This window comes from Camarhynchus parvulus, chromosome 20, assembly GCF_901933205.1.
Source record: "Camarhynchus parvulus chromosome 20, STF_HiC, whole genome shotgun sequence".
In the NCBI taxonomy this organism is placed as follows: Eukaryota; Metazoa; Chordata; class Aves; order Passeriformes; family Thraupidae; genus Camarhynchus; species Camarhynchus parvulus.
In genome coordinates, this window is record NC_044590.1 from 13,773,031 (window position 1) to 13,881,343 (window position 108,313).

At 57.5% G+C, this 108,313-nt stretch overlaps 1 protein-coding gene across 8 annotated transcripts; it reads left to right on the forward strand.

Annotated features, from left to right (window-relative positions):
* Positions 1-34,450: 34,450 nt before the first annotated feature.
* Positions 34,451-106,866, forward strand: DLGAP4 (DLG associated protein 4). Of its 8 annotated transcripts, XM_030963045.1 has the most exons (13): positions 34,451-34,550; positions 44,886-45,903; positions 46,438-46,491; positions 52,450-52,667; positions 56,307-56,421; positions 59,049-59,099; positions 60,235-60,481; positions 98,441-98,802; positions 100,115-100,206; positions 100,634-101,043; positions 102,773-102,864; positions 104,004-104,156; positions 105,244-106,866. In XM_030963045.1, the coding sequence occupies exons 2-13, from the start codon at positions 44,953-44,955 to the stop codon at positions 105,457-105,459; spliced, it is 2,961 nt and encodes a 986-aa protein (XP_030818905.1). In that variant the 5' UTR covers positions 34,451-34,550; positions 44,886-44,952; the 3' UTR covers positions 105,460-106,866. The 8 variants fall into 8 exon arrangements, with proteins under 8 accessions (XP_030818905.1, XP_030818906.1, XP_030818907.1 ...); XM_030963046.1 differs by lacking the exon at positions 59,049-59,099; XM_030963047.1 differs by lacking the exon at positions 46,438-46,491.
* The last annotated feature ends 1,447 nt before the right edge of the window (positions 106,867-108,313 follow it).

Genomic DNA, 108,313 nt, shown 5'->3' on the forward strand with positions numbered 1-108,313 from the left:
AGCTCCTCACCCTGGCCCAGGAGAGCTCTCAGCAGGTGAATCATTTCATGTGAGTGCTGGGGGTGTCCTGTGCAGGGCCAGGAGCTGGACTCGATGGCCCTTGTGGGTCCCTTCCAGCTCAGGAGTTTCTGTCATTCTGTGAGTTTGTGATTCTTCTCTCTAGCATTGGAGCAGATTCCCTGGGGCAGTGCTGAGAGGGGCAGAGGGACCTGGTTTGGTTTGGTTTGGTTTGGTTGGTTTGGTTTGGTTTGGTTTGGTTTGGTTGGTTTGGTTGGTTTGGTTGGTTTGGTTTGGTTGGTTTGGTTGGTTTGGTTTGGGTTGGGTTGGGTTGGGTTGGTTGGTTTGGTTTGGGTTGGGTTGGGTTGGGTTGGGTTGGTTTGGTTGGTTTGGTTTGGTTTGGTTTGGTTGGTTTGGTTTGGTTGGTTTGGTTTGGTGTTTGGTTTGGTTTGGTTGGTTTGGTTTGGTTGGTTGGGTTGGGTTGGGTTGGGTTGGGTTGGGTTGGGTTGGGTTGGGTTGGGTTGGGTTGGGTTGGGTTGGTTTGGTTTGGTTTGGTTTGGTTTGGCAGCTGGTGGGGCAGACAGAAGGTCCTTGTCCCAACTCGTGAGCTCCAGGAGGGTGGTGCTGGCTCTGGGAGGAGGGAGCTGAAGGCTGAAGGCAGTGGGGACATGACTGGGCAGCTCTTACCAAAAAATCTCACAGAATCATGGAACCATTAGGGTTGGAAAAGCCCCCTAAGACCATTGAGTCCAACTATGACCCAGCACTGACCCACATCCCCAAGTGCCACATGCCCACATCTGTTAAATCCCCCCAGGGACAGTGACTCCCCCTTGCCCTGGGCAGCCCATTCCAATGCCTGTCCCCCCTTTCCAGGAGCAATCTCCCCAGCTCCTACAAGGAATCCATGAGCTGTCGCTGGTCCAGCTGAGGGTGACAGTAACTGGGCAGCTGCCCCAGCAGCGCTGTGCTGAGGTGTCCCCTGCCCTGTGTCCAGGTCCAGCCAGTGGAGAGAAACTGGGAGTGATGACAGTGGGCAAGGATGGCACCTGGCACCACGGGCACAGGGCACCAAGGCCACAGCAGGTCAGTGCCAGCCCCAGGGGCTGTGCCATGCTGGGAAATGGTTGGTGCCTGCCCAGGCCCCTGTTCCTGGCACACGTCAGGCTGTGCTGGAAGCTGGGATGGGTGAGCCACAGCAGGGAGGTTGCTGGGACACCTGTCCTTGCTGGTTGGCACGGGGTGGTGGGGAGTGTGGACATCAGGGATGTCTGCTGTGCAGGCAGGGGCTGGGGATGTGCCCAGGGAGGGCAGAGCAGCATGGGTCACAGCCAGAGCCACCATGAAGGGATGGGAGCACAGCAGAGCTCTGACAGCCCGGGCCAGGCTCAGGCTGTGCCCTCAGGGGCACTGCTGCACCTGAGGGAAGGTGTCCCTGCCCATGGCAGGGTGTTGGAATGAGATGAGCCTGAGTGTCCCTTCCAACCCAAACCGTCCTGGGATTCTGTGACACACGGATGTGCTCTGTGGTGGCCTCTTGGTGTCCATGGAGATGCGAGAGGTGTCCCTGCTCCATCCCCGGTGGCAGCACCTCTGTGGGGCCAGGGTGTGACCCCAAAGCAGCAATGGCAGCTGTGGGGACACAACTGCCCTGTCCCAGGAGGATGGGCAGCCCAGCCTGGCAGTGGGGTGGCAGGACCAGCCCTCTGCAGCCAGGGGCTGCCACCTCACAGCCGGACACACCCTGGGTCCCACGCTCAGAGCCACTGGGGTGATTCCTGGGGACACTGGGAGTGGTGCTTCCCATGCCTTCCTGAGCATCCCCCCTTTCTCCTGGTTTCCATGGCGAGGTTTTGGGCAGTAATTGCAAGAGGAGGATGCTGGAGTCAGCGCTGTGCTCACTTGTGCCAAGGACGCTGTCCTCACACTGGCCATCACTGTAGCAATGAACAGCCAATAAAATAAATCTCCAGTTGGAGCCTTAGTCTGAGGACTTGGAAGGGACAAAATTAGAGGCAGAAGATCCCAGAAGCCGTCTGTTTTGCAGGGATGTGGGATACAGAAATGCTTTGCCTGGTATCTGCCATCTCCCCGTGAGCTGGAGGATGCAAGTGTCAGATTCCTGAGCAGGAAGGAGGGGCACGGCAGGGTGTGGATTGCCGGGGGTTCCCACTGCCAAGGCAGCCAGGAAGCACATCCCAGAGGGATGCTGAGCTCCACCCCAGAGGCAGGAGGCAGGAGCAGCAGCCCTGAGACACCAAGAGCCAGCAGCTGCCTTGGGATGGAGCAGCCATGTGTTCCTGGGCTGCTGTGGGGCCAGGCACGTGGAGGGAGGTGTGACATCGCTGTCACAGGGCTGTGCTGGCCCACAGGCAGTGTAGGCTGGGGCTGGGGCTGGACGCCTCTGCTCTGCCCCAGAGGATTCAAGGAATGCTGGGGAGCAGAGCCCCCACATTTCATCTTTTTTGCCTGGTCATTTCCATGTCACTGACCAGAAACCAAAATGATTTCTGTGCCATTCTGAGCATAAAAAAGTGTTTGGGAGCCAGGAGCAGAGTGGGAGCAGAGGATGAGTGAGAGTGTGTGGAAATAGCGTGAGATTAATTACAGGAGCAACAGCTACGAGTGTTGATAAATCCCTCCCGTCAGGAGCGTGCCCGTGGTCCTGTAACTATCTGCCATTCTCAAGCTGGGATGAATGAAGCAGCTAATTGTTCACTGTGCTGAGAGCAATCCTCAGGGAGCAGCACATGCCATGGAATGAGTCAGCTCCATGCTGGCAGGGCTGTTATCAAATATTAGAATATTTAGCTGGGCCATCTCTACCCGGGCTCGGCAGCCTCAGAGAAGGGTGTTGTTTTCGTCAGCGTGTAAAGCAAGCAAGAAAGACATCAGATACTGTTTGTTTCCTGAGGAGGGGAGATCTGGCAAAAAGCAGGATCGTTTCACTCGTTAGTGCACTTGTGAAATGAGTCATGTGTGCTTCAGCACTGCTTCCAGAAACTTAATTGAAAGTTCTGGTGTCTGTTGTTGTACGGGGAGAACCATATGCTAGTGAAAGACAGGGCTTGTTTTTTATAGTCCAGAACGATTAGAACTGCATCAAAATCCCAACTGTCGTGGCAAGGTGTGGGGAGAGCAGGGATAAATCTGAGAGGTTCTGCTGGAAGGATATCAAAAACCTGAACACAGCAACACAAGAGAGAGTGTTTGTGAGAGCCCAGCTTTGCTGGGTGCTGTGCTGGCAATGGGCAGTGCCAAATGCCCTGTGCAGGGGCGGGACACTGCCCCAGGCTGCCCAGAGCAGCTGGGGCTGCCCCTGCCTGGCAGTGCCCAAGGCCAGGTTGGACAGGGCTTGGAGCAGCCTGGGACAGTGGAAGGTGTCCCTGCCTGTGGCACAGGGGGGGACTGGATGGGCTTTAAGGTCGCTTCCAACCCCAACCATTCCCTGGCTCAGTGAATCAGGGCAGCCCCTCCAGCAGGGGGTGGGATGTGGGACACAGCCCTGTTCACCAGGTGCTTGTGCTGCCAGCAGCCCAGGTGCTGGCCCATCTTTCACAGTCCTGGTTAATCATCCCATGCCATCCCATTCATCCTGCTTTATTACTGCTTGCAAAGCTCTCTTGGCTGGAGGATGGAGCCAGTGAATAACAGGCTGGGAAACAAACAGCCCTGGTGCTGCCAGGCTGCAGCCAGGCACGGCTCCGTGGAGCGTGGTGCTGGGAACACTGCTCCCCAGGAACCCATGGCAAAGCTTCCTGCAGAGCAGCTGGGCTCCCTCTGTGACCATCTCACTGTGCCTGCAGTGTCCCCACCGAGCCTTGCAAGCAGCCCCTGCACCCTGATCCCGTGGTGGCAGCAGGAAATCCTGGCCCTGCCTGGGTGGGGTGGGTGAGGACAGCGAGGGGGGCAGGGAGATTTGTGCAGCCCCATCCCAGAAAGACCCAGGCCCTCCCATCTCCGGGGTGGCCACAGGGACACAGCCTGCCAAGCATAAGGGTCACAAGGAGCTCATTCATCTGGCGGGGAAGGAGGTTCACAGGAGGTTACTGAGGTTTGATTCGTGGAGGTTTTGGTTTTCCCTGAAAGTGTTCAAGGACAGGTGGGACAGGGCTTGGAGCAACCTGGCGTCCTGCCCATGGCAGGGGGATTGGAACAAGAGGAACTTTAAGGTGTGTGGTTCTGTGATTTAGTTGGGATTTCAGCCTGGAGACTGCTGACAGCTCCACCACTGTCACCATGACCCCAGCACATCCCACAGCTCTCCCACGTCCCCTCCGCCCACTATTCCATGTTTAGCCCCTTCCACCTGCGAGTCACCAGGATCTCAGGTCTCTGCTGAAACCCCGAAACAGCAGCACATCCCACACACAGTGTCCTGGGAAAGGACATCCCAGAGGGCTTCCCAGAGCAGGAGTGGCTGCAGGACCTGTCTGCAGGATGTGGTAGAGGAGAGAGTCTTTGCAAAGCCCTACCGTGGCTCCAGGAGCAGGAACAGCCCTGGCAGCAGAGGTGACCTGCAGGAGCTCAGCCTTCCCCTAATTCTGCATTTCTCTATTTGTCCATAAGCTGCATTTGCCTGTATCAGACAGAAATACATGTGACATAACAATTTATGACGTATAACTTGAACACAGGGTCCCTGTGGTGAGAGATTTCTTCTTTATTTCTCTTTCTTCTCCTTTCCAATGTTCATCCAACTCAAAATCCTCACTTCCCACAAAGAGCCAAGGCACTTGTGGAGCTTTCATTGAAAAATTATCCAAGAAATTAATGCAATGAGTGAAACTGGGGAAACCTGGCCAAAGGGTTTCAACTTCCACAGAGGATGATAAAACAGAATGCACTGCTTCTTTCAGCAGGCACAGATGACAGACATCCTCGAGATACAAACCCCATGGAAAGATAAATGGATCTCAGCACTTCTTTTATTTTGGGAGGATGTTTCTGACCTCAGAGACTGTTTCACCTGGTCCTGAGGTCATTTTAGGTGCAGTTCACCTGTTACCTTAACACCCCTCTGAGACCTTATGGGAACTACAAGGCTGCTGGCATTTCCGGAGCTGGAATAGGACACCCAGCTAGGAGGGGAAAAGTTGGGAGGTTCTACAAGTTTTTGTCTCAGACAGAGGTGTAAAATGTCACCTCTGAAGGAGGGACTGTGTATCCCTGTGCTCTCTGAAGGTGGGGGGGCTCAGGACCTCCTGGGATGGGCTTGGCAGATTGAGTGATGACCAGAGTAGAAGAGAGAGTAACAAAAGGCAGGTCTGGCCCCAAGGCACAGGGCTGGGACCCTGCAGGCTGCTCTCAAGGCAGGAGAGGTTCTGCTGGCCCTGAAAGCCCCAGATACAGCCCCAAGTACAGCTTTGGGAGCCACTGACTCCCTTGCTCTGCTCCTTTCATCCCATCCCTGTCACCCGCAGTGACACCCCCGGCAGGGCCCCGGCTGCCATGCTGTCCCCAGGCTGTCAGAGGTCCCCACAAATCCATCATTCTCCTTGGAAATCAAGCTTTTCTTCTTCTCATGCTGCCATAGCAGGGCTGGGAGAACTCATCTGCTGCCCCTGCCCCTGTGAGAGCAGTGGGAGCATCAGCAGGCCCAGAGCTGGGTGAGGAAAGCAGAGTTGTAATGACCAGAGCAGTCTTTGGTTCCAAATGTGTATGTATAAATATATATTAGTGCCATCCTGAGCCATGGCAGTGCTCTGGGAGCACAGGAGGCCAGGGAAGAGACTGTCTGACCTCCTGCCAATTTGGAGATCTCCCCTGGGCCAGCTCTGAGCTGCTGCTGACCCAACGGATCGCAGGAGTTTGGGGAGCTCAGAGGGCGTGGGCTGGATATCAGGAAATCTTCCCCCAGAGGGTGCTGGGCACTGCCAGGGAATGGGCACAGCCCCGAGGCTGCCAGAGCTCCAGGAGGGTTGGACAGCACTGCCAGGGATGCCCAGGGTGGGGTTGTTGGGGCGTCTGTGCAGGGCCAGGAGCTGGGCTGGATGATCCCTGTGGGTCCGACTCAGGATATTCTGTGATTCTGTGATTCAGTCTGTGCTCCTCTGGAAGCACACAGAGGAGTGGGACCTCCTCAGGAGAGGTGCCAGTGACATCTGGCAGCTCTGGAGGTTCCAAACACTGCCAGGACTCTGCCCAGCAGAGCCATCAGTGCCTGCCTGAGGAGCACAGATCTGAACTGGGGGGACTCAGCCTGGAGGAAAGGAGGCTCAGGGGGCACCTTCTTGCTCTCTACAACTCCCTGTGACAGGAAGCTGCAGCCAGGTGAGGGTCAGGCTCTGCTCCCAGGGAACAAGGGACAGGAGAAGAGGAAACAGCCCCAAGCTGTGCCAGGGGAGGTTTAGGTTGGATATTATGGAAAATTTCTTCATGGGAAGGGTGGTCAGGCACTGGAAGGCGCTGCCCAGGACAGTGCTGGGCTGAGCAGTGCTTTGCCCATGTGCCAGGGCTCTTTTCCTCACTGCTTGGTTCATGCTTGTGTCTTAGAAGGGAAAGATGAGCCCAAGTCCATCAGGAAATGGCTGAGGTGAGAGTTGTGAAGGCCACAGGTCATCATTTCCCTTGCTGTTTACCAGCTGTGCATTTCCCCCAGAGCTTCAAGACAATGTTCTTGTCCTTCATCTCTTTTGTGATGAAACACTGAGAAATCACAAGCTCCAGAGGCTCCTTGCTCTCACTACACCTCCCCTGCTGTAGCTGGTCGCACACAGCCCAGGGCAGAGGTTTCTTGGCCATTTGCTGCAGGATCTGTGGCCACAGTGATCTCTGGGTCTTGCTGACACAATTGCTTGGTGAATTTGTGGAGGAGACCTAGGAAAGTGAAGTCCCTGGGAGAAATCACCTGGAATGAAATTCCTGCCCATAGGCAGCAAGGGAAAACTGCATATTTGGAGTGGGTGGGGCAGGGATTGATGAGGAATTGTGTAAGGAAACGTTGTTCAATGATCAGCAGTGATGGCACCTGCCATTGATCCCACTGATCCCATTGATCCCACGGTGTTGTCCAGGTGCAAAAACACCAAGTCCCTTCGGCAAGGTGTCTGTGCTGGGAACCCAACCTGGGAGCCCTGAGAGGGCTCTGTGCCCACCTGCAGCCCCCAGAGGGCTGGGACAGAGTGTGGGACACGGTGCCATGGGGTGGGCTGGCTCTGGGGACACCTGGGCCCTGCCAGCTGCAAGCACAAGGCTGAGGGTTCTCTTCACTGCAGGGACTTTCTGTGGCTCACCAGGGTTTGGGGAACTGCAGAGAGCCCAAGGAAGTGCAGAGACCCAGGCACAGCTGCCATCACCTCCCTCCTAAGAGGGGTCAAGCCAGAGCCTGAGCGACACTCGAGCACCTCCATCCTCCCTGCAGGGACGGTGACCGTGGTGGGCAGGGGCACTGGTGGCACTCACGGCCTGCTCTGGGCACACCTGGGTGTCTTGCTGGCTGTTTCTGTGAGCATTGCCAAGTCCTGATCAGCAGGATCTCGTGGGGATTGAGTCTTGCCGGGGAGCTCTGGGAGTTCTCCCCACAAACAGCGCAGTGCAGGGCTCTCCCATGCAGAGCTGCCCAAGCTCTGTCCCTGCGTGTTTGCTTGTGTTTGCTGCCGGCTCCTGCAGTGGTTTGGCACCAGGTGAATGTGTTGTGGTGTGAGCTGGAGCAGCAGGGTGCTGATTTTTAGCTCTGTGGAGTCGCTGCTGTCTCAGCCCTGTGTCCCGCGGCTGGCAGGGGAAGGGAGGCTCCGCTCCAGGCTGGGCAGGGGCTGAGCTGGAGCCCGCTGCTGGCTCTCAGGCCCCGGTGTCACCCAGCACTGCCGGCTCCCACTGCAACAGCGCCTTCTGCTCGGGCTGGAGCGGATGGGAGGGGCATTCCCGATGGAACAGCCCGGGCACGGCCGTGCCAGCGGGGCGAGTCACTGGGAACGGCCGAGGAGCCGCTGCCTGTCGGTCACCGCTGGGAATGAGGGGTGACCGCAGCTAAACGTGCGGGGTTCTTCCCATTTGTGAGAATAAACAGAAGTCGCTGAGCTCCCCGCTGCAAACGGTGCAAACGCAGACCTCGTGCACAGAGGCTGTCCCTGAATGTCCGCGGATGTCCCTGCAGCGCTGCGGGATCCGGGGCTCGGGGAGGTGACCCTGAGCAGCTGGCACGGGCTCTGTGGCATCCCGGGCACCCAGCAGCAGGACCCTGGGGCCGGCAGCCGCCGCAGTGCCCAGCGCAGCCGAGCAGGGAGCCGGAGCTGACGGGGCCGCGGGGCCGGGAGGAGCCCCTGGGCCGTGCCGGGAGCTGGGGCAGCCCTGCGGCCTCGGGACACTCCCAGGGCAGCTCTCTCCATGTGCAATGAGTCCCCAGCCGTGCCCTCCCCTCGGCTGCTCCTGGCACGTTCTGCCCTGGGGACTCCTGACTTTTGTGCCAGGCTGGCACTCAGCCCACGCCAGCTGGGGAGCGCTGGGCACAGGGATGGAGCAGCCAGAGGTGAGCAGCCAGAGCCACGAGAACGTGCAGGAGAACTGGGCAGTGCACATCTGGAAGGGAGCCCTTGTTCCTGCTCCAGGAACATCAAGGAGCTCCACAGGGAGCTCAGCCCTCTTCTCCTGGAGCTGTTACTCCAGGGAATGAGGAAAGCCAGGAATTCTGAGGAGAGGCCGGTCCTCAGGACCAGCTGAGTGGGACTGGAAAGGAATCACCAGCTGTGGGAGAATTTGTGGCCAATGCCTCAGCAGCTCAAAGCCACCCCCTCAGCAGGTCTGAAGGGGCTGGAGGGGCTGTTCCCATTCCTGGCAGTCAGGGGTGGCACAGAGCAGTGCCCATGGCACCAGCGCTGAGCCCATGGCACTGCAGGATGCCAGAGATCCTGGGGCAGCAGGTGAGCTGAGCACTGCTGCAAGGGACAGCAGGGCTGCAGGATTGGGGCAGGAATTCAGGATTAGTACAGGAATTCAGGATCAGTGCAGGGATTCAGGATCAGTGCAGGGCTGCAGGATCAGTGCAGGGATGCAGGATCAGTGCAGGGATGCAGGATCAGTGCAGAGGTTCAGGGTCAGTGCAGAGGTTCAGGATCAGTGCAGGGCTGCAGGGTCAGTGCAGGAATTCAGGGTCAGTGCAGAGATGCAGGGTCAGTGCAGGGATCCAGGATCAATGCTGGGATGCAGGGTCAGTGCAGGAATTCAGGATCAGTGCAGGAATTCAGGATCAGTGCAGGGCTGCAGGTCACTGCAGTGCTCAGAGCATCCCCTGCCCCTCCCCGTGCAGGCCCTGCAGGTCCAGGAGGGGTTGGCAGCTCTGGGACAAGGCCCAGGCCTGGCTGGGCACAGGGAGGACAGGGCAGGGCCTCACAGGGAGCAGCGGGAGCCAGAGAGCTTTGTCACCTCTGTGGGCTCATGAATGGCTGCTGAGGGACTCAGAGGCCCAGGGAGCTGTGCCCCCCTCTCTCTGTGCCAGGCAGCAGAGGAGGCTGTGCCATCCCCGCTGAGCCCCCCTGCACACCCCAGCACAGGGCAAACCATGGCAGACAGGGATGCATCCCAGCCAGAGAGCTCTCACCCGGACCCTGAGTGTCCTCTGGAATTCCCAGCTGGCCTCCCAGGCTGGAGAGCTGCTGGAGCTTCCTGAGGGACACCACCCTCCCACCTGCACTGCTCCTCTCCAACAGCTGGCCATTGTAACACGGATCAGGGGCATTTGGTGTGAGAAAAGTATTTTCTACAGGAAAGGGCTTGTAAAGCACTTCAGGAGTGAGGGTTGCTGAGCCCTGGCAAAGCCACAAACCTGCTCTGTGTATTCCTGTATGAACAGGGCACAGAGAGCCCCAGGAGGGGGCTGGGGCTGCACACCCTATTGCTCACCTCCCTGCCAGCCAGGTGTGTTGTGGTGCTGGTGGCTGGAGCCCAGCTGTGCCACCACAGCCATGGGAGCCCAGGAGCAGCCTCGGTGTTTCCCCACACAGCTCTGTTCTGCTCACTCAGCCCCCAGTGACAGGGACAGCCTGGGCTGGGCCATGTCCCCATGGGCTGGGCAATGTGAGGCTGGCAGGGCTCAGCCACAGAGAGCCTGGAGGTGCCAGACTCTGTCTGCAGGGGGAGAAAAAGGCCCTGCCTGGGCCGTGTGCTGGAGAGGCTGGAGGCACAGCTGGGGCTGATGGAGGGACAGGGCTGGTGGCAGGGCCAGGGACAGGGCCAGGGACAGGGCTGGTGGCAGGCTGGTGGCAGTGACCCCAGTGACTTCTTTCCTGGGTCCACGTGCCTTCTGGGGCAGTAAGGGCCCCACAGGTGCCAGCAAACGTGGTGTCCTGGAGCGTCCCAGCACAGTGCCTGCCCAGGTGTGTGAGTGCTGCTTGGACTGGGACAGGTGAGCACTGCAGGGCCAGCTCCAGACTGGGACCATCTGCTGGGGCCCTAATGGCAAACCAGGTTCCTGCAGGTGCTGGGTGATGCAGTGAATTAAACCCAGACTGGGCTGAGGTTCTTTGGGAGAATTATCTTCCAAAATCAGGGCTCTGTTGTTATTTGGAGAGAGGGAGGTGTTTACTCTCCTCCCACCTCTTCTGGCTCAGGCACGGAGGCACAGTAACCCTCAATGCCCTGCCCTGAGGAGATGCTGCTGGGGGGCAGGGATGGCTCTTCAGGGGGCCCAATTTGCACATTCAAACCCTGCTCCCAGTCCTGGCAATTGGGCAGCTGCAGGAGAGGCCTCCAGGCATCCCAAGGGCTGCTGATCCCCTTCAGCTCCCCAAGGAGGCAGAGGCTTGCTGGGCACTAGAGCTCTGAGCTGAGGGTGGCTGCTGCCCTGCTGCTGTGCCCTGCAGGGACCACAAAGCAGAGGAAAATTTAATGTAAGAATTGGGGTTCCAGAAGCTCCTGAGTCATGGTGACACCAAGCCCAGGGCCAGCTGTGTCAGATGTGGCCCCGGTGTCTCTCTGGGATGGGGGGACCTGAGCCAGGGCTGTGTGGAGCTGGACTCAGAGGGAGGCAGTGCTGCCTCTCCAGGAATGATGCTCTCAGGTTCCCACTGAGTTCAGCCCTGTCACTTCTCTGCCTCCAGTTCCAACATGAGCTTCTTCAAAACCCCCCAGCTGATGGGGGTCACAGAGGTCCCCAGGCACAGCCCTTGGAGCTGAGGACTGGGTGCTGCTGCTGGGGAGGCAGAGGGAGGTGAGGGACTCCATGTCCTTGCCCCTTGCACTTTTGCACGCTCGTGGTGCTTCGCACTGCCTGTGGCCATGCCTGGCGCTGGCAGCTGTTCCTGGATAACCCCAGATGGCCGGGAAGCTGAGGCAGCTGCCAGCACAGACATCCCAGCTCTGCCCAGTGCTGCTGTTCCCCTGGTCCTGCTCTCCATCCCAGCCGAGCTGGAGGAGCCCAGGCAGCCCTGATGAGATGGCCCCACTGCCAAAAAACTACTTCATACTCTTGGTGGGAAAATAATTCTTCCAAAGGAGCCTTCCAAAGAGTCAGGCAGTGTTTAGGATGGGATGCAGTGACAGGGTGAGCAACTGGGGACACAGCCTGTCCCGTGTCCTGGGGATGGAGCACACGTGTCCCCTGTGGAGGGAGGGGGTGGCTCTGTCTTGCTCATCCTGCAGATGGTTTGTTCTGGGATTTTTGCTGATCAGTCACTCCTGACCGTGTGTTTCCGCAGAGGAGCTGCATTCACAAGTGCCACAGCTTTTGCCTGTGTCCCCAGTGGGCTGTGAGAGTGTTCAGCAGGAGCCCAGGCTGCAGCAGGTCTGGAAAGAGGCATTTTGGTGTCTGTGGGTCACAAGAGGAAACAGGAAAAGGAAGAAAGGACAGCAGGAGAGCTGCTTCTGAGGGGGCAAGGGCTGAAACTTCCCCTGCCCTGAGCGTGGCCTCCCTCTCACCTTTGCTGTGCTGCTCCATGCTTGGCACAGGCCCCTCTCCCAACCCCCTGAGGGGGATCCTGGCTCCATACACAGCACAGGCCCCTCTCCTGACCCTCTGAGGGGGATCCTGGCTCCATACTCAGCACAGACCCCTCTCCTGACCCTCTGAGGGGGATCCTGGCTCCATACACAGCACAGGCCCCTCTCCCAACCCCCTGAGGGGGATCCTGGCTCCATACTCAGCACAGACCCCTCTCTCGACCCCCTGAGGGGAATGTTGGCCCCCCGTGCCTGCTCTGACCCAGGCTCCTGCTCGCAGCTCCTGGCCCAGGCTGTGGGAGCCCACAGTGTCACTGCCTGTCTGACCGTGCCAGTGGCACTGTGGCTGTCATGCCGGTGACACTGTGGCTGCCGTGCCAGTGGCACTGTGGCTGCAATGCCGGTGGCACTGTGGCTGCAATGCCGGTGACACTGTGGCTGCCATGCTGGTGACACTGTGGCTGCAATGCCGGTGACACTGTGGCTGCCATGCCGATGACACTGTGGCTGCCATGCCGGTGACACTGTGGCTGCCATGCTGGTGACACTGTGGCTGCAATGCCGGTGACACTGTGGCTGCCATGCCGATGACACTGTGGCTGCCATGCTGGTGGCACTGTGGCTGCCATGCCGGTGGCACTGTGGCTGCAATGCCGGTGACATTGTGGCTGCAATGCTGGTGACACTGTGGCTGCCATGCCGGTGACACTGTGGCTGCAATGCTGGTGGCACTGTGGCTGCCATGCTGGTGGCACTGTGGCTGCCGTGCCGGTGGCACTGTGGCTGCAATGCCGGTGGCACTGTGGCTGCCATGCCGGTGGCACTGTGGCTGCCGTGCCGGTGGCACTGTGGCTGCCATGCCGGTGGCACTGTGGCTGCAATGCTGGTGACACTGTGGCTGCCATGCCGGTGGCACTGTGGCTGCCATGCCGGTGGCACTGTGGCTGCAATGCTGGTGGCACTGTGGCTGCAATGCCGGTGGCACTGTGGCTGCAAAGCTGGTGGCACTGTGGCTGCAATGCCGGTGGCACTGTGGCTGCCATGCCGGTGGCACTGTGGCTGCAATGCTGGTGGCACTGTGGCTGCCGTGCCCACGCTGCAGGAGCTGTCCCGAGCTGGCTGGCAGTGCTGCTCTCCGGCAGATGCAGGCACAGGCGCCCAGCACTGCTGGCGGCACACGGAGCACTGCAGGGAGCTGCAGCTTGCACCCTCCCAGCCAGACCCCAGCCCTGGGACAGCTCCAGGCTGGGGCAGGGGCTGCACCTGGGTATGGGGACATGAATTTCTCCTCCCAAGTCCACCAGGGGTTTCCTGCAGCATCCCAAATGGGATTAGCACTGGCTGCTAAACCTGGGCAAAGGCAGGGTGGAGCCTCCTGCCCTGGGGGGAGCTGGGAAAGGAAGAGCCTTGGTAGCAGCATGTGATGAGATGCCACATCAGCTCCCACAGGGACCTGGTGGCTCTGATCATCTCCCTGTGTGCAGGGGGCAAGGAGGACATGGTCAGGAGCTGTTTCCAGCTGCTGCTCTGTGACATCCCAATGTTGGCCTGGCTCTGGAGGTGTTCTTGGTGAGGTCAGCTCACCCTGCCCTGCACTCCCAGCCAGCAGCAGGAGCTGCCCTGATGACAAATGGTCCCAAAGACAGGACTAAGGAGAACTCAATAAATTCTCATCTCACCTTCACTCATCAGTTCTAGCAGCAGCTTGCCTGGCCTGCTCACAGGGCTGCTGTGCCAGTGGGACAGCGACAGCCCTGAGCTGCAGGACTCTCCCCCAGCACCTGCCAGCACTGATGGGCTTCTCAGCCTCTCCTGCCCTAGGGGTCATTCCTGAGCTTGTCCTTGGCCAGCACTGTTCGGAGCTGTTCAGTGCTGTGGGCTGAAGGGCCCAGGGATGTGGTTGAGATAAGGAATCTCCTCCCAGCACTGTGGCCAGGTCCCTGCTGGGCACACACCCACAGCCAGGGCAGGAGGCAGAGAGAGGCAGCAGGAACAGCCCATCCTGCTCCTGAGGCTCACAGCTCAGGGACAAAGCCCACCTGAGTCTCCTTGGAATCTGCTCCCAGACCCTCAGTCTCCCAGGGTCTGACTCCAGCACAGCCTGCTGCACTCACAGGCCACACTGAAGTTTGGGAACATCTCCAGTGACCACATGGGATGGACCAGACAGCAAAACATGAAGGCAGGACAGTCTCAATGCTTGTTCCTCCCTTTCTACCAGGATCCCTCCCTTTCCACACCCGTAACAAGTTTTGCACAATCCCCAGATTTCCGCAGGAGGCACTTGGTGCAGCAGCCCCCTTACCCTGCTCACCCTTTGGAGAGTTTGTGCTGCTCCCCCAGGCGGGGCAGAGCAAAGGGGTAAATGTTCAGCTGTGATGATTTAGAGTCTTTTAGGTCTGAGGGGGGTGTTCTAGGGGTGCCTGAGGGGCAGCTGAGGCCAGCACCACCTTGTTTCCTCAGGCTGCTCTCTGGTTATTCACATCCCTGGAGGCCAGGCACAGGGACACAGCAAGGGAAGTGTGACAGGAGGCTGTTTTTAGGTGACCAGCCCTCTCATTTGAGGTGTTGCACTTCTCCACAATGTAAATATGTGTGAACACAGGAGCACTGTAGCCCCCCTGCTTTGGCAGGGAGTTTTTCACCCATCCAGACTCGTTATTAAGAGTCTGCTATCAGATAATGGCACGAGGTAAATTGGTGTCAGTGGGTGCCTGAGCTGAGCCCACCACCCCCGTTACATGGGAATGGATCAAAATGACAAGGAGGCCTTGGAAGTGTCACCCCTGCTCCCCAGGCAGCTCCAAGCACAGCAGCACACAGCATCAGCCTCTGCTTGCCAGACACAGCACAGTGAGCACGTTAGTCCCTAATGAGGCCGGGCCCCACTGTGCCAGGCAGACAGAAATCCACATGCACAGGCTTTTCCAGCCCTGCAGGGCTTAGGAGCTCTCCCGGTAAGCCAGGCAGAGGAAATGGGATAAGCCTCGCTTTACCGATGGGGAATTGAGGCACCAAAAGGTTTAAGTGACTTAAAAGGGATTTAGAGAAGAACATCTCCAGAAGCATCCCTGGAAGAAGGTGTGACCTTTCAGTGTCCACCTCATTAAAAACACTGGGGGGCACAAGCAGGAGGTGGCAGCGGCCTCAGAGGAGAATTGCTGCTGCCAGCCCTGCGCCGTGTGCCCCCAGCCCCTCCATGAGCCCCCAGCCCCTCCATGAGCCCCCAGCCCCTCCATGAGCCCCCGGCTCCTCCATGAGCCCCCAGCCGCTCCATGAGCCCCCGGCTCCTCCATGAGCCCCCAGCCCCTCCATGAGCCCCCGGCTCCTCCATGAGCCCCCAGCCCCTCCAGGTACCCCCAGCCCCTCCATGAGCCCCCAGCCCCTCCATGAGCCCCTGGCTCCTCCATGAGCCCCCAGCCCCTCCATGAGCCCCCGGCTCCTCCATGAGCCCCCGGCTCCTCCATGAGCCCCCAGCCCATCCATGAGCCCCCAGCCCCTCCATGAGCCCCCAGCTCCTCCATGAGCCCCCGGCTCCTCCATGAGCCCCCAGCCCCTCCATGAGCCCCCGGCTCCTCCATGAGCCCCTGGCTCCTCCATGAGCCCCCGGCTCCTCCATGAGCCCCTGGCTCCTCCATGAGCCCCCGGCTCCTCCATGAGCCCCCAGCTCCCCCGTGCCACGGGGCTGGTGGGCTGTGGGCAGCCCCTGGGGCCATGGCCAGGCTGGCAGCTGTGTCCCCTCCTGCTCTGCTCAGCTGTCCCTTGCCCATGCAGGGCCACACAGAGGGGCAGTAGTGGTGCCTGTGCCAAGGTTAGGAAAGCCACTGTCCTGCTGCCATCAGTGGCTTTGGGGGAGCAGCCCAGCTGCCCCAGAGCAGCTGCAGGAGCCACTGGAATGTGGAGGAGAGCTCTGGAGAGGGAGCCAGGCGATCCCAGGGCGCCTGTCTGCCAGGGGCTCTGTCATCCTGCATGTCCCCTGCCTGCTGCTGGCACCTGAGCTCTCCTGGGCACATGCCAAGGGGTTTGTCTCCCTCTGCTTTGCTCCCCCTCCTCGTGGGCACTGTGGTGGCTCTGGCTCGTTGTCACAGCCCGGGGAATTGTGTCAGCACGTGCCCGGTGTGTGTGCCCATGTCAGCAGGGGTGTGTGGGCACGGGCACATGGGCACAGCCCTGGGTGCCCAGCAGCAGCCCTGCAGGGTATGGCAGGGGCTGGGGGTGTGAGGGGCTCACCTGGAGCAGGCAGAGTGCTGCCAGCCTGAGCAGGACAGGCTGTGCTCCCCAGGATCCATCCCTGCAGGGCAGGGCTGTGTCCCCAGGACTGACCATGCAGGTGGCCCTGGCTCTGACCTCCCTGGCACAGCCCAGCTCCCCCGTGCTCTGGGAATCCAGGAGCTGCTCTGCAGAGGGGCACTGAGGTGGGTTTGGAAATGGGCACAGGACGAGCATTGCTGGGTGCTGAGGTGTCACATTCGGCCTTCTGGAGAGCCACAGAGGGAGGAATTTGTACACACCTCATGTCAAGGTTTATTTGCTGCCTTCTGACTTTCCAAGCTGTTTGGCACCCTGTGGGAATGCTGGGATCAGGAGGCCAGAGCTTTGCTGATTAGATACAGGACAGCAGGCTGGGGTGGGCCCAGGAGCTGGGCATGGGGACCCCACACTGAGTGTTCATGCACCAGGAAGTGCTGTGGAGAGCAGTAACCTGGGCTCTGAGCTGCAGAAAAGGTCTGGTAATTTCCTGTGGAAGTGCAAAGTGACCCTGCAGCGTGTGGAGCTTGGCTGGAGAGAGGCTCCTGGCTGCCCTCAGAGATGTGGAGGATGCTGAGCCCTCCAGAGGGGTTTCTGGATGGACCCAGCGTGTGGGGGGGATGCTCTCCCCCACCAGAGGGGCTCTTGGCTGGGCTTAGGGCGTGGGGGCATTGCTGTGGTGCTCCAGAGGGGCTCCTGCACCCTTGGGTCTGACTTGCTGTGTGACAGAACAGCCCCTGTGCTTCACCCCCGCCCAGGCTGGGCAATCTGGAGGGGTCTCAAGGCCCAACAGCATCAGGCCAAGGCCAGGTACCCCCTCACCTGTGGAGCAGTGGCCAGCTCAGCTTTGCAAACCAGCATTTGCAAGCCAAAAAATAGAATTCTGCTCCTGTTCTCTTGCTTTCCTTTTTTCTGCAGGCCAGGTGGAAGGTGCTGTGGAGTCGGTGGGGACAGGAGGAGCGGGGGAGTTGCTGAGAGCAGGTGTGCCACTGTAGGCTGGGGCTGTGAATCCTGGTTCTCAGGCACTGTTGGAGGGATTTGAGGCACATCTGTTGCATATTTGGGGTGAAAGGCTTTGGTTGTTTATAACCTGCCTGTGCTGTGAGCAGTCAGTGTCTCAGGCGTGTCTCAGCTGTGGGAGCTGTCCCTGCCCTGTTGGAGGGAGCCCAGGGCTGGTTCTGACCAGCCTGTCCTGTCCCTGGTCCCAGTGGATGTGTGTCTGTGCTCTCCATGGTCACCCACTGGGCTCTGGGGCTGGCCCAGGGCCTCCCCCAGCCCTGCCCGGTGTCCTGGCTGGGGCACAGCAGTGCCAGCTCTGCAGGCAGGTGTTCCATGCCCAGTGCTCGAGGAGGGCACCCCAGCAGAGCTCTGACCCCCAGCACCAGGGAGGATCCACCTGAGCAGAGGAGGTGCCACAGGGAGCTGGGCACAGCTGCAGGCTGCCCACAGAGGAGCGGGGCAGCAGCGGTGCCAGGGAGCCCTTCTGCCACCCCAGCTGCATCCTGGCACTCAGAGTCACTGTGCCAGGACCGTGCCAAGCACCCCGAGAGAGGAGCCTCCCCCAGCTCCCAGGACAGGCTGGGGATGAGGGCTCACATGAATTCCCTGTGATTTCTGGAGCTGTGTGCGTGCTGAGACAGCTGCATCCCTCCTGCATCCCACAGCCTGTCCTCCCACTGCACCTCAGCCCTGTCTGCCTCGCCCAGTGCTGCAGCAGAGCCCCTGTGGCTGTCCGCAGGCCGCTGGTGCCCACCAGTGGCTGCCACCAGCCTGCCCTGGCCACCAGGGCTGCATTCCCCAGGGCTGGGTGCCACCAGCACTGCCACCAGCACTGCCCCCAGCACTGCCCTCAGCCCTGCCACCAGCACTGCCCTCAGCACTGCCACCCGCACTGCCACCAGCACTGCCCTCAGCCCTGCCACCAGCACTGCCCTCAGCACTGCCACCGGCACTGCCACCAGCACTGCCACCAGCACTGCCCTCAGCACTGCCCTCAGCACTGCCACCAGCACTGCCCTCAGCCCTGCCACCAGCACTGCCCTCAGCACTGCCACCCGCACTGCCACCAGCACTGCCACCAGCACTGCCCTCAGCACTGCCCTCAGCACTGCCACCAGCACTGCCACCAGCACTGCCCTCAGCACTGCCCTCAGCACTGCCACCCGCACTGCCACCAGCACTGCCACCAGCACTGCCCTCAGCACTGCCACCCGCACCAGCACTGCCACCAGCACTGCCCTCAGCACTGCCCTCAGCACTGCCACCCGCACTGCCACCAGCACTGCCCTCAGCCCTGCCACCAGCACTGCCCTCAGCACTGCCACCAGCACTGCCACCAGCACTGCCCCCAGCACTGCCACCAGCACTGCCACCAGCACTGCCCTCAGCACTGCCCTCAGCGCTGCCCTCAGCACTGCCACCAGCACTGCCCTCAGCACTGCCCTCAGCACTGCCACCAGCACTGCCACCGGCACTGCCCTCAGCACTGCCACCGGCACTGCCCTCAGCACTGCCCTCAGCACTGCCACCGCACTGCCCTCAGCACTGCCCCCAGCACTGCCCTCAGCACTGCCACCAGCACTGCCACCGGCACTGCCACCAGCACTGCCCTCAGCACTGCCACCAGCACTGCCACCAGCACTGCCCCTCAGCACTGCCCTCAGCACTGCCCCCAGCACTGCCACCAGCACTGCCCTCAGCACTGCCCTCAGCACTGCCACCAGCACTGCCACCAGCACTGCCCTCAGCACTGCCCTCAGCACTGCCACCAGCACTGCCCTCAGCACTGCCCTCAGCACTGCCACCAGCACTGCCACCAGCACTGCCCTCAGCACTGCCCTCAGCACTGCCCTCAGCACTGCCCCCAGCACTGCCACCAGCACTGCCCCCAGCACTGCCACCAGCACTGCCCTCAGCACTGCCACCAGCACTGCCACCAGCACTGCCCTCAGCACTGCCACCAGCACTGCCCTCAGCACTGCCCCCTCAGCACTGCCACCAGCACTGCCACCAGCACTGCCCTCAGCACTGCCCCCTCAGCACTGCCACCAGCACTGCCCCCAGCACTGCCCCCAGCACTGCCACCAGCACTGCCCTCAGCACTGCCACCAGCACTGCCCTCAGCACTGCCACCAGCACTGCCACCAGCACTGCCCCCAGCACTGCCACCAGCACTGCCACCAGCACTGCCCTCAGCACTGCCACCAGCACTGCCACCAGCACTGCCCTCAGCACTGCCCTCAGCACTGCCACCGCACTGCCCTCAGCACTGCCACCAGCACTGCCACCAGCACTGCCCTCAGCCTGCCCTCAGCACTGCCACCAGCACCACCAGCACTGCCCTCAGCACTGCCCTCAGCACTGCCACCGCACTGCCACCAGCACGCCCTCAGCCCTGCCACCGCACTGCCACCGCACTGCCTCAGCACGCACCAGCACTGCCACCAGCACTGCCACCGCACGCCTCAGCACTGCCACCAGCACTGCCACCAGCACTGCCCTCAGCACTGCCACCAGCACTGCCACCAGCACTGCCCTCAGCACTGCCACCAGCACTGCCCTCAGCCCTGCCACCAGCACTGCCACCAGCACTGCCCTCAGCACTGCCACCAGCACTGCCACCAGCACTGCCCCCTCAGCCTGCCCTCAGCACTGCCCTCAGCACTGCCCTCAGCACTGCCACCAGCACTTCCACCAGCACTGCCCTCAGCACTGCCCTCAGCACTGCCCTCAGCACTGCCACCAACGCCACCAGCACTGCCACCAGCACTGCCCTCAGCACTGCCCCTCAGCACTGCCACCCGCACTGCCCTCAGCACTGCCCTCAGCACTGCCCTCAGCACTGCCACCCGCACTGCCCTCAGCACTGCCCTCAGCACTGCCCTCAGCACTGCCCCCAGCACTGCCCTCAGCACTGCCCTCAGCACTGCCCTCAGCACTGCCACCAGCACTGCCACCAGCACTGCCACCAGCCTGCCCTGGCCGCCAGGGCTGCACTCCCCGGGCTCTGGCAGGGTGTGAGCCCGGGGGCCGGGGCTGCTGGTGGCCCCGGGGCTGTGCTCTGTGCAGACAGGCAGCAGTGGGAGCAGGTGACCCCGGGGCACGCAGCCTGCCCTCTTCTGTGCTCTGGAACAAGGAAAGCCGTGGCCCAGAAGGGGCTGGTTGAGGCTCAGCTGTGTCTCCTGTGGGCCTGCTGGCAGATCTGTGACATCTGCAGTGTCATGGGAGCTCCTCTGGCTCCAGCTGTTTCCTGATCCCCAAACTGGAGCAGAGGGGCAGGCTGGAGCCACCTGGGCACCCCAGACCTCGGGAATGTGCGCTGCAAACCTGGGGATGGGGCCACTGATGCTCAGCCCGCATTCCCAAAGCACTGAGGGCTCTGCAGGGGCTGCTGGTGTCCCCACATATATTTTAGGGCAGGAAGAAATGGCCTCCAATTGTGCCAGGGAAGGTTTAGGTTGGATATTATGGAAAATTTCTTCATGGAAAGGGTGCTCAGGCAGTGGAGTAGTCTGCCCAGGGCAGTGGTGGGGTCACCATTCCTGGATGTGGCTCCTGGGGACCTGGGTTAATGGTGGGCTTGAAGAATGGTTGGATTTGATATTAGAGAGCTTCTCCAGCCCTAGTGGTTTTCTGATTCTGTGACTCCATCCCCTCCCCAGATCACTCTCCTGGAGTGGGAAACTCAGATCTTTTTCAGCTGCAGAACCCTGGGCTTTCCTCAGCCTCCCCGCTTTGGCCTCAGCTCTGCTCCAGCCTGAGCTGCAGACACTGAGGGCTCCACTGCTCGTGCACCCCACAGCTGCATTTTCCCCATTACCTGCCGCATAAGAGACTGAAACTGAGACTTCTGCCATCCTGGGCTGGCAGGACAGAGGCCCTGAGGGAGCTGGGGAGCTGCATGCAGCACTGCAGACCTGTCTGGGGGTGCTGCCTGCCTCGGTTTCCCCCTCTGTGGTGAGGGGACAGCTGTTCCCAGCTGTTTGCAGGAGGCATTGCTGCCACACAGGCACTGGAGCAGGGGCTGAGCTGAGCAGAGGAGATCACAGAGTGGTTTGGGTGGGAAAGGATCTTAAAACCATCCACGGGCATGGGCAGGGGCACCTTCCACTACCCAGGGTGCTCCAAGCCCTGTCCAAGCCAGCCTTGGGCAGGGATCCAGGGGCAGCCACAGCTTCTCTGGGAGGTTGTGTAAGGGTAAATGGGTGACTTTAGCACTCAAAGTCCTTGATAGAGGCCCCATGACCCCACTGGGAAAGGCTCTTCTTTTCCTGTGTCCCCTCCCAGATGGGACAGGGCTGGTGTGGGAGCAGAGGGAGCCCCAGCACGGCTCTGCTGCAGAGCCCCTGGCCCGAGCTGGGCACACAGGGGCTGCCCTGGCTCTGCCCGGTGCCTGGGCACCGTGGCTGCTGGGGGTGGGTGTGCTTTGGGTCAGGACATGGCAAGAATGGGATCAAGCTGCTAAAAATGTCCTGTGAGAGAGAAAGGAGAGCCCACAGCTCCCTCAGAAGGGCCTCAGGTACCTGGAGCCTGTGTGCTGGCAGCCAGGGGCAGACATCCTTCCTGCCTGGGTTTTTCTTTGGAAACATCAGGGTTTGGGGTTTCATCCCCCTGTTTGGGGAGGATTTTGGAGGTTCAGCGTTACCACCCTGGGCAGAGGGCTGTCCTGCCAGCCCTGCACATGTCACCTTCCCTTTCCCCGCTGGGGTTCTCCTGAGCTGCACCAGACCAGCAACCTCGTGGGGAAACACCAGCAGAGCAAAGCCTCCCGTGGCTCTGGGGAGCAGTGAGGTGTCCCTGGGCAGGGGCAGCTGGGCAGAAACCTTCATGGAGCTTTTCCCCTGGGGAAGGTTGGGCAGGAGCCCTAGGAGGAATCATCCCAGAATCTGCCTCTGTGTGCTGGGGAACCAGAGCAAAGCACATCCCCCTCTGCCCAGTGCCCGTGTCTGTGTGAGGTGCGGCTCCAGGCCCAGCCCAAAGTCCAGCCAGTGCCATGGCAGGGTTCTGCCAGGGTCCTCCACCTCCAGACAACCCCCAAGGGGACTGAGACCCAGGGCTGTGTCTCTGCAGAGCTGGGCAGTGCCTGGGAGGAGCCCCTGGGCTCTGCTTTCAGCCTTCACGTGCTGCTGTGGTTTAAAATTCAGCAGCTCTGCTTTCAGGCACAGCGGGCAAATCTCTCCTGGAAACAACTGGACTGGACCAATTGAACTCAGTTCCCAGGAAAGCAGCAGGGCCTTGGCTGGGCTTTGGGGATCCCACCCTGCTGGGAACCCTGGGACAGGCGGGCTGGAGAGGCCCCGGAGGTCAGAGGGCTGGGGCCGGTCCCCAGCCAGCCCCAGCTGCACGGGGGGTTCCCTGGCTGGAGCTGCACCCCTTGGCACGGGGATTTTCCTGCAGCCAGGGCCCTTCCCAAGAGCTGGCTGTGCGACTGCTGGATGCAGGGCACACCCTGGGGAGCACAGAGTGGGATCCTGGCACGCAGGCAGCTCCAGGAGGGTCTAGGGATGGAGGCAAGGAAGCACAAATGCAGGATGGCAGAGAGGCCAATGGTGAGGGATCAGAGCCAGGCTGCAAATCCCGGGGACGCCTGGCTTGTGTGAAAGGAAGGGGCTGCAGCAGCTGCCTACTGATGCATTCCTGGGTAAACACGGGGGTGGAGAAGAAAGAGCTCAGCTAAAGGACACAAGAACTGGTGCAGTGTTTGGGGATGTTCAGGCTGAAACCCACGGTTGATTTTTCAGATCCTCTGGGGAGCTCACCTGCCAAGCTGAGCAAGTCAAAATCCATTTTTTTTAAAGTCAGAGTGCTTCCTCTCAATACTTCCCTCCAGGACGCCTCAGCAGCAGTGTCAGGGTTTCCTTCCATTTCAGCTAATTTCATGATACTTACAAAATTCCATCAAAGCTGGAATTGGAAACAGAATGTCTGTCTGTCTGTCTGTCTGTCTGGACAACAGGGCTCATCTTCTTCCTCCCATTCTCATCTAGTTTCACTGTCTCTCACATTTCTGCCACGGTCCCTGCTCTGCCCTGCACGCCCCCTCCGTGGCTGTGCCCCCTCCATCCCGGAGCACAGGATGATTCCTGGCACGTCCCCTGCCTGCCCAGCCCAGCCAGGAGCAGCAGGAGGAGCAGAGGAACTCCTGTGACCTGCAGGTTTTGCCTGTCTGGCATCTCCTCCAGCCTCCCTTTGTGTTTATCAGGTGTCTAGAGCAGAGCCCTGCCCATGTCTCTCCTCCCCAGGCTTTGGGAGGATTAATGAGTTGACGTTTGCAGAGTGCTTGGAAGGGAAGAGCCAGCTGGGAGGGTGGTAGGAGCAGCACTGGATCCCTTCATCCCATCTCCTTCCTCCCCTCACTGAGGGTGGCAGCCCCTGTGCCCTTCCTGTGCCAGCTCACCTGGGGGGACAGGGCTGCTCCAGGGCAGGCCAGGGGAGGGGACAGCCTGCGAGGGAAACCACTGATGGAAAAGAGAATCATGGAAAGTTTGGATTGAAAGGGACTTGAAGTTCATGCAGTTCCACCCCTGCCATGGCAGGGACACCTCCCACTGTCCCAGGCTGCTCCAAACCCCAGCCAGCCTGGCCTTGGGCACTGCCAGGGATCCAGGGGCAGCCCCAGCTGCTCTGGGCACCTGTGCCAGGGCCTGCCCACCCTCACAGGGACGAAATTTTTCCCATATTTCATCTATCCCTGCCCTCTGGCAGTGGGAAGCCATTCCTCCTGTCCTGTCTCTCCGGGCTCTTGTCCAAAGTCCTTCTTCAGCTCTCCTGGAGCTCCTTTAGGCACTGGAAGGGACTCAGGGGCCCCCCTGGATCCTTCTGCCCTCCAGGCTGAACACCCCCAGCTCTCCCAGCCTTTCCTCATGGGTGAGGTTCCATCCCTCTAAGCTAATGTTTCACCCACAGGACTTTCTTTTCTTCTTTATCCCAATCTATGCAAAAGGAAAACAAACTCCAGTTGTTTCACCAACTTCCTTTCAGTTGTCTGTGCCAGCTGCCCCCAAAGCAGCTGGTTCTGGGGAGATGCAGCAGCTCTCCCCCTCCTGGAGCAGAGCTTTCCTGTCTGAGCAGGGCAGGATCAGCATGCTGGACAGCAGGGCTGGAATTTCCAGCTGGAGAATTCCCCCCAGCCGTGGCCAGCCCTGGCTCCATGTCACTGCACATCAGCAGGGGCTGGGCTGGGCTGGGCTGTACGTGTTGGAACTGGTGATGTTAATTAAGAGGTAATGAGCCTGATGGAGATTTATTTTCAGGCTGTGTACTCGGAACTGATTATGCACAACTGGGAAATGGAAAATTGACCTCCTGCTCATTTCCTGTCTTCTTCACAGCAACAGTTAATTATTGTGGTGGGCAACACTGCCCTGGACAGGCCTGGCAGGGAGCAGCCCTGGAGCCTGGGCCTCACCTCCTTCCCTCCATCCCACACCCTGATGCACACCCTTCCTTGTCTCTTCCCCACTCGCAGCCTGTGCAGCCTCAGGGAGAGGGAGGCTGACCATGGCTGTGGAGATGTTTAAGCCTGGAAAAGCAGGGCTGTGGTCAGCCTGGCAGGCAGGCTGGGCAGCTCTGGGCTCAGCTCTGGGCACTGGGTGTGCAGTGCTGCCTCCCTGGGGGGCAGGTCCTGGCAGGGTTCAGCAGGCTGGAGCTCTCTCCCTGTCCCCAGGCTGACCTGCCCCATCCTATGCCTCGATTTCCCCTCTATCAGTGAGGCTGGTATTTTGAGTGGGGGTGATAATTTGAGTGAGGCTGGTGGGTTTTGCATTTGCCAGAGTTCATCCCTCTGCTGCAGCACTCTCTCCAGAACCAGTGGCTCCAGTGGGTACAGGGTGCTCTGGTTTTCCACATCTGTGCAATGTGAGCCAGTCCTTGTCATGTTTTCCTCCATCTGGCCTCGCTCCCCATCTCCCTGCCTTGTGCAGCAGCCTGGAGCCACTGGCTGCCTGCATGGAGCAAACTGGGCTGTGCTGGGAGCTGCCCTGGCCTGGGGCCCTCTGCACCTCACCCTGCTCTCTGCAAGGACACAGATGATGCCAGAGGGGTGCCCAGGGAAGCAGCAGCTGCCTGGACAGGCAGGGAAGGGCTCTCCAGCCCTGCTGGCACTGCCTCGGGGCTCCATCTGTGCCCAGCCTCAGCCAGCAGCAGACTGGGGGGAGAACGGGCAGCACTGGGAGGCAGCTTTAACCCTTGAGTTCCAGGTGACCTGCAGACCCAGCCCACAGCCCCACACAGCCCTCAGGCAGTGCCAGAGCCCAGCACAGCAGGCACCCATAATGCTTTTATAATCTGCTTTCTTGTCCATGACTGTTCTCCCAGGAAAGGGAGGGGGAGGCATGATTAATTTTCATTAGCCTGGTAAATAATAAGCTTGTTTCCGCTAGTCTTGCCCTGTAATTAGGGCTCTGGTGCCAGGGCCCTGAGGAGGAAGCTGGGATTTGCTGGTGACTCATGGGAAGCTGGGCCAGTCTGGACATCCTGCCCTGGGCAGGAAAAGGGAAGAGGCTGGGGCCCCTCGGAGAGACAGAGCTTCCAGAGGGCAAAGGAGCAAGGGACAGGGCCCTCTGAGGGCAGGGGGGAAAGGCCACCTTGGGAGAGGGAAAAACCCACCTTGGGAGAAGGAAAAACCCACCCAGGGAGACGGGAAAACCCTGCCCAAGGAGAGGGAAAAACCCACCCAGGGAGAGGGAAAACCTATCCAGGGAGAGGGGAAAACCCACCCAGGGAGAGGGAAAACCCATCCAAAACTAGGCTATTATTCAAGGGAAAATGGAAGCAAATCTTTCGGCCCAGAGCTGGATCTTGACATGGCTGGAGGATGAGCTCAGGGGGAGTTCAGTGATGTGCAGTTGAGGAGGGGAAGGAGCACTGGGGTGTTTGCTCTGAATCTGGGGCTGGGTGACTCAGAGCCAGCAGTGCCCAGGTGTGCAGAGCAGCAGGGAAACAGCTGCACATGACCAAACCTCTGCAGGTGAGGGCACCTCTGTGTCTGTCAGAGGGGCTGGGAAACAGAGCCTGCCCCACAGGGAGCGGCTGCTGGGGGACTCTGTTCCCCACCAGGGGACAAAGCATCCCAAGGGCCCCAGGTGGGATCCTGCTCCACAGGCAGAATTCCCCTGTGGAACTTGCTGCCCTGAGATAGCAGAGTCACAGAGCTAAGGGAGTTTCAAAGGAGAAATGGAAAAGGCCAAAAGGGCTGTGGATGAGGAGGATGGCCCTGCCTGCAGGAGGGCCTCTGGAAAAAGCAGTGGCCAGGATGCCACCAGCACGGGGCACCTCCGGGAGTGGCTCCATCTCGGCAGCAAGGGGCTTCCCAAGGACGAGCAGGATCTGTGCCATGCTCTGCACGTGAGCCCAGACCCAGAGCCTCCACAGGAGGAAGCTCCTGCCAAAGAATGAGCGCACAGCCCCATCAGGGAGCAGTGTTTTCCCAGCCCAGCAGATGCAGCGAAAACCCTCATTGAAAGAGCTGTTTGCTAAGGAAAAAACAACTGGCACGCTAATTAAAAGCGACTGATTAAAGGACTGAAAGGGAATTACTCATCGTAATCGTTAAAGGCAGCACCTGCAGAGCTCTCCCTGCTCTCAGAACACGAGCATCCTCCGCACTGCCGAGGGGACACGGCAGGGACACAGCAGGGACATGGCAGGGACACGGCAGGGACAGGCAGCTCCGCGGTGACGGAGCGGGGGCAGCCCCGATGGGCAACGGCCCGGCCCCTCCTCTGGCGGGCACCAGCGCTGCCCTGTGGCCACCAGCCCGACGCTGCGGCCACCAGCCTGACCCTGTGGCCACCAGCGCTGCCCTGTGGCCACCAGCGCTGCCCTGTGGCCACCAGCCTGACCCTGTGGCCACCAGCCCGACGCTGCGGCCACCAGCCCCGCGCCTCCCGCGCACTGCCATGAATTGGTGGCCGGCAGGCGGTGACATGGCTGTGACAGCAGCCAGAGCAGCGAGCCCAGCCCCAGAGCCCAGCCCCAGAGCCCAGCCCCAGAGCCCAGCCCAGCCCGGGGCCGGCCCTGCCCGGCCTCTCCTCTCTCCATCCCTTGTGCCCCAGGCGCTGCTGTGGCGCCTCAGCGCGGGGCTCGGCCAGCACAGAGCAGGCCCCGCTCCAGGCCCGGCCGGGTGTTGGCGGCTCCCGTGGGTGCTGCAGCTTCTCCCAGGGGTCACACCAGGAGCTTCTGTGTCCCTTCCCTGCAGAGGCAGGGCAGGAACAAAGCTGAGGCTTCTCAGCAGGACTGCACGAGCGTGGGGCTTTCTGACACCTGTGGTGGTGTGTCTGACCCGGTTTAGGGATTTTTTGCTGAATTTGGTGTGGCCATGTCAGGTTGTGCCCAGCCTCAGTGAGAGATGCTGCTGCCCCTTGTCCCTGGTCAGCAGACAGGCAGTGTCAGGGACAGGGAGCAGGACAGATCCTTCAGGTGTTCCTGCCACAGGAGAGCAGGGCAGCTCCCAGCAGGGCCAGGACATGGGACATGGGCTGTGCTCTGCACTCTGTCCCCTGGCCCCAGGCAGGAGCAGGACCCAGGGCTCCCTGGTGGGGACAGGCTCTGCCAGGCCACGGGCTGGGGACAGGCTGGGGACAGGCTGGGTGCCACAGGAGGTGCCTCTGAGCCAGCACCTCTGGCCTTCTCTTCCCTCTGCAGCCCCATTGCAGCTCAGGCTGGCAGTCCCAGCCCGCTGTGTCCTGGCTGTGCTGCTCAGCCCAGGGCTGCAGAAGGAGCCAGCAGTGCCAGGGACAGTCCCTGGCTGGGTGTAGGGGCAGCTGTGGCACTGGAAATAAGCCTTCCTTTGGCTTTGGGGCAGTGTGCCTCCATTCTTTTCCACAGCCCCTCAGACTGGATATTAGGGGAAATTTCTTCACAGCGAGGGTGCTGAGGCAACTGGCACAGCTGCCCAGGGCACTGGTGAAGTGCCATCCCTGGAAGTGTTAAAAAAACCTGTGGATGTGGCACCTGGGGACGTGGGTTAGTGGTGGACCTGCAGTGCTGGGTTAAGGGTTGCACTTGGGGATCCCAGAGGGCTTTCCTGATTGTACTGACTCCCTGATTCTGTGACCATCCTCGCAGACACCCAGCTGCCATAAACTGACTCTTTTCCAGTAGGGCACTGTGGGTGCCACACGCAGGCCCTGCTCCTCTGCCTTCCCTGGCTGAGGCAGGGTCTCACCTTAGCCAGGATTCTGGACAGATGTGGCCAGCTGTTGAGCCACCGTCCTGCACATCCCTGGTGGGCTCGCCCTGGGATGCAGGCTCAGCACAAGTCTCTCCCATAGAAGGGAACCTGTTTCCCCTGCAGATCACAGAGCTGCTGGCAGAGCAGCTGCCAGCCTGGGGAAGGCCCTGTGCATCCTTGCACCTTCTTCCTTTGCTGGAGCAGATCTGAGAGCTTTGCAGGTGGGCATGACTCAAACTGCTGACCTTGCCTGCCGTGACATCTGATGTCCCTTTGCGCCCTCATTCCTCCCTGAAGCTGTTGATTTTAGCATTTGCTGGTTTTAACACTCCAATTATGTGACGCTCCCAGCCAGGTTTCAGGAGCACAACTAGGTCAGATCCTCGTCCATATGTGAGCAGAGTGTGTTATCAGGCTCCCTGGCATCGCTGGGAAGGCACTTAGGGAATTTCTTCTCTCCAAGTCCCTTGTCTGCACCAATTTTATTCTCCACATCATGATGTCGCTCAGGTGAGGGCTCCCAGTCCCTCCTGTTGTTTTTCTCCCTCCCTGTTTCCTGTCCTGTGGTCTGTCCCCCGCCCCGTGCCCACAGGAAGCCTGTCCCGGGTCCCTGCCCTCTCCTGGGAGCTCCTGTCCCCGGGGTGCTGCCCCAGAGCAGAATCCCTCCCCACAGCTCTGTCACTGCCTGCAGGGAGAGGCTCAGCTCTGCTCCCTCCAGCTCCTTCCCCGTTCCTGCCCTGGGATCTGGGGGCTGTTTGCTGCTGTTCCCATGCCAAGATCAGGTAACCCCCACCCTCAGTGCCCTTCCCTGCTCCCAGCCAGGGCTGCTGGCCTGGCCACGCTCCCTTCTCACAGAATCCTCAGCTTGGAAGAGACCTTCAAGTTCACCAAGTCCAGCCATCAACCTGGTCCCACCATAGCCAGCCCTGAACCACATCCCTGTGTGCCACATCCCAGTGGCTCTTGAGCACTTCCACACCTCCTCCCTGGGCAGCTCATTCCTGTGCCTGGCCACTCTTTCAGTGAAACTGCTTTGTCTAGTACCTAATCTGAACCAGCTGAGTAGAGCAGAGGTTACCTCAGTGTTTATTTACTAAATTGGTGGCAGCAAATTTAATATAAGACCTTAGCAGAAGGGAGGGTGATGTTTCTTTCAAATCAATCAGATTTCAGGCACTCAAAGTCACTCTTCTTCCTTTAGGAGGTGTCTCCAAGGTCTGGCAGGTCCCCCTGAGTATAAAGGAGTGCTACTGTCAGGTCCCCACTCTGTCCCCAAGGTTCCTCTCAGCTGACAGTGATGTGGGGTTTGACCTCTAGGAGTTGTCAGGGTGGAACTTTTGCCTCAGCTCCTTGTTGACTTCAACTTCCATCTTCAGCAGGATCAGTGTGTGCTGTCCTTGTGCTCAGGACACCCTCCTGTCGGGAGAGCAGGGACAGGAACAGGAACAGCCCATTCCGTGTGCTGTAACCTCATTTCCCTGCTGCCCTGCCCCAACAGGACCCTGCTGACGAGGCATCTGCGTGGGAACCTTCTGGCCTTGGGGAGGGGAGCACCTTCCTCACAGCTCAGCAGGACTGCCCACCCTTCCCACCTTTGCTCCGTTGTTCCCTCTGGTGTTTTCACACACATATTTTTTCTTCCATGCCTCCTCAGAAGGATCTTAATCCTGCCTACAAGTCTCCTGCCTTATGCTCAGCCATACCTCACCTGTGCTCTCCCCTCTCCCCAGGCAGCCTCTTGTCCTTCCCTGGAGGTGCTGCTCCCAGCTCAGCCCCAAACATCCTCCAGGGTGATTCTTCCTGGGATGCCCAAAGGAGCTCAATGCATTTGTTTTACCCAGAGAAATGGTGCAGAGATTACAAGAGCACACATATTTATTTTCATGAGTTTTCTTGCTGGATTTGCACACAATGGTGTTATGGCCAGTTTCAGAAGGGATGGCAGAGTCTGTACCTGATCTTCCAGTCTGTAAATCCAAGTGTTAGAGGGGGTTCAGTCTGGGGACAGCAGCAGGAGGGGTGGCAGCAGGAGGAAGGGGCCCTTGTTCAGCCCCTTGCCATCACTGGGCACCTGCCTGTGGGGCTGTGCTCTGCTCCTTGCCCTTTCCTCCCTGCCCCTGTGCCAGGCCTGCTCATCCCCCATCCCTGCAGCATCCCTGCTGTGCTCGTGGGATCCCACAGGGACTCTCAGCCTTTTCACAGAGCTCTGGGTCCAGCTCTGGGATGGCTGCCAGGTCACTGTGCCTGTTCCCTGGAATGGAGGCTTCATCTCCTCCCAGGTTTACCAAAAGCAGCCGTGGGTGGTTTGCTGAGGCTCGTCCAAATCTGGAGGAGAACAGGAAGGAGCAGGAGGTGACAGCCCAGCCTGGGAGGGACCTCTCTTCTCACAGAGACCGTCCCAAGATGCTGCTGTTTGAGCTGTAACATCCCACAGGACTTTCCCTAGAACTAGATCCCAGCACCACCTGCACCTGCCCAGCTCTGGCTTTGCTGTGCCCTGGCTGTGACCACACCAGGGTGGCCCTGGAGTGGCAGGAGGGGAAGGACCACCCTGCCCTCCCCATCTGCTCGCTGGGCTGAAACCCCATTGCCTTCCTCAGGAGGCCCCAGCAGACACTGATGCTCCATATTTCATCACCAACCTCTGAGGTGGGACCAGGAGCGCCAGATCCATCCCTTCAAGGCCTTCTCCAGCCACACAGAACCACCCAGGCTGCAGCAGGGCAGGCTGTGGCCTCCTCCCTTAGACCAAGAGAACAATAGTGACCAGCTGATTCTCCAGTGAGGCTTGGCTGCAGAGCATCTGAGACCCCGTTCACCAAAATTGTCTTGAAGGGGCATCAGTTTATCAGCAAGACACCCCTGAGCAGAGCAGGGTCCTGGATGGACCCTTGACTCTTCCTCTGGCATCCTGTGCCCTCATTGCCTGGAAAATCAGGGCCCAGCTTGGCCCCTGCTCCCCCACCCTTCCACTGGCCTGCAGCCCCCTTCCCTGGGCTTCCAGCCCCTCTCCTGTCCTTCCATGCAGCAGCTCCCAGCCCACCCCTCACAGCCCAGCGGGAGCACCTGCTGCTGAGCATGGCAGGGACAGGGGGACAGTGGAGGCAGGACAGAGGGACAGTGGAGGCAGGGACAGGGGGACAGTGGAGGCAGGACAGAGGGACAGTGGAGGCAGGACAGAGGGACAGTGGAGGCAGGGACAGGGGGACAGTGGAGGCAGGACAGAGGGACAGTGGAGGCAGGACAGAGGGACAGTGGAGCAGGACAGAGGGACAATGGAGGCAGGGACAGGGGGACAGTGGAGGCAGGACAGAGGGACAGTGGAGGCAGGGACAGGGGGACAGTGGAGGCAGGACAGAGGGACAATGGAGGCAGGGACAGGGGGACAGTGGAGGCAGGACAGAGGGACAGTGGAGGCAGGGACAGAGGGACAGTGGAGGCAGGAACAGGGGGACAGTGGAGGCAGGAACAGGGGGACAGTGGAGGCAGGGACAGAGGGACAGTGGAGGCAGGGACAGAGGGACAATGGAGGCAGGGACAGAGGGACAGTGGAGGCAGGGACAGAGGGACAGTGGAGGCAGGGACAGAGGGACAGTGGAGGCAGGAACAGGGGGACAGTGGAGGCAGGGACAGAGGGACAGTGGAGGCAGGGACAGAGGGACAATGGAGGCAGGGACAGAGGGACAGTGGAGGCAGGGACAGAGGGACAATGGCCGTGTCTGGGTGGAGGGAGGAGGAAAGGGGCACTGGAGGTGTCTGGATGGTGGTTGGTAACATCAGGTGCTTGTGCTGCTGACACAATTGCTCATTTGCATTTCCTTGGGCGTTGATGCTGATATTAATTAAAAGCCATTATGGTGCCATTTTCTCTGTGCAAGAACAGCATGCAAAGGGAAAAACAGCGTTCCACACCAAAATGCTTCTTGCTCCAGAGCTTCAGTGACCTTGTTTAGTTGGAGGAACCTGCTGGGTGAGGGGAGGCCTGGCACCCAGGCCCTGCTTCTCCCACCTGTTGGATGTGCCAGGGGGTGCCAGGATTGGCTGTTCCTGGGGGCCTGAGGCACCCTGAGAGTGCTGGTGACACACACAGACGTGATGGGTGCTGCCAGCTCTGGGCAGGCACTTCCACCCCAATGGTCACCACAGGGTGCTGGTGCTGGTGCCCGTGCAGCCAGGAGGGTGCTGGGCCATTCCCAGAAGGTGCTGCTGGCTCTGTGGTGGCCATCAGTGGCTCCAGTGGTGCTGCCCTCCATCCCAGCACTATGGCACCAGGGCAGGGCACTGTCACACAGTGGGTGACAGAGACAGCTGGCTGCTGACACTGGGGGCAGCACTGGCCGTGGATCCTGGCTGTGCTGGTGGCTCTGCTGTCTGCATCATGACACCCTGAGCCCAAGAATGTCTGGCCCTGGCTGGGGAGGTGTCCCTCAGGACACAGCAGAGGCCTGGGCTGGGCGAAGCCACGCGTGCCTCACTCTGCCTCAGCCTCACAGCCCAGCAGCAGCAAGAAAGTCAGGAGAGAGAGGGGAGTGTTTGGTGTAGGAGGCAGGGGAGCTGTGGGGACACAGGTGAATGCCCTGCCTGGCTGTCCCAGGACACAGCCCTTTGCTTTAGCATTTCCCTCTGCAGTGCTGGGCCATAGGGGGAAGGTGATGAGGGTTTGTACCCAGTTTAGGAGGCCAGTCTGCTGATCTGCCCAAGCTTTCCATTCTTCTGTCTGTTGGGATATCCCCCTGAGGGCCTTGGAGTGAACACAGTCCTCTGTTCTCTGCCTGCACTGTGCCCCTCCATCTGCCCAGGCTTTGCTTCCTTGGCACAGGTTCTGGGAGGCTGCTGGGCATGTCTGAGGAGGGCACGGTGCCCCAGCCAGGCACCCGGGCTGTGTGTGCCCCAGGCAGGAGAAGCTGGTGCTGGCAGGGGCACAGCAGGGCCTCAGGAGCCCTGAGTGCCCATCTCTCCGTTCTGGGGACAAGGAGCTGCTGCCCATCTCTGGGTTTGCTCATCTTCTGCATCACCAGTGGGGAGTCAAGACCAGCACCTGGATCTGGCTTTCCTAGAAAAATTGCTGAGGTTTGTGTCCTTGCCCCAGCCTTCCATCTGAGCTAGGAAACTGGGCTTCACCCATTTTCACCCCTCTTTGAGCTCTCACAGACCTTCTCAAACCCAGATGGCCTCCTCCATTCAAGTGGGAAAGAAAAAGCTGTCCTAGGAAGGCTAACTCCTGTTTTGGTTCCCATGCCATTGCCAAGCCCTCCTTCCCTGCAGTTTGCCCCAGCAGCTCCCAGGGCAGGACAGACAGGCTGTGGGTGCTCATCAATGCAAACCCCTAGAGCACTGAGGAGATAACTCAGGCTGTGTTCTCTGGGGGGCAGTGGGGTTTTGGGGACACTAACAAACATGGGGGGTTTTCCCAGATTTATTTAGCTGGTTTTTCACAGAGGGAGCATTTCTGCTGTGGTTTGCAGCGTGGTTGGGTGGCAGGGAAGGAGGAAGCAGCAGAGTTTAGCTGCAGCACAGTAGCACCTAGTGACCAGATGGGAGAGGCTGAGTGGGAGCTGCCGTGAGCAGCTGGAGGCGACAGAGCAGGTTCTGCTGTGCTGGGACACAGCAAGGGGAGCACCAGAGGTGCCATCTGCACCCCAGGCAGGGAGATTGTCCCCAGGATTGTCCTTCCTGCCTCTCTGGGCTCGGCTCAAAGGAGACAGCCCAGAGGCTGAGGCACAGGGGGTGACAGGATCCCCCTGCCCAGCTCAGGGGCTCCTGGCCTGGCCATGGACTGCAGGGGGTGAGTCCATGATAAACAAGGGAAGGGAAGACAAAGAGCACTTTCCCACAAAGGGGCCCTGCCCAGGCCTGAGCCCCCAGCAAGGAGCATTTTGGATGTTTTCCTCCCCACCTGGCTGATCTCCAGCTCGTCCTCTCAGTGCATGTGACACCAGAGTGACACAGGACCCACTCCCACATCTTTCCCCGTCCCGTGGGCACTGCCTCTGCCTCCCCCTCTGCCATTTGCCCTTTGCTGGACACAGCCTGGGTACCAGGCCGAGCAGCCAAGTGTTTGCAGCCTTGGCTTGTGGGATGTTTGTCAGGGAGATGAGCTCTGATCACAGGGATCACAGACACCTCTCTGATCCCTGGGAGGACACGGCCCCTTTTCTCTCTGCCCTGCAGGTCTTCATGAGGGACAGCCCTGGAGCCCAGAGGGACACACGGTGCTCAGGATGCTGAGTCTGGCCCAGTGCTGAGCCCAGCGAGCTGAGAGGTACGGGCTGGACCCAGGGTGGCTTTGGGATGGACCCGGGGTGGCTTTGGGATGGTCAGGGTGGCTTTGGGATGGTCCTGAGGTGGCTTTGGGATGGTCCTGAGGTGGTTTTGGGATGGCCCCGGGGTGGTTTTGGGATGGCCCCGGGCTGTTTTTGGGATGGCCCCAGGCTGTTTTTGGGGCTCCCAAGGGGGCCGGGGGGCACAGCCCCGGCTCTGTGCGTGTGGCCAAGGGGCAGTGGAGCTCCTGCAGGAGCAGCCTGGGGAAGGGAAGCTGGCAGGGTGATTCAATGACAACCCTCCCTCCATCTCCCGGCGAATCCTGCGCCACGCCCCACAAAATAAAGTTATGAAATCTGCTGCCCATTGCCATGGTAACGTCACGCCTCCGCCTGACCCACTTTGAGACAAAGGAAATGTTCCGAGCTCCGAGCTCTGCGCACGGGCCCAGCCCGGCTCTGAAGGGAGGGCACAGGGAGCTGCTGCCTCTTTCCAGCTGTCCCTCTTCGGCCCGGGACCCTGAGGCTACAGGAGCTGCTTTGTTTGAGGCACTGAGCAAAGCCAGTCCCAAGAGCATCTCCAGCCTGCATCCCAAATGCAGGCAGGGCCCTGCCTGGCTTCGTGTGCAGATTTAGGGAGCGGGAACCTCTGCCCTGGAGCGCAGGAAGGTCCCTGCTCAGCTGGTGCTGCAGCAGTGACAGCCACGGCCCTTCAGAGCCTCCTGTAACGCCTCTGCCACACACATTAAGGGCAAGGAGGCAGAGAACCATGGAGTGAGCTGAGTTGGAAGGGACCCACAAGGATCATCGATCCAACTCTGACCCTGCACAGCCACCCCAGCAGTCCCAGCCTGTGCCTGGCAGCACTGTCCAAACACTCCTTGGGGAGCAGCCTCGGGGCTGTGCCCATTCCCTGGGAGCCTGGGCAGTGCCCAGCACCCTCTGGATGAGGAACCTTTCCCTGATCTCCAGCCTGAGCCTGCCCTGGCCCAGCTGCAGCCGTTCCCTGTCCTGTCACTGGTCATACAGAGCAGAGCTCAGCACCTTCCCCATTGAAGACTCCCATGAAGTTTGACCTCAGTCTCCAGGCTGAAGTTCCTCCTCCTCAGCGTGCTCTTTGTGCCCTGGGTGGGGCACTGGGGCCATGGCCCTGGGGCTGCTGGTGGCTCTGGCAGCACAGAGGACTCAGAAGGGGTCTGGGCAGGCTGCCAGCACAGGAGGCCAAGCAGAGTCTCTGCCTTGCCTGGGTCCCAAGTTCTCAGTGCAAGGGTGGACACCTCCACCCCTGGGAGCCAGGCCAGAGGCAGCTCAAGGGCAGCTGTGGTCAGGGCTTTGCATCCCACACTCGCTCCATGGGGGCTGTGCAGAGACCCCCTCAGCCCCCCAGACCCCTTGGGCACCACTGGCCAGCACAGGTCAGCTTTGGGCCAGGATGCTCTCATTAGCTGCTCTTCCAGCCAAGCTGGAACATGCCCCATGTGGTCAGCAGCCTGTGCCCCGAGTGCTCTGCAAGGCAGCAGAGGCTGCAGGTGGGTTTAAAGACAACAATTCAGCTCCTGCCCTGGTCCCTCCCCTCCAGCCACCTCATCAGCTGTCCTGCTCCCTTCCTGAAAATTCCCTTTCTTATCTGTCTCATTTGTCTCATTTGACCTACTTAATGCTTTGCATTTCCTGATTCAGAGCAAATCCTGTCTCACAGAGAACTTTGAGAAACTTCTATTTAGGGACAGACAAATAGGTTGCAGAATTTCTGGGGTTTTGTTCCCTGGAGAGTTGGTTATATTACCAGTGACATCTGCATGGAAATAAGTTCTCTGTCTCTCTCAGGAGTTCATCTGCTCCTCCAGCTTAGACAACACCTGAAGTCAAAAAATCTTTGTCATATCACAGCCTTTGACTTTCACAGCATTTGGTTTTGCTGGTAGATAAAAAAAGATAGTGTTTAGTAGTTAGAGTTCTTAAGATAAATTACTCTGTCATTTTGGGAATTTTGGGATGATCCTCTCATCACCCCACTTGGCACCAGTGGGCAGAGACACCCCTTGGCCTGAAGAACAAGCAGGAGACCACTGGTGTTCAGCTGTCATGGGGCCTCAGGGGCTGTGTGTAGATGCCACTTTCAAAAGGCATCAGCCATGGATTCCCACATGAGGAGGGATGTGGGAAATCCTTCCCCAGGGACGCAGCTGAGGGATCAGACTGCCGAGCTCAGGCTGGCACTGGCTGTTTCCCCTGCCTGGCAGGGCGAGGATGGGCAGGTGAGCCCCTGGACACTTTAGGCACTGGGCAGACCCATTGAGGACTCCCTGTCCCCTAAGCAGGGACCCCAAAAAGGTGACACACTTGGCTTGCTGGAAGCCGCTGTCCCCTCCATTGCTGTGCTTGCTCCCTGGTGGCCCTGTCAGGGCGGGTGGCATTAACTCCCCTCAGGAGCCCCCGCCTCCCTCCCAGCACGGGCAGTGCTCTCTGCTGCCCATCCCTGGGCACGGCTCTGCCCAGCATCCCGGGAGCAGCGTGGCAGGAGGGGGCTCTGTTGTGTAAGGAATTGTTCCAGCTATTTTTATCGGCCGCGATCAGATTGTGAACTCTGAATCATCATTAATGCAGGGCTCCGGCAGGCAGCGGCCCCAGCAGCACATCCAGAGCTCCTGCTAATTCAGGCAGCGCTGGGCTCCGCGTGGGCAGGCCCACGTCACCTGCAGCACAGCTCGCAGATCCTTTCAGCTTCCTGCAGCAGGAGAGGGAGGCGTTTTCCCCCTGCAGGTGGCAAATCACCTCCCCGCCTTGCAGCCCGTGTTTATCGTGCCGCTGGCTGCAGGCACAAAAGGCACCGCTGTGTTTGCAGCCAGCTGGGCCGGGGGATGTGCAGCCCCGGGGGAGCTGATGGGCAGAGGGCAGGACAGGCTGACCCCAAAGGGTGCCCTCAGCCCCATCAGCCCGGGCTGGCTTCCTCCTGGAGGATGTGTGCTCTGGGCAGTCCCTTTCACAGGCTGCTGCATCTCCTGATGTGCTGCCAGTCCCTCCTGAGCATCACCCAAGCGGCTCCCAGCCCTTTCTGGCCAGCCCCGCCTCAGTAGTACATGGAATCAGGGAACCAGAGAATTCTGAGATGGTTTGGGTAGGAAGGGACCTTGAAGCCACCCAGTGCCACCCCCTGCCATGGCAGGGACACCTCCCACTGTCCCAGGCTGCTCCAAGCCCCATCCAGCCTGGCCTTGGGCATTCCAGGGATGCAGGGGCAGCCACGGCTGCTCTGGGCACCCTGTGCCAGGGCCTCAGCACCACGTGGAGAGCTCTTCAAGCGCCCTGCTGTGGGCCCAGGCATGGCTCAGCCGTGGCTGCAGCAGCAGAGCAGGGTGCCCAGGGAGGGGACAGGGAGTCCTTGCGTGGCTCATGTGCCAAGGACAGGGGCAGAGGCAGCAGGGAGGCAGCACAGAGCTGCCCTGGAGGGTGAAATGAGCCCCCAGCCCAGCACTCCCTGGTTCTGCAGGAGCCCTGTAAGACCCAGGGCACCCCAGTCACAGCTGCAGCCCCCCACAGCCCATACACCTGGGCAGCCACCATGTGTCACACACAGCCATGTGTCACACACACCCTGTGTCACACACAGCCTGTGTCACACACACCCTGTGTCACACACAGCACTGTGTCACACACAGCCCTGTGTCACACACACCCTGTGTCACACACACCCTGTGTCACACACAGCCCGTGTCACACACACCCTGTGTCACACACACCCTGTGTCACACACAGCACCATGTCACACACAGCACTGTGTCACACACAGCACTGTGTCACACACAGCCATGTGTCACACACAGCACTGTGTCACACACAGCCCTGTGTCACACACACCCTGTGTCACACACAGCACCATGTCACACACAGCACTGTGTCACACACACCCTGTGTCACACACAGCCCTGTGTCACACACAGCACTGTGTCACACACACCATGTGTCACACACACCCTGTGTCACACACAGCCATGTGTCACACACAGCCTGTGTCACACACACCCATGTGTCACACACACCCATGTGTCACACACAGCCATGTGTCACACACGGCCTGTGTCACACACACCCTGTGTCACACACAGCCTGTGTCACACTAAGCACCATGTCACACACAGCACTGTGTCACACACACCCTGTGTCACACACAGCCCTGTGTCACACACAGCCTGTGTCACACACAGCCTGTGTCACACACAGCACCGTGTCACACACAGCCTGTGTCACACACAGCCTGTGTCACACACACCATGTGTCACACACAGCCTGTGTCACACACAGCCTGTGTCACACACACCCTGTGTCACACACAGCACCGTGTCACACACACCCTGTGTCACACACACCCTGTGTCACACACACCCTGTGTCACACACGGCCGTGTCACACACACCCATGTGTCACACACACCCATGTGTCACACACAGCCATGTGTCACACACGGCCTGTGTCACACACACCCTGTGTCACACACAGCCATGTGTCACACACAGCCTGTGTCACACACACCCTGTGTCACACACACCCTGTGTCACACACAGCACCGTGTCACACACAGCCTGTGTCACACACACCCTGTGTCACACACAGCCCTGTGTCACACACAGCCATGTGTCACACACAGCCATGTGTCACACACACCCTGTGTCACACACACCCTGTGTCACACACAGCCATGTGTCACACACACTCTGGGTCACACACAGCACCGTGTCACACACAGCCATGTGTCACACACACCTTGTGTCACACACACCCTGTGTCACACACAGCCATGTGTCACACACACCCTGTGTCACACACACCCTGTGTCACACACACCATGTGTCACACACAGCCATGTGTCACACACACTCTGTGTCACACACACCCTGTGTCACACACAGCCATGTGTCACACACAGCCTGTGTCACACACAGCCTGTGTCACACACAGCCATGTGTCACACACGGCCATGTGTCACACACAGCCTGTGTCACACACACCATGTGTCACACACACCCTGTGTCACACACACCCCGTGTCACACACGGCACTGTGTCACACACCCCATGTGTCACACACAGCACTGTGTCACACACAGCCATGTGTCACACACAGCCATGTGTCACACACACTCTGTGTCACACACACCCTGTGTCACACACAGCCCTGTCACACACACCCTGTGTCACACACACCCTGTGTCACACACAGCCATGTGTCACACACACCCCGTGTCACACACGGCACTGTGTCACACACAGCCATGTGTCACACACAGCCATGTGTCACACACAGCCCTGTGTCACACACACCCTGTGTCACACACACCCTGTGTCACACACAGCCCTGTGTCACACACAGCCTGTGTCACACACAGCCATGTGTCACACACAGCCTGTGTCACACACACCCTGTGTCACACACACCCTGTGTCACACACAGCCCTGTGTCACACACACCCTGTGTCACACACACCCCGTGTCACACACGGCACTGTGTCACACACCCCATGTGTCACACACAGCACTGTGTCACACACACCCTGTGCCACACGGAGCTGGATGTGCCCCCATGGAACCAGTGAGGTTGGAAAAGGCCTCCGTGGAGCCTGACCATTGACCCAGCACTGCCACCTTCACCACTACACCGTGTCCCCAAGTGCCACATCCACACACGTGTGGAACACTTCTGGCTGCAGAAGGAGCAGAAACACATGCACATACAAGGAGCAGAAATCTGGGTGAGTGTGGCGTGCTCTCAGAGCTCCCTGGGATCTGGCAGGCTTGGTGAGAAGGACTGAGCCCTGCCCAGGGCCCCTGCCATGGTTTGGGCTGGCAAATGCCAGCCAGCTGCAAAGAGAGATCCTGGAGCAGAGGGGAGCAGAGAGCAGCGGGGTGAGGCTGTGGGAGGGCAGGGAGTCTGCCTTGCTGAGAGAGGGCAGGGGGTCTGCCCCATTCTCTGCCTTCTCTGTGCCCTCAGGTAAGCTGGTCTAAGGTGGATTTGCATCATTGAAGACAATAGAAATAGAGCAGCATCTCCTGAAAGCCATGTCCACCCCAGGAGTTGAGGAGGAGGCATGGTGGGCAGTGGCATGGGTTTGCCCAATTCCCCAGGGGTGCAGAGCCCCAGCACAGAAGCTGATCACAGCCAGTGGTGCCTCACTGCCTGGAGACCCATCCCTGGCAGTGTCCAGGGCCAGGTTGGTTGGGGCTTGGAGCAACCTTCCAGGTCTAGTGCAAAGTGTCCCTGCCCATGGCAGGGGGTGGGGCTGGGTGGGCTTTAAGGTCCCTCCACCCCAAACCACTCAGGAATTCTGTTCTGTGGTCCCAAGCCCTGCCTGGTGTCTGGAGCTGCTGGGGGTGGGTTGGAGGCAGCCCACCCAAACCTGCAGGCTGTGAACCAGGCCCAAGAAGATGCCCTTGGCTGGGGTCTGGTACACACAAAAGTGCCATAAATCAGCTCAGGCCAGTTCATCCCCTCTGAGCATCAGCAAAGCCACTGGGAAGAGCAAGGGCAGTCCTGAGAAAACAGACTGAGGGGAACAGAGGTAATGGGGTGAAACCAGTCCCTTCCATGGGCTCAGGGGTCCCATCCTGGCCCTGGCAGCCCCTGCTGGGACCCTCTGCTGGGCAGGTCTTCTCCTGCAGTGGCCCTGGTGCCCCCTCTGTGGTGCAGGGCTGACCACCCCTGCTGGCTCAGGGCAGGGTGACACAGCAGGGACACTGGGCACCCGTCCCAGGAGACAGCCCTTGACAGTCTGTGAGCTGCACAATCTTGGATTTGGGAGATTTAGTTTCAAGCTTTTTCCATTCTTCCAAATCTAAAAGATGGTAGGGAAGTTCTTGCTGGACTTTTCCCTTCCCTGTCCCAATGTCTCAACAAAGTGCCAAGGATTGCAGAGAGTAATTGAAATGTAGGAAAACAGTTTAATCCACCTTAGAGGGAGGCCAGCTGCCAGAGGAGGCAGCAAAGACCCCATGGTGGGCATTAGGACGTGCCCCCAGCAGGGATGCACCTCACACCTCCCTTGTGCCAAGGGAAGGGATCCTGGGGCAGGCAGGACAGGCTGCAGGGTCACACCTGGAGCAGGCAGGACAGGCTGCAGGGTCACACCTGGGGCAGCCCCACAGCAGAAGGGAGCAGTGAACTCTGCCATACCAAAGTGAGTGCCCACCCTTGGCAGGGGGGAACCAGTCTGGGAGAGAGGGAGCTCCCTGCCCTTCCCTGCTCCCACCTTCCCACCCTTTCTGCTCCTGCCCCTCCAAAACCTTCTCTTCTCTTCTCTTCTCTTCTCTTCTCTTCTCTTCTCTTCTCTTCTCTTCTCTTCTCTTCTCTTCTCTTCTCTTCTCTTCTCTTCTCTTCTCTTCTCTTCTCTTCTCTTCTCTTCTCTTCTCTTCTCTTCTCTTCTCTTCTCTTCTCTTCTCTTCTCTTCTCTTCTCTTCTCTTCTCTTCTCTTCTCTTCTCTTCTCTTCTCTTCTCTCCTTTCCCACTCATCCCCCAGCCCCTCAGGGTTTCCTCCCTGCCCCTCTGCCTCTCCAGCACCTGGAGCCAGCCTGGCCCTGGCCCTTCTCCTCCTCCTGTGCACACCAGACCTTCACTGCATGGCATTATCTGCATTGCTTTGTTCCATTTCATGTCCCTACCTCCTTTGATTCCTAAGGCAGTTTGGGTTTATCTGGAGCCCAGCGAGCACAAGGCAGTCATGGGCTGCCTTAGGAGGAGATTCCTGTTTCAAATATCACCTGCTCACAGAAGGCAAAGATGTATTTTTGTCAATATCCAGAGCCATCCCTTTGTAATCCAATCAGGGTGTGGAGTCTCCTCAGGGAGCCTGGTTCCTGTGGTGGTTCCTGTGAGCCTGGTTCCACAGCGTCCCTCGGAGCAGGAGGGCCCTGGGCACAAGGGAAGGATTTTACTGGGATTTACTGGGGGAAGGAGGGGAGGGAGAGTGGCTGTGGCAGGCAGAGCTGAGCCTGGATGGTGTTCAGGGAGGATTTGAGCTTCTGCCTCCTGCGGGGCTTCCTCTCCAAGGTGTGCAGGTGGAGCTTGGCCATCCAAAGCCATCTGGAATTCAGAACAATAGCTCAGCCTGGAGCCTGTCCTACACCCCATCCTTCCCTTCTGCCTGGAGGGTTTTCTCTGGGAACATCACCTGGGGCTCTCTGTAGGCACTGTGGGTGCCAGCTGGCACAGCCTGAGCCTCCCTGCTGGCACCCCCAGCCAGCACCACCCCAGATCCACCAGCCCAGTGGGTCCCATGGGCAGGGGACTCCAGGGGGCGGATGCTGCTGGAGAGCACAGCAAGAATTGGGATCACACCCGCAGGGGAATTAGGATTGCACCCACAGGGGAATTATGGGGGGATTAGGATCACACCCACAGGGACCAGAAGCAGCTGGGCCCCAGTCAAGGCTAAGGCTGCATTTGGTGTTTGGGCGGAAAGTTCAGGTTTGGTGTCAACACTTCCCAGCTCAGGCCATGTCCCCATCCCCAAAATGCCAGGGCACTGTCTGTGTGGGGGAGAGGGGCCAATCTTCACTCCAGAGCAGCACGGCCCAGCAGGGGCAGGGCACAGCTTGGAGCTGGAGGAAAGGAGCAGCCACTCCACGGGGCCGTGCAGCCTCTGCAGGGCCCGGGTCAGGACCAGCCCCGTGGGCCCGGGATGCCCAGGGAGCAGTGCTGGGAGGTTGCCATGGGTGCAGGGAGCAGTGGGCAGTGCCCAGGGCTCTGAGGTCAGCCTGGGCAGGACCCCCAGAGCAGGCTCAGGGGAGGGGGACTGGGGTCTCCATTGGAGCAGGATGAGAAGCCCAGGCTGTGCTCACTGCAGCTTTGCAAAGCCCAGCTTGGCTCTGCCAACCCACTGGGAGTGACAGAGTTAAATGGGGACTGCAAAGCCCATCAAGCCATGGAATAAATTCCACTTCTTTTTCTTTTCATGCTTCCAAACAATTCTTTAAAGCTCTGGCTGCTTTTCATTATGAATTCATTTTTCGCTGAGTGAGGAAGACAAGCCTGTCGATTCCTGCCACCCTGCAGTGGTCACTCCACTCCCACACCCCTTTGCTGGCCTCGCTGCACGTGGGGAACACGTTCCTGGAGGAGACTGGAGACGCATTCATGGCTGAAAGGGAGAAGCCAGGAGCACAGACTGCCACCTGTGCTCCTCACAGGGACACACCATCTGCATGTGTTAGAAGTCCTGTTTTGAGCAACACTCAAACTAAACCAAAAAGGAACTAAGAAACTAAACTAAAATGTAACAGGAAATTAGAGTTCATTTATACACTCTGTGATTTTAAGTAGGTTTTGAGTATGGAAAATCAACTTATTGATTGACAGCTCAACTCATATAAATGTTCATTGATCTTTCTTTTAAGCAAACCCAAAAGGTTTGTCATTTTTCCCTGTATAACACAGTAAAGATGAGGATCCCTCCTAACCAAGCAGGATGGGGCAAGACCACTGGGGAGCTGTTCAGTGGGGATCCCTCAGGGGATCCCTCTGTCCCAGCTGCCTTTCCACCACCCACGGGGATCCTGTACCTGCTGAAAGGAAGGGACCAACCCCAGCCCCTCACTGTGGCAGAGGGGACGGAGGGGCAGGCTGGAAGGGTGGCACAGGTGACACAGCTCCCCAGGAGTGGTGCAGCCCAGCAGGAATCATTGTCTGAGCAGCCAACAGCTTCTCAGGTCAGGCTCTGAGTGCTCAGAAACACCTCAGCTCTTATGGAGCTACTGACACGCTGTGCTCCAGGGCAGAACCTGCCAGGAAGGCAGCACTGGCTGCAGAGGAGGTGTTTGCCATTGTGTCACATTAGCACAGCTGTGGGGGCTGGGCCAGCCCTGGGATCCATCACCTGGGGACACCTGGGGACACCAGGCACCCTGCAAAGCTGGGGTGCTCGGCTCCAGACTGGCTGGGCTCAGCAGGACCTGCTGGGCTTTGACAGCAGGCTTTCCTCCCAGCTGAGCAGATGGAGAGAGCAGGGACCTGCTGGCAGTGCCTCTGCCACGCTGTTCCATCCCACGTGCAGCAGCAGAGCAGCAGCAGCAGCGTTGTTGAGCAGCCTGTGGCTGGGCACTGAGGCACACGAGCGCTGCAGCCACACTGGGAACGTGAATCCTGCCCCTCCTCTGCTGGGCCCTGCTCTCTCCAGCCCCTGGTCTCACACCCCTTCTCCTCCCCTCCTGCCTCTGCCATCCTGCTTCTCTCCTTTGTCCTTTAACTGCGGTGGCGTTTGCTTTCAGAGGGGGACAGGGCTGTGCCCCCAGTGAGGAGTGGGCTGCCAGAGGGGTTCACAGTGGTCTCTCAACATCTGTCTCTGCCTCCAGCTGCAGGGAAGTCTGCGAGGGCTCTGCCACACCGTCCCTGAGCCATGGTCTAGGAAGCACCGGGACCATGAAGGGCTTAGGAGATAACAGAAGCCGCCATCTCTCTGAAAACCTGGACTCCCCTCAAGACTCTCTTTATGCCCCCCAGGACAGGAACCCTTATCTCCTCAGCCCCACCGACTCCTTCACCATGGATCCCCGATTCCCGGCCCAGAACACCGTCCACGGCGACTGTCTCCTGCCGCTCAACAACCAGATCTCCAACAGCAGCACTTTCCCCCGCATCCATTACAACTCCCACTTCGAGGTCCCGGATGAAAACCCTTTTCCGAGCCATGCCCAAGCCACAAAGATCAACCGCCTGCCCGCCAACCTCCTCGACCAGTTTGAGAAGCAGCTGCCCATCCACAGGGACGGCTTCAGCACGCTGCAGTTCCAGCGGAGCGACGCCAAGCACCGGAGCGAGCGCCCGGGCCGCATCCGGCACCTGGTGCACTCCGTGCAGAAGCTCTTCGCCAAGTCCCAGTCCCTGGAGGGCCCCGCCAAGGGCAACGTGAACGGCAAGAAGGGGGCAGATGACACCAAGCAAAACCGGAGGAGCAAGAGCAAGGACCGGGCCAAGACCTCTGAGCCCAAGCGCAGGACCAGGTCCAACATCTCGGGCTGGTGGAGCTCCGATGACAACCTGGACAGCGACACCTGCAGCTACCGCAACCCCATGGGGCTGATGACACTGGGCCGGCAGCCCGACCACAGCCAGCCAAAGTACTTCATGCACGCCTACAACACCATCAGCGAGCACATGCTGAAATCCTCCAAGAGCAATAACGACCTCAAGGTCACCCCTTGCACCAATATCCCCATCAACAACGACTCCAACTACATCAAGCGGGGCTCCTGGTCCACGCTGACGCTCAGCCATGCCCGGGAGGTGTGCCAGAAGGCCTCCGCCACCATCGACAAAGCCTTGCTCAAATCCAAGTCCTGCCACCAGGACCTGGCCTACCACTACCTGCAGGTGGGTGCCACGGGGGAATCCGGGCTGCTCCGTGCAGGGAGGGCACAGGAGCTCAGGGACATCCTCTCGGTGGGCACCCATGTGACCTTATCCAACATCTCCAGATGGTTCAGCTGCCAGCTGAGGTCACACTGCCAGGAGAGGGCTGGGGGGGGCCCTGGGAACAGGTCCCTACTCCTCCTGTGGGGACATTGATGCTAATGGAGTCCATCTCCCACAGGTGCAGCGCGGTCCCAACATGTCCCTGTGGAGGGGACATGCCACCCCACCTCCTCTGCTGGGTGTGACCTCATTCCCCTGCAGGCCTCCCACGTGTCCCCATTGCCTGCCCAGGCCCTGCAGGTGCTGGGGGACACTCCTGGGCAGGTGGGGATGTAGCTGCCCCATGTGGCTGTTTCCCCTGAGTGCCCACACGGCCGGGAACGCTGAGGGGCCACCTCTCACCGGGCACAGCCCCCAGGCCCCCCCGGAGCCCCCTGTGCCTGAAGGTCAGCAGCCCTGACTAACGCTCCCCCTTATCTCCATGCATCCTAGGATGCACCGGCGTGCCCGGCCAGCCCCGCCCTGCCCAGCTTCCCCGGAGCACTGGTAGGAGCCCAGCGGGCACGGTGGGGCAGCAGGGCAGTGCCAGCCCCGCTTGCATGGCCTGCATGGCTGATGCTGGTCTGAAACCCTGGCACCCACAGCTCCAGCTCCGCAGCAGGTTCTGAAAGCGGCGCTGGAGCGGCATGAACCTGGTTGTGCCCTAGAGAGGAATGAAGACAAATAAGCCAGGCTTGGATGGGGGGAGGAGGGGACCAGCCTGTGCATGTAAATCTCTAGCATCCTTTAAATGCAGAGGTGCCTGGGGCTTCCCTGGCTGTGCCCAGCCAGGTTAGAGGCTTTAAAAACTGATGAATTATTGAAGCACACTCCGCTTCCAATACCTCGCTGGCCATGGCTGCAAATCAAATTTCCAAGGGACTGAACTGACTGCATCAGGAACACCAGCAGGGAAAATGATCTTGGCCTGGTTTCTTTTTCTTTCCCCCGCTCCTTCCCGTTAAGCATTTGAGGTTAGAGAGCTGCAGCCAAGCTCTCCGAGGGCCCTGTTCCCTCAGGCTGCAGCACCGAGCCCAGCAGGCAGCCCCGACAGCCCCTGGGCTCTGGGGTGCAAGGCTGCCCTGCTCCTTCCCCCCATGTAATGAGCCTCCGTTTCTCGACAGCCTGACGCAGGGCTGTGGGCACAGCTGGGTGGCACGGGCCTGGCCAGCAGCTGGGCAGCCCCACCGCTCGGCTGGGAGGACACGGCTGCCCCGCAGAGCTGGGACCAGCCCCTCAGCCCCGCGCCGACCGACGCAGGCAGCGCCCAGGTAGGGGTCTTGTTTGGAGCAGGAGCTTTTGCCCAGTTCCTCCTGCTCTGATCCTCCTGGGACCGCTGGCCAGGGGCTCAGCCTGTGCCACCGGCCTTGGAGCGGGCAGGGAGCAGCCAACAGCCACGACTGGCGTGGCAGGAGGGACACAGGGGACACCAGGGTGTGACCAACATCCCCAGTGCCTGGGGCAGGCCCTGGGCTTGGTTCACCAGTGGTTCACCACCAGAGCCAGGACCTCGGGCACCCCCAGTCCCAAAACCATGATGCCTGGTGCCCCCACAAGCTGACAGGGCACAGGTGCTTGGGCTCACCTTGTCCCCAGGTGTCCAATGTCAGCACCAAAGATCAGGACACAGGGCTCAGGGACCTCACGGGAGGATGGGGCCATTGTATCCCCACGCCTCCGTGGCACAGGAGAGGCGATGGAGAAGTCACCTGGGGACCCTGTGTGTGAGGAAGGCCACATGTCCCCTGTCACACCTGGGGATGGAGCAAGCCCACTCCCTCCGTGTGCCAGGGGGAGGAAGAGCAAGGATCTGTTTTCCCAGTGCCTGGGGACACAGGGCCCTGCCCTGCTGCAGAGGGGGCTGCTGCCAGGCAGAAATGCCCAGTGGGTGCCAGAGGGGCAGGGACACAAGGCAGGGCAGGAATGGGATGAGGACAAACAGGACAGCCCAGCCCCCAAAGCTATTCACCTCTCCTGCCCCATTTGAAAGGTCCTTTGGGGATATTTTGGGGATTCACCAGCAACTATTGGGGGTCCATGTGATGTTTCCAGGCCCTGGAAACATCCATAGCCAGATATTGTAGCTGGTGACCGCCCAGCCCCAGGTCCAGGCCTGTCCCATCAGGGCAGGAGTCTCTTGGATCAGTCCCTAGGATGACACAGCTCCATCCTTAGAGCACAGTCCCCAGGGAGGGAGGCTGTGCTCCACATCCCTGGTCCCCCTGTCCCCATGGGCCCCTTATGCAGCTGAGAGTACAAGGAAAGAGGCTGAGGAGCTCCTTGGAGTGGGAGATACCCCAGGCAGGAGTGAGCAGGAGCTGTGGATCCACAGACAGCACTGAAGTGAGGCAGTGTGGTGGCTCAGAGGGGACTGTCACCATTGACCTGATGCATCATCCAGACCAGCCTCCCCAACCCCACCTACAGCCAGACCACCCCAGAGCTTCCTTAACCCCCAGGAGCCCTGAAAATAATTCATCATCCACAGTGGGTGGCCTGACCAGTGCCAGCCACTGCACGGTGCTGAGTGCCTCATGCCAGCCCCACCGAGCTGCCATGGAGCAGGAGCACAGCCCAGGCCCTTCCCAGAGGGTGCCCTGCCAGAGGGACAGCCTGGCTGCAGCTTGCTTCTCGAGGACATGGCTGAGCCCGTGGGACAGCACAGGGGACAGGGAGCAGCGCTGTGCCCGCAGCAGTGCAGCCTGTGCATGGCCCTGCAGCAGCGCAGCCTGTGCATGGCCCTGCAGCCCTGCAGCGCTCAGCAGGGGTTCTGTGCTGCATGTCCGTGTGTGCATGGCAGAGCTGGCACTTGTGTGATGGAAACCCTGTTTGCTCTTCCAGCCTCTTCCCCCTGACCTGCCCTGAGTGGAGGGAGCGCTGCAGCTCCTGCCAGAGCCCAGCAGGGCAGCTTTCCCCTCTCCCTGTCCCTGCTCTGTCGGGGCTCCAGGGACTGGGGGATGCCCCCAGGGGAGCCTCCCCCGTGGCCCTTCCCTCATGGCAGGAGAGCAGCAGAGGCAGACGGTGCTGCTGGCTGGGGACTGTGCAGCACCCGGTGACAGTGCAGGGTGGTGGCAGCACCCGGTGACAGTGCAGGGTGGTGGCAGCAGTGGAGCCCAGCTCCAGGGGTGGACACGTGCCTGGATTCCACATCCCTGCACCACATGGCACCACATGAGCCACGACTGAGCACAAAGAAGGACCCACATCCTGCAGCCCCCAAGTCCCCACAGAGTCTCTGGACCTGGGCATCCTCTTGCTCCCACTGCCTCCACAGCAGCCAAAGCACAAGGGGCAGAGCCAAGGCCGCACCTGGCAGAGCAGCAGGAAGGGCAGCCGGGCCCCACCAGCTGTGAGGAGCTGCTCTGTGCCCGGCCTGGGTGCCCTCATGCCACCGGGGCATGGCACACAGTCTGTGCTGAGAGCCCCGGGTGTCACCTGCCAGGAGCTCTGCTGCCACCGAGGGGCTGCTCTGGCCACTGTCAGGTCTGTCCTTGATCACAGCAGCCGCTCTGGCTGTCACCCCCACGGCAGAGCTGCAGACTGCAGGGCAGGCTCCTCACATCCTCCTGCAGAGAAGCACCCAGAGGACCCCAAACGGGACCCAAAGGACCCTGAACAGCACCCAGAGGACCTGCACTGCTTTGGCAGGGCCCCCAGGGCACCTGCTTGCCTCTGCAGGTGTGACACTTAGGAAACACTTGTCTTGCTCTCTATCCCACGGGAGCTGTGGCACCCTTCCTGCCCTCACCAGCCCCTCCTGCCCCTCACCAGCCCTTCCTGCCCCACTCCAGCCCCTCCTGCCCCTCACCAGCCCCTCCTGCCCCTCTCCAGCCCTTCCTGCCCTCACCAGCCCCTCCTGCCCCTCTCCAGCCCCTCCTGCCCCTCACCAGCCCCTCCTGCCCCTCACCAGCCCCTCCTGCCCCTCACCAGCCCTTCCTGCCCCTTCCCCCTCCTGCCCCTCTCCAGCCCCTCCTGCCCCTCAGCCCCCGCCCCTTCCCTGCCCCTCTCCAGCCCCTCCTGCCCCTCACCAGCCCCTCCTGCCCCTCACCAGCCCTTCCTGCCCCTCTCCAGCCCCTCCTGCCCCTCACCAGCCCCTCCTGCCCCTCTCCAGCCCTTCCTGCCCTCACCAGCCCCTCCTGCCCCTCACCAGCCCTTCCTGCCCCTTCCAGCCCCCTGCCCTCTCCAGCCCCTCCTGCCCCTCACCAGCCCTTCCTGCCCCTCTCCAGCCCCTCCTGCCCCTCTCCAGCCCCTCCTGCCCCTCTCCAGCCCCTCCTGCCCCTCTCCAGCCCTTCCTGCCCTCACCAGCCCTTCCTGCCCTCACCAGCCCTTCCTGCCCCTCTCCAGCCCTTCCTGCCCTCTCCAGCCCCTCCTGTCCTCTCCAGCCCCTCCTGCCCCTCTCCAGCCCCTCCTGCCCCTCTCCAGCCCCTCCTGCCCCTCACCAGCCCTTCCTGCCCCTCACCAGCCCATGCTGGCCCAGACCCCATGGGCAGGAGGTGCAGCTCAGCCTGAGGAGAAGGCAGGCAGCAAAATGCAGTCTGCAGTCAGAGCTGACACCAAGGTGATTGATATAAAAGTGATTCTCAGGGTCCCTGTCTCCTCTGGAAAGGGTCAGAGCCAGGCACCCCAGTGACCTGTGGGATCCTCCCAGTGGCAGGGCTCAGCTGGAGCCAGTGGGGTCCCTCCTGGCCTCAAGGCCACCAGTACAGACAGAGGCAGCACTCCCACCCAGCAGGGAAAGGGTTCTCAGCTCTTGCATTTACCAGGACCTGAGATTTGACAGGCGCAGCCCCTGAGCTGGACAGTGGTGTGAGCTTGGCCTGGGAGCCATGGCCAAGCATAAAGATGGCAGGAGCAGAGTGGAAAGAGCTGGGAGATCCCACACCAGCAGCAACGGGCCCAGGGAGGCCTGGCCAGTGTGTGTGCCTCCTCACGTGGGAGACTGGCTCCACTTGGGTCCCAGCTGGATCTCACACACCTGGATCAGCCTGGCTCTGTTCCACACCCCCAGGAATGTGGGTGCTGGGCCATGGGTGCACTGCAGGCAGGGGCCTGTCCCCAGAGCAGCCCCAGGGGTGGTTTGGGGTCTGTTCCAGAGTGGGCACACGGAGCAGGCTGGCAGGACACGGGCTGAGTCCCTTTGGGCAGGAATGAGCCCTCAGCTGTGAGCTGTGCATTGAGCCTGCACCGGGACACAGCCTGCAGATCTGAGCCTCACCTCGAGGTGCTCCAACAGCATCAGACACAGCCTCAGACTGGCTCTGGCTCCCAGGGAAGCCCTGCTGGGAGCAGGGATGGGAACAGGCACTGCAGGGCTGGCTCCTCACAGCTGCATCCCCAGAGCACTGTGTGAGCTACGGCTGCTCAGCCCCACGGCTCCCTGGGCAGCAGGGCAGCTCCAGCAGCTCCATCCAGCAGAGCCAAGGTGGAATCTCTTGTCAGCACAAGGGCTGGCACTGCTCCCCATGGCATCCCAGCTGCTGCCCCAGTCTGGGTGGCCCTGGCACTGGTGTGGCATGGACATGGCTGCATCCTCACATCTGGCCTGGCTGCTCCTTTGCCACGTCCTCGAGGGCAGGACACAGCCAGCAGCAATCCAAGTGAGCCACAAAGCCAAGCTTGCTCCTGGAAACCTGGGCTTCCCCATCTTTCTCCTGGCTTGTCCCACACCACATGTGGCTCGTCCTGGTCACTCCTGGGCACCTTGGCTCTGCTTCTGGTCCCCCCCACAGGATGGGCAGGGGGGTGGTGGCTGCTGTGGCTGCTCAGCGCTTCAGACCTCCCATGGCACCAACAGCTCACTCCTGTCTAGTGAGGGAACAAGAGACTGTGTCTGCCTTCAACTAATTGTGGAGTTGTCCTCTTGCTGGGGTTAGAAGTGCTTTTCATGCCCAAGGTGCTGCTCATCTCTCAGCAGAGAGGCCAGCACAAGGTCTGTGTGCCCAAGCTGCTCTAGAGGGACTTGTGAGAGCCTGACTTGGTTTCAGAAAGTAGTTTCAGCCACTCAGAGTCACATCCAACTCAAAATCTTAAAGAGCCCATGAAGGTGTGGGCTCTGAGCCCCAAGCCGTGCTCCACAGCAGCACTTTTATGTTCAGTGACATGCTCTGTGTGATGAACAGCCGGGTCCAGCCCTGTCCCAGTGCCCCACACAGGCCCAGTGAGACCGTCCCCTCCTCCCCCTGTGACGCCTGGCATTGTGCAGCTTGTCCTGGCTGTGTGAGTATGTCTGGGATGGAGGTGTCCAGCGGCAGGGAATGGCTGTGATGTGCTAAAACAGAGGCCACCAAAGCAAGGGCTGCCTGGCATGAACTGCTAAGGGAGGGTTGTGAAGGAATTGTGTTGCTTATTCCCACTACACCACAGCAGAGGTACCACAATCTCCCCAGCTCCCCACGATCCTGCTGGTCCCAGGATGGTGGGCTGTGCCCTCCCTCACATCTGCTGATGCTGCCCTTCCTCCTGCAGGTGCCCCACGGGGACTGGAACAGCACGCTGTCCCGGGACAAGGACAGCGAGATCCCGTGCCGGCGCATGCGCAGCGGGAGCTACATCAAAGCCATGGGGGATGATGACAGTGAGGACTCAGAAACCAGCCCCAAACCATCCCCGAAAACTGCAGCTCGGAGGCAGAGTTACCTCAAGGCCACACAACAGTCCCTGAGTGAGCAGAGCACCACACAAAGGTAACACTGGAGCTCCTCTAGGAGCTCTGCACAGGCCCTCAGGGCCACCCCTGCAGCAGTGCTTGGGTTGCAGCACCCCACAGAGTGTGGCACCAGAGCCCTGCAGGGCTCCTGCACCCCAGCTCTAACAGAGAGACAAGGAGACAGTGGGACAGGAGAAGATGTGGTGCCCAATCCTGGTGATTTCCTGGTGTTAGGAGCTGCTTTAGGTCCCTGTCCCCTCAGCCATGGGGGGAGCACTCCTCTGATGGAGCTGTGGGGATTTCCTCTCCAAGCATCCTCTGCTCTGGGGAAATGCAGAGATCCCAACCCCAAGAGGCCCCTTGGCCATGGAAGCTGCTCACCCGTCATGGCTGAGGACGCTCAGCCTGCTGGGACTGTGCCTGGAGCTGCTCTGCTCCACAGGTGTGCAGGTGTTCCAGGTGTTCCACCTCTGGAACAGAAAGGTGGCACACTGGGCTGGAGGATATCCTGAAGGGCTGAGAGGTTTTTAAAGGAGGAAGACACACAGTGGTTTGAGCCAGACAAAGCCAGGGGAGCAGAGCAGGAGCTTTGCTGGGCCAGAGGCTGGTCCTGCAGGAGGGGCTCTGTGTGAGCTGGGCAGTGATGCTGTGCAGTGTCCTCAGCACCTGCTCCACATCCCCGGACAAGGCACCTGGGGGCCCTCAGTGCTCCAGGTGTGGCAGCTGGGGCAGCTGTGGCTGCATCAGAGGAGCTGCTGGGGATGAACGGCTGAGGCTCAGCAGGCAGAGGGAAGTGGGGTGCAGGAAGTGCGGGGGCACCTCACAGAGCCTTCACATCAAGCCAGGTGCTGCTTTCTGCTGGGAGATGGTGACAAAATCAGCCGTGGGGAGCCCTGGAAATGCCTGCTCTGGATCCATCCCTGTTCCGAGCCCTCACATTCGCCTTAGGGGAGCAGGGTGGGGTCCTGGAGTCTCTGGTAGAAAATTCCCACCTAGAGAGGCTGGGGCTCCTTGTGCCCACGCAGCCTGTCCCTCGGGATGTGGCCTGCCCTGAGCGCTGGGCTCAGCCTGGGCCGGGCCAGGCCTGGGGAAGCTCTGGAGAGGGATCGGCTGCGAGGGCTCCGAGCACGGCTCGGCCCTGCAGGAGCTCTGCGGGGCAGGACCCGGCGGAGCCTGTCCGGGCCGGGGCCGGGAACGGAGCCGGGGCTGGAGCCAGAACCAGGGATAGAGCCAGGGCTGGAGCTGGGGATAGAGCCGGGACTGGAGCTGGGGACAGAGCCAGGGCTGGAGCTGGGGATAGAGCCAGGGCTGGAGCTGGGGACAGAGCCGGGGCTGGAGCTGGGGATAGAGCCAGGGCTGGAGCTGGGGACAGAGCCGGGGCTGGAGCTGGGGATAGAGCCAGGGCTGGAGCTGGGGATAGAGCCGGGGCTGGAGCTGGGGATAGAGCCGGGGCTGGAGCTGGGGACAGAGCCGGGGCTGGAGCTGGGGACAGAGCCGGGGCTGGAGCTGGGGATAGAGCCGGAGCTGGGGACAGAGCCGGGGCTGGAGTTGGGGACAGAGCCAGGGCTGGAGCCGGAACCGGGGATAGGGCCGGGACTGAGACCAGAGATAGAGCCAAGAATGTAGGCGGGATTGGGGCTGGAGCCGGGAATAAAACCGGGGATGAGGCCGTAGCTGGGAATAGAACCGGGGATGGGGATGGGCATGGGGACGGGGACGGGGATGGGGCCGAGGCCCGGCCGGAGCCGGGAACAGAACCGGGGATGGGGATGGGGCCCGGCCGCAGCCGGGAATAGAATCGGGGATGGGATGGGGCCCGGCCGGAGCCGGGAATGGAGCCGGGAATAGAACCGGGGATGGGATGGGGCCCGGCCGGAGCGGGAGCGGAGCGCGGCCGCCACCTGGTGCCCGGCCCTCGCCGCCCAGCGCCGCCCCGAGCCCCGGCAGCCGAGGGACGCCGGCCTGGGGCTGGGACGGGAGGGCCGCAGGGCCAGCCAGAGCCAGGGCAAGGCACAGGGCCGTCCCTCTGCGAGGGTCGCCGCCCCTCCAAGGGCTGCTGGCCGCTCTGTGACTCGGTTTCCCCGCGGGCAGGCGGGGGAAGGCCGGAGGGGTGGCACAGGGACACTGCCCATGCCAGGACACGGCTGGCTCATGGCCTGAGCTCACGGATAAAAACCTCAGCATGAGGGAAAGCCGGCAGTCAGCAGAGAGCCCAGGGCTAGGGGTGTCGCAGGGCCCTTGGTCCCCAGGACACTCCAGGGGTGTCTCCTCCACCTCCCCTGGCAGAAGGGACAATTCCCCGCTCCCATCCCACCCTGGGATGGACGCCTCAGAGTCCCTGTGGGATGCCCACATGCTGCACAGGGCCTGCCGTGCCCGCAGCTCTGCTGTCCCCAGGCAGGTGACAATGGGAGCTCTGTACCCACGGCCCTGGCAGACGTGGGGGAGGCGGCCACGAGGGCCTGTTTTGGGATCACAGGCCATTCCAGAGGGAGAGGCCCCACAGCTGTGCTGGGCCACTGTGGCTGGCAGTGTCCCCCTCTGTGTGCACCCAGCCTGTGCCCAGGACTCCCTCACACACGGTCTTGTGGTGGAACAGAGCCCACGGGAGCCCCATCCTTCCCCATCCCTCCCTGCCCCATCCTTGCCCATCCCTCCCTGCCCCCATGTGCCTGGGTCTCAGCTGAGGTCTGGGCTAGGTCAGGTTCAGTGAGAGCCCTGCTCTCCTCCTGTGCACAGCCTGCTGCTCTGCCCCAGGACGTAGTGGCAGTTTCTCCCAGCAAAGCTGTACTGGAAATACTGATCCTCTGCTTGTGCAGCATTGTCGTTCCAGCTAGGTTCCCACTGGACTTCTTCCAGATAATCTATACAAATGTAAATATATGTATCTTGCAGTTGTTTCCAATTGCAAAGTCCACAAAATACAAATTAAAAGTCATTTCTCACCTTGCCTCTCCTCCCTTTTCCAGCAATCCAGGCAGTGCTGTGGCTGGAGGCTGGCACAGATCCCACCTGCTCCCTGGGGCTCTGCTGGACTAACTTGGCATCTGCAGTGCTTTCCAGGGGCAGCAGGACCCAAAATCTTGCCCCTCTCCTTCCACTGCACCCCACAACCCTTTCCCTGTGTGCCATGCCCAGCCAGGGGCTGGCAGGGCGAGGAAGAGCTGCCTTCTCCACAGCCAAGCAGTGGGCACAGGGGCACAGTGCCCAGCATCACCTCAGTGCTGCCACGTGTGCCTGTCCCTGTGCCCATGCCTGGGCCCGTGCCTGGCAGAGGGCCCATGCACACGGGGGTCTGGCCATGTGCAGGGGGTCTGGCTGTGGACAGGGGGGTCTGACTGTGGGCAGGAGGGTCTGGCCATGGGCAGGAGGGTCTGGCCATGGACAGGGGGTTCTGGCTGTGGACAGGGGGGTCTGACTGTGGGCAGGAGGGTCTGACTGTGGGCAGGAGGGTCTGGCCATGGACAGGAGGGTCTGGCCATGGACAGGGGGTTCTGGCTGTGGACAGGGGGGTCTGACTGTGGGCAGGAGGGTCTGACTGTGGGCAGGAGGGTCTGGCCATGGACAGGGGGCTCTGGCTGTGGGCAGGGGGCTCTGGCTGTGGACAGGGGGTCTGGCTCTGCCCCAGCGCTGCCCCTGCCATGGGGACACCCTGACACCCTCTCTCTGCCAACAGGAGCCTGGACCGCCTGGACTCTGTCGAGATCCTCCTACCTCCGAAGTTCCCCACCTGGGAGGAAGAATACAACCAGATCTCTGACAGTGCCAACGAGTCCAGCTGCATCAACCAGGTGAGGTGCTGGAGTGCTGACCCACGGTGCTGGCACAGGCAGTGAGGGAGGAGGCCAGCTCAGGGGGGAAGGAGCATCTTCTTCCCTCTTCAAAGCAAGGCACTGGCTGTGCTCCAGGAGCTGCACAGGCTGTTCCCTGGCAGCTTTACCAGTGTCACAGCCAGCTCTTTAATCAGGATTCCTATTAGACCTCCTTCCTGCCGCTTTGCCTCCTCTCACACTGCTGGTGCAGCCAAAACCCCTCTGCCACAGATGTGGTACCCAGAGGGTGCCCCACAGTGCTGGGGGAAGCTCATGGCTGCTCTAGGTGCAGGGTCTCACTGTGTCACCTCCCAGAACCATCTGCAAGGCTGTTCAGCCTTGTTGCAAACCCCTCATGCCCAGAGGGTTGGTCCTGGGTTGGTCCAGAGCCAACCTCGCCTGGTGATGTCCAGCCTGGGACCCTGCAGGGTCACCAGGGACAGTCACCCTGCTCAGCTCAGGACCTCACCCCTTGTGCAGAAGACTGGACCCAAGAACAAGGAGCCCACAGCTGGGGAGGCTGTCCTGCCAGCCTGCTGGGGATGTCTCTTTTGGATATTTCTGGGCACCATGGCAAAGCCAAGGATGCCTGTGAGATGCTGGCAGAGGGTGGCAAACCCCTTGCCACAAGGTGAGCTCATGCCCCAACCACAACATTTGGGATGCAGTTGATACAAAATGGGTCTAACTTCCCACACTATGGTTGTGGGGTTGCTCTGGAGCTCCCTGGGGCTGGGATTGCTCTGGAGCTGCCTCCCAAGCCAGAGATAACTGGTGCCAGGATGAGCAGAGGTTCCATGTGCTCATCTCAGCCCTTCCACCACAGGGCAGCGATGGCCCCACAGCTTTGCCCAGCGAGCCCTGTCACCCCAGGCCTCTGTCCCATCTGTTCCTGTGTGTCTGCATGGGCAGCACCCCCACACTGCTCTGTGTGTGCAGGGGGCCAGAGCAGCAGGGTGGGCATCAGGAGCCCTGGGGGAGGGGGGACAAGGGCATGTCCTGCCTGTGTTCCCATCCAGGCGTGGCGGGCACTGAGCCCCTTGGCTGGAGTCTGCTGCTGTCCCAGAGCAGTCAGAGCCCTTGGAGGGGACCTGGGGGAGCAGGGGCATTGCTGGGCATTTCTGTTCCCTGTGGCCAGTCCTGACCCTTGTGCAGCAGCCCCAGCAGCAGCAGCAGCAGCCATGTGCTGGGTGTCTCAGTGCACAGCAGGGTCAGCACCGCCCTGTCCTTGTCCTTTGCGTGTCAGTCCGTGCTGAAGTCCCTGCAGGAGACCATGGCTCTGTGCTCTGTCAATGTCCAGAGCTGCTTCCAGGAGCTGAGTGCAGCAGCCCCACAGAGACATCAGGAGGGTCTCGGAGCTGAAGGGTCTGAGCAGCCCGTGATGAGCCAGGAGCTGCACAGGCAGCCAGCCCAGAGCCAGACTGGTGGCACTGGGATTGCTGGGGGCACCCCAACACCACAGTGCCCACTCACACGGGGGGCTGCTGCCAACACAGGCACTCTGCCACTGTCCCCTGAAAACCAGAGAGCTCATCTGCAGCTGGTTGGGATTGAGAGGCCTCCCACAAACTGTGTGTCTGTTGATCCAGAATGGAGCTGGTTCATCCACCAGTGTGTGCTGGTCTCATCCATCCCAGTGCCAGAGGAGTTCCTGCCCTGCCCTCACTCAGTGTGACCTCCACCACCTTCCTTGTGTGTCCAGCCAGACCCCAGTGTCTCACCACATGGAAACACCCCCAGCTCTGACAGACAAGTCCCCTCTGCTCGGTCCCACTCAGCTCCACCTCTGGCAGTCCAGGGACCACCAGGTGCATGTGTCAGCACCTCCTGTCACACCAAGGGGGACAGAGCTGGCGACCCCAACACTGCCAAGCCCCACCACGAGTTGTGCCCTGTGCAAGAGGGCCAGGCCCATTCCCAGAGCCAAGCCTCTTCCCTCAGGCATGCTTTGATTCTCCCTGAGAGGGTCATCCATGGCAGGTGGTGCCAGGCAGAGCCCCGAGGGTGGAGAGGAGGAGGAGGAGGCAGCCGTGCCCCCGGGCAACGCAGTGTCTGTCGGGGCTCTGTCCATATGTGTGCCGTGGCTTTGCTCTGCTGGGGAGGCAGAACAGCTTCTGTGTGGCTTCTTCTGGCACAGGGGGACAGCAGTGAGGTGGCCAGGCCAGCCCTGCAGGCTGCAGGACAGCTCCCCACAGCTCTGTGGGCTCTGAGGTGGGGCCAGTGCTGGGGGCTACCCAGAGGTGCCCAGTGGGAGCCACGGCCACCTTGTGCAGCTGCCCCTGTGTGCAGAGGGCTGTCCCAGCACGGTGTCCCCAGTGTCCCCTGTGGGTGTACAGGGATATGGTGCACACAGCAGGCTGAATGCTCAGCAGCTTCTCCCGTGGTTGAGGTGTCCTGTGGAGCTTTGCTGTGTCCGTGCCACTGTCTGAGGGGCGTGTGGCCTCGCTTGGCATCTTCTGAGCTCTGCAGTTTGTACTGAAGTGTCAGCAGCAGTGGCCCCAGGGGACAGCCCCCTGCTCCCCTTGTGCTCGGTCCCTGTGCAGTCACTGTCTGTGTGAGGGGCTCCCTGTTCTTGGCCTTTAACCTTCTCCAACTCTTTCTTCCAGATCTTTGGACCCCCCTCACTTATCCCTCAGATATTTACCCATGGAGAGCAGGTATTGTCCCGCTGGCGTTTCTCTCATCCTTCCTCATGGAGCTTTCTGGGGCCAGCCTGGACACCCATGGCAGGGTGTGAGGTGGGCTCTGGGGTCAGCCCGTGCCCAGGCCAGTGGCAGGAGAAGGAAAAGAGGAGGAGAAGGAGACAGCACTCCTTACCCAGGCACTGCAAGGCAGCTCGAGAGCTTGAGTCCTGGGCCCAGCAGGGGCTTAGGGACCCTCAGTTTTAAGGAGAAAGCAGATGAACTTCTTAAGCCAAACCTCGTGGAGCTCAGATGCCAGTGCTGGGCAGAAACAACGTCCTTGTGTGCCAGGAGAAGGAAAGGGCCAGGGGAGATGGATGTGGGCAACAGGGCCAGTCTCAGCATCTCTCACTTGTATTTCAGAACAGTCTGCTCTGGGCTGGGTCTGGTTTGACCTGGCTGAGCCTCTCCCAAGACCGAGAGTGCCCAGCAGCTGCCACGGGACAGCAAGGCAGGGCTGTGGGCAGGAGGGACAAGGGGAGGGCAGTGGGAGAGCTGCCCCTGCCCTGCTCACCCCTGGCCACAGCCAAGCCCTCTCCTGGCCCTCACCAGGGATGGGGCTGGGGTGGGTTCCGAGACCCACCCTAGGCAAGTGTGGGGGCTGTCCCCCAGCCCACAGCTCTCCCCTGCTGTCTCCCCACGTCCTCCCCAGGAGCAAGCGTGCCCTGCTGGGCTCTCACATTGAGGCTGAGGTGTCCGGGCTGTGCTGGGACAGGGACCCTGGCAGAGTTTGCACTGGGATCTTGGCCACACGGTCTCTCAGCAGCAGGACTGGGGGTGTTGCACAGGCACTGTGCTGGTAACAGTGTCCCCTACTCCACAAGCTGGGACCCTCTCCCCTCCAAGGAGGGGCCCTCTTCCCTGTCTCAGCAGAGAGCCCCGGGCACCCTGTGCCCAGCAGCACTGACCACTGACCACTGAGCACTGAGCACTGGACCTGCCGTCCCTCCTGCCACGAGCGGGACCTGCAGGAGCGGCCGGAGGGCGAGGAGCAGGACGGACGGACGGATGGACGGGAGGGGAAGGGAAGGGAAGGGAAGGGAAGGGAAAGGAAAGGAAAGGAAGGGCGGCCGCAGGCAGGGGCTGACTGGGCTGCCCTGTCCCCGTGCAGGCACCCGAGCCGGAGCTGGGGGAGCAGTACGAGCCCGTCTGCGACTCCACCTACAGCGAGGCCGAGTCGGCGGCTGCGGAGGTGCTGGACCTGCCTCTGCCCAGCTATTTCCGATCCCGGAGCCACAGCTACCTCCGCGCCATCCAGGCGGGCTGCTCCCAGGAGGACGACACGGGCTCCGTCCGCTCCATCTCCCCGCCGCCCACGGGCAGCCTCAGCGGCAGCAGGACCCTGCCCACCAACAGCAGTGAGTGCCGCGGCGTGCGGGGACAGGGACACGGCTGGCACTGCCTGGGGGCTGTCGAGCATGCGAGGCGCTGGGCTCGGCTACCTGCATCCCCAGCTGACCATGGGATCATGGCTGACCATGACTTTTGGGGCGTGTTGGGGCTTGCCGAGGATGGGCAGCAGCTGGATGTGGGTGCTGGAATGGCAGACGGGCTCTGAGTGCTGTGTCAAAGGAGGTGTGACCAGCAGGTCAAGGGAGGAAATTCCTCCTGCTCTACTCTGCTCTCATGAGACCCTCCTGCAGAGCTGACTCCAGCTCTGGGGCCCTCAACACAAGAAAGATGTGGAGCTGCTGGAGCAGCTCCAGAGGATACCATGGAGATGATGCTCCAAGGGCTGGAGCCCCTCTGCTCTGGAGATAGGCTGAGAGAGGTGGGAATGTTCAATCTGGAAAAGAGAAGGCTCCAGGGAGATCTTAGAGGTTAGTGAGGTGCTTGCACAGGTTGCCCAGAGCAGCTGTGGCTGCCCCCATCCCTGGAAGTGTCTGAGGCTGGACAAGGCTGATCCAAGGTTGGACACGGCTTGGATCGCCCTGGTCTAGTGGAAGGTGTTCCTGCCCAGGACAGGGGTGGGACTGGATGAGCTTTAAGGTCCTTTCAACCCAAACCATTCTGTGACTCTGTGATGACACATAGAGAAAACCCAACGTCCCTGGCTGTGGAGTACAAACAGATCTTGCACTGAGTTTCAAGGCACTAACAAGCCTTCCCAAGCCCCAGAGCCCAGCATCCCTGTGCTGAGCCATGGCAGCATTTCCATGATGCCCCAAGTCACTTGATGTGCATCACTTTGCATCGATTTCTCCAAGGCAACCTGTGCCCTTCCCAGCTCTGGCCAGCCCCGGTGCTCCAGATGGGGCTCAGGTGTAGCACAAGGTGTGAGGAGCTGAGAGATCCCATCCTGGGGATAATTTTGGGAACTGGTTAGCAAAGGTGAAGCCTTGGTGTTCCTGAACATGGTGGTGCCTGTTCATGGGGCTAGGCAGATGGCAGAGCAGGCAGGAGCAATGCAGAACCTCCCCAGGGCTGTCTGTGGAGGCAGCACATCCCATCCCCATGGGTCTCCAGCAGGATGGGGCCTCTCAGCACCAGCTCTGGCACCAAGGGGGGTTCAGAGCAGCCTCAGCTCATCTGCTATGGGCAAAGCTGCCACAGCACTGGGATGGGATGGGATGGGATGGGATGGGATGGGATGGGATGGGATGGGATGGGATGGGATGGGATGGGATGGGATGGGATGGGATGGGATGGGATGGGATGGGATGGATGAGCTGTCAGTGGGAGACAGCACATCCCAGCTCTGGGTAGAGTGGGGAATGGGAGGAGACACTGCAGCCTTCCTGCCTGGCTGCAGGCCTTCCTCCCCAGGGATTATGGGCATGGAACATCTCCCTTCAGTGGTCTGAACTGCAGAGCCATCCCAGTCAAGGTCCCCAGGACGAGGCAGGAACTGGAGGACATCCCTGGGAGGGATGGGCTGTTTGCTCAGCCCTGTCCCTCCTTCCTGCCACCCTCTGTGCTCTGCTCTGTCCCACTGCTCCCACCTGGCTGCCCCTGTCCCACAGCCCTCTCCTTGCTCTCAGTGCTGCCACAGGTCCAGGCTGGCACTGGGCAGCAGCAGCAGGCACAGCACAGAGGGGGCTTCCAAAATGCCTGTGTGCCACCTCTCTCTGACATGACCCAGCACAGTTCTGCTTGTTCCCAGAGCATCCTCCAGCCCTTCACATTGGCTGCTGAGCCTTTGGGAGGGAAAGGGTTTTGGTGGAGGATTGAGGAGCAGAGAGGAGCATCTGTGGTTGTGCATGCACAGGATGTGGGAGGCAGGAGACACATCTGGACAGCACTCACACCTCTAATCAGCCATCTGGGCTCAGTTCCCTTGCAAATCATGGAATTATTTTGATTGGAAAAGCCCTTTAGGATCATTGAGTCCAACTGTTAACCCAGCACTGCCAAGGCCACCACAAACTCATGTCCCCAAGTGCCACATCCACAGGTTTTTTGAACACTTCCAGAGATGTGTTCCACCACTGCCCTGGGCAGCTGTGCTAGGCCTGAGCAGCCTTTCCATGAAGAGATTTCCCTAATATCCAACCTAAACCTCCCCTGGTGCATCTTGAGGCCATTTCCTCTCATCCTGCTGCTTGGGAGAGGAGCCTGATCCCCACCTGGCTGCACCCTCCTCTCAGGGAGTTGTAGAGAGTGAGGTCCCCCCTGAGCCTCCTTTATTGCAGGGTGAGCCCCTCAGCTTCCTCACTGCTCCTGGGGCTCCAGCCCCTTCCCCAGCTCCGTTTCCTTCCCTGGATACATTCCAGCCCCTCAATGTCTTTCTTGTCACAGGGGCCCAAATGGACACAGCACTTGAGGTGCCTCACCAGTGCTCAGCACAGGGGACAGTCACAGGGGACAGCCACCCCATGGCTGCTACAGGCCAGGTGTCATTGGCCCCTTGCCCACCTGGGCACATCTGGCTCATGTTCAGCTGCTGTCATCCAGTACCCCCAGGGCCTTTTCTGTGCGTCCTTGAGGCTCTGAATTGCTGGTGGTGTAGGAGAGGGGCCTCCCAAGCAGCAGGTGGCAGCTTGGTGGCATCAGCCTGGGCACATGAGGAGGGGTGGGTTGTCACCTGCAGGTGTAATGGTCACTCGTGGCCTCTGCTCCACGCAGGGCTCTGGGATAACACCATTAAGAGCCCTGACCCAGACACATCCCAGGGACACCTTCCTTCATCCAGCATCTGTGCACCAGCCCAGAGCAATGGGGACCACCATGCTTTTGTCTGTGCAGGGACACATCCTAAAGAGGCACCAGCAGCAGCAGTTCTGGGGCCAACGCAGGCTTCTTGTTCCTTGAGGGCTGTGTGGGGGTTGGATGCTGAAGCAGAGGGATTTGGGCACCGTCTGAGGGCAGGAGGAGGGGCAGCAAGCTGCATGCGGGGTGTGTGGGGAGCACGGGGGAGAGCCCTGACAGCTGTCACACCCCTGCCACGCCAGTTCCTCCCACTAATGCCTGTGTCACCGGCACATTACAAGGCAATTAGCTCCCGTTTGACAGCCAGCGAGACAGATGATGAGCTGCCCTTGATCAGCCTTAAACAAAGCTTTGTGCCTCGCACAGCACAGCCGGAGACTCAAAGGCCCCAGTGGAACCCATTCCTCTAATTGCCAGGCGTGCAGTGACAGCCGCGCCCGCTCCCAGCACCACAAAGGGCTCCCCAGCCCCGGCTCCTGCTTATTAGAGGCAGCTCTGGGAATTACTTGTTTAATAGACTGCTTGCAATGCAGAGCAGAGTATTTGATGGCCGGGGGAAACAGGAAAGCAGAGGTGAGCAAGCAAATACAGCAGGGAAAGCTCACACCAAGCCAGTTCTACTCGAGCTCTTCCCAGTCCTCCTTGTGCCATGTGGTAACACCACCCTTGCTCAGAGCATCCTGCCCTGGGATTCAGCAGCCTGCTCCCAAAAAGTTCAGGTGTCCAGCTCCTTATCCTTGTCCAGATCTCTTGCAGGCAGGCCAGGGCTGCACGTACCTTGTGCCCTCCATGTACCAGAACTTTTCCAAGCCCGGGCTGGGCAGGAGAGCACTGCCTGGGAGAGATACTCCCAAAGGTCAGGACAGAACAACTCCCCTCTGTCTCCCACCTGCTTCCTGTCTTCTTTGTATTGCTTTTGTTTCCCTGTTTGTAACTAAATTAGAGAGCTGGCTGCAGGGCCCATGGTTGTGCTGGGGGAAGGCACGCAGTCCCCTGGCATTGATGCTCTTGCAGAGGCTGCAGGGCTGTGCTTAGGAGGAAGGACAAAGTGCCTGCACCCTCCAAGGGCTGGCTCACTGTGGGACGTTTCCACAGCTCCTGGGAAAGTCGTGTATCTTCCTCCTCCTTCTCCTCCTCAGTGTGCCATGATCCCGGGCTCTGTGTGGGCAGGCGGTTTCTGTTGCACTCCTCTTGGCTGTCATGGCCTTCTCTCCTGTGTGGGGAAGCAGCAGCGATGGGAAGGCACAGGGAGCTCACACCAGGCCGGGAGCCATGGCTGGGCCGGGGCTGAAGCACCACTGCAGCCCCTCGCTAATCTCATCGGCCTGAGCTGACCCCACACGGCCTTTGGGAGGGACTGCTATCATTCCCTTCAGATTTTCTCCTTCTTTTTGACCTAGATTTCACGTTCCAGAAATAGCTTTCTCTGACATACAAGCAGGAAAGGGATTAGAGGGAGAGCGTGTGTGTGTGTATGTGTGTGTGCCAGGGAAAGATTTCTGTTCCATGCTCCATCAGTGTTTGCAGAGGAAAAAAGGGCACGCACACACGTTCTGTGATGTATTCATGTGTCTTTGGGACAAAAAGAAATTCATGACAGCTGTTTCTGTCCACATTTGCCAATTCATTTTTCACCTCTGATCTTTCCCTTGTTATTATGGAAACTCCACCACTGCCCTGTGCCCAGCCAGCGCTCCCTTTTCCCCCGGCAGCCGTGCCACGGCCACAGCCCTGCTCTCGGCTCCACCCCCAAACCCAAGCCATCCCTGTCTTTCTGTGCCCAGTGCTCTTTGCTGCCAGGTTTCAGCACTCCCACGGGCAGCACCAAGGGCCGTGAGCTCGCTGCCTGCTGCAGGCACGTGGCTGGCACGCAGAACCAGCTGCAGTGGGTTTGAGCCCACAGAAATGCCCAGGTCCCTGGGAAGGGGGGAGCTGCAGCCACACTGTGGGTGCTGTGCTGGCACAGATGGGAGGTGAGCACGGCTCCAAGGTCCTGGCCCAGCCTGCCTTCTCCCAGCAGGGATCATCTACAAAGGGGTAGAAACAAAGGCAGCTGCCAGCATTTCCCTTTGCTGACATGGTCAGAAAGACAAGTCCTTCTTGTTGCTTGCTTTTATCAGCTTCGATAGCAGGAAAGGGAGCTGGTGCTGTCCTTGTGGGAGAGGAGAAGCCAAAGCACCAAGGGGTGCCTCAGCTCACTCAGAGCTCTGGGAGGGCAGTGCCAGGAGTCTGTGCACAGTGCTGTGCTGTGCCCATGAGGAGAGCTGGCTGGAGGGCAGTGTGTCAGGTACACAGACTCCTGAGCTCTCTCCTCAGGCCAAGGGGCCTGGTGGCATCCCCACGTGCTGGCCATCCTTGTGACCCAGGTGAGCACAGAGCTGCCCTGACACCAAACAGTCACAAGTGCCCCTTTGTGTCCCCTCTGTTGGTGATGCTCAGCCCCTCTGTGGCTCCCCAGGGCCACAGGGCTTGTGCCATCTCTGGGGAAGTCCCCGCAGCAGCCAAGGACAGCCTTAGCTGAGACAGACACACATGTGCCAGGACAGCAGGGCTGGGTGGGGTTGAGTGAGGCTCTGCAAACAGCCTGGAGCACTTTCAGGATGTCAGACAGTGCAGGCAAATGAGGGTTTCTTTGTATATGTCTTGGTTTGGGTTGCTTTTCTTCTCCTTCACGCTTTTTCATTATCTTTTCCATCTACTGAGCCATGACCTGGGTATTTCTGAGGGTTCAGGAAGAGACTGGCAGTTCAGAGCTACCTGGGAGACCCTGAACTGAAAACAAGTTTCCTTCTTTCCTTGGTAGGCAGCGGAGTGGGGAGGCCCTCGGCTGAGGGTCCCAAGGCTCAGGGCTGACTCTGTGACCAAATTCTCCTTCAGCCCCATTGTGCTGCTGCTTCCAAGAGCGGAAGCAGCAAATCCGCAGCGATTCTGTTGCTGAACGCCGAGGTCGGCGGCGGCTCGGTCCTGCCTGCGGAGCCGGCAGCACTTGAGCTCAGCGCTGTTTCCCACGGCGCTTTGATCGCTCCTTGCTGCACACCAGCCCTTCTCCGGGTGCTGGGAGCGCAGCGAGCCATCAATAAATCCCAGCACCGAGGAGTGATGGTGGCAGCGAGGGGCCGGGGCAGGACACCTTCTGCTGGCAGGGGCCACGCGGCAGCACCGGGGCTCGCACGGCCACAGCCCTGCCCAGGGCCCAGCACCAGCAGTGCCCGCACCCGCTGCCCGTCTCGGTCACACAGAGCGACTCCGGCCGCGCAGAGCTGTCCCGGGCCAGGGGAGCCTTGTGCTCATCAGCTCCGTGTGTCAGCGCAGGATGTGAGGGATAGAGCTGGATGCTCCTGCAGCACCCAGCGTGGCTGTGCCCGGGGCGCAGACCCAGGTGGCTCTGCCCAGCAGGTTCCTCCCGCAACCCGCACGCTGTGCCAGCCCTGCTCTCATCCACACCTCTATCCTCCATCAGGCCTGCTCTGGCAGCTCCAGGGGAGGCTCAAAGCACAGCCCCAACACACCGCCCGCACCCGCTGAGCCTCTGATCCCTCTCCCCACGCCCAGCGGGAGAGAACTCCACCAGCAAATCTAGAACCAGGGGAAAACACCCACAAAGGAAACCTCCTCGTCCCACTTGTTCATTTTCCATGTATTTCCCTCTGCACCGGAGGGTTCCTCTCGGCGATGCTGCAGGAGGTGCGTGGAGGCAGCGCTGCGCCCCTGCCCGCTGCCCACGGGGGTCCCACCGCGCCAGCTCCGCGCGGGTTGGGAAAACGGGAGGGCTCTTTCAGCCAAACCCGCGCTTGAGCGTGGGTGGGACCGCGGCCGCGCTGGGGAAGATGTCACCGCGACAAGGAGACAAAGCTCCGCGTGGGGTGGGAGCCGCGCCCGCTTTGTTCAGCAGCGCTGGGCTCCCCCCGCAGCAGCGGCGCTGAGGCAGCAGCCGCCGCCGCCCGTGTCCCCTCTCGGCAGTGCCGGGGCCCCCGGGGGTCCCGCCGCGTGTCCGGCGAGCCGGAGGGACCCGCGCGGCCGTGGGAGCGCGGCGGGGCGGGCTCGGGGCGGTGCCGTGCCCGGGCGCGGGGCGGTCCCGGGGCGGTCCCGGGGCGGGGCGGCCGTTTAATGCGCGGCCCCGCCCGGGCGCGCGGCCGGAGCGGCGGGCGGGCGCGGTGAGTGCGGCGGCGGCTCCGCGCGTCTCCTCCCTTCTCCAGCGGCGGCCGCACGAGCAGCCGGAGCGGCCCCGGACCGCGAGCGGCCCCGCCGGCGGCTCGTCCTCCTCTTCCTCCCCTCCGCGGGACCCAGGCCGGGCCGAGCGCCCTCGCCCCGCGCCCCCCCCGTCTCTCCGGTCCCCTCCGCCCCTCTTTGTGTCTCCCATGGCTTTGTGTCTGGAGCTCCTCAGGCAATGTGAGTGACCGAGCGAGCGGGGGGCCGAGCCGGGCCCTGCATGGCTGCGGGCGGGGGTGCCGCCCCCTCCCTCCCTCCTTCCCTCGCTGCTGCCGCTGCTCCGCCGCTTGCCGGGCCCGCCGCCCCTTCCGCTTCCCACGCGCGTCCCGGGCCTCCGTGGGAGCGCCGGGGCCGCCCCGCTGGGCTCCGGGCCGGGCCGGGCTCCGGGGGCCGCTCCATCCTCCTCCTCCTCCCCCGCATGCCGCCTGCGCCGCGGGAGCCGGGCCGGGCGGGGGTGGGCGCTGCCCGCTGCCAGCCCCGCTGGAGCCGTCCCCGAGGGCCGCGCGGGGTCAGGCCGGTGCCCGGCCCGGGGCTTCGGGCCCTCACGGAGGCTCTGGGTGCCGCAGGGAGGGAAGCGGCGCTTCACCAAATGGGTTCTCCGCCGGGGGACACGGGCCCTTTCTTTGGAGAGGCGTTCGGATTCTTCCTCCCCTGGAGAAGAAAAGGGAATTGTCTGGGCGAGGCACGGAGCTGAAGGCTGACATTTCGCAGCGCAGCGAGCTGGCACCTCCCGCTCAGAGCTGGCTCTGAAAAGTCTCTTTTTTTAGCCTGGGAGAACAGGTCCTGGCTGAAGGTACCTGGTGTGGCAGCCCAGGCTCGCCCTGTGCAGGAGTTGAGGCTGAACCCCTGGGGATTTAACTGCAGGTGCAACCCGGCTTTAGTGTGCCTCGCAGGACGGTGAGGATGTTGTGGTTGGTTGTGAGCAGTCAGTAGATGTAGCTCTTAATTTCTACTCCAGTCTTGATTAAGAGGCTCAAAAAGGAGGATTGTTTGCACAATGCTGTTGTTAGGGCTAATATCACTTATTCTGCAAAGACCTTGACCCCACGGTGGGCAGGAAATGTCTTTGAGATGAGAATGGAATTAGGACCTCTGAATCCTAGGCTGTAGCTTGTCACTTGGGAGAGGAAAAGAAGAAAAGGGAGGAAAAAAAACCCACAGCATGTGGCATTGAATCCTAAAATAAATTCCAATCATGTGGGATGATAACAAGCCAGATTGCCAAGTCGTGTAAGTTGGCAGACTTGATTCCAGAGGGTCCAAATTACTTCGCTGGTAATTGCTCTTCCAACAGGCATTTGGTGCTATGAAGTTGCATGTGCTTGAAGGCATGGAGGAAACTGTAACTATTGATCAAATTCAGTCTCTTTGGCTTTCAGATAAGTATTAATGTGTGTCTGCGCCCAGATACTTGGAGGAGGGTTATCTGCAGAATTTGTCCGTTGTTGGCTGGTGTGGAAAACCTAAAACCTCATCTTTAAGGTGCAAACACCAAACTGCCACATGCTAATTTTGCATCTAGCTTGCTACTTCATCCCACTTCTGTCATGGCAGTGTAACTTTGGGGTGCAGCTGAGGGCCCCAGGATCTGGGGAAGTGCTGGAGGATACTGCTGTGCACTGTGCCAGCCTGGAAAGGACAAGGAGACCCTGGGTAGCAAAGGTCATAAGGGAAGAACTTGGTTTCTGTGAAGTGTGGGCTGTCTGTCTGTACAGTCCAGTGGGATCAGCAAAGCACAGTGTGCTGGGAGCCCCACAGGTTCCTGTGTGGAGATGTAGCCGGTGTCCCAGCACACATTGTCAGCTTGTTTTGCTCACAGCTCTGTGTGTCAGTGGTTGGGTGCCTGATCTGTGTGTGCAGTTTGGGTTTGTGGACACTGCTGAGTGCTCAGCTCAAGGTTATTCTGCTGCCCCAGCTGATGCACGGGAGACCTGCTGCTTTGTGAGCGCGTTCCTGGCCGTGCGTGCTGCCAGAGCAAGAGAACTGCGAAAGCTTTCATGGGTAACTAATGACAGCCAGGCATTTACAAACAGCTGTGTGTCAGTTCTTGTCTCCTGTATGGATTTTCTTCTTGTTTGAGCTCAGACTGGGATGGTCTGAAGTGAGCTAGTCACTGGATGGTGTGAAAGTTACTGTGACACTTTAATTTTTCTCATAACCCACTTCATGCACACCTGCAGAGCCATGGTACAGCAGGGCCTGGTTGTGCCTCTTCTGCTGATACTCTTGCTCTGTGCAACCTGCACAACAGCCTCAAATATTTTTTTAATGGATTGAGGAGGCATAATTGGATTCAGAGCAGTGCAAGTTACAGGGACATATGTGAGTTGGAAGGATTAAGGCTGTGCAGGCGGGTGGCCTTGTTCAAGAAAAATCCTCTGTAATTTCTGCAGTGAAAAGTTGTCAGTGTGTTTTCTATCAGAGCAGATTTAAAAGGGAGGGGAGCAGTGCTAAGTATGATTGCTGTTTGCTGTGAAAGGCGATTACAGTTCAGGCATTGGATAAAGTTCTGTGAGGGCTGGAGTTGGGAATGGTGAATTTGGGTCTCTCCAGAAGCACTCATGGAAAAATGAGTTTCTTTCCCTTCTCTCCTGGTCTCCCACCTGGACAGAAGAAGTGGGATGCAGAATGACACCAGGGTTTAACATAAACTGCCTTTAAACAGGCAAAAGTTAAACTATTTGCAGATGGGTCAGTTTAGGAGAGGAGAAAATATTCAGAAATTCTGTCCACTTCAATTTGTCTTGCAGAATTAATTAATTGCTGGCCCTTTGGTGCAGATCGGTGCATTAAGTACCAACCTTCTGTCCCCTGGAGAAGCAAGAGGAAACAACTTCTGCTCTGCTAGGGTCTGGCTGGTGAATGCAAAAGGCACCATTGCAAAAGTACTTGTGATTTTCACTGAAAACAGCGAGGTAAGTGCTCAGATCTGTCTGCCCACATGAGTGTGGTCTCTAATTAAATGGGCAGCATTAAGTAGGCCAGTCCCAGTGTTGACATAGCTCAATGTGGCGGCTGGTCTGCTGTCACAGAAGGTGACAAGCGTTGCTGGGGGAGTTAGTGGCCCCCAGGACTGGAGACTGCTCCATTTCTGTAGAGGGCAGGGCTGTGGGTTATGCATTGCCAGGCCTCTTCCCAAATTTCTGTACGTCTAAGAGGGCAGCTGAGGTCTGATTCTCTCCTCCTTCCTTCCTCCTTAGCCTTGCAGTGTGAATTGCCAGTAAAGGCAGAGGGGCACATGCACCTGCTGGCACACCGGCAGGGTGCTTGATGCCTGCACAGGTGCTGCAGCATCCCCTGAGCAGACAGTGCATGCAGAACTGGGTTATCCCCTCTGCTCTGCAGGGTCTAGGGGGGTGAAGTGTCTCTGGGAACACCAAGAACATGAAACCAGTCTCTAAGGAGACTCGCCTGAGCCAGGCTGTAGCTTTGTGCATCAGACAGCAGTACTTGAAAAGGAATGTGCATAAGTTTTAAACCTTAGCACTAGTATTTACATCAAGGGTGTGTTGACAGTCAGCCTTGTGTATCCCATTTAGGGCTCTTCATTAAGACATCCAGGTTTCACTGCAGTGAAAATCTTTTCACTGTGGTGGCATCTTTTCTGAACCTAGTTCCAAGAGATCAAAGCTTAAGCTGCTGTTTTTTCTCTCCAGTTTGAAGTTTGACCAAGAAACTTGAGTGGTGAATGTTTCAAAGGTAAATTCTTACCCGTGGTGCTGGTCTGTCAGAGCTGGAATTAAAATGGAGATCAGAAGTTGCTTATGCCTTTCTGCTGATGCACTGTCATAGTGCAAGGTGATGTTTGATGAAAGCTGAAAGCTATTTAAGAGTTCATAAAAGGGAATTTTTATTATGAGTTCTTTTCATAAGATTAGTCAAACTTCTAAGTATTGTCTTGTTTTGTTTCTATTCTGGGAGTGGTTAAGATCTACCTGAACAGGGCCCAGCCAGGCATCTGCTGTGTGCAGAAGGGATCTCCAAGCCTAAACTTCATCCCCAGAGTGGGCAAATCTAGAGCTGCATTGAATTAGAAGTTAAAATTCAGAGGTTAAAGTGTGAATGCTGCATCCCTCTTAGGCCTTACACATAAGCGAGCTACCTGTATCTGAAGCCAGAGAAGATGTTCCAAAGGCTGCTGTGGGGTTGTCCCTGAGGGAGTGCCAGGACCCTGCTGCAGGCCCTCATTAGGAGCTGTGTCCATGCTTGGCTGCCAGCCTGGTCCGTGCTGCTCTGTGGAGAACAATGTGTGCAGGACAGGTCATGGGCCCTGCCGGGGCTCTCAGGTCACTGCAGTGGCTGCTTTGTTGGGAGCCCTCCTTTCCCTTGTTTGAACCCTGAGGCTTTTCAGTCCCTCAGCGTGCCCCAAACATGGGGTTTCTGTGCAGGAACTCTTCCAGGCTTTGGTGCGCTCTGTTGAGCAGCTGGCAGTGCAGGACTGCTGTAATGGCCAGCCTTGTACTGCCTGGGCTGGTGCTTTTCTGGGGAGAAGGTGACTTTGGGGAGATGGATACCGGTGGAATGGAGGTAGAAAACTTCTCCCAGTGCCTGAAACAGTGCTTAGTCTGATCCCTTGGAAGTACAAGGGTGCTGGACAGTGCTTGCACCTTCTGAGCTCCTGGTTCTGGACAAAGCAGCTACTTTATTTCCAAAGTATTGGGTTTCAGTGATGCTTAGGTTTGCAGCGCATAAGGCGCCAGGCCTTGAGCAGGGAATCCTGGATGCTGGGAAGCAGAGCCCTGCTCACCAGCAGCCTGTTGCCTTGGCCACGGTGCTGCTGCTGTTGGCCTTTGTTCTTGGCACAGGTTCAGTGTCAGTGTTGCTGTCACCCTGCAATCTCCTCACTGCTGCACGACCAGCAGTGTGGTGCCACACATTAACTTTTATCGCTGCTCCTTTGAGGGCCCTGCTGGAGATGAGTGCTGCAGAGCACCCAGGTGCTGAGGGGACGCTGCCAGAGCAGTCCTCCAGGCCCTGCTCCCTCCCAGGAGCTGTTCTCACACGAGTCAAGCACTGAACCAGGCTGGCTGGGGGAATCAGGGCTTTGGGGAGGGCAGCCAGAAGGCCTGATGGAGCTGTGGCTGCTGTCACCGTGCCCGGGTGGCTGCTGCTGTGGCTGCTGCTCGCTGTCCCAGCCGTGTGAGGGTTTGCACAGCTCTGACAGTCACACGTTCCCTCTGACACACTGGGGCCCTGTGTGCGCCCCAGCCAGAAGGGATCCCTGCCTTTTGGGTGTTCATCTTTGGGATGCTTTAATTCCTCTTTGTAGTGTATCAGGACTGATGAAATGTGCAAGTTAAGAGATAAAAGGGAGAACATCTTGAGTGGTGTCCGCAGGGCAGCAACCAGCCTCTGCTCCCAGGCAGGCAGCAACAGGATGAGAGGACACTGTCCTTAAGCTGTTTAGGTTGGACATTAGGAGGAATTTCTTCACGGAAAGGGTGGTCAAGCACTGGCACAGGGACATGGTGGAGTCCCCTTCCCTGGAGGTGTGCAGGGAAGGACTGGATGTGGCACTGGGTGCTCTGGGTCGGTGACAAGTGAGGACAGGTCACAGGTGGGAGTCGGTGGTCTCAGAGGTGTTTTCCAGTCCAAGTGATTCAGTGACAGCAGGAGCCGTCTGGGCCCCGGGAGCTGGAGCTGGGAGATGCCCAGTGCCTGCTGGCGAGACGGGCCCAGGGCGGATTTCGCACGGGGGCGGTGTGCTGCTCCGGGGGCCGCAGCGGGAGCGGGCGGGACGGCCCCGGGCGCGGCGGGCGGGGGTGGGGTCCCGGGGCCGGGGGTGATCCCGGGCCGGGCGGTCCCGCTCGGCCCCGGCCCCGGGCGCTGCCTGCCCTGCCCTGCCCCGGCCGCCGCCGGGCGCGCTTTGCGGCCGCCGCGCTTTGCAGCAGGGCCGTAGGGCGAGCTGAGCGCCGGCCGGGCCGGGCCGCTGCTGGGGCGCTGCCCGCGGGGCCCGGGCACAGCGGGCCCGGGCCGGGTGAGCTCCGAGTGCCGCTCCGAGAGTGCTCTGTGCTGTGCCAGTGCGCAGGGACACGGCCCCAGGCTGTCACCCCCGCTGTCCAGGCAAGGCAATGGGGCACCCGGAGCAGTGGAGAGGAGGCGGCTCGGCCGTGGTTTAGTTGACAGGATGATGTTCGGTCGCAGGTTGGACTCAGTCTCAGAGGTTGTTTCCAATCTCATTGATTCTGTACCGGTGTGCTCTCCCAGGGGGTGGAGGCACTGTCCTTTCCCCGGGCCAGCAGTGCCCGGCTGGCACTGTGTGCAGTGCCCAGCACACTGGGCTGGGTGCCCCGAGCTCACTGTGGCACAGCAAAGCAGAGCCCAGGCTGTTGAGGCTGCCTGAACGGAGCAGAAGCAGGCCAGCCATCGCTGCTGGTGGCAGCAGTAACTTTGAAGCACTGTTTGCCTGCTCCTGGCAGTGCTATTTGTGCGCTTACCTTTGATTTATATTTTTTTTAACGGCTCTGAATATCTTGGGTGTTGGGGGAGGCAGCTCTAAAAATAACTTTAGAGGCTGGTTATTTCCAAAGCCATTTTTTCTGCTTCTGCCTGTTTCTTTCCTTTCTGTAGCTGATGGCTTTTTCTACTGCTGCAAGGCCTGGTTCACAGAGAAAATCATGTTTTCTGCTCTGTGCTGGTTCTTGCCCTGTTAGCAAACATGCTCTGGGTGTGGGTGATGGTGTGTGCAGGCAGCAGGTGCATGTGATTCCAGATCTGGGTGAAGGAGCTGGTAAAGCAGGAACATGGGCTCCAGAATGTACTAAAACATGAACACAAACCTTTTGAAGGGCCTCCACCATTTGGAAATTAGAGCCACTCAGGTGCAGCTCTGCACCTGAAGCTGTGTGCCAAAAGCTGTGCTTGAACCAGCTGTGTTCAGAGGTGACAGTGGCTTGAGGAAGTCCCATTGTCCCATTTCTCAGGCGTGTGCCACAGGATGGCTCATTTTTAATGGTGAATCCCAGCAAGAGCCCCCATCACTGTTAGTGCCTTACCTCAGGTTCTGCTGCTGCATGTGAAATAACCTCACCTGACAGATGCAGGGGCTGGTACAAGGGTTATGTACAAAGACTCACTTGAGTGGATTAGGACCAAAAAATGCTTCTGCAGAAGTTGTTGAGGGCACCTGTTAAATCTAATTTATCCTAATTCTTATGGTGCTTTTCAGCATCTTTTTTTTTTCTAAGGCAACTCAGTTTTGGGCAGCTGTGCCTCTTATCACACAGCAGCTGCCAAACAGATTGCTGCCCTGCCTCCTCGTGCCATGAGTGTGCCAGGACCAGGGACCTGTGTGTTCTGCCTGCCCTGGCAGCATTGCATGCCTCACTCTGCCATGGAATTGCAGGAGAGGAGCACGACAGAGCTGCTCCCAGGAGCTGTGGGAGGCAGCGTTTCCCATGCAGGTTTAACCTCCAGTGTGTGCAGAGTTGCTGTGCTCCAGTGGCTTTGTTGGCTGCTGCTCCGGGTGCCCTGACTTTGTGCTGTGCCTCACACCTTCAAGCTTCCTTTCTTGGAAAGTTTGTGCTCAGCTTGTTCCCTCCTGCTGCAGCTTTTAGGCTTGGTTGAGAAAAGAAAAATCTGGTGAGTGTACGGCATGTCACTGGTGTTTAATGAGCTGAATGCATGGCCACAGTGGAGGTGCCTCAGGCTGAGAGCCTGACTGTGGAACACTCCAAGCAGCTGCTCTCCCTGAGGCATTCCTAGAGCTGTGTGTTGCTTCTGGCCATTCTGGAGCAATGGAGCAGCTGCCTCATCTGTGGGACTGCAGCGAGTGCTTCCTGACCAACCTGCACCATTGGATGGGAAGCGCAGATCAGCTGGAGTCAGACTTGGCACTGTCGTGGTGCTCCTGCCTCTGGCTGAGATGGCTCCTGTGTGTCTCTCATTTGGAGGTTGAAAATAAATCAGAATAGATATTTAGAGGGTCCAGATCTTGTTCATGTCATCCATTCCAAATCCAGAGTGTGCTTCATCCCTGAGGGTGGAGCTTTGCTGGCTGAGTCACTGTGCATTGGCAGCCTGGGCTTGGATTCTTTTGTGTGTGCCCCCGCACACGTGTGTGTGCTAATTGTGGAGGCTGAAAGGCACCTCAGCTTGGGTGCTGTGCTCGAGCTCAAGGGCTGAGCAGCCTCCTGAGTGTGTGAGCAGGCTCCACTGGAGAGGAGAACTCGACAGATGAAAAGTGATCTCTTGGATCCAGGTGGTCTGTGGACCTGGGAATGCAGCTAGTGGTATCATGGGTTTCCTGGTTTAGAAGGGATTTTACATATAGATATGGTTTGGGGTTCACCTAGCAAGCTAAAAGCAAGCTTTTTATTGTTACAACCATGTCTTTTTTATAACAGCTTCTCTTATTTCTGCTCATTACTATGGTTCCAGCCACAAAAGAGCTTTCTTGTTCTAATTGGCCTCCTCCTGTTTCAATTCAGTTGTGTTGCTGTGTCACCATGGAGACAGTCGTGATGTCACGAGATGTGGCATCACTGAGAAGTGGCTGGGAGGCAGTGGCTCCTGTTCTCCCTCACCCATCCATCCCAGTAATCAATAGCTGGAGCAGAAAGCAGAACAGCTCAATAGACTTCAGGGAAGATATGGAGCTTTGAAATGAGCCTGAATTACAGCTGTGATTTTAAGGCTGTTACCAGAGTGGTGGCGGCAGAAAAGATCTCATATACCCTCCTTCTCAAAACGGTCTCCATCTCCTCATGTGTTGTTGAGCTTGCTTAAATTAATGCCAGGAAGCCCCAAATGTTCAGCAGTTGCTTTGCTGTGGGCCCTGTTGTCAAATGCTTGTGGTGCTGAAAACCCAGGCACCCACTGGGTCACATCCTGGGCATGGTGCTGCTGGGCTGGGGGACAGGTACTCCGAGCTGTGTCAGCTCTGATGTCAGTCAGAAAAGCTGGTGTCTCACCAGGGTGTGACTTGGAAGAACTTTTCTGGGCCTCCTGCCTTTGCAGCACTCCTGAGGCAGCTGTCTCCTCTGTGGAAAGCACCCATGGGGTGAGCTGGGTGATGAGACCAGGAGAGCCAGCACGGTCTGTGTGAGCTCAGCACAGGCAGGGATTAGCAGAGAACTGGGCTTATTTCATGGCTTAATTCTACTCTGCCAAAACCAGGGGAACTTCCTGTTTCCTGAAATACCATGATTTGTAACTAAAACACTGTGAGGGTGTATTCTGCCCTGTACAGTCTTTGCTATGCATTTGTCTTCAGCTTTATCTTGTTTGAACTGTTTTGTAAGGAGTCTGGTTGAGAGCATGGCACGGTGTACTCGATCCTCTGCCTTGAGCTGTAATAGCCTACTCAAATATTAACTAACTTCCTCCTGATTAATGGGAGGCAGGGTGGTGTCAGTGCCTGGCCTGGCAAGCAGGGAGCTGATGCTTTCCAGTTATTTCTTGGTTTTGTTAGAGGGCTTTGTCATATAAGGAAGCACAACACACAGAAGCTTGTTACCTGTAACTGTTCTGTTTGTAATGGTTGATGTTGGGGGATGGACAAGCAGATTTCCCCTGTTTGTGGGGTGTCCCTGGGTGAGATTGGGGTGCTGTGTGCTGGTCCCACTGCTCAGCAGGGACCTGTGCATGGCACCTGCACAATTTGGCTGGGGCTGCTCCGGGTTGTCATCTCTCAGGGTTGACACTTCCTTGGCAAGTGTATCAGCTCCCTTGGGCTTTGCTTGCTTTAAGCAACCTTGTATTCAGGCAAAAAGGACAAAACTTTGTGTAATGTGGAAGCTCAAACTCATTGACTTCTTCAGCATGAGAGAAATTTTTGGCTGTTTTCCTGAAAAGATCAGAACTGTTTTCCAGCAGTTCTGCTGACAGATTCATCCTTTTTTTTTTTTTCCTAATTTTTCTTCTGGGTTGCTGGGTCTTCAGGATGAAAGGCTACAACAGCTCTTAGCATGAAGACAAAGGTTTTTTTTACCTTATCTGTTCCCCTGAAACATTTGGTACATGTCCTGTTTAGGGGAAAAAATGACTGAAAAACCAGTTGCATTTCAATCATATTATTTTATACTGCTGCTGTTTTTAAAGTAGCTGCTGTCTGGCTAAAGATGCTAAAACCAGCACTGCGTAAAAAAACCAGAGGGTAGGAGATGTTTTCATTCTCTCCTGACACTGGTCACATCTGTCCTGGTGGCTGCAAGGCCATTCCAAGGCAACTTGACTCTGACTTGCAGCACTCAGGTTCCTGTAGAGGAGAAAACAACTGCATGAAGGTCTGGGATTGACATTGTTTGTGCCTGCAGTGGGTAGACAGAGGCTGTTCAGGAAAGGAGTTAAAAACTCACCTACAAACTGTGCATGCTTTGTAGGTTTAGCTATATTGTAGCATGTTTTCCATTTTCAGTGTGTAGTGAACTACAGCCACGGGGAAGGGCGATGAAGTTTCCCTTAATACAGCAAAACAACTGCTTCCCAAGAATTTGGAGATTTCCATGAAAGGCTATGAGTAGGTTGCTTCCTGGAAGAGTAGGTTGCTTCTGTCCTTACTCATGGACTTGTTTAAACAGTTAACTCATCAAATTCCTTTATTACATGAGCAAGTCACTGTGAAATGGTTTATTCTCTCAGAATAGGACTGTGTGGAGATCCTTATCCCCCAGATATGAGCCCTAGAGGATTAGCTGTTATCTGCTTTTCCTTGCAGGGCTGCACAGACCCCCCTGGGCTGCAGTGCAAGTGTTTTACCCTTGCAAATGCATTGGGTGATGTCCTTTCCCCTGTGCCAAACCCTTTCCCTCAGGACCTGCAGGTTCCTCAAACCCCTCAGGTGAGCTCAGTTGGCCTCTGAAAAAGGAAAAGAAGGAAAACCTGAGGTGCCAACTGAGGCAGGTTGAGTGCTTTAGGATGGGAACAGAAACATAAAACCTAATAGTCTTCAAATTAATGTGGTGTTCTGCTGAGCTCTCTAAACTTCAGACCAGTGTTCAAGCAACTTTTAAAATATGTCTTTGTAGAAGAGGGTCACCTACAGGGTGGTAAACAGTGTCCAAACTTGAAAGGGAAGAGTGAGTGGACACTGACAGTGTTTACAGAATAGCTGCAAAAATATCCAAGATACAGGGAAATGGTGTTCTTGCCTGAAAGATAAAGTAGTGAAAATTGCTACAAGTCTCTCTGGGCATCTTCCCAGCACTGAAATTTCCTTCATTCCTGCAGCAGGAGCTGGTTCAGGGTTGTGACACCGAGTGCTTGTTCAGATTGCAAGTCAAGAGATTGCTTGTCTCCAGGTCCTGGCTTGCAGCAGGCATCAAATTGTTGTGTGTGATCTCTGATAAAGGCTGTGAAACCAGAGCTGCCTGATCCTGTTGCAGCCATGGCTTTGTGTGCTCATATACAGGTGATGGCTCCTGCAAGCATCACCCAGAGATGAGGCTAACAAATATGGGTTTGTGCTCAAAGCAAACAGAAGGAGAGGCTGCAGAGCTACCAGATGAGTAGAAAAGTGAAGTTACTGAATGCGTGGAAGCCTCAGGTTCCCATCTGGACAAGCTGCCCCACAGAGCAGGATTTTTCCCTTGGTGTCCCTTTGCCTCTTGGTAACTGGTCAGTGAGTGGTAAAAGACAGGAGGGTCCTTCCTGCTGCTTTGGAGAGAAATGCATTTGTTTTTTCATTGTCTGTGCTTCTCTGAGCCCTCAGCAGAAGGAAGATAGCTCAGTGAGCCAAGGTACCTGTGCCTGAGCTCTTTGTACTCCCTGAGCTCTGTGTGCTGGTGGGGCAAGCCCAGAATGGGCAAGGGTGGCACATGGTTGCTTTTGAGTCTTAAAGATCTCCTTGTCCAGCCAGTGACAAACTTCAGGCTGTGAATCACTTGTGTGTCAGTAATATTTGCATATTTTAGGCAGACTTGCTGCACTGTGTGTTGTGCAACACTGTGAGAAACTTTGGAGCTCGGAGGGAAGCACAGCTGGCAGTGCTGTCAGACACCTCTGTGCTCCTGGTGCTGAAAGCTGAGCTGACAGTTTAACTCTCTTTGGGCTGATTGGTGCTTAATCCTCTTGGCAGGATTGCCAGAAACTTGGGAATGGCTGATAAACTGGGAAGCCTGCTCGCCTGGCCCCAGGGACAGGGCAGCCTGGGCTGGTGGAAGGTGTCCCTGCCTGTGGCAGGGGAGTGGGATGGATGACCTTTAAGGTTCCTTCCAGCCAGATCTTTTGGGATTCTGAGTAAACTCCAGAAGCCATAACCCTATGCCCAGGTTTTCCACGTCCTTTGAGGTTTTCCTGGAGAGGGGATGTATTCAGGAGGAGGCTGGTCTGTGCTGGTTTGGGGATACCTGTGTGTGCTGTGCTGCACCGTGGGCACACCTCAGCTCAGCTGTTCTGCACCTTCTCTCTGTGCACTTGGCTTCAGGTTTCCAGCAGATTTCTTTATTTGAAGGGGTGGTGGCTGCTGTTCAATTGGCCTCATGTGCTGAGGTTCTCTGAGTGATCCATCTGTACCACAGCTGGTTCCTGCCAGACCTGGCCCTGCTCTTGGACCGTGGTACTTGTGGCTGCCTGGATTTGGAGCTGGCCTTGTGTAACACGTTGAGGTCCAGTGCACAGGCTCGGGAGGCTGCCATGGGATTTCTCTGGCTGGGATGCACTGCCTGCAGTTCTGAACTCTTGGTTGCTGTCTTCCTCCATCTCTAAGTGGGGAAGGGCAGAGTTGGGATTTTAAAGTAGCTACAGTCAGAATTGTAGGAAGGAAATAGTCCAGCAGAGAGCTGCTGAAGGGGGAACTCTGCATGTTCTGCAGTGGAACTTGTGCGTATGGGGACTCTGGTCTCTGCACAGTTTCTGCATGTTCCAGTAACTAAAAACTGAAGGTAGAACTCCTTTTTCCTCTTGCAGGTGAGATTTATTAATAAAACTTCTTAGCTGGCTTTATGGTGAACTCTCACTGGTAAGACGAGCAGGTGAATTTCCTTTGTAAGGAGTTTCTGCTTGGGAGGTCTGATTTTTCTAGTACTGATAAAGCATAGTGCTTAACACCTCTGAACTGCTACCTGATATCCTGTTAGCACCAAGGCATGAAAATCTGGACCCATATTCTCCTATGGGAAATGACTGGGCCCATGTTCTCCTATGGGAAATGACTCTTCAAGTGCTGTGATTCCAGCTCTGCACCTGCTCCTCAGAGTGCAGCTGCTTTAGAGTGTGTGCTGGTGTTGTGATTGTTTCTGGTCTTGAGGGGCAGCAGGTGCTTGTTGCTCACCTTGGTGGGCTGCACAGAGATCCCCACAGTACTTAGTGGCTGGAAGGGGAACAGGAATGGGTCATCTTAATGGAGGGGAAACCTACACTTAGTAGTGGTTTGGGAGTTTTTGTGGTGTGCTCTCTCTCCAGAGTTTCAGGTTGAGCCTTCTTGTTTGCTCAGTTTGTCTTCTTGCTCCCTGGTACCCTCAGGGAGCCAGCAGGTCAACATCCCTCATCCAGGGGAATGCCAGTGGGACATGGCAGGACAAAGTCTGACTGAAACCTGCCACAGCCAAACTGAGAGCTTCCACACTGCAGAAGCAATTATTGTTCCTTGGCATTGCTCTTTGCACTTTATGGCTCTTAGACCTAACAGTAACTAAGGATTGTCTGACCCTTACAGAGAATATACTGTTTGTGGGGAAATCTAAATAACTTGAGGGTTTTGAAACTCCTGGCATCTGGTGTGCAAGAGCCAAAGCCTAAAGCACAGTGCTTCATTCTTGCAGGGGCTCCTGAATCAGACCATAAAGCTGTTCTCTGCTTAGATTCCTGAGAGCGTTATTCCTCTGATAACAGCCTGGATGAGGAAGTGCAGGATCATTTGCTCACAAGAAGCCCTCTCTAGCTTTAGAGAGTGCTGTTGTGCCTTCCTCTGTGTTCAGAGTGCTCCCTGTATTGGGGAGGTGGGGCACAGGTGTCCTGGGATGCAGCTGAAGGAAGAAAAGGCAGCCTGCTAAGGCAAGGCTTCCAGCCGTCATGTGAATTCATACCCTGTTAAAATTTCCCCTAAATCATGTTTGTATTACAAAATCACAGCAGAAGTGAGCAGAGAGAAAGCTCAGACTGAAGTCTGTAAGACAATTCCAGAGTGCTGTTAGAGTAGAAGGGGGTACTCAGTGTGCCAGTCCATTCCTGGCCACTCCCTGGAATGCTGTGTGCATATCTGTGCCTGCAGAGCTGGTGTGCACTGGTGCTCCTGTGGGAGATTTACCAGCTTGGCCAAAACTCCCAGCAGAGTTGTATGGAGATGTTTCCTTCAGCAGTGCCATAGCACTGAACTGTGTCCCTGAGTTCTGAACAGGGAGCTCTTCTGAAACCCTCCAGCTGAACAGTCCTGGGGGAGACTCTGTTGTGCCAGGCACACGTCCTGCCAGACAGCAGCCTGAGAGGCTGTGCTGGATTTGGGATGTCATCCTGGCTTTCAGGACAGCTGGTACTTAACCTAACACAGTACTGATATTTGTATTGTAAATTGGAGCATGCTTGGTTGGGTTCCAGACCTAGAGAAACCAGAAGTTGCCTGGATCTTCTGTCCTGCATGAGTGGGATGTTAACAGAGCTCAGACCTGAGCCCCCCATGGCCCCCCAGTGGGGTGGGGCTGTGTGTCCATCTGGCACCTGGGCGTGGGCAGGGGCTGCTCAGCACTGAGGGGAGTCAGGTGCAGGTGGGAGCAAAAGGGCCCTGGCTCTGCTGTTCCCAGCTCTGCTGCTGTCCCTGTGGCTGTGACACCGTGTGGCAGTGCAGAGCGCAAGCACAGTTTTTATGTTCAGTATTGTGCACCCTAATCCTGGGCTATTTTTTCCATTTTTCCTTTGAGCTCAGCAGTTCTGGCTGCTGTCCTCTGTCCATGGATGCCATCACAGGAATGCTGGCTGTGTTACCTTGTGCAGAACACCTGTGTTGGTGCTGGAGCCCTGCCAGCACTGCCTGCCTGCTGGGAGCTGCCAGGCCAGACACATCCTCCTGCAGTCAGGACGCTGTGCTGGCACCAGTTGTGGTGGCCTGCTGTGGCTGAGGTGACTCACTGCTGTCACACCCTGTCCCCATGGATAAGGCATTCCTGCTACAGGGAGAAGGAGGCCCAGCTTCCACCAGGCTCTAGAGCAGCTGAGTCAGACATCTTGCCAATTAATGTAATTAGCAATTAGCTGAGGAAATACCTCCTGTAACTGTCTCCTCAGTTGTGTCTGTAAGTGGCCAGAGTAGGAGGGAACAGTCCTGTGGTACCCAAGAGAGGTGGCACCTCACACATTTTCCCAGGCATGTTACAGCAAAGCTGCTGACATTGCAGTCCATGGAAATTTCCTGATGGAGATGATGCAAACTGCTGTGAGCTTGCAGTGAAATAACCCTGCAAGTGCTCTGCTGCTCCCTCCAAGCCTACTCACATCCATGTTCCCACAATTAGATAACTGGCCACGCATCTGTTTACAAAGCAGTATCCAAAATAATGTGTTGCTGTTCTGTTTCCTCAGCTGGGCTCTGTGTCATGGTTACAGCCAAAGACAAGTATTGAATCTCTTGCTAAAAGGGGGTTGTTGGGTTTTTTTTTTCCTGTGGCTGCTTTAATGCAGAGCTGTCTTCCCCATCTCAAGCCTTGGGCTCGTAGGTATGAAGCTTGTCTGCTGTCATCTCATAGGCATCCTGTGTGTGCTGCATGTCTGGGACAGGAATAGGAACGCCCCTGAGAACAGGGTTCGTTGGTGTGATGGCTGCTGGGGGCACTAGCCATAGCATCTGGAGAATGGCCGCTGTGGGAAGGGCTGGCAAAGCTGCTCGGCCTCCCTGAAAGGCCTCAAGAGGCTAATCCCAGAGCAGCTGGCTCCTCCAGTGGGTTTGGGACGCTCCTGGAGCAGGTGGAGTCCCACCCAGCAGCAGTGTGGGGGCCCTGTGGGGCAGTGGCTGCTGGCCAGCAGGTCTTTGGGCCCCACACGTTTCTGGGGCGCACCAGCCCCCTCTGACTGGGGTCCAGGATCTGCCAGCTCTTCACTGGCTCTGTGCCATTGGAAACAAGAGAAGTCAGATGTGAAAATTAATGCTCTTATTCACTGATGTCCCACTTCTTTGCCTCCTTCAGTTTACTATTAATTTATCTTCAAAAGCATTTGTGGCTGTTTTTGGCCTTGGAAAGGATGTTGGATAAAGGACTTTTTTCACTTGCTATCACATAGTGACAGAGCTGAGAGCAGACTTTTTTAGGTGTATTGAGGAGGACAGTTATTCCTGCAGTGTGAGCTCCAGGTCTCCAGTAGCCTGGGCTGCAGAGAGAGTTTAAGCCCTCTCTCTTTCCAGCACTGGACTTCTCCCTGCTGGATCAGTCTCTTGCTGACAGCAAGTTCACAGTGTTGGTCCTGCCTGGCTGCCAGAGCCCTACCAAGGAATTGTGTGGTGGAGTCATCCTGTTGCACTGCCCTTCATCTTCAGTCAGTATCTGCTGTGTCTGTCTTGAGGCTTCTGACGGGGCCCAGATCCAAGAAACTTGACTGGGCAGCTCTTCCTCTGAAACTGGGCCTCTGCTACATAAACAACCCCGATGTTTCCTTGAAAGTGCTTTCCAGGAAAATGTAGCAGCAGGGATACAGTGGGTTTGTTTCCCAGTGTGTTGTCCCAGACATTAGAAGTGACCCCAAGTCCCTGTACAGGTGACACTGGGAGCACTGTGTGTGCTGAGGGTCCTGCCTGGATATGCTCTGTGCTTCCCCCTGCAGTGACGAGGGCAGAGCAGTGTCCTTCTGTCCTTCCCAGCCATGTGCCCCCACAGTGGCACCATGTTCTGGAGTATTTTGCCATAGGCTGATGGAGGATTCCTCCTGGCAAACAAACTCCTTGAGCAGGCAGTTGGAGACCTGCTCCTTTCTGCCACCCTCGTATCCCACAAGCTCAGTGCTGCTCCGGGGCTCTGTTGGTGCTCACTCTTGGGTTATTTTTGGCTAGTGGCTCTTATTTCACAAGGCCACTTCAGGTGAAAGCACTTGCTGGACTCACCCCAAGTAGCTGACACAGTCAGTCTGTCCTGGGAGGCCACAGGAGCTGTTCTCAGCAATGCCTTGGAGCTGAGCACAGCAGAGGCCGAGCTGGTGGCTGCCCTGGAAAGCCCTGCATCCAAAGATTGGCATTTCACTGTTCCTAGGAATTTCATCCTCCAGCTGGTCTGGGGGTTGGACAACTGGCATGACAAGGAGTGGCTGCTTGAATGCAGTAATGCATTCCAAGTCTAAAATTGTTCCCAGGCCAAGTGTGGGGAGATGGCCAAGTGGAGGAATAACTCCAGCCTTGGGCAATCTTTGCAGTTTGGCTGGGATTTTCAGAGAAGTATAGAGATGGGATTTTTCCTGGAGAACTGATAGCACCATCTTTTCCTTGGTGTGTCAGCTCTTGGTAGTCAGGTTTTAGAAATCTTGAGCTGGTTCTTTTCAAAACCATTTTGGCCTTGCTTGGGTGAGGGGGTGTCTGCAAGGAGCAGTTTGGTTTGTTGCCTCTGTCTGCCCTTGCAGGAGGAACTTGCCCTGTGTGCTTTGGAGCAGGAGCTGCCTGGGACCTGGGCTGGGAGCAGGGGAGGGGATGGGTATGGACATGGTTAGAAGATCACCAGCCTGCTGAACCTCTCAGTGCCTTCAAAGGCTGGCACACAGCTCTTGGGCAGACCTGTAACCAAAGCCCCATAAATTCCCGTCTGGAATGTCCCTTGGACTGATGTTTTCTGTTAAACTGAGTCCAGCAGATCCCACATTTTTGCTGTGGCCCCACTGTGCTTCCTGGTTAGGTCACTTCAGAACTGACAAAGGGGTTTGTTTGGAGCAGGGGCTTTGCATTCCTGAGAACCCCAGTGCTCCTTGTGGTGCCTGCTGTGGGTGCAGGTGCCTCAGAGCACCTGGAACGTGCTGGGAGGGAGAGCTGAAGATGAGCAGGAATGGGGACCATTGTGGATAGACTTCTTTCAAGGCTGCTCTTGATCTGTTTAGAGCTCCTTGGACTATGGAATAGCTGGGCTGGTGTGTTTTCCAGCAGGCTCTGGAGGCCCTTCAGGCTCTGGGAGACCAAGTGAGCACTGTTTTGTGGCAAGGTCCCATTGCTGTGCTCGGGCAAGGAGTGGCTTCTTCCAAAGACACCTCTGGTTAACTGTCTCTTTCAGGAGCACCCTCAAAACATGATCTGTCTGGATCATTCTCATCACCTTCCTTAAGCCACTCTAAATCACTTGTTACATGTTCCCTATCCTGCCATTCACCCTCTACCATCGAGTGCTGAGCCACTGATCAGGAAAAGCCAAAATGCCTCTCTTCACCTGCTGGTTGGTACTTGGTGTTTACAGGTGAAGGGAGGAAGGAGAAAAGCTTCCTGGGAGGAAGCTTTTTGGAATATCCTGCAGAACACCCTGAGATTTCTGAATTTGGTGTGGATGGTTTTTATTTTGTAGCTGGAGTTACACAACTGCTAAGTTGAAAGGAGTGGAGGGAGAGGAGATCACTCATTTGGAAACAGGAATAAATATAAGCAAGGTGGGAAATGAAGCCAAGAAGGCTTTTGGCAATAACTGCCAAGGCAGGAGAATGGTCTGTTCCACAGTGAGCAGGTTCCTGAAAGCAGCAGGGAGTGCTCTGGTGACGTTTAATGCTGTTGCTGGAGGCTGGGCTTTACTGATAACCCTCCTTGGAAGGCCAGGGAGTCATTGTCACATCCTGAATCCCAGACAGGGGACAGAAGGGAGTCGGTCCCAGTGCCATGGGAACAGCATGACTAAGCCAGTGCCTTCAGCTGTGTGGCCCAGAACTGAGTCTGTTCACTGGATGTGCTGAGCAGAGCTGGGCTCTGGCCTCTCCCTTGTGTCCCTTTCCCAGCAAAGTCTCAGATCCTTGGCATTCTTTCATGGCAGGTTCTGCAGGCTGGAGGGGCCGGGGTGTGGGCAAACAGGTCCTGCACCCCTGAATCCAGACCTGCTACCCATACTTGTGGCTAAGTGGTGGTCTGGGCTCTGAACTTGAAAGCTTCTGGTGACTCTTGAGGCCTGTGAACCAGGATTGTGGTGTTTTGGAGCCTGCAGGAAAAGCAGAGCGAGCTGTGAAGATGAGGACCTGGTGGTGGCTGGGAGCTTTGTAGGTCACAGGTGCTGGAGCCCCAGACAAGGCTCTGCATGCAGGCCTGGGGTCTGTTGTGCTCTCTGATTTCAGAGCTGGGGTTGCACAGTGGCTCTCCTGTCAATCCTGCTCAATTCCTGAAATGAGGTGTTCCAGAAAGTGCTGGGTTTGCTCCGGATACCCCCTCCCTTGGGGCATCCATTGTTCGGGGACTGCTTGTGATACTTGAAATTCTCAGGTACTCAGAGCTGGGGCCTCTTGGCCTCTGGGAGAGCAGTGGCACAGGGGACACATGGCTCTGCTCCTCTGTGTGCCTCTGTCACCAGGGAGGACAGCTCTGTGCTCTGCAGGGTCCATGGTTAGTTCAGGTGGGAGCCCTGGGCAATCCAAGCAATGAGCCCAGCTTTCCAAAGCTTCCTAGCACCCTACCCAAAGGGGATAAAAGGTTGGAATATTTGCTTAATTGCCTGCTCTGGGTCTGAGGACTTCCCTGCCTCTCCAGATCAGACCAGACTGTGCTGCAACAGCTGAACCACTGTCAAATTTAATGCTAATGGAGAGGGAGCAGCCTGCTACAGTCTTTTCTGTGCTTGTTCATGTGATTTTTTTTAATCTTATGGATAATGCCATGTTAAGCAATGAAATAGAATATGGAGTAGCTTTCTCTAACATGCAAAGCTTGTCCTGTGCCTCAGCCAACAGAAGTTTCCCAGCAATTTTGACTTTGATTCTTCACTATTAGCATAATGTTGCCACATCTTGGTTTGTACATACTTAAGGGAGGAAATAGCTTCAACTGAATCTGGCTATTAAAGCCTCTTGATGATTGTAGCTTTGAAGATGTAAATCTTGGGTGCTGGCTGCCTGACAGCCACTGTCCAAGTGGAAAGAGTGTTGACTAAAGGCTGGAATTTTTCACTGTGAGATGAGTCCAGCCTGATGCCTTCCCATCTCCCAGGTGCAGTTTGTTCAGTTCTGTCTCCTCAGCTGCTGACACGTCTGCTTTCCCGGCCCCATGGCTACAGGGTGGGGTTTGTTTTCAGCTTGCAAAGAATCCCTCGTCATCTGGGTGTGGGGAGGGAGGGTTTTTCATAATGTCCTGGGAAAACCACCTCTGCTGCTCCTGGTGGCATCACTAAATGCTTGTCCGTGCCTAAAACAGTGGAATATCTTCCTGTGAGCAAGGGAGAGTAGCAGATTTCCTGCATAAAGGTAAAATTTGGGATACAGTAACTGAAAGCTGTGATAAAAATCCTGATGCTGAACAAAGTGATGGAGAAATTAATTCTTACCTTGAAGGGGGTTTTGTTGGCAGTGATGGTGGCAATTTCTCAGAATTGTAGGTGGGCTGCAGGATTGTTGGTTACTTATGTTCTCGGGGATGCAGCAATTCCCTGGGAGCCCCATTTGTGCTGGGGAGCTCAGTGATTGCTGCCATCAGCACAGGCCTGTTCCTGTTATCACACTCTGTGCTGACAAGCTGCTGGCTGCCATCAGTGTTTTCAGCACCCTCTTGGCCAGCTCTTCTGTGAACAGTGTTTAGTGGCACACTTAAAATGATGGTGACCCCTCCACCCTGCTTCCAGGACTGCCCATAAGTGGGGATGTGCCAATAATGCCTCAGCAGCTGCGCAGTGCTTGCAAAACCTTCCATGGACCCTGCTGAGGGATTGGCTGTTCCACAGCTTTGGGGGTGATTCTGCTGTTGGAGAGCAACTCCTGTTCCTGGAGCTGTCACAAAGTCCTGGGCAAAGGCAAAGGGGTTCCTGGTGGGCTGGGGGAGATCCCTGGGCTGAGAGGGAGGCGTGTGGGGAGTCTCAGTGCTGTTCAGCCATGCTGGCCTGGCACACTCACCTTTCTGAGATGGCAGCACTTGGGACATGGCACTTATTGTTGTGCTCAAGGTGCATCTCTCTGCCTGTGCATGGAGAGCTTGAGATGTGTCTCCTGTAGCACGTGAGCAGAGGCTTGGGAGTGACGGGATTTGGGCTTCAGCAATCAGCATAACCTAAAATAGCTTGTTTCAACTGCTGAGCTCTGACACAGATAAGAAGAGATTCGGTTTGCCATGGTTTCCAGCCATTTCTGGCCATATGGATTTTGACTGGCTGTGACTTTGAGGAGGTGTGTTGAGATTCCCTGGACTTCTGCAGTGGCAGGGAAGTGAGTTAAAAGCATCCACATATGCCATCCTCCAAGTGATGTGGCAGTGCGTGAAATGATGGTGAAAGGAGAGGATATTTCATGCAGTGCATCACTAGCTGCTGGAACTTTCTTCTGCAGGAGATTCTAGAAACTGCTAGCTTAGAGAAAAACTAACAAGACCTCTCTAATTGCACTAAACATGGATGGTTAATGCTGATTCCCTCAGTGCACCTAGGAGTGGCTGCAGTACTGGGTGCATGGAGGATTTGCCATCATTCCTTACATGGACCCTCCCAAAGCATCCCCTCCTCCCTGCAGTCTGCTGCTTTGCAGAGCAGCTGGAAACCATCCCACGTGGAGGAGGGATAGGGGAGCAGCCTGTGACCTGGTGGCACTGGCTAATTCCTGTCTGGTTCACATGTATGCCCTAATTCCATGTCTGTGCTGGATAACCCTGAGCAAACCTTGCAGAAAGGGCAGCATTAAACAGGGAGAGGGACACAGGGGCTGGTCACTGCTGTGGGACAGGAATCCTGTGGCACCCAGTTCCCTTCCCCTCTCTGCCTGGTTCCATGGTCTGGCATGTCCTAGAGACACTCAAGCCTGCAGGGCCCAAACCAGCCCAGACACAAAGCTGCAGAGTGCAGTTGGCAGAACAGACCCTGCAGCTCCAGAGTGACAGAACTGACATTTGGGGACTGCCACTCAATGTTTTGAAAGTGTTTAAAAGTGTTTAAAAGCAAGGAGGGATGGAGCCTGCCTGCAGTAAGTGCCACTCCTGGGAAATACTCTCTGGAATGCAATCTCTACATATCTCCAGTTGTGTTTTCCCTCTCCTGTTGTGCTAGCAGGTCCCTCTTGTCTCTGAGCTGCTGGCTGCTGCTGTTAGAGCTGCCCTGGGCACTGTGTGCTTGTGCTGCTGCACTGACCACCTGTGTGTGTGCTTGAGTCCCGTGGACACTTCCTTGTGCTGCTGCTGAGCTTCATTTGCCACATCTGGAGGAGATGCTGCAGGCACAGGACCCTGCATCAGGCAGATGAAGCGGATGATGCTTCAGTGCATCAGCAGAAAGGATTGCTCTTGTTGTGACAGCACCTTTCAGCACAGCTTGTCTCACTGTCTGAGGAGCTTGTGGCTGACACGTGGTCACTAAGCTGTGCTCCATGTAGGTCTGGTATCTCCTGGGAGTGGTGGGTGCTGAGCTGCTGGGCAGGCTCTGTGAGGTGCTGTGTGCTCCAGTCTGTCCAGTCCTGCATTCTCTTACCTGCCCCTGGCTGCAGGAAGGTCCATGTGAAATGTTCCAGTGCCAGGGGCTGATGGAAGTGCCTGCTCTCTCTGGAAATGCTGTGTGCCACGCATGGTTCAGAGCTGAGCCCCTTCCTGATGGCCCTCTGAAGAGGACTGCTGAGGCTGTTCTGTGCACATGTGCAGGCAGGGTGTCTGCAGGGCTTCCTTGCCTTCTGCAGAGGCAGGAAAAGCAGCAGGGTGGGTTCTCTCTGTTCCTAGTCCCATGTTCCACTTGTGTGCACAGGGAAGTTCCAACCCCTCCATCCTGACATCCCACTGCTGCAGCCAGGGACCTGCTCCCTCCCCCTGTGCTGCCAGGGCTCAGGCCAGGGTCAGAGCCCTCTGGAGCTGTGAGTGTGGAGGGCCTGGAGTGAGGAGGAGGAGGAGTCTGTAGCAAACAGGCTGCTGGGTGATGCAGCAAGTCCTGGGTCTCACAACTTGGTGGCTCCTTAATGCTGTGGGACCCCATTTCTGCATCCTCTGCACAAAGGCCAGCAGGGAGGAATGGTGTGGCCTTCAAGCCCACCATTGGGCTCCTGTTTCCTGGAGCTTTGTACTCCTACAAAACCTGCCACGAGATCAGAACTCCACTGGCCGTGCCGCCATGGCCTCTGCCCACCATGCTGTGCTGCAGGGTGCCCCTGTGCAGGGCTGTGCCTGGCCACCAGGACTGAGCTCCAGGCCTGCCTGGGTGGGCTCTGGGCTCCTCTGGCAGCCCTGGCTGTGCTGGAGGAGCCAGGCAGGATGTGGCAGCAGGAGGAGTCACTGGTGGCTCCCTTGTGCCCACCTGGCAGCACAGTGCAGGTGCTGCGGTGCTGGTGCAGGTCCTGGCTGGGTGCACAGCAGGAGTGTGGTGCTGATCAGAGATGCCAGGGCTCCCACTATCTGTGCTGCTTCACCTCTTCAGTGTGAAAAGCCTCAGCCCTCATTAGTGAGGGTTTTGAGGGGATCAGCCCGTCCTGAGGCCCAGCACAGAGCAGAGGAGCTGAACTGGTGGAGCATCCCTTCAGCCCAGCCCCTCTGTGGAAGAAGTGTGTGCCAGCACTAAAGGGGCACTGAGCTGGCAAGGCAGCCATCCCTGGGGATCAGGCACCCCCACCCAGAGATGCAGGCAGCTCCTCCTGGCACCGGAGGCTTTTCTCCTCCCACCTGGTGACTCCTTGAGGCAGAATGGTTGGGCTTGGGGGCCTTGCTGGTTGTTGATGAACTCACCCCGGGGCAGGGAGAGGCAGGGAATGCTCCTTTGGGCTGCTGCCCTGTGCTGGCTGGGCTGGAGACCTGTCTGAGCCCGCAGGACAGAAGGGACACTTGCTGGATGTGTGGTTGGAGCAGGGTGGAGCTGCTCACCATGGCTTCAACTCGCTTAAAAACCCCTGACAAGGGCTTTGGGGAGGGTGGGGAGAAATGGCAGTGTCTCCTGTGGCACACACAGCAGCCCCAGTGTCAGCTGCTGCAGCTGGCTTTGGGAGTGCCTGTGCCTGGCGTCCCCTGCAGCATCTGCTGTGTCCCTGCTGACTCTGCAGCAGGCTGTGCTGAAAGGAGGGATGGCCAGACCTGTCAGGAGCCAGCAGTGAGGTACCCTGTTTTTAACCCCAGCATTCTTGGGGTGTGTCTTCTGTTGCTTAATGCTTCTTTTCAATTGGTGACCTTCTACAAGTGGCTTTTTTTATTAAAAAAGCAACCTGCTTTGCCTTCCCAGTGTAATAGTTCTCAGTATATCAGTGCTTATTATCATTTCTGTGCTCAGGAATTCCAAATTGGAGCATCTCCATGATGCTTAATCATTGAAAAATCCAAAGTCCCTCATGTAAAGAGTTTACAGCCCTCAGCCTTTCCTTCTCTGGTGAAATGTTCCCTCCCAAAGTACAGGGGCTGGGTCTCTGATTGGATCTGTGATTGGAGCTGGCTGCTGGGGCTCATGCAGCCCCTGTGGCTGCCCCAGGCATCCCTGGACACCATGTGGGGTGGCTCTGAGGTGAGCAGGGCTGCAGCTCTCACTGAGGGCATCTCAGTCGTGGCTGATCAGGGAGCACAAATGGCTGTACAGAGCATTTTGTGGTGCATTTCTGGATGAAAGCTCTACTGTTGGCCTACAAACACACAGCTGATGTTCAGAGAGAGCCTTTGCTTCTGCACTTGCTTCTGACTGCAACATTTGAGAGATGCTCCCTTGAGTTTGAAGTCCTTTTTCTGCAGATATGTCCAGTTCTTTCATGCCAGTGATACACAGGAACGTGCTGTACTTGGAGTGGTCAGGCAAGTGCAGGGCAGTCCCTTTTTCCTGACACCAAGTACCAGATGGATACATGGATGATAAAATCCTGTCCTGCCAGCAGAGCCTTTGGTGTGGGCAGGAGTGCTGTGGCCAGGACCTGAGCAGGAGCAAGGGTAACAAACCTCTGCCCATGTGCTCGTGCAGCAGCACCTGGAGGTGTCTCCCAGGGCAGCAAAGACCATTGGCACAGGTCTGCCAGTGCTGGGACAGCCTCTCTGCCTGCTCGGGGACGGCTTGCACGAGGCCATTTGCTTAAAGCTAAGAACTTATTTCTCTGTGTAACAAAATGCCAGATTGCTGAAAGGCAGTGTGCAAGCCTGGTACCAGCTGTGCCAGGGGAGCTGCAGTGAGGGTACCAGCTGTGCCAGGGGAGCTGCAGTGTGGGTACCAGCTGTGCCAGGGGAGCTGCAGTGAGGGGCTGGGTGGAGGTTGCTCCCAGAGGAGCCTCTGTGGGAGCAGGGGTACTCAGGAATGGCATCTCCCCTCTCTGTGCTTTTCCCACCAATGAATTGGTGCTGTTCAGGGGGAAATAGCCACTTCCCGTGGGTTAGGAAAAGTGTCAGGAGTGCTGTTCTGAGTGAGGGCTGCTCATCTTCTGTAGCTGCTGGTGGGACCAGCTGCAGTGGTTGGAGTCACGCCCCTGCATTGGAGGGGCAGGGTGTGACCCCAGCCTGCTGCCCCTCTGTCCCTGCTGCATCCCTGCCCTCTGCTGTGCTCCCTGACCCTGCTGGGCTTCTCCTGCCTCTGCAGTCCCTGTGGGGTCAGGGTGTCCTGTGGCAGAGGCCTGGACCCAGCTCTCTGTCCTGGGAACAAGAGGATTCCATGGTGGGAGAAGTGACCAGCCTGCAGTGGTCCCCTTGTCCCAGCTGCCATTCCAGCCATGCCCAAGCACTGCTGCTCTGCCTGAGCTGTGTTGGGGCTGGAAGCTGAGAATGGGGAGTGTTGAGTTTCTCCTCTGACCTCCTTCAGAAGTACTCAAGGTGTCTGGGCTGGGTTTATGCAGGGCTGTCACAACAGGTGAGAGGGCTCTTCCCTGGTGCTGCTGCCTGGGAGGAGCTCCTGGGGAATTCTCTGTCCATTTTCTGTTCTCTGACTCACAAGCACACCCTGGCTTGTGTGTGGGCTCTGTGACAAGCAGAAGCAGCTGGTGAAGTGTTCATGGTGTTCCTTGGGATCATCTGAGAGTTAAAGGGCTCTGCTGGACTGGTCACTCTGCAGGGCTCCATGGGCACCACCACGGAGGTGGCACGTGGTGGCACATGCTCTGGGGAGCTGCTTGTGCCAGGATGCTGCTGCTGTTGGGGTCACCCTGCAGCTGGGAGTGAGGGCTGGCAGGAGAGCCCACAGCCCTTCCCTGGCTCCCACAGCCCACTCGTGTGTGTCTCTTACTCAGTGTAGTATCAAGGTGAGATTTTTAGTTTTTCAAAGGTCACCGCTACTGAGATTCACAAAGGGAAAGCACTGAGGTAGGAGGTATTTATAGCATTTCCATAAACTGCCTCTCTGAACAAATGCAGTCACTTCACTTTGTTTTCTGGGAGTTGTTTTGTTTCATCACTATAAAACTTCTTTTAAATCTCCTCCAGCTCTCTAAAGACATTCATCCTGTCAGAGCAGGAGGTGGCACTTCACAGGCATTTCCCATTGTGTCTAGATGGAAACACGTGGGAGCCATGGGACTTTTCACATGGGCAGATAGTGATAGAACAAGCAGAAATTGTTTTACAGAGGTGAGATTTAGATTAGATATGAGGGGGAAAATTATCCTTGTGAGGGTGCTGTGGCCCTGGCACAGGGTGCCCAGAGCAGCTGTGGCTGCTCCATCCCTGGCAGTGCCCAAGGCCAGGCTGGACAGGGCTTGGAGCACCCTGGGCTGGTGGAAGGTGTCCCTGCCACGGCAGGGGTAGGAAAAAGATGAGCTTTAAGGTCCCTCCAACCCAAGCCTCTGTGATTTCTGACTTGTATGATTTTCCTCTTGACTAACAAACTTTGGGTAGGCTTCTCAGCAGTGTCTGTAACAGGTGCAGCTATCTTGACCTTCATTGTGCAGAAGGAGAACAATCAGGTCTGAAGTGATTCTTGTGAACCATAAAATCAATATGTCCATGTTGTCTTGGGTATGAATTGTCACTGGGGCTCATTTTCACTTGGACTCTCTACAAAGAAAACATCCTACAGTTCATTACAGCTCCAACCTTGTAGTGTTCCTGAAGCTGATGAAAATCAGAGGTCAGGTCACTTGGAATGCAGCTGTTCCAGTTCCCTTTGCTGTTGGAAACTGCCTCCCAAAGCAGCTCCTTCCAGCCAGGATGCCCTGTGGCAAAGGCCAGCCTAAAGCCCTGCAGCTGGGATCTCCAAGGGAATAATGCCACTGATGCCATTTGCTGCAAGATTATTCTATGGCTGTTTTATTTAAAAGGCAAATGAGCTTGCCTTGTAGGAGAGATTATTTCAGTGTTCAGCTTTCTGTGTGAGGAAATGAGGTCGTTCCTCCAGCCCTTCCCAAGGGGAAAGGGGGATGCATGGAGCAGGACAGGGATAGCAGCCAGCCCTGATGTCTGAGGGCAGGGGAGCTCACCTCCTCAGCTGACTCTGCCTGGGGCCTTTGAGGTGATTTCACAAAAATAAGGATGGCTTGAGAAGGTCTTTGAAGTTCCTGGAAGGATTGGAAATGTCACCAGGCTGTAGTGAATCAGCAATAGCAGCAGAACACTGGCACTTGAGGCCAGACACACTTGAGGGCAATTGTGGTGCTTAAATCTGACCCCAAATCCCTTGGCTGTGATCCTGGTGGTGCTGCCAGGTACTGAGCAGGTACCAGCCTGGTGGGGGGAACTGGGGCTGGATTTCACATTCTCTTGTGACTCTACTTTTAGTCTTCCAAGAAGCAAACACCTCTGGAAGGAGAGGGGGAGAAGCCCAGCATGCCCAGCTGGATTTTGAGGGTCCAGAGGACTGTCCAGTGTAAGGCTCTGCAGACAGCTCCCCTGCCCAAGGTTGCATCTGTGGGCATTGCCCAAGCCCCTGAGGGCAGGTGCAAGGTGCTCATTTGGAAGCATGCTGCTTTCTAAAAATAATTACAGAAGAAAGATTATAAACAAACATCCTCCTCCCCAAAATCAGTCATCCACAGCATGCTGTGAATTCCAACTGCTTGCTGAAATAAGCCTCAGAAGATCCTGTGAGCAGGAAGAGCCTAGTGCTGCAAAACTGGAAGCTTAAGCATGTTCTCCTGTTGTCCCACACCTTTTTGGAGGAGGGATGATGTTCCCAAGCAAACTGAGCTGATGGTCCTGCTCCAGTGCCCACAGGAATTGTAGTTCTACATTGCAGCACAAGCTGTGACCTCAGCAAATCCAGAGCAGATCATGGCTGCTGAGCTGTAGCCCTTTGGAGGGGTAAGTCAGCAACTGGAATGCTCCTGACTGGTGGGATTGGCCTCAGAGCCAGCAGGGAATGCTGCCTGCTTCTCCTGTGGAAGCACTGGGATGTTCTTGTCTTCCTCAAGGTTTGTCTCCTCCCACAGGTGCAGGAAGCACTGACCCTTGGTTCAGTGTTGTGCTGAGGGCCAAGGACAGACTGTTCTGCATGGGCTTGCTCTGACTTTGGTTTTTGAAGCCCATTCTGAGGTGTGGTTTCTGAGGTTGCTGGGCAGTCAGAAGTCCTGTTTTATATTTGCACAGGGCTTCAGTGGGGTTAATTTGCCATTGCACTAACTAATGCATCCCCAGTTGTTCACAGCTCCTGATCCTTTTGTGTTTGTCATTTGCCATATTTCTTAGAGCCTTAGACTACTTTAGTAGCTCAGGCAGTGAACCCTTTGAGCACAGATACATGAACTGGGGTGTGTTTTGTTGGTCCTGAGCCTTTCCCTTCCAGCAAAGCCTGTGCTGCCCTTCAGCCAAGCCAGGTGGCACAAAGGGATCCCAGGAACATGCCAAGGTTCCTGTGGTTTCCCCCTTTAGTGGAGCAGCACAAACAGTGTCTGTGCTGTCTGTTGGTAGGTGGACAACGACTTTGGGTCTGGCTTCCTGGCCTTGGACACCACTGATCTGCTCCAGAAGCTCTGTGCTGCTGTGCCCTCCCCTCGTTCTGCCTGGCCAGGCTGTTCTATGGCAAATAGCCATCAGTGTCCTGTCCCCAGCCCTGGCAGTGCCCAGAGCTGCTGGGCAGCTGGGCTGGGCTCATGGTGGCTGTGCCAGCCAAGCCACCAAGGGCTGTCCAAGCAGGACAGTGTCACAGGGGCTGTGGGTAGCAGGGCACCCCGGGCACTGTCCCTGGAGCAGAACAGGGGCCATGTGGAGGGATTGAAGTGAAGGGACATGTGGCATGCTTTCAGCTCTGCCAGGTGGGGTGGCTCTGGCTTGCCCTGGCCTGTGGCTGCTGTAGCCCTGGTGCAGTAACAGAGGAACCTGTTGTTTTGGGGTGTAGGCACAGCTGATCCAGGGTGCCTCTGCCATGGCTCTGCTCAGGCTGCTCCTACACTGCTGCATTGAGATGGGCTGCGTGAGTCAGGCTGTGAGGCTGGGGCAAGGAATTGCTGCTGGAGGTGATGCTCCACGTCAGGCAGCTCTGGCTGAGGGACTGTGGTCAGCCCTCACCTGTGTGAGGCAGAGGGTGGTGGGTCCTGCCATCAGGACACTGCTCAGTTTGTGCTGGACTTGGTGTAGTGCCTTGAGGGAACTGGGATGCGTTAGGTGCTTTCTGAGCTCCTGTGCAGATGCAGGCTGGAGGCAGCTGGGTTGGCAGCCCTGCACAGGCCTCTCACTTCTCCTCTGCCAGCAGCACCATTGTGGTGCTGCTCAGCATCTCTGGGCACAGAAATGCTGCTGGAAACACAGCTCTCCTCCTCTGTAATTCCTCCCTTTTAGGTCCTCCTTTGAAGTGGAGTTTTAGCTCTTAATATGGTAAATAGTGGGATGTGTAAGTGCAGGCATGTCCACATAGTGTCAGTAAGGCTCCTGGGGCAGCTCTGACTGCCCCACAGGGAATGTGGCTCCCAGGGATGCCCAGAACTGGCTCTGGCTCCGCTGGAAATGGTGAGGCAGGTGTGGAGTGGGGAGTAACTGCAAATCTCTGGGACTAAGGAGGCTGCTGGCACGGGCTGGGATGTGTTATGGGGTGCAGGGGAAAAGCAGTTTGGGATTGCACAGGACTTAATGGCAGGAAGGATAAGAAAAGTGAGTCTAGTGGTAGGATAAGAAAGGGAGTCTAGTGACTCGGGGAGGACTGAGTGCAGGGGTAGGAGAGGAAAGGGGGTCACGTGTGTGTAGGAAGGTGGCTGCTCAGTGTGTTGGGCCGTGCCCTGCCCAGTGCAGCCTGTCCTGCATGCACAGCACCTGGAGTGGGACTGTGGCCTCAGGGCCTTGTATATCCTGGGCAGAATGAGAGCCTAAACATGGCTGCTGCAGCATCCACATGGATTTTACTTGTATTTTGCATGTATTTTCACTGGTGGACTTCTATCCTGGCTAGCCAGAGACAGGAGCAGGTTGGGGCTGTGGCTGCTGTCCGGGTTTGTGCAGCCAGCCACGCATCTATCCCTACAGGTGGGATATGTGTGTTCTGTGTCTGCTGGGCACACGTCTCCAGCCTTGCTGCCACTTGGGTCTGGGACCATGGAGTAGCAGCCTCACCACTCTTGGCCTGTTGCATCCAGATAATGCCTTTTCTTCTGGCATGGAGCAGCTGGGCTTGTCAGGGGCTTCAAATGTGTGTTCCTGCCATCAACGTCTAACAAATTTTATGGCTTCTTTCCATTTTTATAGGAAAAACCATCACCCTGATCCAGACATTGAGACTCGTCAACCGATGGGACAAAGAGCTGAGACACTTGGCTGTACTAGGACACTAAAACATAGGGTTTAGCCAAAGAATATTTCCCCACTGTGGAGGCCTGTAGCATTCTTGGGAGGCTTTTCTATCCCTCTTCTCCATTTCCAGATTTCCACACATCATGGTATTCCTTTTGACTTCTTTTGCAAGCTAGCTCTGGCTCTGCCTTTGCTTCCCCTATGCTTTGGTGTGGGTCCCCAGTGTGAGCTGCTGCCTGTGGGCTGGTTCTGCACCTCTGCCTCCAGCTGCTGCTCGGAGGCTCCTCTTGGATGTCGTGACTGACCTGCTTTTTCTCTCTCTTCCACTGTATCTCTTTCCCTCCAACCTGTCTCCTGCATTCTCCGTTGTCCCCCTCCGTCCCTGCAGGTTCATCATGCCTAGTGGCATATAAAAAGACTCCACCTCCCGTCCCACCTCGGACCACGTCCAAGCCCTTCATCTCTGTCACTGTGCAGAGCAGCACTGAGTCAGCCCAGGACACCTACCTGGACAGCCAGGACCACAAGAGTGAGGTCACCAGCCAGTCGGGGCTCAGCAATTCCTCAGACAGCTTGGACAGCACCAGGACGCCCAGTGTCACCAGGGGCAGCGTCGTGACTCCAGCCAGAGACACTCCAGAGTTACCTCAGAAAAATGCAACTTTGAAAAGTGACAAAGGGACTCTGACTAACGAAGAGCCTAAAGTGGAGAATATCCCCAAAAGAAAGCTATCATCTATAGGAATACAAGTATGGAATAGTTTGTTCTCCTTTGTCCCAAGGAATGTCCTTGCCCCATCCATTTAGCATGTGCCTTTGCTGTGACCAGGTCTGCACCTGAGCTCACTTAGAATAGCAAGGGACACTCACTGCCTTGCCTGTGTTCCCAGGGGAGAGACAGCAGCACTTTCCCTTAACAGCCCAGAAAGGACTAAGCTCTTTTAGTACAAATTTGAAATGTTTTCTGGAGAAGAGGGGCTGTGTTAACTGGGTGAGTCCCTCTGAAGAGGCCTTTTGCTGCTGGTCTGCCTGTGCCCTGTACTCTGTGCTGCTTCTAATCAGTCTGCTTCTTGTCCATCATGGTTGTAGGGACAGTTCTCCCCTGAGAGGTGGGCCCTTCTGCTTGATGTACCTGTGGGAAGGGCTGCTGCAGTGCCAAATGCTCCCAGGGCTGCAGGCAGGAGGGTGCAATTCCTTGCTACCCCATGTTCCCAGCAGGTTGATGCTTCCCTTGCTGGAAGCATTTAACTGTGGGAATAGATGGAAAGGAGCTGTGGATAAAGCAGTGAAATGAGAGCCCAGTGAGTAGTGCAAATTGGTGCTTCAGTCAGCAAAATGCATCCTCTGGGTCTGTGCCCTCCTCTGGGATGGGTTTCTCAGTCACAGGTGGCTGTGAGCTCTGGTTCTGTCCCAGGTGCTGGTTACCAGCAGAGGGGAACTTGGGCAGCTCCAAGTGCAGGATCTGAGCTTTGAGCTGTTCTGTGTGTGGTGAACGAGTTCTCCATCAGCTTTACAAGAAGGCCAGCTCAGTACAGGTGACAGTGAAGGGCTCTCAGCAAGGCTGGTGGGGCAGAACACCTGAAAGGGCAGCAAGGGGAGGGAAACACACTGGAGAGGCTGACTGCCTTCCACTGCTTTTCCTTTTCTGAGCTGGTTCTTAAGTCACCTGGATTTCTTTCCTAAAACCTTCTAACCCTCTTACCCAGAGCCATGGAGGGTGTCAATCCCTGGGAGAGAGGCTTTGCTGTCAGTCTCAATCACCTTGCTGTGCTCCCTTGCATGCCATGGTCCCTGACTGTGTGGAATGCCACAGGCACAGGGACACAGCCCCAGCCATGCAGAGCCCAGGGCTCCTGGCACAGGTGGTGGCAGCAGCCTGGCAGGACACAGCCCTGCTCCTGAGGTGGGAGCAGAGTTGAGCAGTAGCCTCGTGCCTGTCCTTAGCCAGCCCTCCCATGTGGTATCAGCATGCTCTATGTGTGCACACTCCTGGTCTACTAACGTGGATTCCAGCCACAAGTTCTTCTGTCTGTTTTTGTCTGTATTTTCTTTGTTCAATAAGGTTGACTGCCTTCAGCCAGTGGCAAAAGAGGAGCCTCCTCCACCAGCCACCAAATTCCAGTCCATCGGGGTACAGGTAGAGGACGAGTGGCGGTAAGTGAGACACAACTTGTGCAGTTTCCTTTTATTTTAAATTGTGCCTCCCCCACTTGTGCTTAGACCTTCAGCCCTGCTTTGTGCCAGTGAGTGGGGTTGAATGGGGCCCACAGAGAGCTCTTCCTCCACAGTGCACACCCACTGCAAAAAGCATTTGTTCTCTAACAGCCAAATCAATGGGAGCTCGAAATTAAATCAAAAATTAAAAAATTCCAAGCTGTAATTATAGTCATGCGTCAGCCTCTCATCTGAACGGCCGGCTGCAGTAAGCAGGCAACCTTGTAATTGTGTGTGTGTGAGTGTGGTGTGTCTGTGTGTGAGGAGGGGCAGGGGGGGCTCTGCTGTGCCCGTGGATTTTGCTGTCAGTGAGGAAGGCCGGCCAGGCTGAGCCCTGCTATTGAACGATGGCTTTTGATCCCTGCAGAAACAGCCACTCTCGCAGCATGTCCTCCAAACAGGACACAGACTCTGACACGCAGGAGCCCAATAACTCCAGCTGTAAATCATCTGAGAGAAGCCTCGCTGAGTGCCCCCAGCACAACAACTCTGTTGGTGTTGATGCCTCCACCAGGCAACCAGCCAAGCCCTCACAGATTAAGAGAAACCTCTCCTATGGAGAAAACAACGACCCGGCCCTGGAGCCTTCTTCTCTCCCTCCTCCTGACCCCTGGCTCGAGAGCTCCTCCACGTCGCCGTCGGAGCCGGCACAGGCGGGGCCCTGCCGGCGGGACGGCTTCTGGTTCCTGAAGCTGCTGCAGGCAGAGACCGAGCGCCTGGAGGGCTGGTGCCGCCAGATGGACCAGGAGACCAAAGAGAACAATCTCTCTGAGGAAGGTGGGTGGGGGCACCTGCCCAGCAGCTCCTCCCTCAAGAAAGGGTTGGAGCTGAGTATTGGGTCAGTTAAATTGTGGCTGCCCCATCCCTGGAAGTGTCTGAGGCCAGGTTGGACAGGGCTTGGAGCAGCCTGGTCTAGTGAAAGGTGTCCCTGCCCATGGAATGAGATGAGCTCTAAGGTCCCTTCCCTCCCAAACCATTCTGTGAAATTGCTGACAGCCCACAGAGCCAGAGCACGGAGATGAGGATGAGATGAGGAATACTTTTTCCTTGGAAAGGGTAATGTAGCTTCCTGTAGCAAATGGAGTACAACGTAATGCTGTGATGCAGCATGAAAATGTACAGGGCATTGTGTGGCTTCTGACCACTCAAAACTGCTAAAAGCTTAAATGGATTTAATCTTTAAAAAGGTCAAATGGAAAAACTTTCAGGGAGGCTTTGGCGTCTCCCTGCCTCACCCATTACTGTCAAACAGGCAGGGAAAACCTTAGCTGGCAGTGGGGCAGAAGGAACACAACTTTGGAGCTTGGTTGCTCAGTTCAGTTGATGAACTGGTCTTTAAAGCAAAGAAGAGGTTTCCTCACATGAGAAAGCCTCACTGAATTTGTGCTGGGTACGCCAAAAGCATGGAACAGGGAGCAAGAGGCCAGTTGATTTTATGGGGTTCAGTCCCAGCTAGACTTGTTCCTCTATTTTCAAATGCCTTGGCAAAACCCATGGGCTTTTTGCAGTAGGAATCATGCCTCTGGTGCATACAGAGTGACAGGAGTGGGTGTCAAGGCTGCAAAGGGCAGGATCTTTGTGTGGAGCCTGGTTTTGATGTTTTTAAAACCTGAGAAAGGTGAAACAAAGGTGAGGCTCAGTTTTAGCTCACTGTCACTGCTGGGTGTCCAGGAGCTAATCCCTAATCTGATTCCCTGAGGTGCTGCCTGGCAGGGAATCTCCCTGCCTCGGGGCTGGCCTGGCTTGACCTGTGGCAAGGAAAGACCTGCATGGCATTGTTGTGTGTGCCAGGAGCAGGCTGCTTGGTTGTGTAACCACAGCCATGGTGGGTGGGAGAGCCCAGGGTGTGCTCATCCAGCCAGGATCTGCTGAGCAGGCTCAGGGGCAGCAGCAGAGCAGGACTCCGTGGTCCCTGTTGGTGATGCAGCTTGCAGGCACGTGGGGCTCTGAACCTGCCTCTGGGAGGGAAAAGCCCAGGCTGTATTTCCTCTAATGAGCAGAGGAACATGTCCATGCCCAGAGGCTGCTTGGAAAACCCATTAAGAGCAGCATAAAGTCCTGGGTGTTAAAAGCCCTGGCCTGTGTGTTAATCCCTGCTGGTACAGGGGGGCTGGAGAGTGGTCCCTGTGTCACCTTTGTCACCTTTCCCCTGGGCAGGCCTGGGAGAGCAGCCTGGGATCTCTAAGCAGGTGCCAGCAGACTTTGCTGAGGTGGTGCTGGTGGTTCTCTGAGGGGCTGAGGGCAGTTTGAGGAGCTCCCTGCCACCTTGGATATTGTAATGTCCTCAGCCAGGTCTGTGCTTGGCCTGCCAGAAGGAGCAATGGCAGACAAATGTAGTTGCAAAACATCTTGTGAGAGCAGTTGGTGCCTTGAGGATCTCTGAAATTCCTTTTCTGATGACCCCAGTGTTTGGTCCAGAAATGCTGGAGCTCATTGCTACAATTAATAGTCTGTTCAATTCAGGTCTTTTTATTTCCTTTTTTTTTTTTTTTTTTGTCCCTCACAGTCTTAGGAAAAGTCCTGAGTGCAGTGGGCAGTGCACAGTTACTAATGTCACAGAAGTTCCAGCAATTCCATGGCCTCTGTGAGCAAAACTTGGTGAGTCTGGATCTCTTTTTCCTGGTTTCTGAGAGGATGCCTCTCTTTGAACAGCACTACAAGGACTTGGTCAGTGTTAACAGGCTGCAGTCCCTGTGAAAACAAAGCCACAGCCTGCAGTGCCAGCCAGGGGAGGCTGGGTTAGCACAGAGGTGCCTCCTGTTCTGAAAGGCTTTTTGAGGCAAACCCCTGCATAGAGGGGACTGTTTGAGAGGTCTGCTCTTGACCACACATGCTCCCTTTGCGTGTGTGGCTGGTGCCACTGTCCCCAGGCCACTGGAATTGATCTCTGAAAGGAAATGCAGGGCTTTGCCCTTGCTCAGAGCTGACCTGGCTAATGGGGATTGATGGAATCTGTGGTTTAGTTTTCCCCTCAAGCTTTATGGTAATAAGGATTTTGCAAACTTCCTCAGGGGTGAATTCCTCTTTAGATGTAAAATAATGGTGGAGAGACTTGAGGAGCAGGAGGGGGTAAAGTGCTGATCCCAGCTGAGCAGCAGCACCAGCAGAGCTTTGTATGAGCTGCTTGGATCTGATCCCATGCTTTCCAGGGTCTGTGGTGGTGGTTCAGCTGTCTGGGAACTGGGAAAATCCTATTCTTGGAAGAAACTTAAGCTACTTAAAATTTTTCAACCCAGCCTGAGAAGTACTGATGCTTTCAGGTTGTTTGGGGCAGAAATGTAGCAAAATAATTTTGCTCATGAAAGCTCAGTTTGGCTCCTTGGAGTACTGCACATCCAGGCATCAGAGCTGGGTATCCATTTCCATTATTTCCCCCCCTGAAATGGGGGTCTCTGTGTAAGAACCCAGTGTTGTCACTCTGACTGCCACGCTGGGCACTTACTGCTGTTGGAGGTTCCTGCTGTGGGGTTAGTGCCAGCGCTGGGTGTCTGGTTCAGGATTGCTCTGCTGTAAGGAGGAGGGCTTACAAGGAGTCAGCACTTGCTTCCCGAGCTTGGCAGAAATTATTTGGGCTGTAAGTGATGGCTTTGTGTGTCCATGCTCAGGGCTGGTGTCTCCTGTGGCTCCTCACTGAGTTTGATTGCAGGCAGACATAAAAGGGGTGAAGGTGCTATTCATGCTGCTCTTCTGGGTGTGTTCTTTCTGAAATTGGGTTTTTGATGCTTCTCCCCTTCTAGAACCCTAATGCCAATCCCAGACCCACAGCCCAGGACTTGGCTGGATTTTGGGATCTCCTCCAGCTGTCCATTGAAGACATCAGCATGAAGTTTGACGAGCTGTACCACCTCAAAGCTAATAGCTGGCAATTGGCAGAGACACCGGAGAGAAAGGTGAGTGAGGGGCACTGGGGAGTGACCACAGCACCTTGTTGTACACATTTGGGGTATCTGAGGTCTGGTTTTGTCTGCAAACAGATGCTCCCAAGGGCTTTTGCCATCCTGCACTTGTCATCTCACAGCCTCGTAAGGCACCAAGGCCATTCCTCTTGAGTAATAGTGGGAACAGTTTTGTGCAAGGGGAAAAGGTGGTGGATGGAGAGAGCCCAGAGTGGTGAGCAGTGGTGCAGGGGCGTCAACTATTCCTAGCACTGTGTAGATGGATTTAACTATCCCTTGTGCCCAAGTAATGTGAAAAACAAGCTGAACCTTTGAAAAATGCAGGAGAGGTGGGGTCCTGGCTGTGCCAGTAAGGGTAGGGAGGACTCGTGGCTCAGGGCAACGGTGGCTCATTAAAATTTTGCAGTTCCACATGAAGTTGTGTCTTTTTGCTGCCTGTGCTGTGCTCTGAGCTGCAGCTGAACCAGACAATCTCTGAACTCCAGGCCACTCCAGAAGAACTCTGTGCCGTGGAATCTGCATAGAGGGGAGGGTTAGGCTGGATAACGGGAAAAGATTCTGCCCCCAGAGGGTGCTGGGCAGTGCCCAGGCTCCCTGGGGAATGGGCACGGCCCCGAGGTTGCCAGAGCTCCAGGAGTGTTTGGACACTGCTCTCAGGCACAGGGTGTCCTGCAGGTGTCCATGCAGGGGTTGGACTTGATGATGATCCTGGTTGTGGATCATCAGCCCCTGGATTGTGGATTTCCATCCCAGGAAATGTCCAAGGCAGGTTGGACAGGGTCTAGAGGAAGGCATCCCTGCCGTGGCAGGGGGTGGAGCTGGGTGATCTTCCAACCCAGACCATTCTGTGATTCCGTGATTGTTGTGGGTGCTTTCCCGTGCAGGACATTCTGTGATTCCATGAAATACAAAATGGCTCCTTGCAGAAGCAGGGGCAGCTGATTTGAGGGGTGTCTGGCTGCAGAGCTGCTCTCCCCAGCGCCATCCCAGTCCCTCCAGCAAGGCGCCCCCGGGGCTGAGCCGGCGCCCAGCTGCACACACTTGTATCAGTTGTGGGTTTTTCCTTACTGTCTCCCTAAAGGAAGAGAAGAAGCCACCCCCTCCAGTGCCAAAGAAGCCAGCCAAGTCCAAATCGCAGCTGAGCCGGGACAAAGGCTCCGACTCGGACAAGCAGCGGCAGGAGGCGCGGAAGCGGCTGATGGCGGCCAAGCGCGCGGCCTCCGTGCGGCAGAACTCGGCCACCGAGAGCGCCGACAGCATCGAGATCTACGTCCCCGAGGCCCAGACCCGCCTCTGAGCCCAGCCACGGCCAGCCCGCGGCTTTTATAAGTCATTAAATGGGAAAAAAAGGTTCTCTTGAAACTAGTGTGATTTATTCAGTCTAGAGACAATGAGCCATCCTTGAAAAGGGCTCCTGAGTTGGCTTTTTTCTCTCTCAGCTTTAAGTAATGAAGATTTTAACAAAAAAAAAAAATACAAACAAAAAAAAAAAAATTAAAAAAAAGAAAAATGCCCCTCGTTTTCTCCCCAGCTGTGGTGTTGCTGAATGGACTGGACAGACTCCTGGGAACTCCAGCCCCTCGACTTGGAACTTCAGTCTTTTTACTTGTTCTATCTCATGAGAATTATTAGCTTGTTTACAAGAAGAGGACAAGAAAACACGAAGCCTTGAGCACTTGCCATGCTGTGTTCTTCCTCCTCCTCAGATCTGTTCTGCCCTTCTCATCCTTTATTTTTCCCTCCTGCTGCTCCCGTTCTCCCACCCTTTGCATGGTTTCGGTTCCCGTGCCCGGACCCCCCTGTCCCCGCAGAGAACACCTGTGGTGTGTCATTCCTGCTGCCCTCTCCAGCCAGCAGCCTGCTGGCCTTTGTGTTCTTGGGATGGAGATGCTGGGGTGGGGGAGGACGGGCACAGGGGGCCCTATCTTCAGCTTGTTGGAGGGAGAGGACGCCGGGGCTGTGGAATGTGGGGTTGAAATGCAGCCCAGAAGCAAAATGTGCAATAAACCTGGCGCAGGGGATCCCGAGAGCCGGAGCCCGCTCCGGAGCGGAGCCGGAGGAGCACAGAGCACGAGCACATCACTATGGTTTCCCTCCTCTTCCCATTCCCACACCGTTGTCCTTGGCTGGCTGGTGGAGAGAGGAGCTGCTGCAGCGGGGGCTGTGGGGTCAGCGTGTCCAGGAGGAGACAGGAGGGTGTACATATGCACATATACACTTAGTAGTACCTGTATAGTAATTCCTACACACGGATCCTGCCCACGCCGCCGCGGGGGTGGGCAGATGTATAGCATATATTTTTACATGTACTATATCTAGATGTGTGTCCAAGTGTGTGTAAAAATATATACCCTGTGTGTAAGCAGATGACTATTTTTTCCTTATCTCCCTGCTCTCTGGGTAGAGGAAGGATTGCTAAATATTTTTTAGCCCATTTTTTCTTCCCCTTTGTAGGTCTCCTTTCCGGTCTGGCTCCTCGGAGCCAGAGCTGCCACCCCCTGATTCTTTGCCACCCTCTCACACAGAAGGTTTTTGTCCCATCCTGAGGGATCTCGCTGGGGATTTTTTTTTTCCCTCTTCACACGTTTGAACAAGTTGGGAGATTGTGTGCTACTGTCATGGGGGTGGAGGTGGAATCCCAGTGGTTTCAGTGAGAGTGTTGGTGATCCAGAAGGCAAAAAATAAATAAAAGTGAAATCCTGAACACTGCCTGCTGGCCATTGTGTGCTGTCTGGGGCTGTCCATGAACACTGCTCTGAGGTCTCTCCCCCAGCCATAGAATTCCCAAAGCTTGGCTGTGCTGGGATTCAACCTGGGCTGGAGGTGGGGATGAGGCTCTGCTCTCAGGGGACAAGGGCAAGCAGCCTCAGGTTGCTCCAGGGGAGGTTTACATTGGATATTGGGGGAAAGTCCTTCATGGAAAATGTGGTCAGGGCTGCCCAGGGCAGGGGCAGAGTCCCCAGCCCTGCAGGTGTTGGAAGGGTCTGTGCAGGTGGCACCTGGTGGTGCGTGGGCATGGCAGGGTTTGGCAGCAGCTGGGACTCCTCTGGGAGGCCTTTCTCAAACCTAAAGATTCCGTGGGGGCAGAGACTTTGTTGGGTTGCACTGTCGGGTTTCGGGGCGGAGGCAACTTTAGGAATCACTGGCAGAGAAACAGGGAACACCAAGGAGATGTGGGAGTTTATTTATTTATTTTATCATTTACTTTTCCCCACTGCTGCTCATGGAGTGGTCAAGCTCTCCTTGCTGCCCTGGGCTGGGCTTGCTCATAATACTTATATAATATGGATTTGTGTATATAGAGGTGCATATATTTTAACATGTAAGTGAATTTATAAAGATGTAAAAATTAATTAATTTTAATGTGGTTTTGTATCTTATAATTAATACAATATTTTAAATTCCCCTACATGTATTAAAATACATACACAAATACAGAGGTAGAGTTACATACTTCTATATGCATATAAATATGTGTAACACGTGTACAAAAACATGTTATACGTATTTAGACACACCTTTTATAAATCTGAGAATTATTTGTTGCAGATATTTAACACCCTTTTTGTAAATAATTTCATGCTCATTCCTTATCCACCTGTTTTGGGCCCAAAGGACGGGGCAGCCAATCACGGGGCTGCCTGAGATCACGTGCGGCTGGTGGTGTCACGAGATGGCTGCCTGCCAATCACAGCGCGGCGTGACGTTTAACAAAATGGCTGCGCCCTGACATAAGATGGCGGGTGAAACAAAATGGCCGCCCCAGTGGATACAAGTGGTGAGCCGTGTGTCACAGTACTTCCGGGCCCTATCAACCAATCACAGCACAGGACGTACTGCGGCGGCGAATGGCCGTGAGGCCGCTGGGAGAGGGCGGGGCTTGATGGGGCGGTGGGCGTGGTCTCCTCTTGTTCCGTGCCGTGCTCGGGCAGGCCGGGCGGGAGCGCGCTGTGCCCGCCTGTGTCCGTGCCTGTGTCCGTGTCCGTGTCCTTGTCCCGTGTACCTGTCCCGTGTACCTGCCTGTGTCCGTGTCCGTGTCCCATGTCCCTGTCCCGTCCCGTGTCCCGTGTCCGTGTCCCCGTCTCGGCCGGGCGCTCAGCCCCGCGCTCTCCGGTGCCTGGAGCCGCTCCCGGCTCTTCCCGCGGCTTCCC

Bases quoted from the DNA above. Each gene is read 5' to 3' on its own strand.
- DLGAP4 (XM_030963045.1), top strand. From the start codon at position 44,953: ATGAAGGGCTTAGGAGATAACAGAAGCCGCCATCTCTCTGAAAACCTG. The intron at 45,904-46,437 runs GTGGGTGCCACG...CATGCATCCTAG, and splicing joins TGGCCTACCACTACCTGCAG to GATGCACCGGCGTGCCCGGC. The intron at 60,482-98,440 runs GTGAGTGCCGCG...CCGTCCCTGCAG, and splicing joins GACCCTGCCCACCAACAGCA to GTTCATCATGCCTAGTGGCA.